At 40.5% G+C, this 144,179-nt stretch overlaps 3 protein-coding genes and 2 pseudogenes across 5 annotated transcripts; all 5 read right to left on the reverse strand.

Annotated features, from left to right (window-relative positions):
- Nucleotides 1-5,960: 5,960 nt before the first annotated feature.
- On the reverse strand, nt 5,961-22,746 carry LOC138093087 (tripartite motif-containing protein 5-like). The gene is made up of 7 exons (XM_068989182.1): nt 22,619-22,746; nt 14,166-14,648; nt 13,499-13,594; nt 12,314-12,544; nt 9,185-9,207; nt 7,763-7,863; nt 5,961-7,563 (listed from the first exon to the last, which is right to left on the reverse strand). Exons 2-7 carry the CDS (start codon nt 14,586-14,588, stop codon nt 7,397-7,399), a joined length of 1,041 nt encoding a protein of 346 aa, XP_068845283.1. The 5' UTR covers nt 14,589-14,648; nt 22,619-22,746; the 3' UTR covers nt 5,961-7,396.
- A 25,062-nt stretch (nt 22,747-47,808) lies between these two features.
- LOC138092970 (tripartite motif-containing protein 5-like) lies at nt 47,809-56,582 on the reverse strand. 3 transcript variants are annotated; one of them, XM_068989043.1, is made up of 7 exons: nt 56,139-56,582; nt 55,504-55,599; nt 54,322-54,552; nt 50,939-50,961; nt 49,632-49,732; nt 49,290-49,316; nt 47,809-49,076 (listed from the first exon to the last, which is right to left on the reverse strand). In XM_068989043.1, exons 1-7 carry the CDS (start codon nt 56,559-56,561, stop codon nt 48,487-48,489), a joined length of 1,491 nt encoding a protein of 496 aa, XP_068845144.1. In that variant the 5' UTR covers nt 56,562-56,582; the 3' UTR covers nt 47,809-48,486. The 3 variants fall into 3 exon arrangements, with proteins under 3 accessions (XP_068845144.1, XP_068845145.1, XP_068845146.1); XM_068989044.1 differs by lacking the exon at nt 49,290-49,316; XM_068989045.1 differs by lacking the exons at nt 47,809-49,076; nt 49,290-49,316; nt 49,632-49,732; nt 50,939-50,961 and adding an exon at nt 51,022-51,196.
- A 9,571-nt stretch (nt 56,583-66,153) lies between these two features.
- On the reverse strand, nt 66,154-73,440 carry LOC138092154 (tripartite motif-containing protein 5-like; annotated as a pseudogene).
- A 9,225-nt stretch (nt 73,441-82,665) lies between these two features.
- On the reverse strand, nt 82,666-117,176 carry LOC138092156 (E3 ubiquitin-protein ligase TRIM34-like; annotated as a pseudogene).
- Nucleotides 117,177-136,130: 18,954 nt separating this feature from the next.
- TRIM34 (tripartite motif containing 34) lies at nt 136,131-142,764 on the reverse strand. The gene is made up of 7 exons (XM_068989085.1): nt 142,345-142,764; nt 141,634-141,729; nt 140,530-140,760; nt 139,414-139,436; nt 137,856-137,956; nt 137,542-137,568; nt 136,131-137,276 (listed from the first exon to the last, which is right to left on the reverse strand). Exons 1-7 carry the CDS (start codon nt 142,762-142,764, stop codon nt 136,705-136,707), a joined length of 1,470 nt encoding a protein of 489 aa, XP_068845186.1. The 3' UTR covers nt 136,131-136,704.
- Between the last annotated feature and the right edge of the window lie 1,415 nt (nt 142,765-144,179).

Here is a 144,179-nt window from a genome sequence, read left to right on the forward strand (position 1 = left end):
ATGTAAAACAGCTTGCTAAAACTAGCAAGAGGGGCACTATTTCTTCCCCCTTCTGATGTCTATGTCCGAAGCTTTTTCTATCTCTTTTATACTTTAATAAAAATTTGTTAAACAAAAGCTCTAAGAGATCAAGCCTTGTACTAGCCCCAGATTGAATTCCCGTCCTCTGGAGGCCAAGAATCAGGGTGTCTTTCATGGCTCAGCAGCAACCTTTCACCTTAAGGCCACATTTTTGACAGTAAAACTAGTCTGGATGTATTAAGTGCCTTTTGGTAGGTGCACAAGATAACACGTTAATGAATATCAAGGTCAGGGGTAGACATTATATCATTTTATGGATAAAGCTTTGCTTAAAATATGGTGAGGGGCCTCCAATTATTTCTCATCCTATTCGAGATCCAGCTACTGCTGAGATGCATCAAGAGCCTATCAAGAAGGGAGGCTCAGAGCATGCATTCAGACATGAAATGGCAAAATGGATTTTCCTTGCAGTGCTCCAAGGACCTAATATCAAAGCAGCTAGATCCACAAGAGACATGAAGGAACTGGACCTCATACCTGAAGGATGACCCCCCACCACTCTCTAAGCAGTGATACAGGCTTCCCTTGGCAATAGGAGGATAGATGTGGGAACAGGAGTGGCATCTGCCTGATGACACTTCACGTCATTTGACTCCCATAATGGCAGAAGGTTGATCCTTACCTTTGATCTTTTGATTTGGAGCTCATGAAAATACAAACTGAAAACACGTCAGATATAACAGCCAAAGATAAGCATAAAGGACGTAAAAAGACAATATTTACACAAAAGGGAAAATAGTGAGATCATAGAGATGACTTTCTTCTTTTGTGACTGCGGTTTAACTGTTTCTCTAAACATAATATAGCCATCACAAGTTGTGAATGTTATATGAGAAAACTTCACTTTTCCCAAATAGAATTGGAATGTAAAGTTGGGCTTTGTAATATTTCCCAGGAAGTCATCTAATATTGTTTAGTATAAATACCTTACAATACCAGCAAAGTAAAACCTGAAAAACTAAAGTAACAATTCTAAAACAGTTCTAAGGCCTTGTAGCAATTGGCCTGACAGAGGTGAACTGTATGAGTTCAGAAGACAAGGGTCTAACACTGACTATGCCTGAGAGGGCGACAAGAATAGGTAGCAGAGGTGACTGTCTCCAAAGTCAGCCTTGACGAAATAAGCCTTGGTCAGAAGAAGGGAAGACGAGGCGAGGAAAAGGATTTGACTCGCGTCATCATGTGCCTGAGAAAGGTGGGTGCAGATGAAGCTTCTTTAGGAAGGAGGAGAGGGAGGAATGCAGAGACTCCTCTAAATTACTTTCCATGTGGGTCTCACAGTGTTGTTATGAAAATACTTCTCTGACATCCTTTGAATGAATGAATGAATGAATGAATGAATATCAATCAAGTAAGATTTTAAAAATAAAAGTTAGATATCACTGTTATTAGAAGTTAGATGCTTCCAGATGTCACTTCTAGAAATTCCTGCCATGTGCTCCCCTTGCCTATGATCTCTTAACTGAGCTGGCTCTAGGTGGCCGATCCGGCTCAAGGAGAAGGATGAACAGGTTAGGGATGTACGGAAGTGCAGCAGTTCCCTGTGTCTGGACAAGAGAATTCACGAGAGGCTGCAGAGCCTGCCAGATGCCATAGCATCCAGGCAAGCCTAGGGAATGAGAATTTACCTACACGGTCATGCAGATAAAGAACTGTCTTCAGCAAGGTGCAATTTACACTCACAGAACGGGAAGGAGATGTGGGTAGATTCAGCCTTGAGAAATAAACATCCCTTCCAGGGAAGAAACAATAAAGTCATTTGCTTTATTCCAACCCTGCTTCTTGTAATAATTCCCCTCCCCAGACATATCTTCAGTCAGCACTCTCAGCAGGAAGTCTGCAAGTTGGCTTTACCCTCCTTAGAACAGCATTCACACACCAAATAAAACTCACCCAAGAAGATTTAATTGTTTCTACTGTGTCTCTCAAACTCTGTCCTCTACAAGCCACACAGCTTTCCTCAGACACCAGTGGAGAAGTTGTGATTCCTTGGAGAAGAGTGAAGGCAGGACCTGGGCAGATGTTTTCAGGATTCAGTCACCGCATCAAAGGCCTGAGCACCCCTAAGAAGAGTCCTAGTATAAGGTGAGGGGAAATGAAAGTTAAATTCAAGGGTGTGGAGTAAGGGCAGGAGAGAACAAGATAAACTGCAGACCAATGGAAGCTCTCCGAATAGGCTCTATGGGGCAATGACGAGGCTTTTGTGCCTGAGCCTGGTGGGGCAGTGACAGGTTTTTCTATCTCAGCTCTCCTCCTGGAAACTCTTCTCCTGTCTCTTCTATCCTTTGGAAAACTACACTTACCGAGCAAGTTAATTTCATAGACACCCAATTTGTCTTGTTTCCTTACTAAGAAGCCGTCTGGAGGAGAGAGTAAAGTATGCCCCTTTACCCCAGTGAAGACCCACACTGAGGATTTCCCTGAGGCAGCAACACTGCTGTGCTCTCCCCCAGCCCGTGTCCGTAAGCTAAAGTAAGTGAATCTGGCCGGTCTATCCCATTAGGTCGTGTTAGAGGAACTGGCTCAACATATCTGAAATCATTCAGGTGGTCGGTCAGAGGGGGACCACAGAGCAGTTGTTCACTGATGCTGACTTTCAGGAGATGGATGTGATATGACCAGATTGACACTTTTCCTCAACAAGCTGAGAAAGATGAAACTGTAGGAGTGTCATCTAATATTATTTAACATATAATCCCTATGACCTTAACATAATAATGATAAAGTAGGAAAATTAGTGAGATGGTTAATTTTATGTGTCAACAAGGGGCTTCTCAGGTAGCTCAAAGGTAAAGAATCCGTCTGCCTATTCAGGAGACCCAGGAGACATAGGTTCAATCCCTGTATTGGGACGATCCTCTGGAGTAGGAAATGGCAACCCACTCCAGTATTCTTGCCTGGACAATTTCATGGACCAAGAAGCCTGGCAGGCTACCATCCAAGGGGTGGCAAAGAGTCAGACACAAGTGAGCACACACATCAGCAAGACTAGTCACTGGGTGCCCAGATTAGACATTCTTTCTGGGTGGGTCTGTGAGTGTGTTGTTTACAGACAAGATTAGAATTGCAGCTGAAGGCTCAGTAGTTTGCTTTCCCCATGTTGGTTGGACATCATCCAATTTGTTGAAGGAATGAGAGCTAAGATATGAGTATGTGCATACACATACAGACACAGAAATGGGAAAAAAATCCTCCTGAGAATCTCTTGTCAAATCAAAGGTTGTCCAAAGTTAAAGAAACTGGGACTTTTGGGGAACAAGTAGGGATGAGAGCAGATATCCCTGATCCACTTTATTTTTGACTTTGATTCTGTTGGAGTGTTTAAATATTAAGAAGAACCTCTGGATTGTTTCTATAGGGCCTACACCAATTATAAATTTCATCCATACTCTACCAGTGTTCCCTGTTTTCCCTTGCTCCTCACCAACATTTGGTATTTGTGCTATTTATTTTCTCTTTATATTTGTGGTGTTTTTGATGATAGTCATTTTGACAGATGTTAGGTGATATTTCTTTGTATGTTTGATTGTCATCAAACCTGACGATTAGCAATGTTAAGAATTTTTTCATGTGCCTGTTAGAAATCCATGTCTTCTTTAGAAGAATGTCTATTCCACGCTTCTATTGATTTGTTACTGGGGTCTTGGTGTTTTTTTCTATGAGCTATTCATAAATTTTGATATTAACCCCTAGTGGTCATATCATTTGCAAATATTTTCTCCCTTTCCATATGTTGTCCTTTCATTTGGCCAATTGTTTTGCTTGTTGTGCAGAAGCTTTTAATTAGGTCTCATTCTTTTTTTGTTTTTGATTTTGCCTCTATTTCTTTTGCCTTAGGAGACAGATTCAAAAACATATTGCAAGGACTTTTTATGAAAAACTGTCTTACCTACATTCTCTTTTAGGAGTTTTATGGTTTCAGGGCTTACATTTAGCGCTTTAATCCATTTTTAAATTACTTTTGTATGCGGTCTGAGGGAATGTTCAAATCTATTCTCTTACATATAGCTGTCCAGTTTCTCAGCATCCGTTATTGATGAAATTCCAGGACACTTTCTTTAGTCTTTTGCTGAGAAGAGAATGTGTAACTGGGAGAAACTGATAAGATTCCTATTCTTTTCAGCAGAAGGTGGCTTCATTTCTGGGGTCAGGAACCTCTGTGAGAAAGTGAGTGCCACACAGTGAACTGATTTTTTGTTTTGTATATAGACATTCAGATCTTCATTTTCTCGTAACTAGGTACTTGATCCTGAACTGGACAATGGGGCATTCCAGTAAAAGAAAAGGAATCAATGTCCCTGGACAGTCACTTGTCAATAATTCAAGAGTAGAGGTTTTTCCTAGTAAGTCAGAACTTTAGTTATAGTAGCAGTGGGCAGACAGGAAGGCAGAGGTCAAAGGGAAAATTTTAAAGCCCAAGTTTTTTCTGTTTTCAAGAATCAGTACTAAGATATTGATTTTGCATACAAACACACACACACACATGAACACACAGAGAAACACTGGAAAAGTCCTCCTTGATAGCCTTTCTCTCATCAAAGGTCTTCCTAAAATGAGAAAGTTGAGAATTCCTGAGAACAAACAGAAATAAAAGCAATGATAGCTTAAGCAAATAATCCATTTTATTTCTTTAGAAAGAAAAAAATGAACTATGATTTGGTTGGAGGAAGACTGGAGAAAAAATTCCAAAAGACATGGGGATTCCCTTAGTTCCTACAAGAAGATTCATTTCAGAAATAATTCTTTCTCTAATCTCACTAAAGGAAGATAGCAGACTTTTTTCTTCCTTCTTGTGAACTTTCACCTCAATGCAAAAGTCTGACCAGGGCTCAGAAAACATTTATCTACACCACTGTTAAGAGATCCCATGACTCCTTTTGAGTATTAATGTATCACTGTGAATCCCAGGGATGGGGGAGCCTGGTGGGCTGTGGTCTATGGGATCACTCAGAGTCAGACACGACTGAAGTGACTTAGCAGCAGCAGTGAATGTAATCACTGTGAATTTTTTTAAAGCTGGACAACCATACCATGGGTTTCCCTGGTGGCTCAGACAGAAAAGAATCAGCCTATAATGCAGAAGACCTGGGTTTGATCCCTGAATCAAGAAGATCCCCTGGAGAAAGGCATGGCTACCTACTCCAGTATTCTTGCCTGAAGTATTCCACGGTCAGAGGAGCCTGGCAGGCTATAGTCCATGGGGTTGCAAAGAGTTACACGTAACTGAGCAACTTGCACTTTCAAACAGACCACTTCAATGAAATAGAATTACTACCAAAAATATTTAACATGTTAGATAATGTGGCTATCCAAAAACATTTATTTAGCAATTAGGTAAGACTGAGAAAAAATTGCAATTTTTTCAATCTATTTATTCTGTTTCTTAAAACAAAGAAATAATGTGGAAAATAAAGTAACATGCATTCTGAAAATGATTTATTTCAATCACAGTGAGAAGTAAACAAAAAGGAATAAACATTTCTACTGGGCTTGAAATTACAGAAGTTATTGCAAATGTTGTAATGTTCAATTTTCACAATATTAATGAGGTGATGTTTTAAATGAGAAACTGAACTCGATAGAATTTAGTTTACTTGATAAGAGCTATTATGTAGAAACATAAGAATTATAACAAAATTCTGTGATCACACACACACACACACACACACACACACACAATTTTCTAAGGTAGGAAGAGCTAGAGTAGTCTTGATGGAGCAAAAAGGAATCTAGGATCTGAAAAATGAGACTTCAGTGAAAAGAACCATAGTATTCCTGAAGGAACAAATCTGTTTAATGAGACATTGGTGTAGGTTATATCGTTTAATAATTAATAGATAAAATATTTATTATTGAGACAGTTATATGCTTTACACTTAGTTGAATTTATTTTTTTACAAAGATCTTGTGTTTGGTACAATTTTATAAAAAGGTTATTTTAAGAAAATAAACATATCAGTTAAATATGCTATTTGAGTTTACACTTCTAAATGAAGAGACAGGGCTTGAACTTAGACACTCTGAACACAAAACTTTCATTCTTAGTACATATTATTTATGATACTTTTTCCTCAGTTTCTTAATGAATATGGGCATCATGGATAAACTGAGACACAGCTCAGCACTCACTCTTTCGTGAAGGACTCCTATACTAGGTTTAATATTCAAACATTGTTGAAAAGCTTTCTTTCATTTTCTCAGTCAGTGGCAGAGTAAATAAGATTGTAAAATTTGGCAAAGGTGTTACATCAATACTGCTCTTTCTTTATGGGGCATCCATCATTTTACCATGGAATATGGAAAATTAATTAAGATTTTCTAACACGTATGATATCTGGGAAAATATGACACAAGGGAAACTGTTCACCCTTCTAATGAATGAAGGATGTTCAAATGGAAAACAAAGAGGCAGCAAGGAAAACCGGTAGGAATGTTGCAGATAAGCACAGGTGTGTTAGATGCACCTATAGTAAGGGGCACTATAGAGGAGTGGGTGTGAGTGTAAGAAAACTCAACAGCTTGGTGAGCACACAGTCATGGGGCCACAGTGCATAGGATTGAAATATGGAACTATTTTCTGAGGAAAGGATCATGAAGAGAATTTATAAATGGGAAACCCATGGTTGGTGACATTGAGAAATAAGACAGTGCGAGCCTCGTAGTCTAGGAAAACCCCAACACAATGAGGAGAAACACTCAGGGAGAGGGTTAAAATCCCAGGAGTTGAGAAGGAGGACTCAAAGGCATTATATACAGAATCATGTTTTAACCCTATGACCCAATAGCCATTTTTAGGTTGATACCTTGAAGAAATCTTTTGCCAATTTCCACAATTTCCATTTTTAGGTTCATATCTTGATTAAACATTTTGAAAATTTCCATTCTCACAATTTCCAAGTTCTAATGGTAACTTCATGATATCTTCACATTTTTCACCACATATCTGCAGGATCCTGGAGAAGGCAATGGCAACCCACTCCAGTACCCTTGCCTGGAAAACCCCATGGACAGATGAGCCTGGAAAGCTGCAGTCCATGGGATCGCTGAGGGTGGGACACAACTGAACGACTTCACATTCACTTTTCACTTTCACACATTGGAGAAGGAAATGGCAACCCACTCCAGGCAGTGTTCTTGCCTGGAGAATCCCAGGGACAAGGGAGCCTGGTAGGCTGCCGTCTGTGGGGTCGCACAGAGTCAGACACGACTGAAATGACTTAGCAGCAGCAGCATCTGCATGATCCAGGCACTTTTCTGTGACACGTCTACCTCTTAGTAATGTCTCTCTGATGTGATAACTGGGGAGCCCAGGACATCAAAATCCTGAAAAGGATCCCCATGCACCAAAGCGTTGGAGACTGGATGCATCAGAGAGTTGGCGGCGGGATGCAACATAGGGTTGGCAACTGGATGCATATCTTACTTGTCTCTGATCCGGAGAAATGACATTTGCACTCTTGGGAGAATTCGGGGTCACCTGATCTGTTGAAAAATATAGGCTTGGGTTAGGGTAATGATGTAGTTTTCTTGCGACATTTTGAAAGGGATCTTTAGAATGACCTGACTGGAAAAGTAATATGTTTGCATGTGTTGGGAGGGAAAACATGGCTTAAAGTGCCTCCTACCCATTTTCCCTCCATCAGAGAAGCCCTCCTAGACCCATTTGGGTAGCATTCCTCACCATTAAACACACACAGTATCTCTCTCAGATCAGGAGCTCGAAACACTCTCCTCTGTTCCTTGCGGAAAGATTTTGGCTTCTTCAGAGCCACGGTTTCACTCCTAGGGAAGACAAATTTGATGCTCACAAATGTGATTTTTTCAGCCTCTAACCCACTGGCTTGCTATATGTTCACCCTGTTTATGGGCCTGAATTGTCTTTCCTGGAGACCTTGGGAAAGAAGAGAGTGGATGACTCATCTTGAAGCAAGAAAGAACGTGTTCATGGCTACCTTCCCAGCTACCCTCTGAGTGACCTGGATGGTCTTAAAATGTCAGAAGGGGAGTTTTCTTCCTTCTATAATGAAATCATTAACGCACCACACTCCACCTCCTAGGGATCATATGAAATTATATGAAGCATGGATTCAATAAAACAAAACTTTGGTATCTAAAAACAATAATTTGGTGGGATGGGGGTTCATGTTTGGGAACACATGTAAGAATTAAAGATTTTAAAATTTAAAAAAATAAAGAAAGAAAAAAAATAAAATGGGGAAAAAAATAAAAAATAAAAACAATAATTTGTGGAACATTCCCTGCACAGATATGTGTTTCTAGGAAGGAGTCAGAAAGTGAGGTTGCCGAATCTGGCTCCTGGGTATTTGAGACATACCAGGTATGAGAACAGTCTCTAGAGCCCCAAGATCTTCAAAGACTGCTGTCCAATAGAGAGGCTCTCAGAATACCCTGAGATTTCATAATCACTAGAAATAATTACAAACCCTTGGAGAAAAAGACGTTATGAATAATAAACAAAGTAGTCTGACTTTCATGTGTTTGCAAAGATCTTGATGCTGCCATGTAGGTGCAAATTCAGACACAATGATGTTACCTTCCTGTTCTGGATTCTAAAGTATGTGACCAAGATTGATCAATAGTTTGCTCCAGGGCCAAACTATCCCTTGAGATTCAAATTTGTTTTTGGAAACCTAAGCTGAAAAACATACAAGGACTTTGTCTCTTCTGGGAGCAGAAATTAAAATATGAAGGAGTTGTCTCCAATTCTAGGTGTTTGGTGGGAAAAGAAGACTCAACCTTCACATGACAAGTCAAGCACCTATTAAATATGGGAACCTGAGCTGCATATTGACACACAGTGTGAATTAAATTTATGAAGTCGTCGGAATCTGATACTGTAATGCCTTGTTCTTAATACTGGTACTGACCCAAACTCTGCAAATTCCCACAATCAGCATTCTTTAATATAGAATCCAGTCCATTATCAATGTTTATAAAACAATCTAGCTCTGATGTATGAACAGAAATTTAAAATAAGACTATCCTCCATTTTTCTGCCTTGAGCATTGTCTATCAGATAACTGTAAGGGATTTATTTTATTTTCACAGCATCAATGGACTATCTCTGGTTTCAAACACATACCTTTTCAGGATAACATTCACATCCTAGTGAGAAAAGAGAAAACATGAGTCAAAAAGTAATAAGTCTCCCCACTTCCCAAGCTTATTCACATCCCCATCAGCCATCGATCGTGGGAATAAAAATGGTCTCATGTGAGAGCCAAAAAGTAGAGACAAGAGTGAAGCCAGTCATTTCAGAAGACACATGCGATGTTGTCAGGTTTCCCAAAAGGTAAAAGGCTTTGACTCTTGTAGAAGCGTGAGGGAGACTTCCAGTATCTGGAGATGAGACATATTTATGGGAAAAACGAAAAGCTTGTAAGTTTGGTGACCCATGAGATGATTTGAATAATACAGAGTTCTTCCATTTATTCAACAAAAGTGCACAGTGATGTATCATTATTTGCCAAGCATTAAACCAGGCTTTGGAGAATCAAACATGAATTCATAATCCTAATATTCCTCAAGCTATGTATACTGCACTTGCTGAGAGTACAAGCAAACAAATGTATGATTGTAGGTGGTTTTTTCATCTCTCTCATCTCATTTGATACACTATAAGTGATCTACACTCTCTTAAATCCAGCATACACACAAGTACAGTTGATTTCTAATGCCTTAGTTTTACTCAGCTTTGTCTCTTAAATGCTTGTTAATATATTCGGTTAAACATAAGCCACAAGAATCAGTAACTTAGGATGTCTAATATGTAACTTACTATTCATCAACCAGATTGCCTCCTCTCTTGTACCCCATTTGTATAATGTTGCCAGTATGCATTCAGTCACCGTCCAAAAACTAGAGCCTTTGTCTGCACAGTAGTCTATACTGAATCTGTTTAGTCCATGGCTTAACAGCTTTTAGCCATGTAATCTTCTTAATCATCACATATATTATTAGTTTATTAGTTAGAATAGATATGCACCATTTTATCTGATCTCTTTTTCATGAAGCTTTATTTCCTTCATGTCAAGAGAACTTTCCCTTCCAGTGTAACCAAAAGTTCAGAAGCCTGCAGTGATTGGTTTACATAGAATCAGGTGTCCATAGTAAAATCGTCATTGTGATGTTGCTGGAAAGAAATGAAGGAATGTTACAGGAAGGTTCCGTATTTATTGAAAATAAGTTACTTTTAGTGTGAAGTAGATCATGGTAGGATAGGAAACACTGTAATCACTAGAGCAACCACAGGGGGGAAAATTTTTTTTCAAATACAGTTAGAAAATAGGAAAGCTTCAAATTTTATACCAGGAATATTTGTTTAACACAAAAGAAGCTAGTTAGGAAGAAAGAGAAGAATGGAAACTACAGTAGCCAAATAGAAAGCAAGTAGTGAAGTTTAAATACAGCTATATCAGTATCTGTATTAAAGCTATCATCTTAATACCCCAATTAAAAAGTTAGAGATTGTTGGATGGGATAAGAAGGAAGAATTAGTGATTGTCATTTATAAGACATGTATTAAAAAAAAAAAAAAGAGATGTATTTTAGATTTAAAGATACAAATAGGAAAAAGTAAAAAGAGAAAAACTATAGATCATGCAAGCTCTAATGATTTTAAGTTTTTATATTCTTATTAGAAAAAAATTGACTTTAAAACAATACAAATTATGAACGAATGAGAGGATAATTTTATAATGATAAGAGGTTTAGTACATCAAAAAGATAAACCAATTATATATGTGCATACACCTAACAATAGAGCTTTAAAACTCACCAAGCAAAATTAAAAGGAAAAATGCAGAATTTAACAATAGCAGTTGCAGATTTTAACTCACTCTCAATAATGAGAGAGCAGTTTACATGGAAACCACTCAATTATAGAAGACATGGAGAATACAATCTATCAACTTGACCTGACATCTATATACCATTTCACCGAATGAATGGAGAATATATAATCTTTTCATATGTACATTTTTCTCGACATACAATATCTGAGGCCATAAAGAATTATCAGTGAATTTAAAAGTTTAAAGGAATAAAATATATATTCTGATTACAATTGAATTAAATATGAAATCTACAGCAGAAGTAACATTCAAAAATCACCAAGTATTACTAATGAACAACACATCTTCATATATCTACGTTTTAACAAAAAGAAATTGCATAGGAAATAGGAAAATAAGTTTATCTGAATAAAAACAAACACTAAATCAAAATGAATGGAAAGAAACTAACACTCTTGCATATCTTATTAAAATGCTCTCAAATCAGCGATCTACTAGGAAAGAAACGTTATTAAAAAACAGTGCACACACACACGCACATATCACACATGCACACGCAAAAGTGTACAAACACATGAAGAAAACAAAGCTGAGAGCAGAAATAAATGCATAAGAAAATTTACAAAATACACAAAATCAATGAAACAATGGTTTTGAAAAAAATGAACATAATTGAAAAAAATAACTAAAAGGAGTGTGGAAAAAATGAAAGAGCAAATCTGGAATACAAAAAGGGATTTGCTCTGAGTATTATAGACATTAAAGGTACAATAAGCAATTGTTATAACTAACTTTATGTTTACAAACCAGACAACTTAGGATAGACAAGTTCCTACAAAAATATAGAATAAAGGACTAACAGGTTGCAAAAATCTATATAATCTTAATACAAGTAAAAAAGAAAGAAAAAAATATGTATATTTTAAACTTTTCCAATAAGAAAAACCCAGAGTGAAATGGCGATGCTGGTAAATTATATTGCGTATTTAAAGATAAATAACAGTTCTTCATAAACTGTCTTCAAAAACAGAAAAAAGGTAGAGAATCTCAGCACATTGAGGGAAAAAAAAAAACTTCTTGGAATGTGAAGTGAATTTGACTGTGATAATCTGAATCATGAAAAGGTACTTGATAAATATTTAGCACTGTATCACAGAAAACAAGGGCTTATGGAAAATCACTGAATACAATAAATCTTCTCTAGACAGTGAAGTGTTTGCAATGAGCTTGACGACAATAAAAATAGAGCTTTCCCTTGTTTTTCCTACATTGAATTATTCAGGTATCCTTACAACCTCTGAAATAGATGCAGAGAAGGTATATTGCAGAGTCAAAGCAGCCTCCACAAGGGCATCAGAAGTATCACAGGAACATATTTCTCTCCTGCCTCAGAGGCTGGGGTTCCTTTGCAGTCTTACCTGCAGCAGCTCCATTGTTGATCCCTGCAAACGGCGCTCCACATCTGAGATGTGACTGCTCACCAACAGCTTCTCTTGGACCAGATCATTCTCAGATTCTTCCAGCTCTTTGAGAATAACTCCCAACTCATCCTTCAGTTTTCTCAGTTCCTTCGCCTCCTCACTGTCCAGGATTTCTCTTAGTTTTGTAAACTCTCCCTGGACACTTGCTATCTCAGTTTCTATTTGAGACTTAGGGAATGAGAAAAAGACAGAGAGAGGTACTTGGACCAGTGGCCTGGGACTGGGAGCCAGAACAATAACTATTCTGTTTGGGAAGTTCCCACAAGGAGTGAAAGTCTCTCAGTCATGACTGACTCTTTGCAACCCCATGGACTGTATAGTCCGTGGAATTCTCTAGGCCAGAATACTGGAATTGATAGCCTTTCCCTTCTCCAGGGGATCTTCCCAACCTAGGGATTGAACCCAGGTCTCCCGCATTGCAGGTGGATTCTTTACCAGCTGAGCTATAAGGGAAACCCAGGAATACTGGAGTGGGTAGCCTGTCCCTTCTCCAGGGGACCTTCCCAACCTGGAATTGAAACGGGGTCTCCTGCATTGCAGGCAGATTCTCCACCAGTTGAACTATCAGGGAAGCCCGTGAGGAAGTAAAATAGAAAGAAGAAAGCAATACCTGGGGTAGCTGACTTTTTTAATATACTTTCCTCTACACCATATTTCAAAATAATGGTCCCAATTCTGCACTGTTGAGGACAACTCAGAGCCAAATGGGATCTCTGGGTGTGGGCAGCCTTCACACATCTGTCCAGGACGCTCATGCCTCCCTCCATTACTCCTGACCCCCTCCCACCGCCCTCTCCCCAAAAGTAGAACACTGAGGACAGAACCAGGAGCCATTGTCAGATATCTCCCTGAGGAGACTAATAAACATGCTAAGAATGGAATATAAACTTCCCTAGCCATCCTCATCAGAGAGACCCTCTCTATAGAAACTCCCCCTCCAGTATTTGTGTTTATTTGTGATATCGTCACTTTTTAATACCCCACCCATTACGGGAAGGCTGAAGAAAGGATGAGCCAAATGACTGAACTGTCATGGTACAAAGGAAAAGGCAGCTCCTTGTGACCAGCCCAAGGTCCTGCATGGATACCTGTCTAACTTCCTCACGAAGCATCTCCTCATACCTTCCAAGTAGACATCTCTTCTCTGACTTTAATTTCCAACTCCTCAGCTTCCTGTTTTTTCCCCTTCAGCCTCTGCAGACATGATTGGAGCATTTTCTGTGAGAAAAGAATCACACCATTGTCAAGATAGGGGCTTTCTCAGCATCACTATAGTGGAAAAATAAGGCTGATTTTCAAAGAGAATAGACTTTACAGAAAATGTGAAAGTGACTAGAATCTGTGACTTGGAAGAAGACCTTGATGTTGAATGTGTTCTTTGAGACTCAAGATATAGGAGTCACTGCCCCCTCACCAAGAGAAGACTGGATCTCTTTGTTATGGAAGATACTTGATTCTGTAAAGAAGAAAAACTTGCACCTCATTTCACCCAGCGTCCTAGTTACCGATCATGTTCAAAAGAGTAATGAGAGCTTCTCTCGGTCCCAGATGTCCATGCACTAGCACAAGGTCCATGAATGTCTACTTCTGCCTAAGAGTCCATTTGTTTGCTTATACTTGGGTGGAATGTACAGAAATTTTCCTCACATGTCAGAAGGTAGGCATACGAAGAAAAGAGATCACAGGCCTCAAGTCCCTGGTAGCCAGGTAATTAAAGCCCAATGCAAACTAGAGATTTCCCTCGAGTACCATTTCCTGCTCTGTTTTTTTCTGTATTCTGGTCTCTTACCTGGTACTGTGGTGCAATCTCCTCCATGAGGAAGGTGTTGTGACCTCGGTGCTCCTGAGATCGCTCGCAAAGCCAACAAATGATCTTCCCATCTTGCTCACAGAAGAGGTGGAGCTTCTCTCCATGGTGAGCACAGAGATTTCTCTCTTGCTCCACCTCTGGGCTCACCTTAACCTCTCGGAGCCTCTGCACTATATTGGCCACATGCCTGTTAGGCCGCAGGTTCCCAGGCTCAAAACTAACTCTGCAGACAGGGCAGCTTTTCTTCCCCTCTTGGCCAACTATGGATTCCTCGTTGTTTGCAGTGATACAGGCTTGACAGAAGGTGTGGCCACAGTCAAGGCTCAGGGGTTCCGTCAGAAGCTCCAGGCAAATGGGGCAGGTCACTTCCTCTTGTATGTTCATCAGGATTCCTGAAGCCATGGCAGTGGCTCACCTGCTCCTCACTGTCTAGATTTCTGACAGTTCTCTCGTTCACAGATCCTTGAATGATTGGAAAGGTGACAAGTGTAGAGTAAGACAAGTAGAAGCAAAATGACACTAGTTATCCAGAAATCAAGGGTGACCCAAGAACAAATATGGAAGGAGAAAAAATAAAATAAATGGATAAGAAATAAAAAAAAGGAGCTTCTTGACCTGGTAAAATGATTCTTTTTATAATAATTCTAAACATTTTGTTTCCAGCAAATGTCACATGACAAATTTCATCTCTCCTTATCTACGCATTGATATGTCTAGGAGTGGGATTATAGGATTATACAGTAACTCTATTTTATTTGTTTTATAAAACCTCCATAATTTTTTTCATAGTGGCTGCAAAAATTTACATTCCCACCAAGAGTCTAGAAGGATTCCTTTTCCTCTACACCCTCTCCAGCATTTACTATGGTAGCCTTTAAAATGATGGCCATTCTGACTGGAGTATGACTCTCTCATACTTCAGGTCACTCTCTCTTTACATGTTCTTTTATCACATAGACCCTTCTGATGACTGATTACACTGTAACTCTTATTACCATCTGTTGAATACTTACAATGATTTCCCTTATTATCATGCCATAATATATGACAATAGGCTTGTGTAGACAGTAAAAAAAATTCCTTTTCAGATGTGAAAATAAAGATAGTGACCTACAGAAATCATATATCATTAATACACAGAATGGGAATTCAGGGTCCTCCTTGAGAGTTCTCCTAACCCATTGAGTTAGTCAAAGACAAACAGGTGACTTCATGGACCCAATTAAACCAAGGCACTGAGGGTGTAGAAGTAAGGAGACCTAGACCAGCGAAGAGGTCTTGGGGAGTCTCAAGTGTGTAAATATTGATTTCATTTTGGTCCAGAAATGTGCCAACCAAGGACATTGATAGGAGATTAATAACATGAAAGTATGAGGATGGTGAGGAGTGAGATGGTGCAAATAGATTCATCGGATCACATGAGTCAGATACACAAAAAAATAGAAACACAGAAGAAATTAATGTTGCTTTGAGAAAAATATTCTCAAAATATTAGGCAAGATCATTCAACTAATTATCGTTGACAAAACATTGTGTATTGTCAACTGGACTAATGTCCATACATAGAAAATGGAAAAAGGATTTAATCTACAAGAATGGGCTTACTATTCACTTGGAAAGTGACAGCAGATTAATATTCAGTTATATATACATATCCCAGGCTTCCCTAGTGTCTCAGATAGTTAAGAATCTATGATCAATGTAGTAGACCCAGTTTCGATCCTTGGGTTGGGAAGATCCGCTGGAGAAGAGAATGGCAGCCCACTCCAGTATTCTTGCCTGAAGAATTCCATGGTCAGAGAAGCTAGGCAGGTTACAGTTCAGGGGATGCAAAGAGTCAGACACAACTGAGCAACTAACTCTTGTGTGTATATATATATTTATATAAAGAGATAGAGAAAATATTACTAGACAGACATATGTGTTGTTCAGAAATCAAAGACTGGGGGGAAACATGGAATTATCCAAAACTTCCAACTTAAAAACTTAGCGATTGAACTGAAAACTGAAGAAGATGAAGGAGACATTAAAAGAGAAAGAGAAAAAGTGTGTATTAGGTGAAGGAAATGATCTGTTTCTGCAAGATATATCCTCTTGTATGAGTTCTATGGGAAAGACTAGTGATCTCTTCAAGAAAATTAGAGATACCAAGGGAACATTACATGCAAAGACGAGCTCGATAAAGAACAGAAATGGTATGGACCTAACAGAAGCAGAAGATATTAAGAAGAGATGGCAAGAATACACAGAAGAAGTGTACAAAAAGGATCTTCACGACCCAGATAATCACGATGGTGTGATTACTCATCTAGAGCCAGACATCCTGGAATGTGAAGTCAGTGGGCCTTAGAAAGCATCACTATGAACAAAGCTAGAAGACATGATGGAATTCCAGTAGAGCTATTTGAAATCCTGAAAGATGATGCTGTGAAAATGCTGCACTCAATATGCCAGCAAGTTTGGAAAACTCAGCAGTGGCCACAGGACTGGAAAAGGTCAGTTTTCTTTCCAATCCCAAAGAAAGGCAATGCCAAAGAATGCTCAAACTACTGCACAATTGTACTCATCTCGCATGCTAGCAAAGTAATGCTCAAAATTCTCCAAGCCAGGCTTCAGCAATACATGAACAGTGAACTTCCTGATCTTTAAGCTGGTTTTAGAAAAGGCAGAGGTACCAGAGATCAAAATGTCAACATCCGCTGGATCATGGAAAAAGTGAGAGACTTCCAGAAAAACATCTATTTCTGCTTTATTGACTATGCCACAGCTTTTGAGTGCATGGATCACAATAAACTGTGGAAAATTCTGAAAGAGATGGGAACACCAGACCACCTGACCTGCCTCTTGAGAAACCTGTACTCAGGCCAGGAAGCAACAGTTAGAACTGGACATGGAACAACAGACTGGTTCCAAATAGGAAAAGGAGTACGTCAAGGCTGTATATTGTCAGCATGCTTATTTAACTTATATGCAGAGTACATCATGAGAAACTCTGGACTGGAAGAAACACAAGCTGGAATCAAGATTGCTGGGAGAAATATCAATGACCTCAGATCTGCAGATGACACCACTCTTATGGCAGAAAGTAAGGAGGAACTAAAGAGCCCCTTGATGAAAGTAAAAGGGAAGAGTGAAAAAGTTGGCTTAAAGCTCAACATTCAGAGAACGAAGATCACTGCATCCAGTCCCATCACTTCATGGGAATAGATGAGAAACAGTGGAAACAGTGTCAGAATTTATTCTTTTGGGCTCCAAAATCACTGCAGATGGTGACTGCAGCCATGAAATTAAAAGACGCTTAGTCCTTGGAAGAAAAGTTATGACCAATCTAGATAGCATATTCAAAAGCAGAGACGTTACTTTGCCGACTAAGGTACAACTAGTCAAGGCTATGGTTTTTCCAGTAATCATGTATGGATGTGAGAGTTGGACTGTGAAGAAGGCTGAGCGCCGAAGAACTGATGCTTTTGAACTGTGGTGTTGGAGAAGACTCTTGAGAGTCCCTTGGACTGCAAGGAGATCCAACCAGTCCATTCTGAAGGAGATCAAACCTGGGATTTCTTTGGAAGGAATGATGCTAATGCTGAAACTCCAGTACTTTGGCCATCTCATGTGAAGAATTTCTCATTGGAAAAGACTCTGATGCTGGGAGGGATTGGGGGCAGAAGGAGAATGGGGCGACCGAGGATGAGATGGCTGGATGGCATCACTGACCAGGTGGACGTGAGTCCGAGTGAACTCCGGGAGATGGTGATGGACAGGGAGGCGTGGCGTGCTGAGATTCATGGGATCGCAGAGTCGGACACGACTGAGCGACTGAACTGAACTGAATTGAACGTGGCTGTATACAGAGACTGCTACTCTTGTATTACAAGAAGCTGCAGTGACATTAAATATCACACTTCCCAAATTATGTAACATTTGGGGACCCATTTCTGAGAGTCAGGAGAAGCTATCAATGATTTCCCATCAGAGAAGAGCAAGGGCATGACAAGCTGTGCCTTGGGGTGTGAGATGTTGAATGGACCCAGTGTGGAATTGGGAAGATCAGGTCAGATGCAGGCACAGCTGCTCAGGGGAGAGATGGTGATAGCTTGAGGGACAAGATGATGAAGGAAATTCTGGGCAGCAAGTGAGAGTGAGAGATGAGAGGAAGTAAAAGGACAGAACTGGGAGTTGAATTAGATATGTGGGAAAAAGCATTAATATCAGTCCTGGATATTTTCCTCCTGTAAAGATCATATTGCCCTTTTTTTTCTAAGGTTTTTTTTTGTTGTTATTGTTGCTGTTTTTGTTGCATGTGCTTTGTGTTTCTGGCAAACCTATTAGATTAGAACAGTGGAAAGTCAGCAGCCTTTCATGACCACATTGTTGACAGCAAGACTAGCCTAATGTATGAAATGCATTTGGGCTAGAAAGACTTTGCATGGAATTTAAATGATGATTGGTGAAGATACATCTCATTTTTCACAAGGGAATTGTGAGTCTTCTGTCAAATATGTCTGTTCTAGGTCCCTAGAAGTTGTGCTCATGGTCATTTACAAAGAGTTCCGATCTTTACAGAACTAAACTTATCTCACCTGTGGTTGGTTCACATACATTCATCTAGTATGGTTCCTTACAAAGCTGAGATGACAGGGATAATGTCCCTCCTGTAAGGAACATCTCTAAGAGCTCAACGAAAGCAGCTATGCCCAAAGCTATGTCTCCTGTAACTCCCAGCTAAGCTTAGCCCACCTGGCAGTTTATATCTCATGAGGTTGTATGGGTAGGATTGGTGATTGAGATTAGAAACCACTGCTTGTGGTCAGTTGGTGGGGGTGTCGCAGAGTGGTAACCCAGTGATGCTCATTCCTCAGCCTGACTCACTATGGCCCTGTGGACATAGTCTAAACTCAGAGGGTCTATCAGAGGTTCCAGGCACAGGGGACTATGAAGCAACAAACAAGAAAGGGAAGCTCTCAAATGATATTCCTGTCTAAATGGTTGCTAAAGTTTGATGACAAAGGAAAGATCTCCAGTGTGAGACAGCTAATGAGTGTCTGGTCACTCTGAACAAGGGGATGAAAGCTATACAGCCAGCACAGAGTTAAGTTGAGAGTTACTGAAACTCTCCAGCTGTGCCATGTTCATCCTACATGACAGATCCTGATAAAGATGAGGCTGAATCAAAAAGTCTACAAACTATAAATGCTGGAGAGGGTGTGGAGAAAAGGGAACCCTCTTACATGGTTGGTGGCAATGCAAACTTGTATAACCACTATGGATAACAGTGTGGAGATTCCTTAAAAAACTGGAAATAGAACTGCCATACGACCCAGCAATCCCACTGCTGGGCATACACATCAGAGAAACCAGAATTGAAAGAAACAAATGTAGCCCAGATTTCATTGCAGCACTGTTTACTATAGCTAGGACATGGAAGCAACCTAGAAGTCCATTGGCAGATGAATGGAAAAGGAAGTTGTGATACAATTACAAAATGGAATATTACTCAGGTATAAAAAACAATGCATTTCAGTCGGTTCTAATGAGGTGGAGGAAACTGGAGCCTAATCTACAGAGTAAAGTAAGTCTGAAAGAGAAACACCGATACAGTATATTAAGACATGTATATAGAATTTAGAAAGACAGTAACGACTCTATACATAAGACAGACATCCCTCTGGATGGGGTGGGGAGGCTGGTGGGAGTGGGGTTCGAAAGGGGGGAACACATGTGCATCCGTGGCTGATTTATATTGATGTATGGCAAAATACACCAAAAAATTGTAAAATAATCAGCCTCCACTGATTTTATATATATATATATATTATATATATATATATATATAGATATATATATATAAAGATGAGGCTGAAAGTGAACCAGAAATATAATCCAGCTAATGTTACAGATACTGAAAATATGCACTTTGCCCCTGGCTGCAAAGATCAAGTACCCCAGATCACTCTCTGATGAATAAAATCAGAGGTCAACATGATTCAAATCTATGACTAAAACTATTATTCAAATCTGGTGAGGGGCCTCCAGTTATATCTCAGTGCATTCAAGATCCAACCAATGCTTAGCTGCATCAGAAACCTATCGAGAAGGGAGGATCAGAACATGCATTCAGACATGGGGAGGCAGATTTACTTTCTCTGCAGAGATAAGAGCTAACGTCAAAGCAGTGATCACCACAGACACAGAAGAAACTAGTGCTCACATATGAAGTATGATACCCCACCACTACCTAAACAGAGACCCAATGTCTCCCCGATAAGCAGGAAGACAGATGTGGGAACATGAGTCACCTCTGCCTGATAAAAACTTCAGGTGATTGCACCTTGCAGGTTGGTCATCTGACATTTGGGCTCAGGAGAATACAAACTCACAGTATCTCAGAGGTACCAACTACAGATCAACAAAAAAGGACATAAAACTACAATAATTATGTAAAAGTCCAAACAGAAAATTTATAAGCAGAACTTTCTTCTGTGACTGCAGCAAAGCTGTTTCTCTTAATGGGAGAGAGCCACAAGTTCCTGATGTTGCATGAGAAACCATCATTTTTGAGAATCAAATTGGAAAGTGAAATTGTGCTTTGTTTTATGTGCCAGGCAGTTTTCTACTATTATATAGTGTAAACTACTGACAACACTTGCAAAATAAAACCTGAAGCAGTAAAGTAACAAATCTATTTGAAAATCAGGTAGTAATTACCATGACAGGTTCACTGCGAATTCAGAAGCTGTTTCTACCATCTTCTGTGGCTGAGAGGGTGACAAGGAATGTGTAGGAGGAGTGATAACGTCCAAAGAAGATTTGGTCAACAGAGAAGAGGTCATGGTGAGAAAAAAGATTTGACTTCTGTTTCTGTGCCTCGAGTAGAGTGGGTACAGCTGTACCCTTATAAGAAAGAGGAAGGTAGATAAACACGTGGTTCCTCTAACTTAACTTCCCTCATAAGTCTCATGACGTGGTATAAGAATACTTCTCTAACATCTTTTGCTATCCTTAGTAACAATCAAGTAACAAGTCTTTAAAACTTAAAGTTAGATGACCCAGAGAGATGGTATGGGGAGGGAGGTGGGAGGGGTGTTCAGGGCTGGGAACACGTGTACACTGGAGGCGGATTCATGTTGATGTATGGCAAAACCAATACAGTATTGTAAAGTAAAATAAAGTTTAAAAAAAAATGTTAGATGTCACTGTTACTAGAAATTGATGTTTCCAGGTGGCACTTCTGGAAGTTTTTCCCAAGTGCTCTCCTTGCCCCAATCTCTCAGCTGAGCGGCTTCTGGGTGGCACATCCCACTGAAGGAGAGTCATGAACGGTTAGGGAATGTAAAGAAGCGCAGCATTTCCCCTTGTCTGGACCAGAGAATTAATGAGAGGCTGCAGAACCCGCCAGATGTCACAGCATCTGATTTCTGAGCACAGGAAACCTAGGGAATGAGAAATGATCTATATGGCCATGCAGAAATACTGCATTTCTACACTGATAGAAATGAAAATATCAGGACTGGAAGATCCTTCAGCCTTTGACCTGTTATTGAGGAAGGGGACTTTTTAACTCAAGACCAAAGATTCTGGCTGTTCTCAGTATGTTCGATTCGTTCTGTCACACGAGTGTATGCTCCTCGGTTCTTTGTCTCATCACAACAGAGATTTGGAGTGACGGACATTGAAGCCCCCCCCCGCTTGTCACAGGTCTCAGGTCTTGGATAGACCATGTTATAGCTCTCAGGTCTCGAATGGACCATGTTATAGGTGTTAGACAAATCAGTGTTACAGCTCTATTTTATTTAGAAGACAGCAGGAAAATCCATCTTCGAGGCCTGACGCCACGTGGATCCAAAGACAGGAGGAGAAGACCACCCCATCGCACGGGAGAGAGAGAGAGAGCTAGCAGGCTTTGGCTACTCGATTTACATGTTTCTCTCTCCCTGGGCCTGTTCTCTGTAAATTGGACCAGCCAGGAGTGTTGTTTGTTTCACCTGAGTTCCTCACTCCGGTCCTTGGACCTTCTTTTGTTCTGTATTCGCGGGCTTTTCCCTTCCTTGTCTTTTAGCCAGCGCCATTTTGGACTCCTTTTCCCTATTCTACCTACCTGACAGTACTTAACACTACTTCTTGCCTGGAGAATCCCATGGACAGAAGAGCCTGGAAGGCTACAGTCCATGGGGTCACAGAGAGTCGGACACGACTGACTGACTAACACACAACACACAACAGTACTTACAGAGTTCAAAATGTCTGTGGGTAGATTCAGCCTACAGAAATAAACAGTCCCTCCAAGGAACAAAGCCTTTCTTTTCTTCAAGCCACCCTTCTCTTAACACTTCCTCTCCCCAAGACTGATCTTCTGTCAGCAGTCTAATCAGGAAGCCTGCAAGCTGCACCTTTCCTCCATTTAGAACAGCTTGCAAACAACAAATAAAACTCACCTAAGCAGATTCCGTTTTTCTCTTGTGTATCTTTCAAATTCTGCCCTCCACAAACCACTCAGTTATCCTCAGATATGAATGGAGAAATTGTCGTTCCTTGGAGAAGAGTAAACACATCTCTTTGGACAGGATTCACTCCCCTCACCAGGGGCTTGAAGGAAACTGAAAGTTAAATTCTAGTGGGTGGAGTCTGGCCACGAAAGGACGAGAGAAACTATAAGGCCAGAAAGAGGCAGCCAGATAGGGCCTCTGGAAATTAAGGAGGCTTTTGTGCCTGTGCTTGGTGAGTCAGTGAGTGCTTTTTATTCCTATTGAGAGGGTAACAGGCAAGAAGGCCAGGGGTCTCCAAAGGGAGGAAATACCCTGCAACTGTCAGACATTTTTATCTCTCTTAAGCGGCTGGAGGAAACAAACTAGGGATATTTTTTCCTTATCTATACAAATTTAAAAGAAAATTTCTCTTAAAATTCTGTGTTGCCATAGTGACACCTGGTTTCACCGGAAGTTAACCAATGCCTTTTTCTTATGGAAATGTTTATCTTAAGCTATGCTAATGTCCTATGCATTTACCCCAAACTCTGTCTTCAACTCGGTTCCACCTTTTGGCTCAGAACCTTCTTGCTAAACCAGTACGTTATACTCAGATATTGTTCCTCTGACCTATGTAAATGAAAGTATTTGTATGGTGATCTGCCCTTCTTCAACATTCAAGTTAATCATTTTATGGCCCAAGGTGAATCATTTGGTGCCAAGATTATTCCAAAATGCATCTTATGGGTGAGGGGCCTGGTGCCATTCTGAGTTTGAAGACATTCCTTTCTTTCATTAACAGACTGCTGGTGACTGTATAACATCCAGCTGAAGACTAGCAGCGGGGTACTCTTTCTGCCCCCTTCTGATACCTATGTCAGAAGCTTTCTCTATCTCCTTTATACTTTAATAAAACTTTATTACACAAAAGCTCTGAGGGATCAAGCCTCGTCTCTGGCCCTGCATTGAAATCTTCTCCGGGGGCCAAGAATCCCGGTGTCGTGATTCAACAGCAGCCTTTCATCTTGGGGGCTTGTCCGGGATTCTTCAGGACAAGGTAAGGATGCTTGGAGCTCTAGCTCTTTGTTCTCTTAGCGAACACGTTTTCTGCTGTGCTTTACTAACTCTACGGTGTGCTTGTGTGAATGAATGTCATGCGCTGCGTGAAGCAAGTAAGGAGCCTTGCTCTGCGGTTTCACGGTGATCTCATATGACTTATGGCAGAAACCTGTCGGGGGTTTCTACCGACCTGCCAATGCAAAGAGGCACCCAGTGAATCCTTTGGGAACCGACTAGAAATGGGCAAAGCGTGTGGACCGAACTCTCCTTTCTCAGTCAAACTTTTTGGTCTCTTTGACCATTTCATAGCTCCTTGGGAATTAGAAGTACTAACCTAATCTATCGGATCATAGACTTTCAAGGGAGTTGTGATCTATACTGTTACTGTGTACTGTGGCTTAGGTCCCAAACTTGGATTGGTAGTCAGAAAGTGCCTGGCCTTGCTAGGAATTGTAAGTTTAGAATCTAGAGGGAGCTCTAGCCCCAAGAACATCTCTGAGGTTAAAGGTTACTCAGTTTGGGACTGCAATGGTTTTTTTTTTCCTTTGGTAACGCTGACTCTTAGTGGACGAGAAGAGGCTCTCATACTGGTGTGGTGGTGCTTGAAAAGAACACCTCAGCTTTATGTTCATATTGGTCTTCATTGTCGTCAGGAATATACGCAGGGTCGTGCACATGCGCTCAGGTGACAAATGTTTCCTCCAGCGGTCTTAGCTTGGGAGGCATTCCGGAAGGTTACACTGATTGCAGCCCGGGTTGCATCAGAGGCAAGCAAGGTTAAAGGTGAAGAGCTGGACATCAGGTAGAGATGCTATCAGGTCTACCCCTGGAACATCCCCACCCCATCTCGGTGGTAGAACTGTGAGGGTCGAGACGGCGCCTGCGTCGGTAAAGGACAGACTAAGTCCGACCAGGAAGGAAAAGCTTTTGGTGTAAAGTCTGTCTACACCCCCGTCTAGAGCAGGGAGGGACGCCTCCGGTAGAAAAATGGCACTGGTCGCTTTTTTTCTCTCTTACAGATGATGGGTGCTAACAATTCCAACCTCACTCCTTTGAACTGTATCCTGAAAAACTGGGATAGATTTGATCCCCAGGGCTTAAAGAAGACACACCTGGTCTTCCTATGCGATACCACATGGCCACGATATCCATTAGAGGACGGGGAACGGTGGCCGGTTGGAGGGTCTTTTAAGTATAATACTGTTTTACAATTAGACCGGTTCTGTAAGGTAGAAGGGAAAAGGGATCTTAGAAGATAGATTTATCACTCAGTCGGCTCCAGATATCCGCCGTAAGCTACAAAAACGGGTGTATGGACCAAATCAGTCTTTAGATACTCTGTTACAACTGGCTCAGACAGTCTATTATGGTAGGGAATATGAGGAAAAGAAAGAAAGGCAAAGAAAGACAAAGGAAAAGGCGGAAGTCTTCGCAATGGCTATGAAAAACACTCTTAAACAGCCCGAGAAAAATGCCCAGAGGGACCCACATGAAAAGGGATGGGGTGCTATTACTGTGGAAAAGAGGGGCACCTCAAGGGGGATTACCCTCAGGCATCTAAGCCGCCCCTGGATCCATGTCCGGTCTGCAAAGGACCACACTGGAAGAGAGACTGCCCTCAGGCTGAGGTCTCCGGGGTCGGACTCTCAAGACAATCAGGACTGAAGGTGCACAGGGGTCCCCACACAAGCTCCCGTCCTAGTTACACCTGAGGAACCCTGGGTATTAATAATTGTGGGGGGCCAATCCGTCGATTTCCTTTTAGATACTGGGACAACTTACTCTGTGCTTACTGAAGCCCCTGGCCCACTTTCTTCCCGATCCACTTCCTTAATGGGACTATCTGGATAAGCCAAAAGACATTATTTCAGTTATTCTTTATCTTGCAACTGGGAATCTGTGCTATTTTCACACGAGTTTCTGATTGTGCCAGAATCTCCCTCACCCCTTTTGGGGAGGGATATACTTAGCAAGGTCCATGCCTCTGTTTTTATGAATATGGAGCCCTCCCTTTCTCTCCCTTTAGTTGAACAAAGTTTAATCCTAGAGCATGAGCTGATGGAAAATCTGTGGGTCGACAACAAAATGCTATTCCTGTAGTTGTCAAGCTCAAAGACCCGCACTTATTTCCACATAAGGAGCAGTATCCACTGAAACCTGAGATTAAGGAAGGGTTAAAACCCATCATTGAAAATTTAAAGGAACAGGGACTGTTAATTCCCTGTAACCGTCCTTGCAACACTCCTATTTTGGGTATATAAAATCAAATGGTATATGGAGACTAGTTCCAGATTTACATGCAATCAATGAGGCTGTAGTTCCTTTACACCCGGTGGTGCCTAATCCTTATACTCTATTGTCTGAAATTCCTGACCGAGCCAAATATTTCTCAGTACTTGATTTAAAAGATGCCTTCTATTCAGTGCCTTTGGCGGAGGAAAGTCAATTTCTATTTGCCTTTGAAGACCCTATGCAGCCAGCTTCTCAGATATCCTGGACAGTTTTGCCCCAGGGATTTCATGATAGTGGTCTCTTATTTGGACCAAGTTTGTCACGGGATCTACAAAACTGTAATAGCTCTGAAGCAGTGGTGTTACAATATGCAGATGATATTTTGCTCTGTGCGGAGACCCAGGAAGCTTGTTCGCGAGCCTCAGAAGATTTCTTATACTTTATGGCAGGCTGCGGTTACAAGGCATCAAGAGAAAGGCTAAGCTTTGTCAACAATCAGTTAGATATCTGGGCCTAATTATATCAGAAGGGACTAGGGCCATAGGCCCTGAGAGAATTAAACCTATACTAACTCATCCCTTACCTATGACTTTAAGACAATTGAGAGGATTTTTGGGACTCACAGGTTCCTGTCACATTTGGATTCCGGGTTATGGGGAACTTGCCCGGCCTTCATATAAACTCACAGCTGAAACTCAGGAGGCCCAAACTGACAAACTGGTTTGGTCTCCAGAAACTCAAAAGGCTTTGAAGGTTCTTCAGACTGCTCTCCTGCAAGCTCCAGCTCTGAACTTGCCCACAGGGTCAGAATTTAAATTGTTTGTCACTGAAAGGAAAGGTCTGGCCTTGGGAGTTTTGACACAATACCGAGGGCCTCACCAGCAACCTATTGCTTATCTAAGCAGAGAATTAGATGTATCTCACGTGGGTGGCCCCACTGCCTAAGAGTAATTGGGGCAGCAGCTTTATTAGCACCTGAAGCTTTAAAAATAATTAATGGCCAAAACCTTGCTGTACTGACTTCTTATGATGTGAGTGGAATCTTAAATTCTAAGGTTAATATTTGGATGAAAGACAGTATGCTTCTTAAAAATCAGTCAGTTCAGTTCATTTCAGTCCCTCAGTCGTGTCCGACTCTTTGGCACCCCATGAATCGCAGCACGCCAGACCTCCCCGTACATCACCGTCTCCTGGAGTTCACTCAGACTCATGTCCATCGAGTCCGTGATACCATCCAGCCATCTCATCCTCGGTCGTCCCCTTCTCCTACTGCCCACAATCCCTCCCAGCATCAGGGTCTTTTCTAATGAGTCAACTCTTCGCATGAGGTGGCCAAAGTACTGGAGTTTCACCTTCAGCATCATTCGCTCCAAAGAAATCCCAGGGTTGATCTCCTTCAGAATGGACTGGTTGAATCTCCTTGCAGTCCAACGGACTCTCAAGAGTCTTCTCCAACACCACAGTTCAAACGCATCAATTCTTCGGTGCTCAGCCTTCTTCACAGTCCAACTCTCACATCCATATATGACGACAGGAAAAACCATAGCCTTGACTAGACGGACCTTAGTTGGCAAAGTAATGTCCCTGGTTTTGAATATGCTATCTAGGTTGGTCATAACTTTTCTTCCAAGGAGTAAGCGTCTTCTAATTTCATTGCTGCAGTCACCATCTGCAGTGATTTTGGAGCCCAAAAGAATAAAGTCTGACACTGTTTCCACTGTTTCCCCATCTATTTCCCATGAAGTGATGGGACCGGATGCCATGATCTTCGTTTTCTGAATGTTGAGCTTTAAGCCAACGTTTTCACTCTCCTCTTTCACTTTCATCAAGAGGCTTTTTACCTCCTCTTCACTTTCTGCGATAAGGGTGGGGTTATCTGCATATCTGAGGTTATTGATATTTCTCCCGGCAAACTTGATTCCAGCTTGTGTTTCTTCTAGTCCGGCGTTTCTCATTATGTACTCTGCATATGAGTTAAATAAGAAGGGTGACAATATACAGCCTTGACGTGCTCCTTTTCCTATTTGAAACCAGTCTGTTGTTCCATGTCCAGTTCTAACTGTTTCTTCCTGACCTGCATACAGATTTCTAAAGAGGCAGGTCAGGTGGTCTGGTATTCCCATCTCTTTCAGAATTTTCCACAGTTTATTGTGATCCACACACTCAAAAGCTTTGGCATAGTCAATAAAGCAGAAATAGATGTTTTTCTGGAACTCTCTTGCTTTTTCCATGATCCAGTGGATGTTGGCAATTTGATCTCTGGTTCCTCTGCCTTTTCTAAAACCAGCTTGATCATCAGGAAGTTCACGGTTCACATATTGCTGAAGCCTGGCTTGGAGAATTTTGAGCATTACTTTAGTAGCATGTGAGATGAGTGCCATTGTGTGGTAGTTTGAGCATTCTTTTACATTGCCTTTCTTTGGGATTGGAATAAAAACTGACCTTTTCCAGTCCTGTGGCCACTGCTGAGTTTTCCAAATTTGTTGGCATATTGAGTGCAGCACTTTCATAGCATCAACTTTCAGGATTTGAAATATCAGTCCTTGTTGTTAGAAGGACCAGTAACTAAGCTTCAAGTTTGTGGAAATTTAAACCCTGCCACTTTGCTTCCTGAGAAGGAAAATGAAACACCTGATCACGATTGTTCTCAATTCCTAACTTTAAACTAGGCAGCTCGGGAAGATCTAATGGATACCCCATTAGACAATCCTGACATGGAAATATTTACAGATAGCAGTTCTTTTCTTCGGGATGGAAAGCATAAAGCAGGTTATGCCCTGGTGATTGCTGAACAGGTTTTGGAAGCAAAATCTCTCCCCCAGGGAATCAGTGCCCAGTTAGTGGAGCTTGTGGCTCTGACCCAAGTTCTAGAGTTAAGCAAAGGGCAGCGGGTAAATATCTACACAGATTCTAAGTATGCTTATTTGACTTTACATGCTCATGCTGCAGTATGGAAAGAAAGATGGTTTAAAATGGCAACAGGAGAACCTATTAAGCATTTCAGAGAGAGAGAGACTTTTAACTGCTATATATTGTCCTAAAGAAGTAGTTGTTAAGCATTGCAAAGGGCACAGCAGAGAGGGGAGTAAAGTAGCTGAAGGTAATCAGCTGGCTGACTGTCAGGCCAGAAAAGCGACTCTTTAGGAAACCCCTTCACTGCAGATGCCTTTGATCTGGACAGGTCCTGTGGAACAGGAAGAACCAGAATATACTGAGGAAGAATTAGAAAGATATGAAAAAAGAGGAGCAAAGATTACTGATAAAGGATGGTTACATGATAAAGGATGGTTACAGTCTGAGGATGGATGATTAATAATTCCTGAAAATGCTCTGCGGGGGACGGCCCGTGAAGGGTTAAGTCCTGGGAGCTGCTCCGCAGGTATGCAGAGCCTTAGGCGTCGTCCTAAGCTCCCTGTCCCGCCACCCTCAAGAATTCTTGTAGCCCTTAAGGCTCCAGGTCGTCTTGCTCCAGGATGTCTTGTTCCTGCAACATGTCCTAAAAGATACATTATCTTATTGAATTCTGTACACAATGGTAGGGGTCTGGTGATTGTATTTTGAGATTAAAGAATAACCTTGTACATGTCTTAAGTCACGTACTTTACCCTATAAATACCGTGGCCTAATAAAGGAAGGCATCAGACATAGTGGGTCTGATCCTCTCAACCCCATCTTTTGTCTCTCTTATTTTTCCACGCGGGGACGCTCCGTTCTCTCCCTTTGCAGGTGCGACTCTTGCTTGTGCTGGCCGTGGCAGGTGGCGCCCAATGTGGGGCTCGAGATCGACAGCTTCTCCTCGCCACTGCTCATATTAAGTCGAAAAGAGTGAGTATATAAGTATACTAGCGACTATCAAGGAAGGAGCAGTAAGGTATATCGTTGAGAGTATAAATATGGGACAGACGCATAGTCGTCAACTCTTTGTACATATGCTATCTGTAATGTTAAAACACCGGGGAATTACTATTTCTAAACCTAAATTAATCAATTTTCTTTCATTTATTGAAGAAGTTTGTCCTTGGTTCCCCAGAGAAGGCACGGTAAGCTTAGAGACGTGGAAAAAGGTAGGGGAACAAATTCGGACTCATTATACTTTACATGGCCCTGAAAAGGTTCCTGTAGAAACTTTATCCTTTTGGACACTAATTCGTGATTGCTTGGACTTTGATAATGATGAATTAAAGCGTTTAGGAAACTTGTTAAAACAGGAAGAAAATCCTCTTCATGTTCCCAAGGGAAGTGAAGGTGACCCTCTGTTTTGTAACCTATCGTGTCTTTCGGATAGTGATGACTCACTTTCCTCCACAGATGAGGCGGAGTTAGATGAAGAGGCTGCTAAATACCATCAAGAAGATTGGGGTTTTTTGGCACAAGAAAAGGGGGCGTCAACATCTAAAGATGATTTGGTTGAATGTTTAAAAAATCTCACTGTTGCTTTGCAGAACTCAGGAATTAAGTTTCCTAGTAACAGTTTAAAATCCCCTTCTGCTCCACCTCTCCCTCCTGCCTATGCTCCTTCCGTTGTTGCTGGTCTCGATCCCCCTCCGGGGCCTCCTCCTCCTCCATCTGAGATGGTGTCTCCGCTACAAAAGGCATTGAGACAAGCACAACGACTTGGTGAGGTTGTCTCCGATTTTTCCCTTGCTTTTCCTGTCTTTGAAAATAATAACCAGCGTTTCTATGAAGCACTGCCTTTCAAGCAATTGAAAGAGTTAAAGGTCTCTTGTTCACAATACGGTCCTACCGCTCCATTCACTATTGCTATGATAGAAAATCTGGGCGCTCAGAATCTACCCCCCAAATGATTGGAAACAAATAGCTAGAGCTTGTCTTTCGGGGGGAGATTATTTATTATGGAAATCTGAATATTTTGAACAGTGTGCCCACATAGCCGATGTTAATCGGCAGCAAGGTATACAAACCTCCTATGAAATGTTAATTGGTGAAGGCGCTTTCCAGGCTACTAATACTCAACTTAATTTTTTGCCTGGTGCATATCCACAAATATCAAACGCAGCCAGACAGGCATGGAAAAAACTTCCTAGCTCCAGTACTAAGACAGAAGATCTTTCAAAAGTCCGACAGGGACCTGATGAGCCTTATCAGGACTTTGTGGCACGACTCTTAGATACTATAGGTAAGATAATGTCGGATGAAAAAGCTGGGATGGTATTAGCAAAACAATTGGCTTTTGAAAATGCTAACTCTGCCTGTCAAGCTGCTTTACGACCTTATAGAAAGAAAGGAGATCTGTCTGATTTTATTCGCATTTGTGCTGACATTGGACCCTCCTACATGCAAGGCATTGCCATGGCAGCGGCTTTACAAGGAAAAGGCATTAAAGAGGTACTTTTTCAGCAACAAGCCAAGAACAAGAAAGGATATCAAAAGTCAGGTAATTCAGGTTGTTTTGTTTGTGGTCAACCTGGTCATCGGGCTGTAATGTGCCCCCCAAAACAACAGCAACAAATTCCTGCTAATCCTCCTACTCCATGCCCACGATGTAAAAAAGGAAAGCATTGGGCCCGAGATTGTCGTTCTAAGACGGATGTTCAAGGTAATCCTTTACCTCCGCTTTCGGGAAACTGGGTGAGGGGCCAGCCCCTGGCCCCGAAACAATGTTATGGGGCAACACTGCAGGTTCCCAAAGAACCATTGCAGACCTCTATCGAGCCACAAGAGGCAGCGCGGGATTGGACCTCTGTGCCACCTCCTACACAGTATTAACTCCGGAGATGGGGGTTCAAACCCTTGCTACAGGGGTGTTTGGGCCTTTACCTCCAGGAACTGCTGGACTGCTTTTGGGGCGTAGCAGTGCGTCTTTAAAAGGAATACTTATTCATCCTGGTGTAATTGACTCTGATTATACCGGAGAGATAAAAATATTAGCCTCCGCTCCTCATAAAATTATTGTAATTAATGCAGGACAACGTATAGCTCAACTCCTTTTAGTTCCATTAGTTATACAAGGAAGAACAATTAACCGAGATCGTCAGGACAAAGGTTTCGGGTCCTCTGACGCCTATTGGGTGCAAAATGTTACCGAGGCACGACCAGAATTTGAACTGCACATCAATGGTAAGCTTTTCCGCGGAGTGCTTGATACAGGGGCTGATATTAGTGTTATTTCTGATAAACACTGGCCCACTACATGGCCTAAACAAATAGCCATTTCTACTCTTCAAGGTATTGGTCAAACTACTAATCCAGAACAAAGTTCGTCCCTTCTTACTTGGAAGGATAAAGACGGCCATTCAGGCCAATTTAAACCCTATATTCTGCCCCATCTTCCAGTTAATCTGTGGGGGCGTGATATATTAAGTAAAATGGGTGTATATTTATATAGTCCTTCACCCACCATAACAGATTTAATGTTAGATCAGGGTTTACTCCCTAACCAAGGTTTAGGCAAACAACATCAAGGCATCATTTTACCCCTTGATTTAAAATCTAATCAAAGTCGAAAGGGCTTGGGGTGTTTTCCCTAGGGACCTCTGATTCTCCTGTGACACATGCCGATCCTATTGATTGGAAATCTGAGGAACCGGTATGGGTCGATCAGTGGCCCCTAACACAAGAAAAACTTTCCGCCGCACAACAGCTGGTGCAGGAACAGCTGAGACTTGGGCATATTGAACCTTCTACCTCTGCATGGAATTCCCCAATTTTTGTTATTAAAAAGAAATCAGGAAAATGGAGATTACTACAAGACCTTCATAAGGTAAATGAAACAATGATGCATATGGGAGCCCTACAACCTGGGCTACCCACTCCTTCCGCTATACCTGACAAATTCTTTATCATTATTATAGATTTAAAAGATTGTTTTTATACTATTCCTCTTGCACCCCAAGATTGTAAAAGATTTGTTTTTAGTTTGCCCTCTGTTAATTTTAGAGAGCCTATGCAACGCTATCAATGGAGAGTCCTTCCACAAGGAATGGCTAATAGCCCTACATTGTGTCAAAAGTTTGTTGCCGCAGCGTTAGCTCCTGTTCGTCAGCGTTTTCCTCAGTTATATTTAGTTCATTATATGGATGATATATTATTAGCTCATGCTGACGAACATCTATTGTATCAAGCTTTTTTTATTCTAAAACAACACTTGAGTCTTAATGGTCTTGTCATAGCTGATGAAAAAATTCAAACTCACTTTCCCTATAATTATTTGGGCTTCTCCCTATATCCTCGGGCTTATAGTACTCAATTAGTCAAGTTACAGACTGATCATTTAAAAACCCTAAACGATTTTCAAAAGCTCCTGGGAGATATTAATTGGATACGCCCTTATTTAAAATTACCCACTTACACCTTGCAACCATTATTTGACATCCTTAAAGGTGACTCTGACCCTGCATCACCCCGAACACTTTCTTTAGAAGCACGATCGGCCTTACAATCAATAGAAGAAGCTATTAGACAACAACAGATTACTTATCTTGATTACCAACGATCATGGGGTCTGTATATACTTTCCACCCCACGAGCACCTACAGGGGTTCTTTATCAAGATAAGCCTTTGCGATGGATATATCTATCGGCTACTCCAACTAAACATTTGCTTCCTTATTATGAGCTTGTTGCAAATGTTGTAGCAAAAGGACGTCATGAAGCCATCCAATATTTTGGTATGGAACCCCCTTTCGTTTGTATTCCTTATGCTTTGGAACAACAAGATTGGCTTTTTCAATTTTCAGATAATTGGCCTATAGCTTTCGCAAATTACCCGGGACAGATTACTCATCATTATCCTTCTGATAAATTGCTACAATTTGCTAGCCTTCATGCCTTTATTTTTCCAAAAATAGTTCGCCGACAACCCATTCCTGAAGCAACACTTATATTTACAGATGGATCTTCTAATGGTACTGCAGCTTTAATTATTAACCATCAAACCTATTATATGCATACCAGTTTCTCTTCTGCCCAGGTTGTAGAATTATTTGCAGTCCATCAAGCATTACTCACTGTACCCACTTCTTTCAATTTATTTACAGACAGTTCCTATGTGGTCGGTGCTTTACAGATGATTGAAACTGTTCCAATTATTGGCACAACCTCTCCTGACGTTCTTAACTTATTTACATTAATTCAACAGGCCCTTCACCGTCGTCAATACCCGTGTTTTTTTGGACATATTCGTGCACATTCCACCCTTCCTGGTGCCCTGGTACAAGGCAATCACATTGCGGACGTTCTTACTAAACAGGTGTTTTTTCAATCAGCTATCGATGCGGCTCAAAAATCTCATAACTTGCATCACCAAAATAGTCATTCTTTACGGTTGCAATTTAAGATTTCCCGTGAAGCTGCACGACAAATCGTAAAATCTTGCTCTACCTGTCCTCAATTCTTTGTTCTCCCTCAATATGGAATTAACCCTCGAGGTTTACGCCCTAATCACCTTTGGCAAACAGATGTCACTCACATTCCTCAATTTGGGCGTCTCAAAAATGTTCATGTCTCTATCGACACTTTTTCCCATTTTCTTATGGCCTCCCTTCATACTGGAGAATCAACTCGTCATTGTATTCAACATTTGCTTTTTTGCTTTTCTATTTCAGGAACCCCACACACCCTTAAAACTGATAATGGACCCGGTTATACTAGCCGTTCTTTCCAACGTTTTTGTCTTTCTTTTCAAATTCATCATAAGACAGGAATTCCATATAATCCACAGGGACAAGGTATTGTGGAACGAGCCCATCAATGCCTTAAACATCAATTATTAAAACAAAAAAAGGGGAATGAACTGTATAGCCCCTCACCGCATAACGCCTTAAATCATGCTCTTTTTGTTCTAAACTTTTTAACTTTAGACGCAGAAGGCAATTCAGCAGCCCAACGTTTTTGGGGAGAACGGCCCTCCTGCAAAAAACCACTTGTACGATGGAAGGATCCACTTACCAATCTGTGGTATGGGCCAGACCCTGTATTAATATGGGGACGGGGACATGTTTGTGTTTTTCCACAGAATGCTGAAGCGCCGCGCTGGATACCGGAGAGGCTGGTGCGTGCGACGGAGGAACTCCCTGATACATCAAATACGCCGCATGACATTGAGCGAGCCCACGAGTGAGCTGCCTACCCAAAGGCAGATTGAAGCGTTAATGCGACATGCTTGGAATGAGGCTCATGCACAACCTCCAGCGACACCTACCAATATATTGATCATGTTATTATTGTTGTTACAGCGGATACAAAACGGAGAGGCTACGGCTTTTTGGGCATACATTCCTGATCCGCCTATGATTCAATCAGTGGGATGGGATAAAGAAATAGTGCCTGTCTATGTCAACGACACAAGTCTTTTAGGAGGAAAATCCGATACTCATATTTCCCCTCAGCAAGCTAATATTTCCTTTTATGGTCTTACTATGCAATATCCTATGTGCTTTTCTTATCAATTGCAACATCCTCACTGTATACAGGTGTCAGCTGATATATCATATCCTCGAGTGACTATTTCTGGCATCGATGAAAAAACCGGAAAAAGATCGCACCGTGACGGGGCGGGACCTCTCGACATTCCGTTTTGTGACAAACATCTAAGCATCCGCATAGGAATAGACACTCCTTGGACTTTATGTCGAGCCCGGGTTGCGTCGGTGTACAACATCAACAATGCCAATACCACTTTTTTATGGGATTGGGCACCTGGGGGAAAGCCTGATTTTCCTGAATATCGAGGACAGCATCCACCCATTCTCTCTGTAAACACTGCTCAGATATTTCAAACAGAACTGTGGAAACTTTTTGCTGCTTTTGGTCATGGTAATAGTCTATATTTACAACCCAATATCAGTGGGAGTAAATATGGTAATGTAGGAGTTACGGGGTTTTTATATCCCCGAGCTTGTGTCCCTTACCCATTCATGTTGATACAAGGCCATATGGAAATAACATTGTCATCGAATATTTATCATTTAAATTGTTCTAATTGCATACTTACCAATTGCATAAGAGGTGTTGCAAAAGGAGAACAAGTTTTAATAGTAAAACAACCTGCTTTTGTGATGTTACCTGTTAAAATAACTGAAGCTTGGTATGACGAGACTGCTTTAGAATTGCTACAACGCATTAACACGACTCTTAGCCGCACTGAAAGAAGTGTGAGCCTGATTATTCTGGGTATAGTATCCTTAATCACCCTTATAGCAACTGCTGTTACTGCTTCTGTATCTTTAGCACAATCCATTCAAGCTGCTCATACTGTAGATTCCTTGTCATATAATGTTACTAAAGTAATGGGAACACAAGAAGATATAGATAGAAAAATAGAAGATAGATTATCAGCTTTATATGATGCGGTTAGAGTTCTAGGAGAACAAGTTCAGAGCATTAGCTTTCGCATGAAAATTCAATGTCATGCTAATTATAAATGGATCTGTGTTACTAAAAAGGCTTATAATGCATCTGACTTTCCTTGGGATAAGGTGAAAAAACATCTACAAGGAATTTGGTTTAATACTAATGTCTCTCTAGATCTATTGCAATTACATAAGGAAATTCTTGATATTGAAAATTCTCCTAAAGCTACTTTAAATATTGCTGATGCTGTTAACAATTTTGTGCAAAATTTATTTTCTAACTTCCCTAGCCTGCAATCACTATGGCGAAGCATAATTACTATGGGCACTGTTTTGATTGTTGTGCTTATCGTGATTTGTCTGGCTCCTTGTCTTATTCGTAGTATTGTTAAAGAAGTTTTACATGTAAAAATTCTGATACATAAAAACATGTTGCAACACCGACATCTTATGGAGCTTTTAAAAAATAAAGAGAGGGGAGCTGCGGGGGACGGCCCGTGAAGGGTTAAGTCCTGGGAGCTGCTCCGCAGGTATGCAGAGCCTTAGGCGTTGTCCTAAGCTCCCTGTCCCGCCACCCTCAAGAATTCTTGTAGCCCTTAAGGCTCCAGGTCGTCTTGCTCCAGGATGTCTTGTTCCTGCAACATGTCCTAAAAGATACATTATCTTATTGAATTCTGTACACAATGGTAGGGGTCTGGTGATTGTATTTTGAGATTAAAGAATAACCTTGTACATGTCTTAAGTCACGTACTTTACCCTATAAATACCGTGGCCTAATAAAGGAAGGCATCAGACATAGTGGGTCTGATCCTCTCAACCCCATCTTTTGTCTCTCTTATTTTTCCACGCGGGGACGCTCCGTTCTCTCCCTTTGCAGGTGCGACTCTTGCTTGTGCTGGCCGCGGCAATGCTCAATGGAAAATTCTTAAGAGTAAATATCACAGTTTTCATTTGGGTGCAGAGAGTACTTACCAAATGGCTTCTCGTTTGTTTGAAGGTAAAAATGTAATGAAAACTTTAAAAAATATTATCAAAGGTGTGAGGTTTGTCAGAAAAATACCACAAAGACTGAAAAGCTAACAAAATCTGGATTACAACGAAGTGGAAAGAATCCTGGAGAAGACTGGGAAATTGATTTTACTCATATGCCAAAAGCTAATGGATATTCTTGCTTACGAGTTTGGGTACATACTTTTGCTGGATGGATTGAGGCTTTTCCCTGTCGTAGTAAACAGGCTAAGGAGGTTATAAAGATTTTAATCCATGAAATTATCCCCAGGTTTGGGCTGCCACGAAGCCTTCTGAGTGACAATGGCTCCGCCTTTAAAGCTGCTGTCACTCAGGGGGTATCTAAAGCTCTAGGAATAGAGTATCACTTACACTGTTCCTGGAGACCCCAATCCTCAGGAAAGGTTGAAAAAGCTAATGACATTATCAAAAGACATCTGCACAAATTAACTCAAGAGACGCAGGACAATTGAATTAAAGTCCTACCCATAGCCTTAATGAGGGCTCGAACTGCCCCAAAAAGGAGGGACTATCCCCCTTAGAATGTATTTATGGAAGGCCTTTCTTATGCACAGACATTGTTATAGACCCTGAAGCCTTGGAATTAATTAGTTATGTAACTCAGCTCTCAGCTGTTCAACAGACATTAACAAAACTCCTGGAGAGGACTCCTGACCGTGCCTCTGAGTCAAGCAAGCCTCCATTTGAGCCAGGAACTGAGATCCTCATAAAAACTTGGGGATCTGGGGGCCCATCCCTCGAGCCCCTCTTGGAAGGCCCTTACCAGGTTATTTTTTCTTCTCCCACAACTGTCAAAGTGCCAGGAATTGATTCGCAGGTACATCACAGTGGAGGTAAGAGGTGGCACCCTGACCAAAACTAAGTGACATCTTTTTATGTCTTTACTTTCTATGCTCTGACTTCGTACTTTTCAGACGGGCCTGATAACCTATGTGAGCTTACTTCTGCTGACTCCAGACATCCTGAGTCTGCCGTTTGATCCTCAAGACAATGCCTTCCTGTTCCGGGCTCACTCCTACGCTGCATTCCACAATCGGTCTAACTGCTGGGTCTGTGGAGCACTCCCCTCTTCATCAGTGGAAGGCTTCCCGTGGTGGACTTTTCCACTTCAAGAAAAAGATGTTCTCCAAGTCTGTGAACACCTTCGACAGCAATCACATGCGATGCCTCTTATTTGTCTGATGACATCTATCAACCCTAAAATGGACTGGTACCACACGTTGCACATAAACTATGGACATAATGTGAGTTTTAATTTTGATTTTCACTTGTTTTAATGACTATGTTGCCTTGCATCTGTAACTGTATAACTGGATTTGTTTCTAGCCGCATGAAAGCTTTTAAGTTACAAATGGTTGTTCAAACTCCTGCTACTGCTGGAACTTCCTCCAGCTACTATTTGGGGCCTCTGGATCAGATATCCTCAATATGAGGGTTAAGAGAATATGTTGCCTCGCCAATTTAGGGACAACGCCCCTTCTCAGCTCCGGAACACTTATGGAATATAAACAATGCCTCTTTTCCCTAGACAACGTAATTCTCCTAAAAGAAAAGCTGGGAATGAGAGGGTAACAGGCAGGAAGGCCAGGGGTCTCCAACGGAGGAAATAGCCTGCAAGTGTCAGACATTTTAATCTCACTTAAGCGGCAGGAGGAAACAAACTAGGGATATTTTTTCCGTATCTATACAAATTTAAAAGAAAGTTTCTCTTAAAATTCTGTGTTGCCATAGTGACACCTGGTTTCACCTGAAGTTAACCAATGCCTTTTTCTTATGGAAATGTTTATCTTAAGCTATGCTAATGTCCTATGCATTTACCCCAAACTCTGTCTTCAACTCGGTTCCACCTTTTGGCTCAGAACCTTCTTGCTAAACCAGTACGTTATACTCAGATATTGTTCCTCTGACCTATGTAAATGAAAGTATTTGTATGGTGATCTGCCCTTCTTCAACATTCAAGTTAATCATTTTATGGCCCAAGGTGAATCATTTGGTGCCAAGATTATCCCAAAATGCATCTTATGGGTGAGGGGCCTGGTGCCATTCTGAGTTTGAAGACATTCCTTTCTTTCATTAACAGACTGCTGGTGACTGTATAACATCCAGCTGAAGACTAGCAGCGGGGTACTCTTTCTGCCCCCTTTTGATGCCAATGTCAAAAGCTTTCTCTATCTCCTTTATACTTTAATAAAACTTTATTACACAAAAGCTCTGAGGGATCAAGCCTCGTCTCTGTCCCCGGATTGAATTCTTCTCCTCCAGGGGCCAAGAATCCCGGCGTCGTGATTCAACATCACCCTTTCACTATCTCAGCTCTTCTCTGAGAAGCTATTCTCAAGTCTCTTCAAAATAATCAGACCTTTGGAAAACTTAGGCTTCCTAAGCAATGCAGTTTCACACACCCAACTTGTCTTGTTTCCTTACTAAAGAGCTATCAGATACAGGAGTAAAGTACCCCCTTTACCCCAGTGAAGACCCACACTGAGGACTCCCTTGAGGCAGCAGCACTGGCTTGCTCTTTACTGGCCTGTGTCCACCAGCTGAAGTGGTGAATCTGGCCAGTCTGTCCTATTAGGTCATGTTAGAGGAAATGGCTCAACAAATCTGAAATCACTCAGGTGGTCAGTTAGAGAGGTGATCACAGAGTGGTCGTTCACTGATGCTGACATTCAGAAGCTGGATGCTATGTTGCAAAATGACACTTTTACTAAATAGTTTGAGGAAGAGTAAACTGTAGGAGGGTTATTTATTGAGCAATGACATCTAATACTATGTAACATATAATCCTTAGGATCTTATATAATGAAGCTGTAAAATCAGTTTTGTGTGTTAACACCAACCGGTCTTTTGTGTCAGACTGTTTCTAGATGTGTCTGTGTGGGTGTCGTTTCCAGATGAGATTAGAATTAGATCGTCTAAGTTTTGTTATTGTTGTTGTGGTTGGTTTTGTGTTGTGTGTTTATGTGTGTGTAATTTGTTTTCTGGGAAGCCTACTGGGTTACAATAAAGTGAAAAGTCAGCAGACTTTTGAGAGGGTAACAGGCAGGAAGGCCAGGGATCTCGAAACGGAGGAAATAGGCTGCAAGTGTCAGACATTGTTTACGTCTCCCTTAAGAGGCAGGAGGAAACACACTACACGTGTCAGAATGTTTTCCTTCTCTATACAAAGTTAAAAGAAGGTTTCTCTTAAAAATCTGTTTTGCCATGTTGACACCTTTTTCCACCTGAACTTAACTTTTCTCAAACGTTGCATTTTTCTTATGAAAATGTTTTTCATAAACTATGTTAATGAAACTATGTATTTGCTTTGGAATTTGCCTTTCTTCAGACTTCCCTGGTAAAAGCATCTGCCTACAATGTGGGAGGCCAGGGTTCGATCCCTGGGTCAGGAAGATCCCCTGGAGAAGGAAATGGCACCCCACTGCAGTACTCTTGCCTGGAAAATCCCATGGACGGAGAAGCCCTGGTAGGCTGCAGTCCGTGGACTCCCAACGAGTCGGACACGACTGAACGACTTGAATTTCACTTTTCACTTTCACGCATCTGAGAAGGAAATGACAACCCACTCCAGTGTTCTTGCCTGGAGAATCCCAGGGACAGGGGAGCCTGGTGGGCTGCCGTCTAGACACAACTGAAGCGACTTAGCAGCAGCAGCAGCAGGGCTGTGCTAGATGTTCATCGCCTCATGGGCTTTCTCTGTTTGCAACAAGCGGGGTCTGCTCTAGTTGCGATATGCGAGCTTCTCACTGCAGTGGCCTCTCCTTGCAGAGCACTCGCTGTAAGGTTAGTTGCTTCACGGCATGTGGGATCTTCTTGAATCAGGGACGGAACTCATGTCTCCTGTATTCGCTGGGGGATTCTTTACCACTGAGCTATCAGAGAAGTGTTCCTCATTTTTTAGTATCATATTTCTGTTTCTTCTTCTACTTGTATCATTCTTAGATTTCTTTCTGTGAGTTTACAAATTCTCTCTTTCTATGGTTTGCTCTATTTTCAATGTTTCCTAGTGAATTCTTTACCCCGTTGAGTGTGTGTGTGTGGCGTGTGTGTGTTCTTCAGCTCCGGAATTTGTTTGGCTTTTCCTTAGGTTCAGCCTTTTTGGTAAAGCATTCCTCTGTTCTGTAATTTTATTTCCGAGCTCATTCAACTGCTTTTCTTAGGTTTCTTATCTCTTCGAGTTTCTTCAAGATCTATTCTGAATTCTCTATCAGTTAGATCAACACATTCTGTTACTTTAAGTTTGGTCTCTGAAGAATTGTCATTTTCTCTCTGTTGAATAGTTTACTGTCCTGCTTCACACTGAAGAATTGTTCTCTGTGCCTGTGAAATTAAATGACAGATTTTGAGACAGCCTTTTCCTTTGTTTTCCAGTAGGTGGCGACAAGATTTTGAGCTCTCTTATCTGCTTTGCCTCTGGTTGTATTTGAGAAGTGGCAATTTCCAGCCTCCACCATCTCTGTAGGGCTTCCCAGGTGGCGCTAGTGGTAAAGAACCCGTCTGCCAGTCCAGTAGAGAGGTAAGAGATGCAGGTTCGATCCCTGGGTTGGTAAGATCCTCTGGAAGAGGGCATGGCAATCCACTCCAGGGTTCCTCCCTGGATAATCTCATGGACAGAGGAGCCTGGCATGGGGTTGCAAAGAGTTAGACATGACCGAGGGATATTCACTTTCTTATGCCACCAAGGTCATTGTTGCCTTGTTTCTGCTAGATTTGCTGTTATCACCAAGATGATGAACTCTTTCATTGAATCCAGGATCCCTTGAGACATAGGCTCTGCTATTGGTGGGGGGTGGGGGTGGGGGCAAGTGGATCAAGCAGATCTTCTCAGTATTTAAATTCCAAATATTCAATTTTTTAAATATGAAACTGAAAGTCGCTCAGTTGTGTCCAACTCTTTGTGACCCCATGGACTGTAGCCTGCCAGGCTCCTCTGTCCATGGGACTCTCCAGGCAAGAATACCGGAGTGGATTGCCATGCCCTCCTCCAGAGGATCTTCCCCACCCAGAGTTCAAGCCTGCATCTATTACATCTCTCGTGGATTGGCAGGAGGGTTCTTTACCACTAGCACCACCTGGGAAGCCCTATGTTTTTATATATAGTAGTCCATTTAAAGTTATTACAAACAACAAGTAGATTTGCCCATGGTATACAATATATTTTTGTACCTTATTTATTTTATACATAGTAGTTTGTATCTCTTAATCCTATATAAATACCTCATTCCTCGCTGCTTCCCAGTCACCAGTTGTAACCACCGGATTGGTCTCTATATCTGTGATTTCTGTCTCTTTTTTATATAACTTTGTTTTATTTTTTAGATTCCACATATAAGTGATAACAAATTTGTCTTTCATTATCTGACTTATTTCAATAAGCATGGGAAATAGATGGGGAAACAGTGTCAGACTTTATTGTTTTGGGTTCCAAAATCACTAGAGATGGTGACTGCAGCCATGAAATTAAAAGACGCTTACTCCTTGGAAGAAAAGTTATGACCAACCTAGATAGCATGTTGAAAAGCAGAGACATTATTTTGCCGACTAAGGTCCGTCTAGTCAAGGCTATGGTTTTTCCAGTGGTCATGTATGGATGTGAGAGTTGGACTGTGAAGAAGGCTGAGCAACAAAGTATTGATACTTTTGAACTGTGGTGTTGGAGAAGACTCTTGAGAGTCCCTTGGACTGCAAGGGGATCCAACCCAGTCCATTCTAAAGATCAGCCCTGGGATTTCTTTGGAAGGAATGATGCTAAAGCTGAAACTCCAGTTCTTTGGCCACCTCATGTGAAGAGTTGACTCATTGGGAAAGTTTTTGATGCTAGGTGGGATTGGGCGCAGGAGGAGAAGGGGAGGACAGAGGATCAGATGGCTGGATGGTATCACTGACTCGATGGACGTGAATCTGAGTGAACTCCGGGAGTTGGTGATGGGCAGGGAGGCCTGGCGTGCTGCGATCCATGGGGTCGCAGAGAGTCAGACACGACGGAGCAACTGAATTGAACTGAACTGAATGCACTTTAGGTCCAGGTATGTTGTAAATGGCAGAATTTCACTTTATTTTATAGGTAAGTAATATTCCATTGTGTATGAAAAGTGAAAGTGAAAGTCGCTCAGTCCTTTCCCACTGTTTGAGACCCCATGGACTATCCAGTGCATGGAATTCTCCAGGTCAGAATACTGGAGTGGGTAGCCTCTCCCTTCTCCAGGGAATCTTCCCAACCCAGGGAGCAAACCCAGGTCTCTCACATTTCAGGCAGATTGTTTACCAGAGGAGCCAAGGGAAGCCCAAGCATACAGGGGGTGGTAGCCTATTCCTTCTCCAGCAGATCTTCCCGACCTAGGAATCAAATGGGGGGCCCTGCACTGCAGGCAGATTCTTTACCAGCTAAGCTGCCAGGGAAGCCCCAAAATGATGATGCGCACTACGAGCCAGCCAGGAGTCGAACCTGGACTCTTCTGATCCATAGTCAGACTTGTATTGTGTATATACACCACAACTTCATTCATCTGTTTGGACACTTAGGCTGCTTCCCTATCTTGTTCATAATAAATAATACCGCTGTGAACTTTGGGGTGCATATATCTTTTTGAATTAATATTTTCATTTTCTTCAGACACATACCCAGGAGTGGAATTGCTGAATCATATGGTATTTTTACTCTTAGCTTTTTGAAGAGCCTCTGTACTGTTCCTATAGGGCCTCCACCAATTAAAAATTTCATCAATACTGTACCAGTGTTCCCTGTTTTTCCTTCCTCCTCACCAACATTTGGTATTTGTGCTATTAATTTTCTCTTTGTCTTTGTGGTGTTTTTGACAATAGTCATTTTGACAGATGTTAGGTGATATTTCTTTGTAGGTTTGATTTTCATCAAACCTGATGATTAGCAATGTTAAGAAAATTTTCATGTGCCTCTTAGAAATCTATGTCTTCTTTAGAAGAATGTCTGTTTTTAAGAATCAGTACTAAGATATTGATTGTGCCTACAAACACACACACACACACACACTCACAGAAACACTGGCAAAGTCCTCCTTGATTACCCTTCTCTCATCAAGTTCTTCCCAAAATGAGAAAGTTGAGAATTCCTGAGAACAAACAAGAATAAAAGCAATGATAGCTTAAACAATCCATTTTATTTCTTTAGAAAGAAAAAATGAACTATGATTTGGTTGGAGGAAGACTGGGGAAAAAATTCCAAAAGACATGGGGATTCGCTCAGTCCCTGCAAGAAGATTCATTTCAGAAATAATTCTTTCTCTAATCTCACTAAAGGAAGATAGCAGACTTTTCTCTTCCTTCTTGTGAACTTTCACCTCAATGCAAAAGTCTGACCAGGGCTCAGAAACATTTATCTACACCACTGTTAAGAGATCCCAGGACTACAGTTTTGAGTATTAATGTATCACTGTGAATGTAATCACTGTGAATTTTTTAAAACTGGACAAACAGACCACAGGTTTCCCTGTTGGCTCAGACAGAGAAGAATCGGCCTACAATGCAGAAGACCTGGGTTCGATCCCTGAGTCAAGAAGATCCCCTGGAGAAGCGCATGGCTACCCACTCCAGTGTTCTTGCCTGAAGTATTCCATGGTCAGAGGAGCCTGGCAGGCTATAGTCCATGGGGTCGCAAAGAGTTACACATAACTGAGGGATTTGCACTTTCAAACAGACCACAAAGTGAAATTCAACTTAAGTGAAATAGAATTACTATAGAAAATGTTTAAAATGTGAGATAATGTGGCTATCCAAAAACATTTATTTAGCAGTTAGGTAAGATTGAGAACTTTCCACAGTTTATTCTGATCCACACAGTCAAAGGCTTTGGCATAGTCAATACAGCAGATGTTTTTCTGGAACTCTCTTTTTCCATGATCCAGAGGATATTGGCAATTTGATCTCTGGTGCCTCTGCCTTTTCTAAGTCCGACTTAAACATCTGAGAGTTCACAGTTCACGTATTGCTGAAGCCTGGTTTGGAGAATTTTGAGCATTACTTTACTAGCGTGTGAGATGAGTGCAATTGTGAGGTAGATGGAGCATTCTTTGGCATTGCCTTTCTTTGGGATTGGAATGAAAACTGACCTTTTCTGTCCTATGGCCACTGCTGAGTTTTCCAAATGTGTTGGCATATTGAGTGCCACACTTTCACAGCATCATCTTTCAGGATTTGAAACAGCTCAACTGGAATTCCATCACCTCCACTAGCTTTGTTTGTAGTGATGCTTTCTAAGGCCCACTTGACTTCACATTCCTGGATGTCTGGCTGTAGGTGAGTGATCACACCATCGTGATTATCTGGGTCGTGAAGATCTTTTTTGTAGAGATCTGCTGTGTATTCTTGCCACCTCTTCTTAATATTTCTGTCCTTTATCGAGCTCATCTTTGCATGAAATGTTCTCTTGCTGCTGCTGCTAAGTTGCTTCAGTCGTGTCTGACTCTGCGACCCCATAGACGGCAGCCCACCATGCTCCGCCATCCCTGGGATTCTGCAGGCAAGAACACTCGAGTGGGTTGCCATTTCCTTCTCCAATGCATGAAAGTGAAAACTGAAAGTGAAGTCACTGAGTCGTGTCCAACTCTCAGCGACCCCATGGACTGCAGCACACTAGGCTCCTCCGTACGTGGGATTTTCCAGGCAAGAGTACTGGAGTGGGGTGTCATTGCCTTCTCTGAAATGTTCTCTTGGTATCTCTAATTTTCTTGAAGAGATCTCTCGTCTTTCCCATTCTGTTCTTTTCCTCTATCTCTTTTCATTGATCGCTGAGGAAGGCTTTCTTATTTCTCCTTGCTATTCTTTGGACTCTACATTCAGATGCTTATATCTTTCCTTTTCTCCTTTGCTTTTCACTTCTCTTCTTTTCACAGCTATTTGTAAGGCCTCCCCAGACAGCCATTTCCCTTTTTTTCATTTCTTTTCCATGGGGATGATCTTGATCCCTGTCTCCTGTACAATGTCACGAACCTCGTTCCATAGTTCATCATGAACTCTATCTATCAGATCTAGTCCCTTAAATCTATTTCTCACTCCCACTGTAACATCATAAGGGATTTGATTTAGGCCATAACTGAATGGTCTAGTGGTTTTCCCTACTTTCTTCAATTTAAGTCCGAATTTGGCTTTAAGGAGTTTATGATCTGAGCTGTATATTGTCGCCGTGCTTATTTAAATTCTATGCAGAGTACATCATGAGAAACGCTGGGCTGGAAGAAGCACAAGCTGGAATCAAGATTGCCGGGAGAAATATCAAGAACCTCAGATATGCAGATGACCCGAACCTTATGGCAGAAAGTGAAGAGGAACTCAAAAGCCTCTTGATGAAAGTGAAAGTGGAGAGTCAAAAAGTTGGCTTAAAGCTCAACATTCAGAAAATGAAGATCATGGCATCTGGTCCCATCATTTCATGGGAAATAGATGGGGAAACAGTGGAAACAGTGTCAGACTTTATTTTTTGGGGTTCCAAAATCACTGTAGATGGTGACTTCAGCCATGAAATCAAAAGACGCTTACTCCTTGAAAGAAAAGTTATGACCAACCTAGATAGCATATTCATAAGCAGAGACATTACTTTGCCAACAAAAGTCCATCTTGTCAAGGCTATGGTTTTTCCAGTGGTCATGTATAGATGTGAGAGTTGGACTGTGAAGAAATCTGAGTGCCAGAGAATTGATGTTTTTGAACTATGGTGTTGGAGAAGACTTTTGAGAGTCCCTTGGACTGCAAGGAGATCCAACCACATTCTAAAGGAGATCAGTCCTGGGTGTTCTTTGAAAGGACTGATGCTAAAGCTGAAACTCCAGTACTTTGGCCACCTCATGCGAAGAGTTGACTCATTGGAAAAGGCTTTGAAGCTGGGAGGGATTGGGAGCAGGAGGAGAAGGGGACGACAGAGGATGAGATGGCTGGATGGCCTCAGCGACTCGATGGAGGTGAGTTTGAGTGAACTCCGGGGGTTGGTGATGGACAGGGAGGCCTCAATTGCAATTCATGGGGTCGCAATTAGTTGGACACAACTGAGCAACTGAACTGAACTGAACTGAAGATTGAGAAAAAAATTGCAATTCTTCAATCAATTTATTTAGTTTCTTAAAACAAAGAAATACTGTGGAAAATAAAGTAACATGTATTTTGAAATAATTTATTTCAATCAAAGTGAGAAGGAAACAAAAAGGAATCGACATTTATACTGGGCTACCCCTATGGGCTAGAAATTATAGAAGTTATTGCAAATGTTGTATTGTTTAATTGTCACAATATTAATCAGGTGATTTTTCAAATCAGATACTGAACTCCATAGAATTTCATTTACTTGATAAGAGCTATTATGTAGAACATAAGAATTATAATAAAATTCTCTGATCACACAAACATACACTCACACACTTCTCTATGGCAGGAAGAGCTAGAGTAGTCTTGACAGCAGCACAAAGGAATCTAGGATCTGAAAAATGAGCCTTCAGTGAAGAGAACCATAGTATTCCTGAAGGAACAAATCTGTTTAATGAGACACTGGTATAGGTTATATTGTTTAGTAATTAATAGATAAAATATTTATTATTGAGACAGTTATATGCTTTACACTTAGTTGCATTTATTTTTTCACAATGATCTTGTGTATGGTACAATTTAATAACAAGATTATTTTAAGAAAATAAACATCACTTAAATATGCTATTCAAGTTTACACTTCTAATATGTAGAGACAGGGCTTGAACTTAGACCCCCTGAACACAAAACTATCATTCTTAGTACATATCGTTTATGATATTTTTTCCTCAACTTCTTAATGAATATGGGCATCATGGATAAACTGAGACACAGCTCAGCATTCACTCTTTAGTGAAGGACTCCTATACTAAGTCTAATATACATTATTGAAAAGCTTTCTTTCATTTTCTCAGTCAGTGGCAGAGTAAATGAGATTGTAAAGTTTGGCAAAGGTGTTACATCAATACTGCTCTTTATGGGGCATCCATCATTTTACCATGGAGTACGGAAAATTAATTAAGATTTTCTAACACATACATGATATTGGGGAAAATATGACACAAGGGAAATTGTTCACCCTCCTAATGAATGAAGGATATTCAAATGGAAAAAAAAGAGAGGCAGCAAGGAAAACGGGTAAGAATGTTGCAGATAAGCACAGGTGTGTTAGATGCACCTACAGTAAGAGACACTATAGACTGAGTGTGAATGTAAGAAGACTCAACAGCTTGGTGAGCACACAGTCATGGGGGCATCACAGTTCATAGGATTGAAATATGGAACTATTTTCTGAGGAAAGGAACATGAAGAGAATTTATAAATGGGAAACCCATGGTTGGTGACATTGAGAAATAAGACAGTGCGAGCCTCATAGTCTAGGAAAACCCCAACACGATGGGGAGAAACACCCAGGGAGAGGGTTAAAATCCCAGGACCTAAGAAGGAAGACTCAAAGGCATTATATACAGAATCCTGTTTTAACCCTATGACCCAAAAGCCATTTTCAGGTTGATATCTTGAATAAACTTTTCGACAATTTCTATTTCCATAATTTTCACAGTCATATAGGAACTTCAAGATACCTTTACATTGTTCACCACATATCCCCAAGATCCAGGCACGTTTCTTTGATACATTTACCTCCCAGTAATGTCTTCCTGATGTGATAACTGGGGAGCCCAGGACACCAAAATCTTCATAATTATCATTTGAATATGCATTACAGTGTTGTAAACTGGATGCATATCTTACTTGTCTTTGATCCGGAGAAATGACATTGGCACTCTTGGGAGAATTCAGGGTCACCTGAACTGTTGAAAAATATAGGGTTGGGTTAGGGTAATGATGTAGTTTTCTTGTGATATTTTGAAAGGGATCTTTATAAAGACTTGACTGGAAAAGTAATATGTTTGCATGTGTTGGGAGGGAAAACATGGCTTAAAACATGAGACCTACTAGAAAATGAAAAATTATAAAAGATGATGAGAACAGGGTATCTTGATTATACAGTGATGTCTCCTTACCCCAGTAGCGTTGCATATCTGTCAGCTCTGAAATGATAAAAAAAAAATCCACAATATTAAATATAAGCAATAAAAAAATTAAAAAAAATAATAAATATAAGCAATAGAATCAGCCCTGAAATCTATTTTCTTCCAGATGAGGGGAATGGCTATGATGACGTAGTGAACTGGCGAAAGACAGGATGAACCAAGCCCTCAGTCACCACCCATAAATATGACCACATCATTAGCACAGAGTGTCTGGCTTTGCTGTCTCCATCCACACATAGAAACTGGAGCCTCCTACCCATTTTCCCTCCATCAAAGAAGCCCTCCTACACCCACTTGGGTAGCATTCCTCACCATTAAACACACGCAGTATCTCTCTCAGATCAGGAGCTCGAAACACTCTCCTCTGTTCCTTGGGGAAAGTTTTTGGCTCTTTCAGAGCCACGGTTTCACTCCTAGGGAAGACAAAGTTGGTGCTCACAAATGTGATTTTTTTTCCCTCTAAACCACTGGCTTGCTATATGTTCACCCTGTTGATGGGCTTGAATTGTCTTTCCTGGATGCCTTGGGAAAGAAGAGAGTGGATGCCTGATCTTGGAGCAAGAAAGAACGTGTTCATGTCTACCTTCCCAGCTACCCTCTGTGTGACTTGAATCGTCTTAAAATGTCAGAAGGGGAGTTTCTTCCTTCTATAATGAAATCATTAACCCACGACACTCTACCTCCTAGGGATCATATGAAATTATTTGAAACAATGGATTTAATAAAGCAAAACATTGGTATCTAAAAAAAGTAATTTGTGGAACATTCCCTGCACAGATATGTGTTTCCAGGAAGGAGTCAGAAAGTGAGGTTGCCGAATCTGGCTCCTGGGTATTTGAGACATACCAGGTAGGAGAACAGTCTCTAGAGCCCCAAGATCTTCAAAGACTGCTGTCCAATAGAGAGGCTCTCAGAATACCCTGAGATTTCATAATCACTAGGAATAATTACAAACTCTTGGAGAAAAAGACATGAATAATAAACAAAGTAGTCTGACTTTCATGTGTTTGCAAAGATCTTGATGCTGCCATGTAGCATCAGACACAATGATGTTACCTTCCTGTTCTGGATTCTAAAGTATGTGACCAAGATTGATCAATAGTTTGCTCCAGGGCCAAAATATTCCTTGAGATTCAAATCTGTTTTTGGAAACCTAAGCCGAAAAACATACAAGGACTTTGTCTCTTCTGGGAGCAGAAATTAAAATATAAAGGAGTTGTCTCAAATTCTAGTGGTTTGGCGGGAAAAGAAGACTCAACCTTCACATGACAAGTCAAGCATCTATTAAATATGGGAACCTGAGTTGCATATTGACACACAGTGTGAATTAAATTTATGAAGTCATGTGGAGCTGATACTGTAATGCCTTGTTCTTAATACTGGTACTGACCCAAACTCTGCAACTTCCCACAATCAATATTCTCTAATATAGAATCCAGTCCATTATCAATGTTTATAAAACAATCTTGCTCTGATGTATGAATAGAAATTTAAAATAAGACTGTCCTCCATTTATGTACCTTGAGCATTGTTTTATCCTAATTGGCTATCAGATAACTGTAAGGGATTTATTTTATTTTCACAGCATCAATGGACTATCTCTGGTTTCAAACACATACCTTTTCAGGATAACATTCACATCCTAGTGAGAAAAGAGAAAACATGAGTCAAAAAGTAATAAGTCTCCCCACTTCCCAAGCTTATTCACATCCCCATCAGCCATCGATTGTGGGAATAAAAATGGTCTCAATGTGAGAGCCAAAAAGTAGAGACAAGAGTGAAGCCAGTCATTCCAGAAGACACATGCGATGTTGTCAGATTTCCCAAAAGGTAAAAGGCTTTGACCCTTGTAGAAGCATGAAGGAGACTTCCAGTATCTGGAGATGAGACATATTTATGGGAAAAACAAAAAGCTTGTAAGTTTGGTGACCCATGAGATGATCTGAATAATTCATAGTTCTTCCATTTATTCAACAAAAGTGCACAGTGACGTATCATTAGTTGCCAAGCATTAAACCAGGCTTTGGAGAATCAAAGATGAATTCATAATCCTAATATTCCTCAAGCTATTCATACTGCACTTGCTGAGAGTAGAAGCAAACAAATGTATGATTGTAGGTGGTTTTTTCATCTCTCTCATCTCATTTGATACACTATAAGTGATCTCACACTCTCTTAAATCCAGCATACACACAAGTACAGTTGATTTCTAATGCCTTAGTTTTACTCAGCTTTGTCTCTTAAATGCTTGTTAATATATTTGGTTAAACATAAGCCACAGGAATCAGTAACTTAGGATATCTAATATGTAACTTACTATTCATCAACCAGATTGTCTCCTCTCTTGTACTCCATTTATATAATGTTGCCAATATGCATTCAGTCACCGTCCAAAAACTAGAGCATTTATCTGTACTGTAGTATATTCTGAGTCTTCTTAGTCCATGAGTTAACAGTTTTTAGCCATGTAATCTTCTTAATCATCACATATATTATTAGTTTATTAGTTAGAATAGATATGCACCATTTTATCTGATCTCTTTTTCATGAAGCTTTATTTCCATCATGTCAACAAAAACAAGAGCAACCAGTGGTTTTTGATAAAAATTCTCTGTGTTAAAGCTCTTGTGTGTGTATCACAAATATCAAGTAAAATTAGAATAAGTAGAGAGAAAATAAATGATGGTGGGGACGGGGGCCAATTGCAAATTTATTCAAAGTCTTTCTTAAGCTCAAACCTCCTTCAGAAGCTGGCTTGTGTCTTTCACCAATTCTATTCATTCCACCTCTACTGACTTTACTCTCAGTTTAAAGAGAAGATGAATCTCCTGATATAAACTCCAGAAGAGAACTTTCCCTTCCAGTGTAACCAAAAGTTCAGAAGCCTGCAGTGATTAGTTTACATAGAATCAGGTGTCCATAGTAAAATCATCATTGTGTTGTTGCTGGAAAGAAGTGAAGCAATGTTACAGGAAGGTTCTGTATTTACTGAAAATAAGTTAGTTTTAGTGTGAAGTAGATCATGGTAGGATAGGAAACACTGTAATCACTAGAGCAACCACAGGGTGGAATTTTTTTTTTTAAATACAGTTAGAAAATAGGAAAGCTTCAAATTTTATACCAGGAATATTTGTTTAACACAAAAGAAGCTAGTTAGGAAGAAAGAGAAGAATGAAAACTACAGCAGCCAAATAGAAAGCAAGTAGTGAAGTTTAAATACAGCTATATCAGTATCTGTATAAAGCTATCATCTTAATATCCCAATTAAAAAGTTAGAGATTGTTGGATGGGATAACAAGGAATAATTAGTGATTGTCACTTGTAAGGGATGTATTTTAGATGTAAAGATACAAATAGGCAAAAGTAAAAAGAGAAAAACTATGGGTCATGCAAGCCCTAATGATTTCAAGTTTTTATATTATTATTAGAAAAAAATTGACTTTAAAACAATAAAAATTATGAACGAATGAGAGGATAAGTTTATAATGATAAGAGGTTTAGTACCTCAAAAAGATAAACTAACTATACATGTGCATACACCTAACAATAGAGCTTTAAAACTCACCAAGCAAAATTAAAAGGAAAAATGCAGAATTGAACAATAGCTGTTGCAGATTTCAACTCACTCTCAATAAGAAGAGAACAGTTTATATGGAAGCCCCCCAGTTTTAGAAGACATGGACAATACAATCTACCAACTTGACCTGATATCTATGGACCATTTCACCCAATGAATGGAGAATATACAATGTTTTCATATGTACATTTTTCCTGACATACGATATCTGAGGCCATGAAGAATTATCAGTGAATTGAAAAGTTTAAAGGAATAAAATATATATTCTCTGATTACAATTGAATTAAATATGAAATCTACAGAAGTAAAATTCAAAACTCACCAAGTATTACTAATTAACAACACACCTTCAAATATCTACGTTTTAACAAAAAGAAATTGCATAGGAAATAGGAAAATAAGTTTATGTGAATAAAAACAAACACTAAATCAAAATGAATGGAAAAAAACTAACACTGCTGCTTATCTCATTAAGATGTTCTCAAATCAGTGATCTACTAGGAGAGAAAAGTTGTTAAAAAACAGTGCACACATGCACACATTATACATGCACACATGCACACGCAAAAGTGTACAAAGACACAAAGAAAACAATAAAGATGAGAGCAGAAATAAATGTGTAAGAAACTTTACAAAATACACAAAATCAATGAATCAATGGTTTTGAAAAAAAATAATATAATTAACAAAAATAACTAAAAGGAGTAAGGAAAAAAATGAAAGAGCAAAATCTGGAATACAAAAAGCGACTTTGCTCTGAGTACTATAGACATTTAAGGTACAATAAGCAATTGTTATAACTAACTTTATGTTTACACACCAGGCAACTTAGGATAGACAACTTCCTACAAAAATATACAATAAAGGACTAACATGTTGCAAAAATCTAAATAATCTTCATACGAGCAAAAAAGAAAGAAAAAATATGTATATTTTAAACTTTTCCAATAAGAAAAACCCAGAGTGAAATGGCGATGCTGGTAAATTATATTGAGTATTTAAAGATAAATAACAGTTCTTCATAAACTGTCTTAAAAAACAGAAAAAAGGTAGAGAATCTCAGCACACTGAGGAAAAAAAGCTTCTTGGAAGCTGAAGTGACTTTGTCTGTGATAATCTGAATCATGAAAAGGTTCTTGATAAATGTTCAGCACTGGGCTACAGAAAACAAGGCCTTACGGAAAATCACTGAACACAATAATCTTCTCTAGACAAAGAAGTGTTTGCAATGAGCTTGATGACAATAAAAATAGAGCTTCCCTTGTTATTCCTACATTGAATAATTCAGGTATTCTTACAACCTCTGAAATAGATGCAGAGAAGGTATATTGCAGAGTCGAAGCAGCCTCTGCGAGGGCATCAGAAGGATCACAGGAACATATTTCTCTCCTGCCTCAGATGCTGGAGTTCCTTTCCGAGTCTTACCTGCAGCAGCTCCATTGTTGATCCCTGCAAACGGCGCTCCACATCTGAGATGTGACTGCTCACCAACAGCTTCTCTTGGACCAGATCATTCTCAGATTCTGCCAGCTCTTTGAGAATAACTCCCAACTCATCCTTCAGTTTTCTCAGTTCCTTCGCCTCCTCACTGTCCAGGATTTGTCTTAGTTGTGTAAACTCTCCCTGGACACTTGCTATCTCAGTTTGTATTTGAGTCTTAGGGAATGAGAAAAAGACAGAGAGAGGTACTTGGACCATTGGCCTGGGACTGGGAGCCAGAAAAATAACTATTCTGCTTGGGAAGTTCCCACAAGGAGTGAACGTCTCTCAGTCATGTCTGACTCTTTGCAACCCCATGGACTGTATAGTCCATGGAATTCTCTAGGCCAGAATATTGGACTAGATAGCTTTTCCCTTCTCCAGGGGATCTTCCCAACCTAGGGATTGAACCCAGGTCTCCCGCATTGCAGGTGGATTCTTTACCAGCTGAGCTATAAGGGAAACCCAGGAATACTGGAGTGGGTAGCCTGTCCCTTCTCCAGGGGACCTTCCCAACCCAGGAACTGAACTGGGGTCTCTTGCATTGCAGGCGGTTTCTTCACCAATTGAACTATCAGGGAAGCCCACAAGGAAGTGAAATAGAAAGAGGAAAGCAATACTTGGGGTAGCTGACTTTGTTTATATTTTTTTCCTCTACACCATATTTCAAAATAATGGTCCCAAGTCTGCACTGTTGAGGACACCTCAGAGCCAAATGGGATCTCTGGGTGTGGGCAGCTTTCACACATCTGTCCAGGATGCTCATGCCTCCCTCCATTACTCCTGACCCTCTCCCACCACCCTCTCCCCAAAAGTAGAACACTGAGGACAGAACCAGGAGCCATTGTCAGATATCTCCCTGAGAAGATAAGGGATAAGAATGGAATATAAACTTCCCTAGCCATCCTCATCAGAGAGACCCTCTCTATAGATACTCCCCCTCCAGTATTTGTGTTTATTTGTGATATGGTCACTTTTTAATACCACACTCATTATGGGAAGGCTGAAGAAAAGGATGAGCTGAATGACTGAACTGTCATGGTACAAAGAAAAAGGCAGCTCCTTGTGACCAGCCCAAGGTCCTGCATAGATACCTGTCTAACTTCCTCACGAAGCATCTCCTCATACCTTCCAAGTAGACATCTCTTCTCTGACTTTAATTTCCAACTCCTCAGCTTCCTGTTTTTTCCCCTTCAGCCTCTGCAGACATGATTGGAGCATTTTCTGTGAGAAAAGAATCACACCATTGTCAAGATAGGGGCTTTCTCAGCATCACTATAGTGGAAAAATAAGGCTGATTTTCAAAGAGAATAGACTTTACAGAAAATGTGAAAGTGACTAGAATCTGTGACTTGGAAGAAGACCTTGATGTTGAATGTGTTCTTTGAGACTCAGAAGACTGGTTCTCTTTGTTTTGAAAGAAGCTAGATTCTGTAAGAAAGAAAAATTACACCTCAACCCACCCAATGTCCTAGTTACCTATCATATTTAAAAGGGTAATGAGACCTTCTCTTGGCCCCAGATGTCCACACACTAGCACAAGGCACATGAATATCTACTTCTGCCTTAAAGTCCATTTGTTTGCTTATACTTGGGTGGAATGCACAGAAATTTTCTTCACATGTCAGAAGGTAGGCATGGAAAGAAAAGAAATCACAGGCCTCAAGTTCCTGGTAGCCAGGTAATTAAAGTCCAATGCAAACTAGAGATTTCCTTCAAGTACCATCTCCTGCTCTGTTTTTTTCTCCATTCTGGTCTCTTACCTGGTACTGTGGTGCAATCTCCTCCATGAGGAAGGTGTTGTGACCTCGGTGCTCCTGAGATCGCTCGCAAAGCCAACAAATGACCTTCCCATCCTGCTCACAGAAGAGCTGGAGTTTCTCTCCATGGTGAGCACAGAGATTTCTCTCTTGTTCCACCTCTGGGCTCACCTTAACCTCTCGGAGCCTCTGCACTATATTGGCCACATGCCTGTTAGGCCGCAGGTCCCCAGGCTCAAAACTAACTCTGCATACAGGGCAGCTTTTGTGCCCCTCTTGGCCAACTATGGATTCCTCGTTGTTTGCAGTGATACAGGCTTGACAGAAGGTGTGGCCACAGTCAAGGCTCAGGGGTTCTGTCAGAAGCTCCAGACAAATGGGGCAGGTCACTTCCTCTTGTATGTTCATCAGGATTCCTGAAGCCATGGCAGTGGCTCACCTGCTCCTCACTGTCTAGATTTCTGACAGTTCTCTCGTTCACAGATCCTTGAATGATTGGAAAGGTGACAAGTGTAGAGTAAGACAAGTAGAAGCAAAATGACACTAGTTATCCAGAAATCAAGGGTAACCCAAGAACAAATATGGAAGGAGAAAAAATAAAAAAATAAAAGATTAAAAAGTAAAAAAGGAGCTTCTTGACCTGGTAAAATGATTCTTTTTATAATAATTCTAAACATTTTATTTCCAGTTCATGTCACATGACAAATTTCATCTATCCTCATCTATGCGTTGATTGTTATTTTTCTTTACCAAAACACAAACTAGTGAGCTTTTCTTACTGAGATCTGTGAGTGACCCACCATCTATCCTGCTTTTTCTCCTCCATGCTAAAAGCACATCCTCAATGTAAAAAGCCCTAAACCAGGTAAGTATTTGGGCTTTTATACCTGCTCTTGTCTCGTCATGGTGTATCAGTATTACTCACTCTTTTTTTTTTTTTATTGAGGTGTGGTTGATTCAGAGTGTTGTGTTAGTATTAAGGGTACAGCAAAGTGATTTTATTTATATGTATAGATATATATATATGCTCAGTTACTTTAGTTGTGTCCAACTCTGTGTGACCCCATAGACAGCAGCCCACCAGGCTCCTCCGTCCCTGGGATATACCAGGCAAGAACACTGGAGTGGGTTGCCATTTCTTTCTCCAATGCATGAAAGTGAAAAGTGAAAATGAAGTCACTCAGTCGTGTCCGACTCTTAGCGACCCCATGGACTGCAGCCCACCAGGCTCCTCCGTCCATGGGATTTGCCAGGCAAGAGTACTGGAGTGGGGTGCCATCACATTCTCTGATATATATATATTCTGTGCTGTGCTTGCTTAGTTGCTCAGTTGTGTCGAAGTCTGCGACCACATGTGACTGTAGCCTGCTAGGCTCCTTTGTCCATGGGGATTCTCCAAGCAAGCATACTGGAGTGGGTTGCCATGACCTTCTCCAGAGAATCTTCCCAACCCAGGAATTGAACCTGGGTCTCCTGCATTGCAGGTGGATTCTTTACCACCTGAACTACCAGGGAAGCCTATATAAATATAGGCTTCTGGGTTCAGTCCCTGGGTTGGGAAGATCCTCTGGAGTAGGACATGGCAACCCATGCCATTATTCTTGTCTGGAGAATCCCATAGACAGAGAAAGTTGGAGGGCTATAGTCCAAAGGTTCTCAAAGAGTCAGACACAACTCAGATGACTAAGGGTGCACACACATACACGTGCATGTCTCTGTGTGTGTGTGTGTGTGTGTGTGTGTGTGTGTGTGTGTATGTGTGTGTGTAGGGCTTTCCAGGTGGCACAGTGGTAAAGAACCTGCCTGCCAGTGCAGGAGATATGGGTTTGATCTCTGGGTCAGGAACATTTCTGGGGTAGGAAATGGCAGCCCACTCCAGCATTCTTGCCTAGAAAATCCCATGGTCAGAAGATCCTGACAGGATAGTCCATGGAGTCTGAAAGAGTCGGACACAATTGAGAGGCTGGGCGTGCATGATATGTATATGTGTATATATATATATATATACACACACACAGATATATATATACAGATATATGTGTATATATTCTTTCTCATATTCTTTTCCCATTAAAATTTATTATAAGACATTGAGTATACTTACCTGTGCTATATAGAGAACCCTTGTTTACCCATTTTAAGTGTAGTAGATTGTATATGTTAATACCAAACTCCTAATTTGTTTCCGTTACCCATTCACTTTGGTAACCATAAGCTTGTTTACGATGTCTATGAGTCTATTTCTGTTTTGTAAATCAATTTATTTGTATCTTTTTTTTTAAGATTCCAAATATAGGTGATATCACAATATTTCTCTTTCTCTTTCTGTCTTACTTCACTGGATATAATAATCTCTAGGTCCATCCATGTTGCTGCAAATGACAGTATTTCATCCTTTTTATGACTAGTATTCCATTGTATGTATTCTTTATTTATCTGTTGATGGACATGTAGGTTGCTTCCATGGCTTGGCTATTGTAAATAGTGCTACAATGAGTACCGGGGTGGTGCATGCATCTTTCTGAATTAGAATTTAATGTGGATATATGTCTAGGAGTGGGATTATAGGATAATACAGTAACGCTATTTTATTTGTTTTAAAATCCTCCCTAATTTTTCCCATAGTGGCTGCAAAACTTTACCCTCCCACCAAGAGTCTAGAAGGATTCCTTTTCCTCTACACCCTCCCCAGCATTTACTATGGTAGCCTTTTAAATGATGGCCATTCTGACTGGAGTATGACTCTCTCATGCTTCAGGTCACTCTCTCTTTACATGTTCTTTTATCACATAGACCCTTCTGATGACTTATTCTACGGTAACTCTTACCACCATGTGTTGAATATTTACAATGATTTCCCTTATTATTGTGCCATAATATATGACAATAGTTTTGTGTAGATAGTAAAAAAAATTCCTTTATCAGATGTGAAAATAAAGATAGTGACCTACAGAAATCATATATCATCAATACACAGAATGGGAATTCAGGGTCCTCCTTGACAGGTCTCTCAACCCAGTGAGTTAGTCAAAGACAAACAGAGGTGACTTCATGGACCCAATTAAACCAAGGCACTGAGGCTGTAGAAGTAAGGAGACCTAGACCAGCTAAGAGGTCTTGGGTAGTCTCAAGTGTGTAAATATTGATTTCATTTTGGTCCAGAAATGTACCAACCAAGGACATTGATAGGAGATTAATAACATGAAAGTATGAGGATGGTGAGGTGTGAGATGGTGCAAATAGATTCATCGGATCACATGAGTCAGATACATAAAAAAATAGAAACACAGATGAAATTAACGTTGCTTTTGAGAAAAAAATTCTCAAAATATTAGGCAAGATCATTCAACTAATTATTATTGCCAAAAAAATTGTGTATTGTCAATTGGACTAGTATCCATACATAGAAAGTGGAAATAGAGTGTTTAAACTAAAATGAATGGGCTTGCTAGTCACTTGGAAAGTAAGAGCAAATTAAAATTCAGTTATATATATACACACACACACACACACACACACACACACACACACACACACACATATATATATATATATATGCATACATACATATCCCAGGCTTCCCTAGTGTCTCAGATGGTTAAGAGTCTATGATCAATGCAGGAGACCCAGTTTCAATCCCTGGGCCAGGAAGATCCCCTGGAGAAGAGAATGGCAGCCCACTCCAGTATTCTTGCCTGAAAAATTCCATGGTCAGAGAAGCTAGGCAGGTTACAGTCCATGGGGATGCAAAGAGTCAGACACAAGTGAGCAACTAACACTTGCATATATATATATATATAAAGAGATAGAGAAAACACTACTAGAGAGACATATGTGTTGTTCAGAAATCAAAGACTGGGGGGAAAGATGGAATTATCCAAAACTTCCAACTTAAAACACAAGGATTGAACTGAAAACTGAAGAAGATGAAGGAGACATTAAAAGAGAAAGAGAAAAAGTGTGTATTAGGTGAAGGAAATGATCTGTTTCTGGAAGACATATCATCTTGTATGAGTTTTAACAGGCCAATGTGGCTGTACACAGAAGACTGCTAGTCTTGTATTATAAGAGGCTACAGTGACATTAAATATGACACTTCCCAAATTATGTAACATTTGGGGACCCATTTCTGAGAGTCAGGAGAAGTTATCAATGATTTCCCATCAGAGAAGAGTAAGGGCATGAGCAGCTGTGCCTTGGGGTGTGAGATGTTGGATGGACCCAGTGTGGAATTGGGAAGATCAGGTAGGATGCAGGCTCAGCTGCTCAGGGGAGAGATGGTGATAGCTTGAGGGACAAGATGATGAAGGAAATTCTGAGCAGCAGGTGAGAGTGAGAGATGAGAGGAGGTCAAAGGACAGAACTGGGAGCTGAATGAGATATGTGGGAAAAAGCATTAATATCAGTCCTGGACATTTTCCTCCTGTAAAGATCATATTGCCCTTTTTTATTCCTAAGGTTTTTTTTTTGTTGTTGTTGTTGTTGCTGCTGTTTTTGTTGCATGTGCTTTGTGTTTCTGGGAAACCTATTGGATTACAACAAAGTGGAAAGTCAGCAGCCTTTCATGACCACATTGTTGACAGCAAGACTAGCCTGATGTATGAAATGCATTTGGGCTAGAAAGACTTTGCATGGAATTTAAATGATGATTGGTGAAGATACACAAGGGAATTGTGAGTCTTCTGTCAAATATGTCTGTTTTAGGTCCCTAGAAGTTGTGCTCATGGTCATTTACAATGGGTTCAGATCTTTACAGAACTAAAGTTATCTCACCTGTGGTGGGTTCACATCCATCCATCTAGTATGGTTCCTTACAAAGCTGAGATGACAGGGATAATGTCCCTCCTGTACGGAACATCTCTGAGAGCTCAACTAAAGCAGCTGTGCCCAAAGCTATGTCTCCTGTCCTGTAACTCGCAGCTAAGCTTAGCCCACCTGGCAGTTTATATCCTGTGAGGTTGTATGGGTAGGATTGGTGATTCAGATTAGAAACCACTGCTTGCGGTCAGTCGGTGGGGGTGTCGCAGAGTGGCAGCCCAGTGATGCTCATTCCTCAGCCTGGACTCACTGTGGCCAAAGTCTAAACTCAGAGGGTCTATCAGAGGTTCCAGGCACAGGGGACTATGAAGCAACAAACAAGAAAGGGAAGTTCTCAAATGATAATCCTGTCTTAATGGTTGCCAAAGTTTGATGACAAAAGAAAGATCTCCAGTGTGAGATAGCTAATGAGTCTCTGTTCACCCGGAACAAGGCGATGAAAGCTATACAGCCTGCACAGAGTTAAATTGAGAGTTACTGAAACTCTCCAGCTGTGCCATGTTCATCCTACATGAAGGATCCTGATAAAGATGAGGCTGAATCAAAAAGTCTACGAACCATAAATGCTGGAGAGGGTGTAAAAGGGAACCCTCTTACATGGTTGGTGGCAATGCAAACTAGTATAACCACTATGGAGAACAGTGTGGAGATTCCTTAAAAAACTGGAAATAGAACTGCCATACGAACCAGCAATCCCACTGCTGGGCATACACACCACGGAAACCAGAATTGAAAGAAACACATGTACCCCAGTGTTCACTGCAGCACTGTTTACAATAGCTAGGACATGGAAGCAACCTAGAAGTCCATTGGCAGACAAATGGATAAGGAAGTTGTGATACAATTACATAATGGAATATTACTCAGGTATAAAAAAGAATGCATTTCAGTTGGTTCTAATGAGGTGGCGGAAACTGGAGCCTAGTATACAGAATGAAGTAAGTCAGAATGAGAAACACCAAGATAGTATATTAACACATGTATATGGAATTTAGAAAGACAGTAACGACTGTATATATAAGACAGACATCCCTCTGGGGTAGGGAGGCAGGTGTTAGGGGGGTTCAAATGCGGGGTGGACACATGCATCCGTGGCTGATTTATATTGATGTATGGCAAAATCCATCACAAAAGTGTAAAGTAATTAGCCTCCAATGATTATATATAAAAAAGATGAGGTTGAAAGTGAACCAGAAATATAATCCAGCTAATGTTACAGATACTGAAAATATGTACTTTGCCCCTGGCTGCAAAGATCAAGTACCCCAGATCACTCTCTGATGAATAAAATCAGAGGTCAACATGATTCAAATCTATGACTAAAACTATTATTCAAGTCTGGTGAGGGGCCTCCAGTTATATCTCAGTGCATTCAAGATCCAACCAATGCTCAGCTGCATCAGAAACCCATCGAGAAGGGAGGATCAGAAGATGCATTCAGACATGGGCAGGCAGATTTACTTTCTCTGCAGAGATAAGAGGTAACGTCAAAGCAGTGATCACCACAGACACAGAAGAAACTAGTGCTCACATATGACGTATGATACCCCACCACTACCTAAACAGAGACCCAACGTCTCCCCGACAAGCAGGAAGACAGATGTGGGAACATGAGTCACCTCTGCCTGATAACACCTTCAGGTGATTGCACCTTGCAGGTTGGTCATCTGACATTTGAGCTCACGAGAATATAAACTCACAGTCTCAGAGGTACCAACTACAGGTCAACAAAAAAGGACATAAAACTACAATAATTATGTAAAAATCCAAACAGGAAATGTACAAGCAGAACTTTCTTCTGTGACTGCAGCAAAGCTGTTTCTCTTAATGTGAGAGAGCCACAAATTCCTGATGTCGCATGGGAAACCATCATTTTTGAGAATCAAATTGGAAAGTGAAATTGTGCTTTGTTTTATGTGCCAGGCAGTTTTCTACTATTATATAGTGTAAACTACTGACAACACTTGCAAAATAAAACCTGAAGCAGTAAAGTAACAAATCTATTTGAAAATCGTGTAGTAATGACCGTGACAGGTTCACTGCGAATTCAGAAGCTGTTTCTAACATCTTCTGTGGCTGAGAGGGTGACAAGGAATGTGTAGCAGGAGTGATAATGTCCACAGAAGATTTGGTCAACAGAGAAGAGGTCATGGTGAGAAGAAAGATTTGACTTCTGTTTCTGTGCCTTGAGCACAGTGGGTACAGCTGTACCCTTATAAGAAAGAGGAAGGTAGATAAACAGGTGGTTCCTCTAACTTAACTTCCCTCATAAGTCTCATGACGTGGTATAAGAATACTTCTCTAACATCTTTTGCTATCCTTAGTAACAATCAAGTAACAAGTCTTTAAAACTTAAAGTTAGATGTCACTGTTACTAGACATTAGATGCTTCCAGATGGCACTTCTGGAAGTTTTTCCCACGTGTTCTCCTTGCCCCAATCTCTCAGCTGAGCTGCTTCTGGGTGGCACATCCCACTGAAGGAGAAGCATGAACAGGTTAGGGAATGTAAGGAAGTGCAGCATTTCCCTCTGTCTGGACAAGAGAATTCATGAGAGGCTGCAGAGCCTGCCAGATGTCACAGCATCTGATTCCTGAGCACAGGAAAACCTGGGGAATGAGAAATGATCTATACAGCCATGCAGAAATACTGTATTTCTACACTGATAGAAATGAAAATATCAGGACTGGAAGACCCTTCAGCCTTTGACCTGTTATTGAGGAAAGGGACGGTCTAACTCTGAAAGACCAAAGATTCTGGCTGTTCTCAGTATGTTTGATTCGTACTTACAGAGTTCAAAGTCTCTGTGGGTAGATTCAGCCTATAGAAATACAGTCCCTCCAAGGAACAAACAAAGCCTTTCTTTTCTTCCAACCACCTTTCTCTTAAGACTTTCTCTCTACCAGACTGATCTTCAGCCAGCAGTCTAACCAGGAAGCCTGCAAGCTGAACCTTTCCCCCATTTAGAACAGCTTAAGTTCAGTTCAGATCAGTCGCTCAGTCATGTCTGACTCTTTGCAACCCCGTGAATCGCAGCACGCCAGGCCTCCCTGTCCATCACCAACTCCCGGAGTTCACTCAGATTCACATCCATCGAGTCAGTGATGCCATCCAGCCATCTCATTCTCTGTCGTCCCCCTCTCCTCCTGCCCCCAATCCCTCCCAGCATCAAAGTCTTTTCAATGAGTCAACTCTTCGCATAAGGTGGCCAAAGTACTGGAGTTTCAGCTTTAGCATCATTTCTGCCAAAGAAATCCCAGGGCTACAGCTTACAGACAACACATAAAACTCACCTAAGCAGATTCAGTTTTTTTCTTGTGTATCTTTCAAATTCTGCCCTCCACAAACCACTTAGTTATTCTCAGATATGAATGGAGACGTTGTCATTCCTTGGAGAAGAGTAAACACATTTCTTGAACATATGTGCTCAGGATTCAGTCGCCTCACCAAGAGCCTGAAGGAAACTGAAAGTTAAATTCTAGTGGGTGGAGTTTGGCTAGGAAAGGAGGAGAGAAACTATAAGGCCAGTAAGAGGCATCCACATAGGGCCTCCGGAAACTAACGAGGCTTTTGTGCCTGTGCTTGGTGAGTCAGTGAGTGCTTTTTATTCTTAGCTCTTCTCCGAGAAGCTATTCTCAAGTCTCTTCAAAATAATCAGACCTTTGGAAAACTTAGGCTTCCTAAGCAATGCAATTTCACACACCCACCTTGTCTTGTTTCCTTACTAAAGAGCTGTCAGATGCAGGAGTAAAGTACCCTCTTTATCCCAGTGAAGACCCATACTGAGAACTCCCTTGAGGAAGCAGCATTGGCTTGCTCTTTACTGGCCTGTTCACCATCTGAAGTAGTGAATCTGACCAGTCTGTCCTATTAGGTCATGTTAGAGGAAATGGCTCAACAAATCTGAAATCACTCAGGTGGTCAGTTAGAGAGGTGATCACAGAGTGGTCGTTCACTGATGCTGACATTCAGAAGCTGGATGCTATGTTGCAAAATGACACTTTTACTAAATAGGTTGAGGAAGAGTAAACTGTAGCAGGGTTACTTGTTGAGCAATGACATCTGCTGCTAAGTCACTTCAGTCATGTCAGACTCTGTGCGACCCCATGGACGGCAGCCTACCAGGCTGCCCTGTCCCTGGGACTCTCCACGCAAGAACACTGGAGTGGGTTGCCATTTCCTTCTCCAATGCAGGAAAGTGAAAAGTGAAAGTGAAGTTTCTCAGTCATGTCCAACTCTTCCCGACCCCATGGACTGCAGCCCACCAGGCTCCTCCGTCCATGGGATTTTCCAGACAAGAGTACTACTGTTTAACATATAATCCTTAGGATCTTATATAATGAAGCTGTAAAATTTATTTTGTGTGTTAACACCAACTGGTCATTTGTGTGTTCTAGATGTGTCTGTGTGGGTGTCGTTTCCAGGTGAGATTAGAATTAGATCTGTGGACTCAGTAAAGTAGTTTGCTTTTTCCAGGGTGGGTGAGCATCATCATTCAATTTGTTGTGGGATCTGGAAAGAACAAACTTGTGGAAGAAGGAAGAATTTGTTCTTCCTGCTCCTGTCTGGCTACTTGAGCTGAGATGTACTCTTCTACCGCGTTTAGACTAGACTGTACTGTGGCCCCAAGCTTCGGACTTGGACTGAGTTACATAGATTTCTAGGTTGCAGACCCGGAATTTCTCAGGGTCTGTAATTATGTGAGCCAATACCTTACATTAAAGAATCTTCAAATAAATATTCACAATGAAAATAGATATATAAACAGATATTCTGTTTCTCTGAAGTACCTTGAATAATACACTAAGGAAGGAATTCTGTGTTTTTTCTTGGCAGAGGTGAACTATAATAAAGATAATGACACCGATAAGCAGCAATTTCCAGACATGAGCCAAACAGTGATATTTTGTGTTTGTTTGTTTGTTTTTGATATTGAGTTGTATGAACTGTTTAAAACTTAGGGTATTAACCCAGTATTATTCATCTCAGTTGCAAATTTTCTCCCATTCAGTATATCTTATTTTGTCAAATGTTCCTTTCATTGTGTGAATGCTTTTAATTCAGTCATTTGTTTACTTCTGCTTTTATTCCTTTGCCTTTGGATATAAATTCAAAAATATATTGCCGTGATTTATGTGAAACAGTGTCTAATTATGTTCTCGTCTATGAGCTTTGTGGTTTCAGGACTTACATTTAGGCCTTTAATCTATCTTGAGTTTGCCTTTGTATATGGTGGGAGGAAATGTACGGTTCTCGTTCTCATGTGTGCAGTTACACAGTTTTCCCATCACCAGTGACTGAGGAGCTTCCAGGACACCTTCTTCAGTCTTTAACCAAGAAAAGAACATGTGACTGGGAAAGACTTATAAGTGTCATATTCTTTTTGGGAAAGGGCTTCACTTCTCATGCCAGTGAAAGTCACTTATTCATGGCTGACTCTTTGCAACCCCATGGACTGTAGCCTGCCAGGCTTCTCTGTCCATGGAATTCTCCAGGCCAGAATACTGGAGTGGGTAGCCATTCCATTCTCTGGGGGATCTTCCCAATTGAACCAAGGTCTCCTGCATTGCAGGTAGATTCTTTACCAGCCATGCTACCGGCGAAACCCAGGAGTCCTGGTTAAAAGGGAATGCCCCTATGTGTGCAGATCTTTTCTGTTGTATACAAAAATCCAGCTCCTCAGTTTCTCATAACTAGGTATTTCCTCTTGAACTGGAGAACTGAGCATTCCAGTAAATGAAACAGCATCAGTGGCCCTGGAGAGTCATTTGTCAATAATTAAAGAGTACAGAATTTTCCTAGTGAGTCAGAATGCCAGTCATTGTAGCATTGGGAAGATAGGAAGGCAGAGATCAATGGAAGTATTTAAAACACCAATATTCCCTTGTTTCCAAGGGTGAGTGCTAAGACAAAGATGTGTGCATATACACACAGACACAAAAACTGGAAAAATTCCTCTTTGGAAAACCTTGTCAAGTCAAAGTTCATCCAAAGGTAGAAAGTTGAGAATTCTTAGGGACGAGTATGGATAAGAAAAAATAAACTTGATCCACTTTAAAAAAAAATAATAATTTTGACTCCATAGGGATTAACAATTCCAAAAGACATGAGGATCCCACCAAGCCCTGAATGAACATCCAGTGCAGAAGTGATTCCCCTCTTATCTCACTGAAGAAAGATATCATACTTTTTCCTTCATTCCTGAGAACTTTTAACTCATTAAAAAAGTAAGGCTGACCAGGACACACAAATACCTACCTAAATCAGTGTTAAGAAATCTCACAATTATACTTCTGAGTCTTAATGTATCACTGTGAATGGTAACTTTGGGGCAAACAGAGCCTAACTTGAAATTTGAATTCAAAGAAATAGCATTATTGTACAATATTTTGAAAAAATAAAATAAGGCACTATCCAGAAACATTTATTTTACAATTAGGTAAGATTTAAATAAAATTGCAATTCTTTCATCAATGTATGCTGTTTCTAAAACATAGAGAGGGTTATCATGTTGAATATAATCTGATATTTATTCTGAAAATGACTTATTTTAGTCACAGTGAGAGGGAAGCAGAAAATGAATACACATTATATAGAGTACCACTTTTGAGCTAGAAGTTACAGAAGTTATCACAAATGTTGTATTGTTTAATACACATAATGATAACTAGGTAAATTCTGTATATATATATTTTAGAAATAAGATCCTGGATCTCACAGAATCTAGTTTACTTGGTAGGACTTCTCTAGTGGCTCAGTTGGTAAAGAATCTGTTTATTTAATAAGAGCAGTTCAGTTCAGTTCAGTTCAGTTGCTCAGTTGTGTCCGACTCTCTGCAACCCCATGAATTGTAGCACGCTAGGCCTCCCTGTCCATCACCAACTGCTGGAGTTCACTCAGACTCACGCCCATCAAGACAGTGATGCCATCCAGCCATCTCATCCTTGGTCATCCCCTTCTCCTGCCCCCAATCCCTCCCAGCATCAGAGTCTTTTCCAGTGAGTCAACTCTTCGCATGAGGTGGCCAAAGTACTGGAGCTTCAGCTTTAGCATCATTCCTTACAAAGAAAACCCAGGGCTGATCTCCTTCAGAATGGACTGATTCGATCTCCTTGCAGTCCAAGGGACTCTCAAGAGTCTTCTCCAACACAGTTCAAAAGCATCAATTCTTCGGCACTCAGCTTTGTTCACAGTCCAACTTTCACATCCATATCTGACCACTGGGGAAACCATAGCCTTGACTAGATAGACCCTTGTTGGCAAAGTAATGTCTCTGCCTTTCAATATGCTATCTAAGTTGGTCATAGCTTTCCTTCCAAGGAGTAAGCATCTTTTAATTTCATGGCTGCAATCACCATCTGCAGTGATTTTGTAGCCCAAAAAATAAATTCTGACACTGTTTCCACTGTTTCCCCATCTATTTCCCATGAAGTGATGAGACCAGATGCCATGATCTTCATTTTCTGAATGCTGAGCTTTAAGCCAACATTTTCACTCTCCTCTTTCACTTTCATCAAGAGGCTTTTCAGTTTCTCTTAATTTTCTGCCATAAGGGTGGTGTCATCTGCATATCTGAGATTATTGATATTTCTCCCGGCAATCTTGATTCCAGCTTGTGCTTCTTCCAGTCCAATGTTTCTCATGATGTACTCTGCATAGAAGCTAAATAAGCAGGATGACAATATACAGCCTTGACGTACTCCTTTTCCTACTTGGAACCAGTCTGTTGTTCTATATCAAGTTCTAACTGCTGTTTCTTGACCTGCATATAGCTTTTTCAAGAGGCAGGTCAGGTGGTCTGCAGAGTTCCAAAGAATAGCAAGAAGAGATAAGAAAGCCTTCCTCATCAATCAATGGAAAGAAATAGAGGAAAACAACAGAATGGGAAAGACTAGAGATCTCTTCAAGAAAATTAGAGATACCAAGGGAATATTTCATGCAAAGATGGGTATAATAAAGGACAGAAATGATATGGACCTAACAGAAGCAGAAGATATTAAGAAGAGGTAGCAAGAATACACAGAAGAACTGTACAAAAAAGAGCTTCATGACCAAGATAATCACGATGGTATGATCACTCACCTAGAGCCAGACATCCTGGAATGTGAAGTCAAGTGGGTCTTAGAAAGCATCACTATGAACAAAGCTAGTGGAGGTGATGGAATTCCAGTTGTGCTATTTCAAATCCTGAAAGATGATGCTGTGAAAGTGCGGCACTCAATATGCCAGCAAATTTGGAAAACTCAGCAGTGGTCATAGGACTGGAAAAGGTCAGTTTTCATTCCAATCCCACAGAAAGGCAGTGCCAAAGAATGCTCAAACTACCTCACAATTGCACTCATCTCACATGCTAGTAAAGTAATGCTCAAAATTCTCCAAGCCAGGCTTCAGCAGTACGTGAACTCTGAACTTTCAGATGTTCAAGCTGGTTTTAGAATAGGCAGAGGAACCAGAGATCAAATTGCCAACATCTGTTAGATCATGGATAAAGCAAGAGAGTTCCAGAAGAACATCTATTTCTGCTTTATTGACTATGCCAAAGCCTTTGACTGTGTGGATCACAATAATAAGATCAAGTATGTAGCAATTTTGAAATTATATTAAAACTGTAATCCCACAACCACAGAGACATACACGCCTAGGCACATATGCTTTTCCATGACAGGCAGAGCTGGAATAGTCTTGACAGTAGCACAAAGGTGATCTAGGATCTGGAAAATGATGCATCAGTAAAAAGAATCCTTGTGTCCCTGAAAGCAGAAACCTGTTTAATGAGACACTGACAGGTTGTATTTTTTGGTATTCAATAGGTCAAATACTTGTTATTGAGACACTTAGATGCTTCTCACTTAGTATCATTTTGTTGTTGTTCAGTCGCTCAATCATGTCTGACTCTACGATTCTATGGACTGCAGCATACCAGGCTTCCTTGACCTTCAGCATCTCCCGGAGTTTGCTCAAACTCATGTCCATTGAGTCAGTGATGACATCCAGCCATCTCAACCTCTGTCGTCCCCTTCTCTTCCCACCCTCAATCTTTCCCAGCATCAGGGTCTTTCCAAGGAGAAAATATCATGTATAATCTGATGATAATATTATGTATGGCATAGTTTTTGTATCATGATTACATTAATAAAATAAACACAGCAGTTAAGGATGTTATTCTAGGTCACACTGCTAATATGTGAAGACACTTCTTGAAATAAGATACTCCAGGCATAAAACTCCACTCAGGTTTGCAGAACCTGGGTGTTTGAGACATATTAGTGTTTGTCAAGAGTCCCCATGCTTTCAAAGGCTACTCCCCAAAATGGTGAGTGTCAAAATACCCTGAGATTTTATGATACCTGGGAATAATTACAAAACCCAGGAAAAGATGACATCATGAATACTAAATGAAGAGTGGTCTGAATTTCATGTGCTTGTAAAGATCTTAAAGCTGACATGTAGGTGTGCAAATACAAATACAAAGATGCTGTCTTTCCATTCTGACTTCTTCTTGCGTATGTGACCAACTGGATCAGTGATTTGCAGCAAGGTAAAAATATTCCTTAAAATAAAGTCTGTTTCTGGAAATCTATACAAAAAGATACAGGCTCTCTTCTATAATCAGGGGAAAATTAAAATGTAAGGGAATTGTCTCCAATTCTATGTCTCTGGCAGGTAAAGAAGATTCCACTTTCCCATAAGTCAAGCATCTATGAAATATGGGAACCTGAGCTGCGTGAGAGTAAGAGTGAAAGTCACTCAGTCGTGTCTGACTCTTTGCAAAGCCATGGGCTACACACATAGTTCATGGAATTCTCCAGGCCGGAATGCTGGAGTGGGTAGCCTTTTCCTTCTCCAGGGGATCTTCCCGACCCAGGGATTGAACCCCGGATTCTCGCATTGCAGACAGATTTTTTACCAGCTGAGCCACAAGGGAAGCCCAAAAATACTGGAGTGGGTACCCTATCCCTTCTGCAGCAGATCTTCCCGACCCAGAAAGTGAACCGGGTTCTTGTGCACTGCAGGAGGATCCTTTATCAATGGAGCTATGAGGGAAGGGGGCTGCAGGGCACAAAGCAACCTTAGTGACAACACCAGAAAGAGCACAGCCACACAGAAGAGATGAAAGTTTGTCTTCATTTCTCTTAGGTCTCAAATGCAGGGCCTTCTTCCTCAGTTTTACCTGCAGCATCTCGTTTTTTGGTTCCTGAAAATGATGCTCCACATCTGAGATGAGATCTCTCACCAACTGGCTCTGCTGGACCAGCTCGTTCTCAGGTTACATAGACCAACCTCTTCCTCAGGCTTTAGATTTTGTCGTTCCTTCAACTCCTCACTGTTCAGGATCTCTCTCAGGTTTAAAAAATCTGCCTGGATATTTTCTCTCTCATGTTGTATTTCATTCTTCAGGAATGAGAGAAAGAGGAGGAGGAAAGCAATGCTTAAGGAAACTGACTTTTCCTGTTTTTTTTTTTTTCTCTCCGTCACTTTTCAAAGGTTTCCCTAGCAACTCAGTTGGTAAAGAATCAGCCTGCAATGCAGGAGACCCGGATACGATTCCTGGGTCAGGAAGATCCCCTGGAGAAGGAAATGCCACCCCACTCCAGTATTCTTGCCTGGAGAATCCCATGGACAGATGAGCCTGGCAGGCTACACAGTCCATAGGGTCTCAAGAGTCAGACACGACTTAGCGACTAAACCGCTACCACCAGCACATTTCACATTAATGGCCTCAAGTCTGCATTACCGAGGCTAACCCTCAGCTAAAAGGAGATCCTCATGCGTATAGCTCGGCCATCACACATCTGTCCAGGATAGTCATGCCTCCCTGCATTACTCCTGACCCCCTCCCTCCTTCCTCTGCCAAAAAGTTGAGCACTGAGGACAGAACCATGGGACATTGCCAAATGGATTCCAAGAAGAGTTAAAGGCTAATAAACATGGCAGGAATGGAATGTGAAATTCACCAGTTATCCTCACCAGAAAGTCCCTCTCTATGAACACCTCCCTCCCAATATCTGTATTCTTTTGTGATATATTCCCTATTCAGCACCCACTCCTATCACGGAAATGGTGAAGAAGAGGACTAGCCAAGTGACTAATTGTCAGGGAACAAAGAAGGCAGCTCCTTGTGATCAACCCAAGGTCCTGCTCAGATATCTAACTCCTTCAGGAAGTGCCTCCTCCTACCTTCCAAGTATTCATCTCTCCTCTGACTTGAGCCTTCAGCTTCTGAGCTTCCTGCTGCTCCCTCCTCAGCCTCTTCAAAAATTCCTGGAGTTTCCACTGTGAATAAAGAATCCCATCAGAGTCAAGCTACGGTTTTCTCAACATCAATGTAGAAAATAAATGGTAGACAAATGAAGATGTTTTCCAAAGTGAATAGACTTTACAGAACTGAGAACAGCAATTAGAATCCATGACTTTGGGGGAAAAAAATCAGATAGGTTATGTGTTCTTTACAACTCAAGCAATAGAAGTCACCATACACTTGCCAAGAGAAGACTGGTTCTCTTTGTTCTCGGAGAAACCTGATCCTATAGCAAGGAAACAGTTTCTATCTCTTCCACCTAGTGTCCTAGTTACCCTCCTGTTCAAAGGGGTAACGTTCTCTTGAACATCAGATCTCCACCTATTAGCGCAAGGTACATGAATGTCTACTTCTGGCTAAGTGTCTGTGTGTAGGGTCGAAGTGTCCAAGTGTTGGTCACTCTCTGACATGTCGGACTCTTTGCAACCCCATGGACTATAGCCTGCCAGGCTTCTCTGTCCATGGAATTCTCCAGGCAAGAATACTGAAGAGGGTAGCCAATCCCTTCTCCAGAGGATCTTCCCAACACAGAGAGGGAATCCAGTTTCCTGCATCGCAGGCAGATTCTTTACTGTCTGAGCTGTGTGTAGGGTTATTACTTTATGATTGGAGGAATACACTGAAATGTCCCTCAGGCATCAGAAACTGAGCATATGAAGAAGAGAGATCACAAGCCCCAGGTTCATGGTGAAAAGTTATCAAAGTCCAGTGCAAAGTAGACATTTCCCCTCAAGTACCATTTCTGCCTAGTGTTTCCTCCATTCTGGTCTCTTACCTGGCACTTCTGGGCAACCTCCTCCATGAGGAATGTGTGGTGACCATGGTGTTCCTGAGACCACTTGCAAAGCCAGCAAATGACCTTGTCATCCTCCTCACAGAAGAGCAGGACTTTCTCTCCATGGCACAGATAGATTTCTCTCTTGCTCCTCCAGGTTCACCTTGACCTCCCTGAGTCACTCCACTATGCTGGCTAGGTGCCAATGAGGCTGCAGGTTCCCAGGTTCATACTTGATTCTGAATACAGGGCACCTGCTCTCCCCATCTAGGCCAATCACGGACTCGTTGTTTGCAGTGTTGCAGGCTTGACAGAAGCTGTGGCCACAGTCATGGCTCAGGGTTCTGTCAGAAGCTCCAGGAAAATGGGGCAGGTCAACTTCTCCTGTAGGTTCACTGATTTTCCTGAAGCCATGGCAACTTGTTCCCTCCTCCTACCTGTCCTGAATTCTGAGCATTCTCTTGTTCACAGATATTTGCATTACTGAGAAAGATAAAAGGGGCAGATTAAGAAAGGTAGAAGTACATGATCATAATTGCTTATAAAGGTTATACAGGCCAAGAAATATGGAGAACCTAAAAGAAACTATAGAGAAAACAGGAAAGGGAAAACGAGGGAAACAAGGGACCTGATCAAAATGACATTTCATCATAATTTTTTAAGCACTTTACTATCAGTTCTTGATTCATATCATATCAAATTCCATCCTTATCTGTGCAGTGATTCTTGCTATTTAAATTTTACCAAAGAAAAGTTGCCTTGATACTTTTTCTACTAAGATACTTATATGATGCACCATCCATCCTGCTTTTTCTTTCCAGTGCCCAGGAAGCAGTCTCAGTATCAAAAGACTGAAACCACTTAAAGCCATGGGGCTTTTATATCCACTCTTCTCTCAGCACCGGATGCTGCCACTGACATCCATATGACTCTCTCTTATAGTTCAGTAAACTGTCTTCTGACATAGTCTCTCATCATAAAGACCTGCTCTATCTAAAGTATTTACAGTGTAACCATGCCATCATTTGCTATGCACTGACAATGATTTCCCATATCATCATGACCTCGTATATGACAATGTGTTTGTATGTATAAGAGGAAACCCTTCATCTAATGTATAAATGGAGACAATGACTTACAAAGATCATGTGTATTCAGTTTACAGAATGAGGCTGAACTTAATATGTTAGGGGTCCTCCTTCAGAGACGTGTCTCCTATCCCACTGAGTGAAGGAAATAAACTTCATGGACCCGATTAACACTCAGAGCAATGAGTGAACTCTGCTAGGTTCTGTCTATATAAATAGTGATTTCACCTTGGCCTAAAAAGATTCATTGAATTATAGAAGTCTGATATCTAAAAGCATATAAACATAGATAAAATGAATGTCAGTCTTGAGAAAAAACATCTCAAAATATTAGTCCAGGTCATTAAACTAATTATCATTGATGAACTGTGTGCTGGTAGTAGGGCTAATATCTATATGAAGTAAGATGAATGTAAAAAGAGGACTTAGATCCAGACACAGAAGATCTTGCAGAACACCAGCTAAGAATGGACAGGAATACCGGACCAGCAGAAAAGAATATATAAAACCATGCAAAACTCAAGAGGACAAAGGAAGAAGGGTGAAAAAGAGGAGAGTAGGACTGGATTTACCCCTGGAGGGTGGAGGAACTGAAGCAGGGGTCAGATCCACACATTGGGACAACTGTTTCGGGTAGAGGTGAAGCATTTGAGGCTGTTGAGAGTGAAGCAGCTGGTCTGTCGCAGTCTGAATAGAATGATAATCACACAGACAACCCTTGCTGCAGCCATATATACTCCGGACAGGGACAGAAGTCCCCTAGAAAGTGCAGCAACTGGGAGCTGGAGCACAGAGCTTGGAGAGCAATCCCAGGGCAAGCCTTGCTGTTGACTGCAGGGAGACAGCCCAAGGGGATTGTGGGAGGAGATGCAGTGGGAAATGTTTGTGAAGGAAAGCCAGGCAAACATGGAGTCAGGGTGATACTGCTGAGTCACACACAGGAGACAGAGCCATCTCCATAGCCTCTCTCTCCCCGCACATCACCACTGGACAGCGGGGACCCTGTCTAGAGACAGAGACAAAGAAAGACCCCAGAGAGATTGGCCCTGTAAGTGCCTGATCCACCAAGCAGCAGAGAAGGACCCCAGTCAGGGTGGCCCTTTAAGTGCTTGATGTGCTGAGAAACAGGAGGCCTCCAGAGTGGGGGAGGGTCCTGTAAGTCCCGGAGGTCCCAAGAAACAGGGAAGGACCCCAACTGGAGCAGGGGGGAGTCCTGTAAATGCCTGAATGGGTCAGGCAACAGAGAAGGCCTAGTCAAAGAGGCCCTCTAATTGCCAGCTGCCAGAGGCTTCCCTGGTGGCTCAGACGGTAAAGGGTCTGCCTGCAATGTGGGAGATATGGGTTCAATCCCTGGGTCAGGAAGATACTCTGGAGAAGGGAAAGCCAACCCACTCCAGTACTCTTGCCTGGAAAATTCCATGGATGGAGGAACCTGATAGGCTACAGTCCATGGGATCGCAAAGAGCAAGACAAGACTGAGTGACTCCTCTTAGAGGCTAGGAGAAGACTCTTAATAGGACTGTAGCTCTTGCGGCTGAGGCAGTTGATGACCCTGAGCACTTGACACCACCAGAGTTCCCACGAGCCAAGCAGCTGTGTCATCTCCATGCTCAATCCTTACTGGGACAGAGCTGCCAGAAGCAAGTTGTGGGCCTCCCTGGTGGCTCAGACAGTAAAGAATCTGCCTGTATTGCAGGAGACCTGGGTTTGATCCCTGGTTCAGGAAGATACCCTGGAGAAGGGAATGGCAGCTCACTCCAGTGTTCTTGCCTGGAGAACTCCGTGGAAAGAGGAACCCGGCAAAACCCTAATACCACCATATCTTCTGTGACAGTTGCCACTGGCACCTCTATGTATCCAGCATCGCCATGGGTCCAAGCTCCTGTGCCACCCCCTCAAATGAGCCCCACTTGGACAGAGCAGCTAGAGGCTAGGAAAAACCCTAAGGGCCCCTTATTTCCTGTTGTCCTAGCCACTGGTTCCTCTTAGTACCCAGTACTGCCAGGGCCCCTGTGATCCAAGCAGCTGCACTGCCCCCATACCAGGTCCTCCCTGGGGCAAACCCAAGTCCTCCAGAGCAGCCTCAGGAGCAAAGCCCTAAAGACCACTCACAGGCAGAGGTGCAGATAAAACCACCGTTGAAATCCAGGGGTAGTGTGGCTAAGGAAGAGAACCCAGAACCTTCCCACAAGTGGTAAAAGCTGCAGATTAAATTCACGTGATCAACTAGTCAGACTTTGTGTCTACGGAATATATATAAGGACAACGAGAGGTCCTGCAAAAGAAAACACGCTAGCACAGGCCGATGCAGACATTAGAGACAAGAAAATGCAGGAGTAGGGCCAGATTAGAATCAGGTCTAGAGACTAGCCCAATATTGGAAGGCATTCTAGGGAGCTGAGGTGGACTATGACAGTGAGGGAAAAGACACTAACAGATAATATCCAAGAAAAACATTTATTATTCTTATATTTTAACATGTTCTGTCATTGTTTCTGGATTTTTTTTTTCTCTTTTCCTTATTTTCCCTCTGTTGCTGTAGTTATTGATTTTATCAATGCTATTAAATCTATTTACACTTTGGAGAATATTTGTTGTTGTTGTTAATCAGGCTTCTCATTTCCTTTATTTTGTCTGCCTCTACATTGGCCTTTCGCAGTTGTGAAGGTTTTTTACCCCCATTTTTTTAAATTAAAAACATTTATTATTATTATTTTTCTACATATATATTTTGCTTGCTTTTCTTATTCTTTTCCTGTTGTAGTTATTCTTTAGTATATATAAATCTTCTTTACCTATTTCTATTTAACTTTTCTTTTCATTTCTTTCTTTCTTTTCTTCCTTTTCTCTCTTTTTCTCACCATGTTTATTAGTCTGTTTCATTTTCTTTGCTTTATTCCCCAGCTGTCATATTGCTTTAGTTTTGTTTTCCAGCTTGGGTTTTAGTTTTGTTTTTAACTGGTTGATATCATTTTTGCTTTCCTTTGCTCACCAGATCAATCTCTTCTACTTTCTTAATTTCTTTTTCGACTGTTTTGGTTTTGGTTATGTGTGTATACAAGTGTACACATATAAAGTTCAAATAGGAAATTTATAGACAGAATTTTCTTCTTTTGTGATTGCAGTAAAACTGTTTCTACTAAGTACGATAAAACCACAAATTATGGATATCGTATGGAAAGAGTCTTTCTTCTTAAATAGAACTGTAAAGTGAAATTGTGCTTTGTTTATTTCCAAGGTAGTCATCTACTATTATTTAATATAAATTCCTTGCAATGCTGGTAAAATAAAACCCAAAACAGTAAACTAACAACTCAGTTCTAAGACCCTATAGTAACTGGCCTGACAGAGGTAAACTGTATGAGCTCAGAAGACAAAGTCTAAAACCAACTATGGTTGAGAAGGAATGAGGAATATGTAGCAGAGATGATAATCTCCAAAGTCAGCACTGATGAAGAAAGATTTGATCAGAAAGGGGGAACTCCTGGTGAGGAAAGAGATTTGACTTGTGTCTGTACTTGAGTCACTGGCTCGGGAAGATCCCTTGAAAAGGGAATGGCAACACACTTTAGTATTCTTGCCTGAAGAATTCCATGGACAGAGGAGCCTGGTGGGCTACAGTCCATAGAATCGCAAAGAACTGGACTTGACTGAGTGACTGGCACTTTCCAATTTCACATTCTGTGCCTGAGTACAGTGGGTACAGCTGGACATTCTATAAGGAGGAAGGGAAATAAATGCGGAGGCTGCACTAACTTATTTCCCTTTCGGGTCTAGTGATGTGGATATAATAATGCTTCTCTGACATCTTTTTATATCCTGAACACCAATCAAGTAAGTAGATTTTAAAAGGGAAAGTTAGATGTCCCTGTTACTAGAAGTTAGATGCTTCCAGACATCGCTTTTAGACATTTTTCCCGGGTGCTCATCTTGCTCCTGATCTCTCAGCTGAGCTGCTTCTGAGTGGCAAATCCAGCTCATAGAGAAGCTTGAGCAGGATAGGGATGTAAGGAAGTGCAGTAGTTCCATGTCTGGCCCAGTGAATACCACAGAGGAGAGCCTGCCAGCTGTCACATCATCAAGCTCCTGAGCATAGACAGGCCTAAGGAATGAGAATTTATTGATACGATCATGCAGAAATACTACAGTAATACCCTGAATGAAATGAAAACAATAGGACTCAAGACCCCTTGGCCTTTGTTCTTGTTGATAGAAGGGATTTTCTACCTCTTGAAAAATGAGGGATCCTGACTGACCTCAGCAGGTTGCAATTGAAACTTAACAGAATGGGAAGGAGTTGCAGGTAGATTTTAGTCTTGAGAAACAAATAGTCCCTCCAAGGAACAAACCAAGCCTTTCTCTTCTTTCAACCCCCCTTCTCCTAAGACTTCCCCTCCCTGAGACTGCTCTTCAGTCAGCACTCTCAGCAGGAAGCCTGCAGGCTAGGCCATTTCCCCCTTTAAACAGCTTCCAGACATCTAATTAAACTCACTCAAGCAGATTTCATTTTTTTCTTCTGTGTCTCTCAGACTCTGCCCTCTAGAAACCAGCCGGCTAGCCTCACACTCTAAAGGAGAAGTTGTGATTCCTTGGAGAAGGGTGAAGACAGGCCCTGGGCAGGAGTGTTCAGGATTCACTCACTTCACCAGGGGCCTGACCTCCACTATGATGATCCGAAGTAGAAGATGAGGGGAAATGAAAGTTAAATTCCAGGGGGTGGAGTTTGGACAGGAAAGGAGAAGAGAAATTATAGACCAATAAGAGGTATCCACATAGAGCTTTTGGGAAGTGACAAGGCTTTTGTGCCTGAATTTGCTGAGTCAGTGAGGCTGAGCACTGAAGAATTGACGCTTTTGAACTGTGGTGTTGGGGAAGACTCTTGAGAGTCCCTTGGACTGCAAGGAGATCCAACCAGTCCATTCTGAAGGAGATCAACCCTGGGATTTCTTTGGAAGGAATGATGCTAAAGCTGAAACTCCAGTACTTTGGCCACCTCATGTGAAGAGTTGACTCATTGGAAAAGACTCTGATGCTGGGAGGGATTGGGGGCAGGAGAAAAGGGGACGACAGAGGATGAGATGGCTGGATGGCATCACTGACTTGATGGATGCGAGCCTGAGTGAACTCCGGGAGCTGGTGACGGGCAGGGAGGCCTGGCGTGCTGCGATTCACGGGGTCGCAGAGAGTCAGACACGACTGAGCGACTGAACTGAACTGGACTCAGCTCTTCTCCTGGAAACTGTTGTCATGTTTCTTCAAACTAACTCATCCTTTGGAAAACTAGGCTTCCTGAGCAATGTAATTTCACAGACCCACCTTGCCTCATTTCCTTACAAATGTGCTATCAAGAGGAGGGAGTAAAGTATCCTCTTTTCCCAGTGAGGACCCACACTGAGGGCTCCCTTGAGGCAGCAACACTGGCATGCTCTCCCCTGGCCTGTGTCCACCAGCTGAAGTAAGTGAATGTGGACAGTCTGTCCTATTAGGTCATGTTAGAGGAAACGGCCCAACAAATCTGAAATCACGGAGGTGGTCAGTCAGAGGGGTGATCGCAGAGTGGGAGTTCACTGATGCTGACTTTCAGAAGTTGGGGGCAATATAGCCAAAATGACACTTTTCATATAGACTAAGAAGATGAAAGTGTATGAAGTATCATTTGTTGCACAATGTCATCTAATACTATGTAACATAGAATTCCTATAATTTTAACATGATAAAAATGAATTAAAAAAATTAGTGAGATGGTTAATTTTATGTGTTAACTTGACTGGTCACTGGGTGACCAGATTAAGCATTCTTTCTGGGTGTGTCTGTGTGGGTGTTGTCTCCAGATGACATTAGAATTGGATGTGTTCTTGGTAAAGTAGTTTGCTTTTCCCAGTGTGGGTGGACATCATCCAATCTGTTGAGGGCCTGCAAAGAACAAAGATCTTCCCTGTAGCTCAGATGGTAAAGAATCTGCCTACAAAGCAGGACACCTGGGTTCGATCCCTGGGTCAGGAAGATCCTCTGGAGAAGGGAATGGCAATCCACTCCAGTATTCTTGCCTGGAGAATCCCATGGACAGAGGAGCCTGGCGGGCTATAGTTCGTGAGGTCGCAAAGAGGTGGACACGACTGAGTGACTAACACTGCTACTGCAAAGAACAAAAATTTTGTGTGAGATAATGTTTAATTCTCATTTTCTCACATGTAACTGTCCTGTTTTCTGAGCACCAATTACTGAAGAGGTTCCAGGACACCTACTTTGTCCTTTCTCTGAGAAGAGAATATCTGACTGGAAGCTACTTATCAATGTTATATACCTTCAGCAGAGGGCTTTATTTCTGGGGCCAGGAGCCACTACTAGAAAGTGAATGCCCCTCAGGGTGCAGATCTTTTCTTTTCAAATACAAAAATTCAGGTCTTCATTCTCTTTTAACTAGATGCTTCATCCTGAACTGGAAGATTGGGCTTCCAGTAAGTGAAAAGTTATCAATGACCCTGGAGAGTCATTTGTCAATAATTCAAGAGTATAGATTTTTCCTAGTGTATCAGAGCATCAGTCATTGTAGCAATGGGATGAAAGGAAGGCAAAGGATAAATTTAAAAGACCAGTTTCCCCCTTTTTCCAAAGATGAGTTTTAAGATGTGGATGTGTGCATACACACCAGAGAGGCAGAAACTGAAAAAAAATAATTCTCATTAGAATCCCTTGTGAATTCAAAGACTGTCCAAAGTTAAAGAAGCTGGGAATTTGGGGGAACTAGCAGAAATGAGAGCAGATACACTTGATCCACTTTCGCATTTGTTTTTAAACTTTAACTCCATTGGAGGCTGAATTGGGATTAAAAATTCTAAAAGACTTGGAGATCCAACCAAACCCTGAATGAACATCCCCTGCAGAAATAATTCCCCTCTTATCTCACTAAAGGAAGATAACACTTTTTTCTTCATTCCTGACAACTTATGTCTCACTGTAAAACTAAAGTTGACCAGGGCACACAAAACACCTACCTATGCCATTGTTAAGAAATTCTACAATTATACTTCTGAGTCCTAATGTATCACGATAAATGATAGCTTTGTAAAGCTGGGGAAAGGGAAAGTGAAAGTTGCTCACTTGTGTCCAACTCTGTGACCCCATGGACTATATAGTCCATGGAATTCTCTAGGCCAGAATACTGGAGTGGGTAGCCTTTCCCTTCTTCAGGGGATCTTCCCAACCCAGGGATCAAATCCAGGTCTCCCACATTGCAGGCGGATTTTTTATCAGCTGAACCACCAGGGAAGCAAAGCTGGGGAAACAGAGCCCAAATTAAAATCCAATTTCAAGGAAAAAGGATTAGTGCAGAACTTTAAAAAATAATAAAATAAAGCAGCTACACAGAAACATTTTACAATTAGGCAAAATTTAAAGAAAATGTCATTCTTTAATTAATTTATTGTATTTCTTTAAATTGGAAGGATAATAATGTTGAAAATAAAGCAGCATGTATCCTGAAAATGATTTATTCTAGTTATAGTGAGAGAGAATCAGAAAAAAATACATGACACATTTTACTGCCACTTTTGTCCTAGGAGTTACAGAACTTGTTACAAAGATTTTATGATTTCATGTTCACAATAGTAATTACATAAATTCTGTATAATCTTTTGTAAGTGAGGAACTGGATTCCATATAATTAATTTGCTTTATAAAAGCCTGAATGTAGCAACACCAAAATCATAATAAAATTTTAACTGTGATCACACACACATATGTACGTGCTTTTCTATGACAGAAAAGCTAGAGTAGTCTTAACAGCAACAAAGAGGTACCTAGGATATGAAAATTTAGATATTAGTAGAAAGAACCCTTGTGTCCCTGAAGATACAAATCTGTTGAATGAGACACTGAAATAAAAGTTATATTTTTCATTAATTAATAAAGTATTTATTATTAAGTTGAGACACTTAGATGTTCTTTATGTGATAGCATTTATCTTCTGACAATGATCTTATGTATGGTGCAGCTTTTTAAATCAAGATTACTTTAAGAAAATAAAGACAGCTTTTAGGGATGTTATTCTAGGTTATGCTGCTAATAATATAAAGAGAAAGGAGTTGAACTCAGACACTCTGGACACAAAACTTACACTCTTAGTACATGTGAGCTATGATATTGTCTAGTCAATTTCTTGATGATAAGAAACATAGTTAAACAGTGACACTGCTTAAGATGCATCTGTTTATGAATGACTCCTACAATAGGTCCTCAATAATATGCAACAGATATTGAGAAGCTTTTCTTCATCATCTCAATCAGTGGCAGAGGAAATGAGACTGTGAAAATTTGTCAGAAGTGGTGCCTTGATACTACTCTTTCTTTATGGGGCATCAGTCATTTTCCCTTGGTGGAGGAAAAATGGTAAATTCAGATTTTCTTCTAATGCAAATATGAAATTGTGGAAAATATGACACAATGCAAACTGTAAACCCTGTTGATGAACGAAAGACATTTGAATGGAAGAAAGGGCAGGAAGTAAGGAAAAACGGTAAGAATGGTGCAGATAAGCTCAGATGTGTTAGACTCACACATAGTAAGGGTCACTACAGAGAGGTGGATGTGAGAAGGTTTGAGTGCTTGGTGAGCACAGATTCATGGGGACTTTACAGGTCATAGGATTGAAATACGGAAATGTTTTTTGAGAAAAGGAACATGAAGAGAATTTATAGATGAGAAACCCATGGTTTGTGATATTGAGAAATAAGAGAATGCCAGCAATATAGTCTAGGAAAATTCCAATACGACGAGGATGAACACTCAGGGAGAGAGTTAAGATCATGGGATCTGAGGAGGAAGACTCATCAAAAGCATTATATACAGAATCATAATTTAAACCTATGACCCAGTAGCCATTTTTAGGTTGGTATCTCGAGCAAACATTTTGATGATTTCCATCAGCTGTAAGTGGTAACTTTGTATTATATTCAGCTTGTTTTTCACCATATACCCCCAGGATCCAGGCACGTTTTTCTGACACGTCTACCTCCCAGTAATGTCTCCCTGATGTGATAAATGGGGATCCCAGGACACCATAATCATCATAAACTTCTTTCCAACATCGATTATTTCTTTGCTCTTTGTGCACATATGTCACTTGTCTTCGATCAGCAGAAATGGCAATGTTTCGATTACCTGTTGTATGACTCAGGGTCACATCAACTGTTGAAAAATGAGAGGGTTATGTTAGGGCCATGATGTAGTTTTATTTCAGACATTTTGGAAACTATATTGAGAATAACTTTAGTGGGAAGACAATACATTTGTATATATTGAGAGGGAAAACGGATCTTAAAACATGAGGTCTACTAGACAATGAAAATTTCGAAAAGATAATGAGAAAGGGTGGTTTGATGAAAATGTCCTTACCCCAATAGCGTTGCATATATCTCAGCCCTGAAATGTTAAAAATCCACAATATTAAATATAAGCAAAAGATTCAGTCCTGTAATCTATTTTCTTTCAAATTAGGGGAAGGGCTCTGGTGAGGTAGCGAACTGGTGAAAGATAGGATAAAACCACATCTCTTGTCACTCACCATAAAATGACCACATCATAAGCACATAGTATCTGGGTTTTGTTGTCTCTATCCACACCGAGAAACTGGAGCCTCCTCTCCATTTTCCCTCCATCACAAGAAACCCAAAGACACCCACTTGGGTCGCACTCCTCACCACTAAATACTCGCAGTATGTCTAACAGATCAGGAGCTCGAAACACACTTCTCTGTTCCTTGGGAACCGGTTTTGGCTTCTTCAGAGTCAAAGTGTTACTCCTAGGGGTGACAAAAATTGATGTCCACATCTCTCACTATCTATCCCTCTAAAACCACAGACTCAAAATTTTCACCCCATTGATGCACTTGAACAGTCTTCCCTGCAGACCTTGGGGAGGTAGAGAATGGATGCATGAACTTGGAGACAGAAGAAATGCTGCTCATGTTCATCTTTTCAGTTACCTTCTGTGTGACTTGGGATGGTCTTGACCTCTCAGAAAGACAGTCTCTTTCTTCTATAATGAAGTCATTGACCTCTCCCTCTCTATTTCCTAGAAATCATGTGAAATTATGGGATACCCAGGTGGGAACAGTGGTAAAGAACCCTCCTGCCAATGCAGGAGACATAAGAGACCTGAGTTTGATCTCTGGGTCAGGAAGATCCCCTGGAGAAGGGCATGGCAACCCACTCCAGTATTCTTGCCTGGAGAATCCCATGGACAGAGGAGTCTAGTGGGCTACAGCCCATGGGGTTTCAAAGATTTGGACACGACTGAAGTGGCTTAGCATGCACACACATAGGAAATTATATGAAATAATGAATTTAACAAGATAAATATTTGGTATCTCAAAAAAATCAGTTTGTGGAAAAGTCACTACGTAGATATGTATTTCCAAGAAAATGTCAGAAAGTTGAGGTAACAGGATCTGGCTCCTGGGTGTTCTAGACAAATCAAGAATGAGAATACTGTCTAGAATCCCCAAATCTTCAAAGGCTGTTTCTTGATAAGGAGAATATGCTGAGATTTCAGGTTCTCCAGAGACAAATAACCTTGAAGAAAAAGCCTTTATGAATACTAAACTAATAGTGACCTGATTTTCACGTGTTTGTAAACAGCTTGAGGCTATCATGTAGGAGTGGAAATTCAGACACAAAGATGCTGACTTTCAATTCTAGCTTAAGGCCCACATGTGCTTTTGGAAATCTAAACAGAAAGATATACAAGGACCTGTTCTAACATACCCAGGGAAGAAATTCAAATATAAAGAAATTGTTTCCAGTTCTGGGTACTTGGCAGATAAAGAAGACTCAAACCTCCCCTGAGAAGCATAACTAAATATGGGAACCTGAGTTGCATAGTGACATAGTGTGAATGAAATATTTGTGGAGTCTGACAGTGCAATTCCTTAACCTAATATTACTATTCATCCTAACTCTGCAACTTTCCACAAGCAAAATTCCCTACTGTAGAATCTTTTTCATTCTCAGTATTTATAGAACAATCTAGCCATGATTTGTGAATAAAAATTTAAGGTAAATCTATACCCCATTTTTTCAGCCCTGAACATTGTTTTATTCTAACTGGTCACCAGCTATGTCTAAGGTTTTTATTTCATTTTCACAGCATGAATGGATCATCTCTGGTCTGTCACACATACCTTTTCAAGATGTCATTTACATCCTAGTGAGAAAAGAGAAAACATGAGTCAAGAAGTAATAGGTTCCCCCACATACAAAGCTTATTCACATCCCCATCAACCCCTGGTTTTGGGAATAGAGATGATCTCAATATAAGAGCCAAAAAATAAAGACAAAAGTGAGGCCCCCATAATTCCAGGAGATTCATGTGATGTTGTCAGGTTTCAAAAAATGTAAAAAAGCTTCAACCTTTGTGGAAGTATGAGGCTTCTAGCATCTGGAGATGAGACATATTTATGGCAAAAACAAGAGATCTGTAATTCTGGTTCCCCATGAGGTGATCTGAATAATTCATTGTTCTTTCATTTATTCAACTGGACTGTGAAGTGACACTATTGTACACCAAGCATTAAACCAAGCTTTGGAGAATCAGAAATGAAATCATAACCTTAATATTCCAAGCTACGTAGATGGCTTTTGTTGAGAGTACAAGCAAACATATATATCAATATAAGCTTTTCAGGAAAAACCTGAAAAACTTTACTCTTTTCTCATTTTATAATCTGTCTTTTAGTGGTCTCTTCTATTCCCTAAAGTCAGCATCTGTATATGTGCAGTTGATTTCCAACTCTTTCTTTTTCACTCAATTTTGTCTGTTATATTAATTTATTCAGTAGTAAATAAGCTAAAGAAATCAATAATATAGGATGTCTAATATGTAACTTATTATTCACCAACCAAATTGTCTTCTCTCTTGTACCCCATTTTCATAATGCTACCCATATACACTTACTGTTCAAGTACTCGTGCATTTATCTGCAATTTAGTCTCTGCTGAGTCTGTTCAGTCCAGGTCCTTAACAGTTTTTAGCCATCTAATTGTCTTAATCATCACTTTTACTGTTTTATTTGTTTGAACAGGAATCTGCCACTTTATCTGATCTCTTTTACTAAAGATTTATTTCCATGTCACCAAAAACTAGAATAGCTGAGTTTCCAAAAAAAAAAAAAAAAAAAAACCTTTGTATTAGTGCTCTTTTGTGTATATGACAAAGAAATCAAATAAAACTACAATAAGTAGAGAAAGAATAAGGAATTAGGGTGGCAGTTGCAACTTTAATCATAGTTTAATTCTGAAGCTCAAACATTATTCTCAGAATCTGGTCTGTGTCTTTCTTTAATTCTATTTATTCAACCCCTAAAGACTTCTTTTCCCGGTTTATGAAGGAAACACAAACCTCCTGATATAAACTCTAGAAGAAAAGAGAGTTTTTTCTCCCAGTTATAACAATGCTTGAATGCAGTTACCCACATTAAAGAGAAAATATTTTTGTGTTGTTGCTAGAAGGTAATGAAACAGTTTAGGTTAGTATCAGTCTGAAGTAGATCATATCAGGCAGGAAACATATTGTGTATATTATAACAACCATTAGGAAAAAAACTAAAAAAATACAGTCAGACCTAAAATTTTATACTAGAAATATATGTTTAAGACAAAACAAACTAGCTAAAGAGAATGAAAAGAATGAAACTTACAATATCCATATAGTAATAGAAACCAAATGGCAAAAGAGCAAATTTAAATATAAGCATATCAGTAATTGCTTTAAATTTCATGTATTAATGTAGCAATTGAAATCAGAGATTGTCAACCTGTATAAAAAGCAAAATTCACCTATTGCTATTGGCATGAGACACAGTCAAGGCACAAAAAGAGCAAATGCAAAAAGATAGAAAAATATATACCATGCAAGCAGTAGTAAAAAAAAAGGTCAAATATTTATGCTAATATTATACAAAATATACTTTAAGATATATTATGAAAAGACATGAGGGTGATTTTATAATTATAAAAGATTCAGTTTATCAAAAAAATACAACAGTTATAAATGTGTATGTGCCTAACAGCAGAGCTTCAAAATACTCAAAGAAAAACCAAAAGGAAAAACACACAATTCAATAATAACAGTTGCAGATGTTAATAACTCACTCTCATTAATGAAAGAACAGCTTATATGGAAACATTCAAATTTACAGAAGACATGAACAATGCTACCAACCAACTAGACCTAACTGATGTCTGCAGCCCATTTTACCCTATAAATGAGAAACACATAATCTTTTAAAATTCATAGGAAAAATTTTTCTAGATATACAATTTTTAGGCCATAAAAAGTAACAATAAACATGAAAGTTTAAAATACTAAAGATGTGTGTTCTTTGATTTTGACAAGATTAAATTTGAAATCCTCAGAGAAGTGAAACTCAGAAATCACCAAGCATTTTCTCATTTACAACACACTTTAAAATACCCTAGGTTTAACACAGAATCAAAATTTTAACAAGAAAATTAAAAAAAAAAAAAACTGAAAAGGAAATTTGAGAATAAGTCAAACTGAAAGAAAACAAACATTAAATAATCAAAATGTATGAAATACAATTAATTAATTAAATGCAGTTTGCCATTAAACACTATATCAAAAGAGCTTGTCTCAAATCAGTGGTCTAAATTTTCACTTCAAGAAAGGAATAGTAAATTGAATCAGCAGCTCCCCCTGCACACATGTGCACAAATATATACACACATACAAATAAAAAAAAACAATATATGGGCCCAAGAAACTATTTCTAGGAGATTGGTCTCAAGATGGTGGAGTAGAAGGATGTATACTCACCCCATTCTTGAGAGACCATCCAAATCACAACTACTGAACAGCCATTGATTAAAAAAATGCTGGGACCTACCAGAAAAGATACTCTACATTCAAAGACAAAAGAGAAAACAGTGAGATGGGAGGAGGGGTGCTATTGCAACAAAATCAAATCTGATACACAACAGGTGAGCAAACTACAAACTGGGGGAAAAAAAAAAAAAAAAAAACTACAGAAGTTAGCCTACAGGAGAGAAAATTCTGAGCCCAAGTCAGGCTTCCCAGCCTTGGGGTCCAGCAATGGAGGAGTCATCAGAGAATCTGACTTTGAAAGCCAAAGGAGTCTCATCACAGAAATTCCACAGGACTGAGGGAAACAGAAATTACACTCTTGGAGTGTACACACAAGGTCTTGTATGCACCAGGACTAAAGGGAGAAAAGCAGTGACCCCATAAGAGATTGGGTGAGGTCTACTTGCTAGGCCTCCTGCAGAAGCACGGGATGGCTTTTCATTGTGGCAAAGACACCGGCACTCATTGGAGTGAGCTCTCCTGGGGGCCACCATTATCCCTAGCCCTGATCACAAGAGGGATGAGACTCAGTTCCACACACCACCAGTCTCTCCCATAAGAAAGCTTGCACAAAGCACTTAGATAACTTCATCCACCAGAAGACAGACAGCAAAAGCAAGACTACAATCCATCAGCCTATAGAATGGAAACAACAATCAGAGGTAGTTAGAAAAACAAAAAGTAAAACAACAGAAGAATATGTCCCAGATGAAGGAACAAGAGAAAACCGAAGAGAAAGAGCTACGTGACATGGAGATAGGCAACCTCTAGAAAAAGAATTTGGAATAATGATAGCAAAGATGATCCAGGATCTTGGAAAAGGAATGGAGGCAAGGATGAAGGTGCAAGAAATGTTCAACAAAGACCTAGAAGAACTAAAAAACAAACAAGGGTGAATAATACAGTATCTGAAATGACAGCTATACTAAAAGGAATCAATAGCAGAATAACTGAGGCAGAAGATTGAATAAGCAACCTGGAAGACAGGGTGGTGGAAATCACTGCTGCAGAACAGAATAAAGAAAAACAGCAACAACAAAAAATGACTATTGGGGCAACATTAAATGCACAGATGACTTTTGGGGCAACATTAAATGCACAAATGTTCGCATTTTAAGGGTCCCAGATAGAGAAGAGAAAAATAAAGGATTTGAGAAAATATTTGAAGAGATAATTGCTGAAAAGTTCCCTAACATGGGAAAGGAAACTGCCACCCAAGTCCAGGAAGCAGAGAGTCCCAGGCAGGATAAACACAAAGAGGAGCATGCCAAGGCACATAATAATCAAAGTGACAAAAATTAAAAGCAAGAAAAAATATTAAAAGCAACAATAGAAAAATGACAAATAGCATATGAGGCGATTCCCATAATGTTATCAACTGAGTTTTCAACAGAAACTCTGCAGGCTAGTAGGAAGTAGCATAATATATTTACAACCAAAAACACTCTACCCAGCAAGGATCTCATTCAGATTTGCCAGAGATATAAACAGCTCCACAGAAAAGCAGAAGCTAAGGGAATTTAGCATCACCAGACCAGCTTTGCAACAAATGCTAAAGGAACTTGTCTAGCCAGGAAAGAGACCAGCAATCTGAAAAGTCTTGTAAGTATATATACTGCTGTATGAAAATGTCTCTAGAACAGCAAATGCCAAAACTATAATAGATGTGTACACAAAAAAGAAAAAGCAAGCCAAACACACTAAAGTGTTCATCAAGCCACAGAAGAAGAGAATAAGAGAGAAAGGGAAGAAAAAAGACCTACAAAAACAAAACCAATTAAGAAAATGGCCATGGGAACTTGCATATCAATAATTACCTTAAATGTAAATGGATTAAACTCTCCAAACAAAAGGAATAACCTGGCTGAATGGATACAAAAAAAGACCCATATGTATGCTGTCTACAAGAAACTCACTTTAAATCTAGGGACACATACAGATTGAAAGTGAGGGGATGGAAAAAGATTGTTGTTGATATTCAGTTGTTAAATGATGTCTGACTCTTTGGGACCCCATGGACTACAGCACACCAAGCTCCTTTGTCCTCCACAATTTCCCAGAGTTTGCTCAAATTCATGTCCACCAAGTCAATGATGTTACCTAACTCTCTCATCTTCTGCCACTCCCCTTCTCACTTTGCCTTCAATCTTTCCCAGCATCGGGGTCTTTCACAATGAGTTGGCTCTTTGTATCAGGTGGCCAAAATATTGGAGCTTCAGCATCAGTCTTTCCAATGAATATTCAGGGTTGATTTCCTATATGACTGACTGGTTTGATCTCCTTACAGTCCGAGGGACTCTCAAGAGTCTTCTCCAACACCACAATTCAAAAGCATCAATTCCTCAGCACTCAGTCTTCTTTATGGTCCAACTCTCGCATTTGTACATGACTACTGCAAGGAAATCCAACCAGTCCATTCTAAAGGAGATCAGCCCTGGGATTTCTTTGGAAGGAATGATGCTAAAGCTGAAACTCCAGTACTTTGGACACCTCATGAGAAAAGTTGACTCATTAGAAAAAACTCTGATGCTGGGAGGGACTGGGGGCAGGAGGAGAAGGAGAAGACCAAGGATGAGATGGCTGGATGACATCACGGACTTGATGGACGTGAGTCTGAGTGAACTCCGGGAGTTGGTGATGAACAGGGAGGTCTGGCGTGCAGCGATTCATGGGGTCGCAAAGAGTCGGACACGACTGAGCGACTGAAATTAACTGAACTGAACTGGAAAAAACGTAGCTTTGACCTTGTGGACCTTTGTTGGCAAAGTGATATCTCTGTTTTTTAATACACTGCCTGAGTTTGTCATAGCTTTCTTTCCAAGGAATAAGTATCTTTCAATTTCATGACTGCAGTCACTGTCCACAATGATTTTGCAGCCCATGAAAATGCAATGTTATTGCTTCCATTTTTTCTGCTTTTATTTGCCATGAAGTGATGATGAGGTGGCTGTGATGATCTTAGTTTTTGAATGTTGAGTTTCAAGCCAACTTTTTCACTCTCCTCTTTCACCTTCATCAAGAGGATCTTTAGTTCCCCTTCACTTTCTGCTTTAGAGTGGTATCATCTGCAAATCTGAGATTGTTGATATTTCTCTCTGCAATCTTGATTTTAGCTTGTGAGTGATACAGACCAGCATTTTGCATGATGTACTCTGCGTGTAAGTTGAATAAGCAGAGTGATAATATACAGCCTTGATGTACTCCGTTCCCATTTTTGAACCAGTCTGTTTTTCCATGCCTGGTCCTAACTATTGCTTCTTGACTTGCATACAGGTTTCTCAGGAGGTAGGTAAGGTGGTCTGATATTCCATATAATTAAAGATTTTTTCAAAGTTTGTTGTGATTCACAGAGCCAAAGGCTTTAGCACAGTCAATGAAGCAGAAGTAAATGTTTTTCTGGAATTCCATCATTTTCTCTATAATCCAATGAATGTTGGAAATTTGATTTCTGGTTCCTCTGCCTTTTCTAAACCCAGCTACTATATCTGGAACCTCTCAGTTTGTGGAAAAAGGTATTCCATGGAAGTGGAAATTAAAAAAAAAAAAAAAAAGGCTGTAGTAGTAATACTCATGTTAGACAAAATAGAAGTTAAAATAAATATTGTTATAAGAGATGTATGAAGACACTACATAATGATCAAGGGATCAATCCAAGAAGTTGATATTACAATTTTTAAAATATATTGACCCAACATAGGAACACCTCAATATATAAGGCAAATACTAATAGCCAAAAAGGGAGAAACTGACAATTAACACAATAACATCAGGGGACTTTAACACCCCTCTTTCATCAATGGACAGATCATTCAGGCAGAAAATCAACAAGGAAACACAGGTTTTAAATCACACATTAGGCCAGGTGGACTTAATTGATATTTATAGAGCATTCCATCCAAAACAGCAAAATACACCTTCTTCTCAAGTGCACATGAAACATTCTTCAGGATTGATCACATACTGTGCCACAAAGTGAGGCTCAGTAAATTCAAGAAAATTGAAATCATATCAAGCATCTTTTCCAACCACAATGCTATGAGATTAGAAATAAACTATAAGGAGGCAAAAAAATACAACATTGTAAAGTAATTAGCTTCCAACTAAAATAAATAAATTTATATTAAAAAAAATAAACTATAAGGAAAAAAATGCAAAAAAAAAATGTCTGTGGAGGTTAAGCAATATGCTACTAAACAACCAATGGGACCACTGAAGAAATCAAAGAGGAAATAAAAAAGTATCCAGAGACTAATGAAAATAAAAGCACAATAATGATCCAAAACCTACAGGATTCAGCAAAAGAAGTTCTAAGAAAGAAGTTTATAGCAATTCAATCATACATCAAGAAACAAGAAAATTCTCAAATGTACAACATAACCTGATACTTAAAGGAACTAGAGAAAGAAGAACAAACAAAACCTCAAGCTAGTAAAAGGAAAGAAATCGTAAAGGTCAGAGCAGAAATAAATGAAGTAGAGGCAAAGAAAACAATAACAAAGATCAATAAAACTAAAAGCTGGTTCTTTGAAAAGATAAACAAAATTGATAAACCTTTAGCCAGACACATCAAGAAAGAAAGGGAAAGGATTCAAATAAATAAAATTAGAAATAAAAAAAGGAGAAGTTACAACTGAAAGTGAAAGTGAAGTCACTCAGTCGTGTCCGACTCTTTGGGACCCCACGGAGTGTAGCCTACCACGCTCCTCCGTCCATGGGATTTTCCAGGCAAGAGTACTGAAGTGAGATGTCATTTCCTTCTCCAGAGGATCTTCCCAATCCAGGGATTGAACCTGGGTCTCCCACATTGTAGGCAGACGCTTTACCATCTGAGCCACCAAGGAAGTTACAACTGATACCATAGAAATACAAAGAATCATAAGAGATTACTACAGGAACTGCATGCCAACAGAATGGACCACCTCAAAGAAGTGGATCAATTCTTAGAAAGATATCTCCCAAGGCTTAACCAGAAAGAAATAGAAAAGATGAGCAGACCAGTCACAAGTATTGAAATTGAAGCTGTGACTGAAAAAATCCAATGCATAGAAGTCCAGGACCGGATGTGCTCACATCTGAATTCTATCATGGGGAAAAGTTATCAACAATTCTTCTGAAGCTGTTCCAAAAAATTGCAGAGGAAGGGAAACCACCAAACTGGGAAAACTGGACAACTACATGTAAAAATGAAATTAAAACACTTCTTAACACCACACACACAAAAAAAACTCAAAATGTACTAAGGATGTACATATGAGATGAAACACTATAAAACACTTAGAGGAAAATGTCGGCAGAACACTCTCTGGCAAAAATCACAGCAATATGTTTTTTGGATCTATCTCCCAGAGTACTGGAAATAAAAACAAAAATAAACAAATGGGACCTAATCAAATTCAATAGTTTTAAATAAAATGAAAAGACAAGCTACAGATTGGAAGAAAATATTTGCAAATGATGTGAATTATATGGGATTTGTCTCCATGTGGCTTAATATCATCAAGACAAATAACCAAACCAAAAGACAGGCAGAAGACCTAAATAGACATTTCTCCAAAGAAGACATACAGATAGCCAAGAGGTATTTGAAAAGATGTTCAACATCACTAATTATTAGAGAAATGCAAATCAAAATTATTAGAGAAATGCAAATCACCTCACACCAGTTAGAATGGCCAGTATCTAAAAACCCACAAACAATAAATGTTGGAGACTGAGTGGAGAGAAGGGAACCCTTCTGCACAGTTGATGGGAATGTAAATAGGTGAAGCCAATAAAGGTTCCTTAAGAAACTGAAAATAGAGCTACCATATGATCCAAGGCAACCCACTCCAGTACTCTTGCCTGGAAAATCCCATAGATGGAGGAGCCTGGTAGGCTGCAGTCCATGGGGTCGCTACGAGTCGGACATAACTGAATGACTTCACTTTCATTATTCACTTTCATGCATTGGAGAAGAAAATGGCAACCCACTCCAGTATTCTTGCCTGGAGAATCCCAGGGACAGGGGAGCCTCGTGGGATGCGGTCTCTGGAGTCACACAGCAGCATTATCCTGCAAGGCCACTCCTAGGGATATGCCTGGAGAAAAACATTATCTGGAAGGATACATACCCCAACATTCACTGCAGTGCTATTTACAATAGTCAAGACATGGAAACAACTTAGATGTCCATTAACCAAGGAATGAATAAAGATGTGATACATATGTGCAATGCAATGTTAGCCATTAAAAAGAATGAAACAAGGCTATTTGCAGCAACATGGATGGAAGTAGAGATGGTCATACTGAGTGAAGTCAGACATATAATATAGTGTATATTATAGGTATCATTTACATGCAGAATCTTTTCAAAAAGATACAAACGAACTTATTTACACAACAGAAGCAGACTCACAGACTTAGAGAACAAACTTATAGTTTCAAGGAGTGAAGGACGCGGGGGGAGTGACAGCACCAGAAGGAGCACCGCAACTTGAAAGCAATGGACACTTTGCTTCATTTCTCTTGTGTCTCAGATGCTCGGGCTTCTTCCCAACTCTTACCTGCAGCATCTGCATTGTTGACCCCCGCAGACGATGCTCTATTTCTGAGATGAGATTTCTCACCAACTGGCTCTGCTGGGCCAGCTCATTCTCAGAGTTTGCCATGGTACACAGAGTGGCTGTCTCCTCAACCTTCAGCTTTTGTAGTTCCTTCGTCTCCTCACTGTCCAGGATTGCTCTCAGTTTTTCAAACTCTGCCTGGACATTTTGTATCTCATATTGTGTTTGACTCTTCAGTAATGAGAGGGAGAGAGAGAGAGGAAGAAAACAATTTTTGGAGAAGCTGACTTTGCTTTTTTCTTTTCTCTCAAATTTCAAAATAATGCCTCCAAGTCTGCATTGTTAAGGACAATCAAGAGCCAAAAGGATTCCAGCCTTCACACATCTATTTAGAATTCTCATGCTTCCCTGCATTGCTTCTGACCCCCACCAACCAATCTTTGCCAAAAAGGTGAACACTGAGGACAGAACCATGAGCCATTGTCAGAGGTCTTTTTCAGAAGAGTCAAAGGCTAATGAATATGTCAAGAATGGAACATGAAATTCCCTAGTCATCCCCACCAGAGAGTCCCTCTAAAAGAATACCTCCCTTCCAGTATCTGTGTCCATTTGCTTTATGTTCACTTTTCAGCACCCACTCTTATCAGGGAAACAGTGAAGAAAAGGATTAGTCAAATGGCTTAACTGTCTGGGAACAAATAGGAAGGGAGCTCCTTGTGATCAACCTAAGGTCCTGCCCAGATATCTGTCTAATTCCTTCAGGAAGTGTCTCCTACCTTCCAGGCAGCAATCTCTTCTCTGAAGTCAGACTCCAACTCCTCAGCTTCCTGCTGCTCCTGCTTCAGCCTCTCCAGAGCTGTCTGGAGTTTCTTCTGTTGAGAAAAGAATCAGATCACAGTCAAGCTATAGATTTTCCTAACATCACTGAAGAGGATAAATGGAGGAGAAATGAGCCTGATTTCCAAAGAGAATATGCTTTACAGAAACTGAGAACAGCAATTAGACTCTATTACTTGGAAGAAGACCTGAGGTGGGGAAGGTGTTCTATAAGGCTGAAGAGATTAAAGTCATCATCCTCTCACCTAGAGAAGACTGGTTGTTTAAGAAGAAACCTGATCCTGCAACAAGGAAATAGCTTACATTTCAATCCACCCGGTGTCCTAGTTACCTCTCCTGTTCAAAGAGTTAAGGAAGCTTCTCTTGGGCACCAATCTCTACGTATTGGCACAAGGTACATGGATGTATACTTCTAGGCTAAGGGTCTGTGTATAGGGTTATTACTTTGTAATTATAAATATGCACATTTATGTCCTTCAGACATCAGAAGGTGAGTATAGGAAGAAAAAAAATCACAGGCCCCAGGTTCATGGTGATTAGGTAATTAAAGTCCAATGTAAAGTAGACAGTTCTCATCAACTACAATTTTCTGCCCTGTTTTCTCTCCACTGTGGTCTCTTACCTGGTATTCCTGGGCGACCTCCTCCATGAGAACTGTAGGGTGACCACGGTGCTCCTGGGACCGCTCACAAAGCCAGCAAATGACCTTCCCATCCTCTTCACAGAAGAGCACGAGTTTTTCTCCATGGTGAGCACAGAGATGTTTCTCTTGCTCTTTCAGGCTTAGTTTGACCTCCCTGACCCTCTGCACTATGTTGGCCAGGTGCCAGTTAGGCCTCAGTTTCCCAGATTCATAATTGATTCTGCACACAGGGCACTTTCTCTCCTCCTCTTGGCCAGTCACGGACTCTTTGCTGTTTGCAGTGATGCAGATTTGGCAGAAACTGTGGCCACAGTCAAGGCTCAGGGGCTCTGTTAGAAGCTCCAGGCAAATGGGGCAGGTCACCTCCTCCTGTAGGTTCACCAATTTTTCTGAAGCCATAGCACCTGCTCACTTTCTCCTACCTGTCCTGACTTCTGTGGTTTCTCTTGCTCACAGATTGCTACAGAATTGGGAAGGATAAAGAGGAGCAGAGTAAGAAAGGTAGAAAAACATGGTACTAATTGCTTATAAATCAAGTACAGGCCAAGGTCAAATTATTGAAGGACAGAAAGGAAAACATGGAGAAACAAGGAAAGGATCTTGGTTGCCAAGTCAAAAGGACATTTCATAATTTAATGCTTTACTATCAGCTCAGTAAATTTTATGATTCTTATTATTTAATGTTACTTAACAAAATACAGGAGAAGGCAATGGCACTCCACTCCAGTACTCTTGCCTGGAAAATCCCACGGACAGAGGAGCCTGGTAGGCTGCAGTCCATGGGGTTGCTAAGAGTTGGACATGGCTGAGAGACTTCACTTTCACTTTTTACTTTTATGCATTGGAGAAGGAAATGGCAACCCACTCCAGTGTTATTACTTGGAGAATCCCAGGGATGGGGGAGCCTGGTGGGCTGCCATCTATGGGGTCGCACAGAGCCAGACACGACTGAAGTGACTTAGCAGCAGCAGCAGCAACAAAAGTATGACCTGAAGCCTTTTTTACTAAGATACTTGTATGACACACCATTTAACCTGATTTTTCTTTCCTATGCCCAAGAAGTATCTTCAGTATCAAAAGGCTGAAATCACTTAATGTCTTTGGGATTTTATATCTACTCTTCTCTCAATATGATATGCTTCCCCTAATATCAGTATGACTCTCTCTTATGCTTTGGTAAACTCTTTCCTGATGCTTTTTCATCACAAAGAACTGCTCTAACGAAAGTATTTATGTGTAACCACTGCCATTAATTGCTGACATTTGCAGTGATTTCCCGTATTATTGTGACATAGTGTACTACAATGTGTTTATACATATGATTAGAGCAAATCCTTCATCAGATGAGTAAATAGAGCCAGTGACTTACAAAGATCATGCATCTTTAATACACTGAATGGGTTGACCCTAATATATTGATGGCACTCCTTCAGAGGCCTGTCTTCTATCCCACTGAGTTAATCTGAGACTAACAGAAGTTACTACATGGACCCAATTATTCAGAGCAATGTGAAGGGTTGTGTGGAAATGAAGAAATCCAAACCAGCTGGATAGTTCTACAAAGTTTTGAGTGTGTACATATTGATTTCCCTTTGGCCCAGAAATATTCCTAGGAGCATTGACAGGAGTCTAAAAGAAGTATGCGTATGATGGTGAGGAGGGAGTTAGTATAAACAGACTCATAGAATAACAGAAGTCAGATATATAAAAACATATAAACATAGATGAAATGAATATCAGTCTTGAGAAGAAAAATCTCAAAATATTAGGTCATATTATTCAACTAATTATTGTTGATGAAGAATTATGTGCTGGCAACGGGATTAATATCCATATACAGTAAGATGAGTTCAAAAAGATGATTTAGACCACTGTTAACTTGATATTCACCTGGAAAGTAGTAGTAAATAAAAATTCAGTCTTATATATACAAAAGATCATATATAAAGGTACCACTATAGAGACATATATGTTTATCAGAGATCAAATAATAGGGGTAAAAAAAAGGGGGGTTATCCAAGAATTCCAATTTGAAAACATAAGGGCTGAACTCAAGGAAGATGAAGGAAACATGGAAGGAAAGGGAGTATAAATATTTTAGGTGTAGGAAATGAAGACACAACCTCGTATATAGGTTTCAAAAGGCCAGTGTGACAGGAGCACAGAAAAGTGCCAGGCCCTTGATATCACAAGAGGCTGCAGTGACATTAATTATGATACTTCCTAGCATTCATAACCTTTGCAGACCCACCTCCAAGAGTCAGGAGAAGTTATCAGTGTTTTCCCATCAGAGAAGAGTAGGGGCATGACCAGGTGGGACTTTGGGCTGTGAAGTGCTGGATGGACCCAGTGTGGAACTGGGAAGATCAGGCAGGATGCAGCTGCTCAGGAGAGAGATGATGATAGTTTGAGAGCAGGGTGATGAGGGGAATGTAGGGCAGCATATGACAGTGAGAGATAAAAAGGCAGGATTCTGTTTTAGATTAGATATGTAGTAACAACGGTTAACATCAGGTCTGGGCTCTTTCTTCCTGTAATATGATACTGGCTACAATTCTCCTAAGTCTGTGTGAGTGTGTGTGTGTGTTGTTTTCTGGGAAACCTATTGGATTACAGCTGAGTAGAAGTTCTGCAGCCTTTCAAGAAAGGATTAGGGATAACACAATTAGTCTGATATAAACTGCATTTGGAACTAGGAAGGCATTATATAGTTCTTAAATAAACACAGTTGGTTAGAATATATCTCATTTTTCATAAGGAGATTGTGACTATCATCATCAAATATTATCTCTTTTAGGTACCTGAAAACTGGTGCTCCTGGTCTTTTTACAAGGTAATCAGCTCACTAGGCTTATCTCACCTGTGGTGGGTTCACACACATCCATCTAGTGCGGTTCCTTACAAAGCTGAGATGATGGGTATAATGCACCTCCTGTAAGGATCATCTCTGAGAGCTCACCTGAGGCACTTATGCCCAGTGTTGTGTCTCCTGTCCTGATACCTCCAGCTAAGCTTAGTAAACTCGCTGGTGAGAGAATCAATAGCCTTGATAGGGAGGCCAAAGGGCCTCAAGTGGCAGGAGGAAATAAAACTTCAATGGCAGGCTTTTTTTTTTTTTTTTTTTCTTTTCTCTTCTAATCCTGTGCGGTCATGGTGATACCTAGCTCCCTCTGAACTTGACCTTATCTCAAACCTTGAGCTAACCAATGCATTTTTCTCATGTAAATGTCTTTCTTAAGCTATGTTAATGATCTGTGTTCATTGGAAAAGACCCTGATGCTGGGAAAGATTGAAGGCAGGAGAAGGGGACGACAGAGGATGAGATGGTTGGATGGCATCACCGACTCAATAGACATGAGTTTGAGCAAGCTCTGGGAGTTGGTGGTGGACAGGGAACCCTGGTGTGCTGCAGTCTGTGGGGTTGCAAAGAGTCAGACATGACAGAGCAACTGAACTGAACTGACTGAATGAACTATGCATTTGTTGGAAATCTGCCTTTCTTCAAGATTCATGTCATTTGCTTTATGGCCAAGGATGACTCACTTTGTGCCAATGCTATCTCACAATGCATGCTGTGGGTGAGAGGTCTGGTGAAACTCTCTCAGTTTTGAGGCATTTCCTTTCTCTAATTAGCAGCTTGCTAATCGGTATATAACTCCTTCTAAGACTATCAAGGGGGCACTCTTTCTGTCCCCTTCTGATGTCTATGTCAGGAACTTTCCCTCTTTCATACTTTAATAAAACTTTTTTATACAAAAATCTCTGAGTGATCAAGCCACATCACTGGCCCCAGATTGAATTCCTCTCCTCCAGAGGCCAAGAATCCTGCATCATTCTCAGCTCATAGCAGCAACCTTTCAGTAGCTTATGTGCTATGAGATTGTGTAAGTGGGATTTGTGATCCAGATTTGAAACCACTGCTAGTGGGCAGTCAGAGGGGGCAGCACAAAGTGACAGCACAGAGAGGCTCGCTCTTCAACCTGGAATCACTGTGGCTCTCTGGCCATGGTCTAGTTTCAGATGTTCTGTGGGGGCTTCAAGCAGATGGGGCTATGAAACAACAGATGAGGAAAGGGAACATCTCAGATGATAGTCCATATCTCGATGGTTGCCAAAGTTTGCTGGTGAAAGAAAGATCTCCAGTATGAAACAGCTAATAAATTTCCCTTTGCTCTGCCCAAGGGATGTGGAACTCATAAAAGCTGAATAGAGATAAATTGAGACCTATTGTAATTCCATCTGTGCCATGTTCATCCTACATGAAGGAAACCTAATAAAGAATGAGGCTGAAAGTGAAGCAGAAATGCTATCCAGTTAAAGGTACAGATACCCAAATAGTTCAGAAGCCATATGCAGTTTGCCCATGGCTGCAAAGATTATGACCCAACCAGACTCTGATGAAGAACAAGATCAGAGGTGGACATTATATCAATTCAAGTTCATTTTATCAACTCAAGCTGAGTTCCAAATGGTAACGGAGGATCCAGCTATTTCTCTTCAATCCAACCAATTTTGAGATGCACCGAAAGCGTATAGAGACAGGAGATACAGAGCAAGCATTCAGCCATGAGGCTGCAGAATTTATATTCCCTTCAGGGCTCCAAAGAGCTAATACATCAAAGTTGATGTGGCACAACTGACATGGAAGGAACTAGTCTCTGCACGAAGGCTGAACCCACCCCTCGACTTCTCCCTAAGCAGTGGCCCAAGGGCTCCAATGCAATGAGAGAGATAGATGTGGGAACATGATGGCATTTGCCTGATAAAACTGTAGGCCACTTGGCTGCCATGGTGTCAGGTGATTGAATCTTACATGTTGTTTTTCTCACATCTGAGCACAGAGTTAAAATACCTCAGAGAAAACAGCTAGAGATAAGTAAAAAGGACATAAAAAGAAAATAATTATGCAAAATTCCTCGAAGTAAGTTTATATATAGAACTTCCTTCTTTTGTGATTCCAGTAAAACTGTTTCTCTAAGTAGGGTAAAGCCACAGATTATGGATGTTATATGTTACTTAGAAAATGAAATTTTGCTTTGTTTTATTTCCCAGGCAGTCATCTATTATTATACACCATAAACTCCTTGTGATACTAGCAAATTAAAACCTGAAACAGTAAACTAACAAATCAATTCTAAAATTCTGTAGTTTTTGGCCTGACAGAGGTGAACTGTGTGAGCTCAGAAGACAAGATTCTAACACTGACTATAGCTGAGAGAGGGACAAGTAACATGTAGTAGAGATGATAATTTCCAAAGTCAACGTTGAAGAAATAAGATTGGTCAAAAGCTTCCAACATCCGTTATTGTAAAACTACCTCCCACAGACTGATCTTTAGTCAGCACTCTAACCAGGAAGCCTGCAGGCTGGGCCATTTCCTCTTTTAGAACAGACAACAAATGAAACTTACCCAAGCAGATTTTGTTTTTTCTTCTGTGTGTCTTTCAAACTCTTCCCTCCACAAACCACTCAGCAACCCTCACATCCTAATGCAAAAGTTGTGAAGACAGGCAATGGGCAGATGTGTTCCGGATTCACTCATCACACCAGCACCTGACCTCCACTTAGATCTCTAATGGATGACAAGTGAAAATGAAAGCTAAATTCTAGAGGGTGGAGTATGGGCGAGAAAGGAGGAGAGAAACTATAGACCAGTAAGAGGTGTCTACCTAGGACACTGTGAGGAAACAAGGCTTTTATTCCTGAGCCTGGTGGGTCAGTGAGTATATTTTATTCTTTTCTCAGCTTTTCTCCTAGAAGCTGTTCTCAAGTCTCTTCAAAATAATACATCGTTTGGAAAATCAGGCTTCATAAGCAATGCAATTTCAGCCACTCACCGTGTATTGTTCCATATTAAGGAGCTGTCAGGAGGAAGGAGTAAAGTACCCTCTTTTCCCCAGTGAGGACCCACACTGAGGGCTCCCCTGAGGGAGTAACACTGGCATGCTCTCCTCTGGCCTGTGTCCACCAGCTGAAGTAAGTGAATGTGGACAGTCTGTCTTATTAGGTCATGTTGGAGGAAATGGCTCAACAAATCTGAAATCACTCAGGTGGTCAGTCAGAGGGGTGATCACAGAGTGGGTAGTTCATTGACAGAGACATTCAGAAGCTGGCTGCCATATGGCTAAAATGAGACTTTTCCTAAATAGGTGGAAAAAGAGAAAACTGTAGGAGGGTTATTTGTTGGACAACGGCATCTAATGCTGTTTATCATATAATCCTTAGAGTCTTATAAAATGAAGCAGGGAAATTAGTTTGATGGCTAATTTTGTGTGTTAACACTGACTGGTCATTTGTGTCAGACATTGTTTCTGGGTGTGTCTGTGTGGGTGTCATTTCCAGATGAGAACAGAATTAGATCTGTGGACTCAGTAGGCTACCTTCCCCAGGGTGGGTGAATATTATCATTCAATTTGTTGAGGGACCTGAAAAGAACAAACATGTGAAAGAAGGAAGAATTTGCTCTTCCTGTTCCTGCCTGCATGCTTGAGCTGAGATGCAGCTTTTCCATGGTCTTCAGACTAGACTGTACTGTGGCCCCAAGCTTCAGTCTTGGACTGAGTTACATAGATTTCCAGTCTGCAGGGGATTTCTCAAAGTCTATGATCATGTGAGCCAATTCCTTATAATTAAGCACTTTCAAATAAATATTTATGATGAAAATAGATAGATATATAGATACATATTCTACTTCTCTGAAGTACCCTGACTAATACAGTGAAGAAAAAATTCTGTGTTTTTTCTTCGGAGAGACAAACTGTAATAATGATAATGATACAGATCAACAGCAATTTCAAAACACATGAGCCAAAGAGTGTTATTTTTCGGGTTTGTGTGTGTGTGTGTGTGTGTATGATATGGAGTTGTATGAACTGTTTAAAAATTTTGAACACTCAGTTCAGTTCAGTCAGTTGCTCAGTTGTGTCCAACTCTTTGAGACCCCATGGACTGCAGCACGCCAGTTCAAGGTCCATCAAAATTCCAAAAACTTACTCAAACTCATGTCCATCGAGTCAGTGATGCCATCCAACCATCTCATCCTCTGTTGCCCCCTTCTCCTCTTTCCTTCATCTTTGCCAGCATTAGGGTCTTTTCAAATGAGTCAGCTCTTCACATTAGGTGGCCAAAATATTGGAGTTTCAGCTTCAACATCGGTCCTTCCAATGAATATTCAAGACTGATTGCCATTAGGATTGACTGGGTTGATCTCTTTGCAGTCCAGGGGACTGTCAAGAGTTTTCTCCAACACCACAGTTCAAAAGCATCAATTCTTCTGTGCTCAGCTTTTTTTATAGTCCAACTCTCACATGCATACATGACTACTGGAAAAACCATAGCCTTGACTAGACAGAGCTTTGTTGACAAAGTAATGTCTCTGCTTTTTAATATGCTGTCTAGATTGGTCATAACTTTCCTTCCAAAGAGTAAGCGTCTTTTACTTTCATGGCTGCAATAACCATCTGCAGTGATTTTGGAGCCCAAAAAAATAAAGTCAGCTACTGTTTCCACTGTTTCCCCATCTATCTGCCATGAGGTGATGGGACCAGATGCCATGATTTTAATTTTCTGAATGTTGAGCTTTAAGCCAGCTTTTTCACTCTCCTGTTTCACTTTCATCAAGAGGCTTTTCAGTTCTTCTTCACTTTCTGCCATAAGGGTGGTGTCATCTGCATATCTGAGATTATTGATATTTTTCCCGGCAATCTTGATTCCAGCTTGTGCTTCATCCAGCCTGGCATTTCGCATGATGTACTCTGAATATAAGTTAAATAAACAGGGTGACAATATACAGCCTTGATATACTCATTTCCCAATTTGGAACCAGTCTATTGTTCCATGTCCAGTTCTAACTATTGATTTTTGACCTACATATACATTTCTCAGTAGGCAGGTCCAGCAGTCTGGTATGCCCATCTCTTTAAGAATTTTCCACACTTTGTGATGATCCACACAGTCAAAGGCTTTGGCATAGTCAATAAAGCAGAAATAGGTGTTTTTCTGGAACTCTCTTGCTTTTTCAATGATCCAATGGATGTTGGCAATTTGATCGCTGGTTCCTCTGCCTGTTTTAAATCCAACTTGAACACCTGGAAATTCATGATTCACATACTGCTGAAGCCTGACTTGGAGAATTTTGAGCATTACTTTACTAGTGTGTGAGATGAGTGCAATTGTGTGGTAGTTTGAACATTCTTTGGCATTGTCTTTCTTTGGGATTGGAATGAAAACGGATCTTTTCCAATTCTGTGGCCACTGCTGAGTTTTCCAAATTTGTTGGCTTTTTGAGTGCAGCACTTTAACAGCATCATCTTTTAGGATTTGAAATAGCTCAACTGGAATTCTATCACCTTCACTAGCTTTGTTCACAGTGATACTTCCTAATGCCCACTTGACTTTGCATTCCAGGGTTTGGCTTTAGGTGAACAATCACACCACCATGTTTAGCTGGGTCATGAAGATCTTTTCTGTATAGTTCTTCTGTGTATTCTTGCCGCTTCTTCTTAATATCTTCTGCTTCTGTTAGGTCCATACCATTTCTGTCCTTTATTTGCATGTGTCCATATTTGCATGAAGTGTTCCCTTGGTATCTCTAATTTTCTTGAAGAGATCTCTCGTCTTTCCCATTCTATTGTTTTCCTCTATTTCTTTGCATTGATCACTGAGGAAGGCTTTCTTATCCCTCCTTGCTATTCTTTGGAACTCTGCATTCAAATGGATGTATCTTTCCTTTTCTCCTTTGCCTTTTGCTTCTCTTCTTTTCTCAGCTATTTGTAAGGCCCCCTCAGACAATCATTTTGCCTTTTTGCATTTCTTTCTCTTGGGGATGGTCTTGATCACTGCCTCCTGTACAATGTCATGAACCTCCATCCATAGTTCTGTTTTATCAATGCATTCTGTTTCTAAAGCAGAGAAAGGATCATAATGTTAAAAATAAGCTAATATATATTCTGAAAATAACTTATTTCAGTTACAATGAGAAGGAAAAATAAAATGAGTAAACATTATATTAGATTACCTTTTGTGCTAAAAGTTACAGAAACAAACATTGTATTGTTTAATATGCAATACTAATTAGGTAAATTCCATATAACTTTTTTTTTTTGGTAGAAATAATATCCTAGATCTCATAGAATCTAGTTTACTTAATAAGAGCAAGTATGCAGCAATACTGAAATTATAATAAAACTATAACTATAATCCCACAAACACAGACAGACACGCACATAGGCCCGCATGCTTTTCTATGACACGCAGAGTTGAAATAGTCTTGACAGCATCACAATGGTGATCTAGGCTCTCAAAAATGTGGTGTCAGTAAAAATAATCTTTGTGTCCCTGAAAGCAGAGACCTGTTTAATGAGACACTGACACAGGTTATATTTTTTAGCATTTAATAGATCAAATATTTATTATTAAGTTGAGACACTTAAGATTCTTTATACTTAATATAATTTATCTTTTGATAATTTATGTATTGTACAGTTTTTATATCTATCAAGATTACATTCAGAAAATAAGCACAGCAATTAGTGATGTATTCTAGGTCACACTGCCAATATGTGAAGCGACAGGACTTGAAATAAGATACTCTGGGCATAAAACTTCCACTCTTAGTACGTATCATTTATGATGTTTTCTTGCAGGGAGCCAGCGTGAGGAACTCCGCCCATGGCAAAGGTCATGAGGAAGGAGGCTTCGGCATATGCAAAGGCAGGATCGAGCCTCAGGAAACCCCCTGTTTCCGAGCATCTACTCCCCAAACCAGAGTCTACCTATTTTACTGTTTCATGCTTTCACCTACACCTCTGACTTTATGGGGGGCTGTTCCCCACCGGTTCTCTCGGAGAAGGAGTAAACTTGCAGCTCCAGTCAATAAAAATTCCTGGGCGTGACAAGAGTGTCTCAGGTCAAACCTCTCTGCTGGCAGACTAGCTTGTGTGACAGGATTATCCATACTCCTGCCACTATGCACATGATTGTTTACTACCTGTCAACCATAAACAGCACAGAGAGTTTGGAGTATTTTGAAAATCTTAATTAGCATAGGGCTTTTCTCATTGTTGAGTCAATGATTGCTGCCAGGCCTCCATATCCTTAGGCACCTGGGAATATACTAATGTATTTGGAATATAGAAAAGGAAATATAGTAGTTTTTGATGTTAGCAATACTAGACTTTTGAATATTCTCTTTTGTTATAGATCACTGTACTTTGTTATAAATCACTGTGTCCTTGCTATGTAAAATTGCAACTTTATCACTATCTTAAGACTAAATAGATCTTAAGGGGAACATTGGTGAAGGATTTTCATTTGTTGGGCTGATGTTTGCTGGTAAATCTCCATATTCCCTGCCCTTATAATGGATATAACTAGCATATAGGAGAAATAAGTATTAACCTTTAAGATTAATCATGTTAACCTTAGGTTAAATAAATTCCTTTCTTAGTTGTAACCCACTACACCCTCACCCTATAGGAATGCAACTTTATCTGCTACCTTCAGAGGGTGGCACCTGGTTTAAGAAAAAACACCCTTGGAAAAAATTAGTTTTTTGGTTATCAGAAAGAAAGGATTATAAAATGTCAGCAGGCCTCATGGCCAGATGATATAAAACCCCTAAGACCTTTTTTATACATTTATATGAAGCACCTGATTTTGATAAAGATCAGGGCTGCTGGCCCCCACGTGACTTAAAAATTTCCATTTGTCTCTATGTGTAAAAAAAGGTATATAAGCAAACCTGAAAATAAAGAAAATGGATCAGTTTCTGGAAAGACTGATTCCCCTGTGTCATTTCTTTCTTGCTCCCCATTTGTCTGGCTGAATTCCCATCCGGAGCGTGAGTGCTCGCCACGTCTACTTACTTGCCCCGGCTTTTAAGTTCCAGGAGAGAAGGAGCCCAGGAAGGGGCACCTTCTGATATTCAAGTGGCACTGGTGGCCCAACGTAGATGGTGCAAATTCCTTGTCTTGGAATTTTATTGGTATCCCACATAAACCAAGTTATTCAGCCTCTTTTTCTCCATTAATATTTCCTACTACGCTATCCGTTTCTGATCTCTCTATATATCTGTAATTAAATAAGTTTTTTCCTAGGACGCCAACTCCATCCCCCCTTTGATTTACCCTGGATCCACCGGGGCTGGACGAATAAGGGGCATAATGAGAAAAGTGAGATACTGCTCAGTACTCATGCTTTAGTGAATGACTCCTATACTAGGTATGTCTTTGATAATATACCAAAAATTGTTGAAAAGCTTTCCTTTCTCTTTTTAGCCACTTATTAAGAAATGATTGTAAAAATTTGGCAGAGGTGGTCCCTTGATAAAATCGTACTTTATGGGGGCACCTATCATTTCTCTTGGGGTTGAAAATGGTGAATTAAGATGTTCCCTCCATGCAAACATAATATCAAGATAAACATGATAAAAGGCAAATCATAAACCCTGTTGATGAATCATGAACAATCACACAGGAAAGACAAGAGGGTGCATGGAAAAAGGTAAGAATGGTGCAGATAAGCTCCAATGTATTAGATGTACCCATAGTATGAGACACTACAGAGAAGTGAGTGTAAGAAGGTTCAAGAGTTTGGTGAGCACAGAGTCATGGGGGCATCACATTTCAAAGGACTGAAATATGGGTAATTCCAATAAGGGACAGATGAAGAGAATTTATAGATGAGAAGCCATGGTCTGTGATGTTTAGAAATAAAAGAGTTCCAGCATTATAGACTAGGAAAACTACAATACGACAGGCAGATACACTCAGGAAGAGGGTTAAAATCAAGGGATCTGAGGAGAAAGACTCATCAAAAGCGTTACATATAGAATCATGAATTAACCCATTTTTAGTAGTCATTTTTAGGCTGGTATCTCGAGTAAACATTTTGACAATGTTCACTGATTCTAGGTGGACATGTTATGTTATTGATAGTTTTATGGAAGTTTTTACCATATGCCTCTATGTCCCATGTAAAATATGTTGAACCTGGAGTAAATATAGACTAACTTTGGCTACCATAGGCCCTCAGGACCAGGTATGTTTCTCTGATACATTTACCTCCCAGTAACATCTCCCTGATGTGATAATTGGGGATCTTGCTGCTGCTGCTGCTGCTGCTGCTAAGTCACTTCAGTTGTGTCCAACTCTGTGCCACCCCACAGACAGCAGCCCATCAGGCTCCTTCATCCCTGGGATTCTCCAGGCAAGAACACTGGAGTGGGTTACCATTTCCTTCTCCAATTCATGAAAGTGAAAAGTGAAAGTGAAGTCGCTCTGTCATGTCTGACTCTTAGAGACCCCATGGACTGCAGCCTATCAGGCTCCTCCATCCATGGGATTTTCCAGGCAAGAGTACCAGAGTGGGGTGCCATTGCCTTCTCCGCTGGGGATCCTAGGGCACCATAATCTTCAAAGTCAACATTCTTAGATGTATTACTTGGTTCCAAATTGCAGACACATCTCACTTGCATCCGATCCTCAGAAATGGCAACATTTGGATTACTTGTGAAAGAATTCAAGGTCACCTGAACTGTAGAAAAATTACAGGATAAGGTGAGGGCTATGATATCATTTGATTTGTGACATTGTAAAAGGGATCTATAGAATAACTTGAGTGAAAAAACATGTTTGTGTGTGTTGGGAGTAAAAACATGAGGCTTAAACTGAGATCTACAAGAAAATAAAAAATTCTAAAAGATGATGAAAATAGGTGGCTTGATGACACTGTAATGTCTCCTTACCCCAGCAGTGTTGCATATCTTTCACCTCTGAAATGATAACAATGCATAATATTAAATATAAGCAAAGGGGTCAGCAGTGAAATGTACTTTCTTTCAGATTATGGTAAGGATTACGCTTAGATAGTAAACCAGTGAAAGAGAGGATGAACCAAGTCTCTGCTCACTCCCCATAAATTTGACCACATCAGCAGCACAAAGTATTTGGACTTCACTGACTCTACCCACACCTAGAAACTGGAGCCTTCTCGCCATTTTCCCTCCATCACAAGAATACCGCATACATTCACTTGGGTAGCACTCCTTACTATTAAACGCTCGCAGTATCTCTCTCAGATCAGGAGCTTGAAACTCTCTTTTGTTCCTTGGAAAAAGTTTTTGGCTTCATCGCAATGAAGGTCTTAATCCTGGAGAAAATAAAAATTGACCCACACACGTCTACTTATCCCTCTAAAACCACTGACTTGCAAGGTTTTCACCTCTTTGATGCACTAGAATGGTCATCCCTGGAGACCCTGGGAGAGGATAGAGTGGATGACTGAAACCTTGGAGACAGGAGAAATGTGCTCATGGCCACCTTCTTAGTTACACTGTCTTCCATGGGAAGGTCTTGTGATTCTGACTTGTCTTTTCCTCTCCGCAGCTGAGTTGACTGAAAAGGAATATTAAGGTGCTTATTGTTCTTGAGAGGAGCATGAGAAGGCACAAAGCCTTCTGCAGCATTGCTCTGAAAATAATTTATAAAGTTAATCATCGACATTTGTTCAAGGACTTTTACAAAAAAGTGTTCCAGGATGAGCACATAGGCCACAGCTTGAAGCCTATTTGCAAGGAGAATGTTTATGGCAAAGGAGTTTACTGAATTTAGGGCTTAGAAATAATTAAAACAGTTAGAAGTTAAAGATATAAGGAATGCTGTAAAGTTAGCATATTTTACTATAGCTTATAGAAGTTAGGAATTTTTTAGAGACACTATAGCTAGAAGCCTTTTTAAGAGATAGTGAGCTCAGGATGTTAGGGGCAAACAGGACTTAGGAAGATAAGTAGTAAACTGAGGAATGTAGCATGAGTTACAGTGTAATCACAAGTTAACTATAGGACACGTTCAGTTCAGTTCAGTTCAGTCGCTCAGTCGTGTCCAACTCCTTGCGATCCCATGAATCGCAGCACACCAGGCCTCCCTGTCCATCACCATCTCCCGGAGTTCACTCAGACTCATGCCCATGGAGTCAGTGATGCCATCCAGCCATCTCATCCTCTGTCATCCCCTTCTCCTCCTGTCCCCAATCCCTCCTAGCATCAGAGTCTTTTCCAATGAGTCAACTCCTCGCATGAGGGGGCCAAAGTACTGGAGTTTCAGCTTTAGCATCAGTCCTTCCAAAGAAATCCCAGGGTTGATCTCCTTCAGAATGGACTGGTTGGATCTCCTTGCAGTCCAAGGGACTCTCAAGAGTCTTCTCCAACACCACAGTTCAAAAGCATCAATTCTTCAGCGCTCAGCCTTCTTCACAGTCCAACTCTCACGTTAGAGGAGGTAGATAATAGATGATAAAGTTGATTCCGAGAGAATCACTGAAGCAGGAACTCTGAGGAGCAACAGTGATTTATGGAGATAATAAATCTGGGAGAGAGGGAACTGAAAATGTCAAACCTCTGGCCTAATGTTTTTGTCAATGTATAAAAGAGAATCTTAAACTTGGAATAAACAGGCAGTCCATAGAAAAATGAGAGGCTGTCTCATTCACCGACACCATTCATCTCTTCAGGTTGAATCCCTGGCTGCTGGAGTTGGACTCTGGCAGTCTTGACTGTCAGAAGGAAAAGTTTTTCCTTCCAAAATGAAATCATTAACTAGTCCCTATCACTATTAGATTATATGAAATTACATGAAATAATACATTTATCAAAATAAATCATCCATACCTAAAAATTTTAACTTGTGGAAAAGTAACTGCATAAATATGTGTTCTGAGGGAGATTTCAGAAAGTGAGTTTGCAGAAGCTGGCTCCTGGGTGTTTGAGATATATTAGGTATGAGAACACACTGTCTAAAGAGTCCTCATGTCTTCAAAGGAGACTCCCTAATACGAAGGCCCTCAGAATGCCCTAAGATTTCACGATCGCTGGAAATAATTACAAACCCTGGGGAAAGAAAACAGTATGAATACTAAATGAAGAGTGGTCAGAATTTTATGTGTTTGTAAAGATCTTGATGCTGCCATGTAGGTGTGCAAATTCAAAGACAAGGATACTGTCTTTCTATTCTGGCTTCTAGAGTATGTGACCAAGATGGATCAATGATTTGTAGCAAGGCAAAATATTCCTTAAGATTCATGTTTGTTTATGGAAATCCATATAGAAAGTTATAGAGGGATCTGATCTCTTCCATACCCAGGGGAAAATTTACGTATAAAGAAACTGTCTCCAATTCTAGGTGTTTGGCAGATAAAAGAGATTCGACCTTTCCATCATAAGTCAAGCACATACTAAATATGGGGACCTGAGTTGCACAGTGACACAGAGTGTGAATGAAATTTATGAAGTAATGGGGACTTGACACTCCAATGCTTTATTCCTAACAGTGACACTGACCTGAAACTTCTTACAACCAAATTTCTCTACTATAGTTTCTGATCCATTCTCAGTGTTTATAGCACAATCTAGCCATGATTTCTGAACAGAAGCTTAAAATAAATCTATGCTCCGTTTTTGTGTCCTGAGCATGGTTTTATCTTAATTAACCATTAGATAACTCTAGTAGCTTTACTTAATGTTCTCAGTACAAAATGATCATCTCTGGTTTCCCATACTTATCTTTTCATGATGGCATTCACATCCTAGTGAGAAAAGAGAAAACATGAGTCAAGAAGTAATAGGTTCCCCACTTACAAAGCTTATTCTCATTCCCATCAGTCCTGATTGTGGGAATAGAGATGGTCTCTATGTAACAGCCGAAAAGTAAAAACAAGAGTGAAGCCAGTCGTTCCAGAAGACTCATGTGATATTGTCAAGTTTCCAAAAAAGATAAAAAACCCCCAACACTGATGGAAGCAACAGGCTTCTAGTTATCTGGAAATTAGACATATTTATGGGAAAAACAAGAGACCTGGGATTCTGGTGACCCATGAGATGATTTGAAGAAATCGTGGTTCTTTCATTTATTCAACAAAACTGAAGTGATATACTATTGTAGGCCAAGCATTAAACTAGGTTTTGGAGAATCAAACATGAAAATATAATCCAAATATTCCTCAAGTCATTTATATGGCTTTTGTTCAGGGTACAAGCAAACAAATGTATTAATGTAGGTGTTTTTAGGTCTCTCTCTTCTTATTTTACACATCACCTATTAGTGATGTCTTCCACTCCCTTAAATTCAGCATACACACATGAGCAGTTGGTTTTCAATTCTTTATTGTTACTCAACTTTGTCTTTTAAATGCATATTAATATATTCATTAGTAAATGAGCCACAGGAATCAGTAATTTTGAATGTCTAATATGTAACATTATTCATCACCCAAGTTGTCTCCTTTTTTACTCCTTGTTCATAATGTTACCAGTATGCACTCACTTCCCCAAAACTAGAGCATTTACCTGCACTTTAGCCTCTACTGAGTCTGTATAATCAGGTCCTTAATATTTTTTAGCCATCTAACCTTCTTATCACATTTAATGTTTTATTTCTTTGAACTGGTATGTACCACTGTATTTAATCTCTTTTGCTTCAGATTTATTTCCTCTATGTCACCAAAAACTAGGACAACATCTCAGTCTCAAAGAAAAAAAAAAATTCCCTCCTCATTATGGCTATTTTGTGTATGTGACAAAAATTAAATTAAACTAGAATAGAGAAAGAATCCCAGGTGTTATTAGTGGTAAGAATCTGCCTGCAATGTAGGAGACACAGAAGGCTAGGGTTCAATCCCTGGGTCAAAGATCCCCTGGAGAAGAATTGGCAACCCACTCCAGTATTCCTCCCTGGAGAATTTCATGGACAGAGGAGTCTGGCGAGCTACAGTCCATGGGGTCCCAAAGAACCAGCATAACTTAGCACACACACAGCACAGACAAAGGATAAAGGGTGGGGTGGGAGTGATTACAATTTTAATTCTAGTTTAATTTGAAACTCAAGTATTGTCCTCAGAATCTGATTTGTGTCTTTCTCCAATTCTACTTATTCAATCTATATTGACTTTTCCCCTCAGTTTCTGAAAGAAACATAAACCACTTGATTAAACTCTTGAAGTTCTCATCCAGTTATAGCAAAATATTTGAATGCCTTCAGCCCTTAGCCTACAGGATCAGATGCCAAAATTAAAAGCACCACTGTGTAGTTGCTGGAAGGAAATGAAGCCATGCTGCAGGAGTTTCTATTTTTACTGAAACTAAGTTGAAATTATTCTGAAGTAGAAGAGGATAGGACAGAAAATATATTGAAAGTACTGGAGCAACCACCAAGTAAAAGCTAAAGAAATACAATGAGAAAATAGAAAAACAAAATTTTATACAAGAAATATCTGTTTAACACAAAAGAAGGTAATTAAGGAGAAAAAGGAAAATGAAAACTACAGTAGCCCAATAGAAGGCAAACAGCAAAATACTAAATTTAAATATAAACATATCAATAATTGCATTAAATGTCATGTATTAATGCCTCGATTGAAATTAGAAATTGTTGACCTGGATAACAAGCAAAATTTAAATACTGCTACTTATAAGAGACATAATCAAAGCACAAAAGGGCAAAGGTAAAAGAGATTACATGCAAGCAGTAATAAAAAACAGGTCAAACATTTATATTATTAGACAAGATAGACTTTAAGATAAATCTTATGAGAGAATGAGAGGGAAGTGTTATGATAAAAAGTTCAGTACATTAAACAAATATACCAGTTATAAATGTAAATGCACCTACCAGCAGAGCTTCAAAGTATTCAAAGCAAAAATAAAACGAGAAGTACATGATTCCATAGTAACAGTTTCAGATTTCAGTAGCTCAATCTCAATAATGAGAGGACAGCCTGTATGGAAAACCATCAAGACATGCACCATATTATCAACCAAACTGACCTAAGTAACAACTACAACCATATTACCCAATGAATGAGGAACACATCATGTTTTCAAATTCATAACAAAAATTTTTCTGAACATCCAGTATCTTAGGTCATAAACAAATGTCAATAAACTTAAAAGTTTGAACTAATGAAAAGCATATTTCTCTGATTACCGCAGACTTACAGCTGAAATCCAGAACAGAAGTGAAACTCATGACCAAGTATTTTGTCATTAACAACACACTTTAAAATATCCAAGGTTTAACAAACAAGCCAAAAAAGAAAACTGCAAAGAAAATTTGTGAATAACTTGAATTGAGTAATGATTAAAGCTAAACAATCAAAATGTATAAAATATAATTACTTAAATGCACTTATATCATTAAACACTATATCAGAAGAAATGGTCTCAAATCAGTGATCTAAGTTTCCAATTCAAGAAACTAAGAAAGCAGAGTAAATTAAACTAGCGCTCACACACACACATGAACAAATATATCTACACACACAGAGAGAAAACAGTAAATGTAAGAGTAGAAATAAATAAATAATAAAAGCTTTAAAATAGACAAAATAGCAAAAGAGTTATGTTTTTTAAATCAATAAATTAACAAAGCATAACTAAACTGATCAAGAAAAAAGTGAAAAAGCAAATAACCAAAGTCAGGCATAAAAGAGGAGACATTACTGTGAATATTATAGAAGTTAAGGGGATAATAAAGAATTACTGTAACTAATTTTATGCCTACAAACCATACAACTTAGAATAGACAAATCCCCACAAAGAGATGCAAAAACTGACTCCAGGATTGTAAAAGATCTAAATAATTGTAAAACAAGTAAAATATTTTAAACACTTTAAATAAGAAATAAACAGAGTAAGATAGTTTCTCTAGTGAATTCCATTGAATACTTAAAGAATAAATAAGAATCTTTCAAAAATTTTCTTCAGAAACAGAGAAAGTGGGAAAAAAATCTCAAGAGGTTGAGGAGAAAAAAAAAGCCTCTTGTTATCTGAAATGAATTTGTCTGTGGCAAAGCTGGAACATATAGAGGGATCTGATAAATGCTTAATACTAGCTCACAGATAACAGGAGCCTTTAGCAAACCATCAAACACAATGAATCTTCTCTCCACAAAGTTCTGCACTGAATATTTTATTCTTAAAAAAAATAAAAATTTCCCTTGTTATTCCTGCATTCGATTCCTGCATTGACTTATTCTTACAGCCTCTGAAATAGATGCAGAGAAGGGGGATTGTAGGTTCCAAAGCAACCTTAGTGAGAACAGCAGAAAGACACAGCAACACAGAAGAGAAGGACATTTTCTCTTCATTTTCCTCATGTCTCAGATGCTGAGGCTTCTTCCCCAGTCTTACCTGCATCATCTCAGTGGTTGACCTCTGCAACTGATGCTCCACATGTGAGATGAGATTGCTCACCAACTGGTTCTGCTGGACTAGCTTATCCTCAGAGTCGGCCAGGTTACGCAGACCAGCTTCCTCCTCAGTCTTCAGATTTTGCAGTTACTTCAGCTCCTCACTGTCCAGGATCTCTCTCAGATTTTAAACTCTGTCTAAATATTTTCTCTTTCATGCTGTATTTGATTCTACAGGAATGAGAAAGAGAGAGAGAGAGGAGGAGGAGCATTTCTTGGGGAACATGACTTTTCCTGTGTTTTTTTTTTTTTTTCCTTCTCTCCATCACATTGCAAAATAATGGCCTCAAGTCTGCATTAGTGAGGTAAACTTTGAGTCCAAATGAAATTCTTGGGGGTATGACTCGGACATTACACAGCTGTCCAGGACACTTGTGCCTCCTTGGATTACTCCTGACCCCTTCCCTCCACCCTCTGCCAAACAGTTGACACTGAGGACGAACCAAGAGCCATTGCCAGGTGTCTCCCCAAGACTAATAGACAGGACAGGAATGGATATGAAATTCCCTAATCATCCTCGCAAGAGAGTCCCTCTGTGTGAATACCTCCCTTCCACTATCTGTGTTCATTTGTGATATATTCACTTTTCAGCACTCATTCCTATCAGGGAAAGGACAAAGAAAAATACAAGTCAAATGACACAGCTATCAGGGAACAAAGAGAAAGGCAGTTCCTTGTGACCAATCCAAAGTCTTGCCCAGATGTCTAACTCCTTCAAGAAGTATCTCCTCACACCTTCCAGGTAGAAATCTCTTCTTGAATTTCATCTTCCAGCATCTCAACTTTCTGCTGTTCCCTCTTTAGTCTCTCCAAAGATTCCTGGAGTTTCCCCTGTGAGAAAAGAATCACACTAGAGTCAATCTATGGGCTTTCTCACATCACTGTAGAGCATAAATGAGGAAAAATGAATCTGATTTCCAAGGAGAATAGACTTTACAGAAACTGAGAGCAGCATTTAGAATCTGTGATTTGGAAAGAAAAAATTGAGGTAGGATATGTGTTCTTTATGACTCAAACAGTAAAAGTCACTATATACTTGCCAAGAGAAGATTGATTCCTTTTATTCTAGAAGAAATCTGATCCTGCAGCAGGGAAACATCTTACACATTAATCCAGCAAGAGTCTTAGTTATTCCTCCTGTTCAAAGGGGTAATGAGAGCTTCTCCTAGGTACCAGATCTCCATGTATTAACACAAGGAACATGAATATCTACTTCTGGCTAAGAGTCTGCACATAGAGTTATAACATTATAATTGGAGAAATGCACAGAAATGTTTCTCAGACATCAGAAGGTGGGCAAAGGAAGAGAAGAGGTCATAGGCCTCAGGTTCTTGGTGGCCAGGTAATTAAACTCCAATGCAAAATAGACATTTCCCCTTAATTACCAGTTTCTTACCAGTCTTCCCTCTGTTTTGGTCTCTTACCTGGTACTTCTGGACAACCTCCTCCATGAGGAATATGTGGTGACTTGAGATGGCTCCGAAAGCCAGCAAATGACCTCCCCATCTTTCTCACAGAAGAGCAGGAGTTTCTCTTTTGCTACCCCAGGCTCACCTTGAAATCTCTGAACCTCTCTACTTATGTTAGCCAGGTGCCAATTAGGCCTCAGGTTCCCAAGCTTATGACAGGTTCTACACACAGGGCAGCTACACTCTCTCTTTTGTCTGATCATGGACCCCTTGTTATTTACAGTGATGCAAGCTTGGCACAAAGTGTGACCACAGTTAAGGCTCAGGGGTTCTGTCAGAAGCTTCAGGCAAATGGGCAAGTCATTTCCTCCTGTAGATTCACCAGTTTTCCTGAAGCTATGGTAACTTTTCCCCTGCTCCTACCTATCCTGACTTCTGAGGGCTTTCTTATACAGATCCTTGCATGATTGGGAAAGATAACTGGAGTAGAGTGAGAAAAGTAGAAATACATGATACTTTGTTCAGTTCAGTTCAGTCGCTCAGTCATGTCCGACTCTTTGCGACCCCATGAATTGCAGCATGCCAGGCCTCCCTGTCCATCATCATCTCCCAGAGTTCACTCAAACTCATGTCCATCGAGTCGGTGATGCCATCCAGCCATCTCATCCTCTGTCATCCCCTTTTCCTCCTGTCCCCAGTCCCTCCCAGCATCAGAGTCTTTTCCAATGAGTCAAGTCTTCTCATGAGGTGGCCCAAGTACTGGAGTTTCAGCTTTAGCATCATTCCTTCAAAAGAACACCCAGGGCTGATCTCCCTTTGAATGGACTGGTTGGATCCCCTTGCAGTCCAAGGGACTCTCAAGAGTCTTCTCCAACACCACAGTTCAAAAGCATCAATTCTTCTGTGCTCAGCTTTCTTCACAGTCCAACTCTCGCATCCATATATGACTGCTGGAAAAACCATAGCCTTGACTAAACGGACATTTGTTGGCAAAGCAATGTCTCTGCTTTTCAATATGCTATCTAAGTTGGCCATAACTTTCCTTCCAAGGAGTAAGTGTCTTTTAATTTCATGGCTGCAGTCACCATCTGCTGTTATTTTGGAGCCCCAAAAAATAAAGTCTGACACGGTTTCCAATGTTTCCCCATCTATTTCCCATGAAGTGATGGAACCAGATGCCATGATCTTCATTTTCTGAATGTTGAGCTTTAGGCCAACTTTTTCACTCTCCTCTTTCACTTTCATCAAGAGGCTTTTTAGTTCCTCTTCACTTTCTGCCATAAGGGTGGCGTCATCTGCATATCTGAGGTTCTTGATATTTCTCCCGGCAATCTTGATTCCAGCTTGTGCTTCTTCCAGCCCAGCGTTTCTCATGATGTACTCTGCATATAAGTTCATTAAGCAGGGTGACAATATACAGCCTTGACATACTCTTTTTCCTATTTGGAACCAGTCTGTTCTTCCATGTCGAGTTTGAACTGTTGCTTTCTGACCTGCATACAGGTTTCTCAAGAGGCAGGTCAGGTGGTCTGGTATTCCCATCTCTAGTTGCTGCTTGTAAATCAAATACAGGCCAAGGTCAGGTTATTGAAGGATATAAAAAGAAACATTCAGAAACAAGGATCCCAGTGACAGGGCCAAAAAAACATTGTATAATAATGTTAAACACTTTACTATCAGTTCATGGTTCATATTATGTGACAAATTCCATGTATATCTGGTGCAGTGATTCTTGCTATTTAATTTTACTAAACAAAAGTTGTCCTAATACCTTTTCTACTAAGATACTTTATGACCCACCATCTTTTTCTTTCCCATGCCCAAGAAGCATCCTCAATATCAAAAAGCGGAAAATACTTAAAGCCTTTGGGCTTTTATATCCACTCTTCTCTCAGCATTGGATGCTGCCATTGATATTAGTATGACTCTGATATTTCAGTAAACTCTCTCCTCACCAGTCAATCCTAAAGGAAATCAGTCCTAAATATTCACTGGAAAGACTGATGCTGAAGCTGAAGCTCCAATACTTTGGCCACCTGACACGAAGAACTGACTCATTGGAAAAGACTCTGATGCTGGGAAAGATTGAAGGCAGGAGGAGAAGGGGATGACAGAGGATGAGATGGCTGGATGGCATCACTGACTCCATGGGCATGAGTTTGAGCAAGCTCCAGGAGTTGGTGATGGACAGGGAAGCCTGGACTGCTGCAGTCCATGGGGTCACAAAGTCAGACACAACCGCGGGACTGACCTGACCTGAACTGAACTGAACTGAACTGAAACTCTCTCCTCACATATTCTCTCATCACAAAGACCTGCTCTAACTAAATTACTTACATTGTAACCATTGCCATCATTTGCTGTACATTTACAATGATTTCAGGGCTTCCCTGGCAGCTCAGCTGGTAAAGAATTCACCTGCAGTGCAAGAGACCCTATTCAATTCCTAGGTAGGGAAGATCCCCTGGAGAAGGGATAGGCTACCCACTCCAGTATTCTTGGGCTTCCCTAGTGGCTCAGCTGGTAAAGAATCCACCTGCAACATGGGACACCTGGGTTCGATCCCTGGGTTGGGAAACTCCCTTGGAGAAGGGAATGGCTACCCACTCCAATATTCTGACCAGAACATGACTGAGCAACTTTCACACACAATGATTCCCCACTGCACCATGACATAATATATGACAATGTGTTTGTATACATAAGAGAAAATTCTTTATCTGATGTATAAATGGAGATGATGACTTACAATGATCATGTATCTTCAATACACAAAATGAAGTTGAACCTACAGAGAACTTTCTCTTATCCCACTGAGTTAAAGAAAAGAAAAGAGATTTCATGAACCTAGTTAATACTTAAGAGCAATGGGTAGTATGGAAATGAAGATATGGAAACCAACTGGGAACTTCTGCAAAGTCTTGACTATGTAAACAGTGATTTCACCTTGACCTGAAAATATGTCAAAGATATTTATAGAAATCTAACTATGTATTGTATGAGGATGGTGGAGAAGGAGTTAGTATAAATAGATCCAGAGGATCACAGAAGTCAGATATTTAAAAGCATATAAACACTGATGGAATGAATATCAGTCCTGAGGAAAACACCCTCAAAATATTAGGCCAGATCATTCAACTAATTATTGCTGATGAAGAATTATGTGCTGGTAACAAGACTAATATCTATACAAAGTAAGATGAATCTAAAAAGAGGGCTTAAATCACTGCACACTTGACATTCACCTGGAAAGTAACAATAAATCAAACTTTAGTCATATGTTTATATATATATTTCATATGTATCTATATATTTATGAAAGAGCAGGTATAAAAAATACTAGTAGATTTTAAATAATGGGGTAAATAGTGATTATCCAAATATTTCCACCAGGAAACATAAGGGTTGAACTTAAAGTTGAGGAAGAAGAAAGAAATATGCAGTGAGAAAGTGGAAAAATGTTTAGATGGAGGAAACAATTCTGTTCCTAGAAGACATAACATCTTACATAGGTTACTAAATGCCTGTGTGATTGGTGGGCAGAAAAGTGCTAGGATCTTGGTGTTGGCTCAGTTGGTAAAGAATCAGCTGCAATGCAAGAGACCCAAGTTCGATCATGGGCCAGGAAGATCCCTTAACCCACTCCAGTATTCTTACGTGGGGAATTCCATGGACAGAGGAGCCTAGTGGGCTACAGTCCACGGGGATGCAAAGAGTTTGAAATGACTTAGCGATTAACAATTTCACTTGGTATCACAAGAGGCTGAAGTGCCATTAAATATGATACTTCCTAAAATATGTAACATTTAAGGGCCCATCTTCATGAGTCAGGAGAAGTTATTAATGTTTGGCCATCAGAGAAGAGTAGGGGCATGACCAGCTATGCCCTTGGGCTGTGAGATGTTGGATAGACACAGTGTGAAATTGGGAAGATCAGGTAGGATGCAGGCACGACTCCTCAGGAGAGAGATGATGATAGCTGGAGGGACAGGGTGATGAAGGAAAGGCAGGGCAGCAGATAGAAGTGAGAGAGAAGAGCAGGTAAGAGGGCAAGATTGGGAGTTGAATGAGATATGTGGGAACAGGGTCAACATCAGTCTTGGACTCCATCCTGCAAAGATAATATTGAATTACTACTCTCTGAAGTGTGTGTGCTCGTGTCTTTTATTTTCTGGGAAGCCTACAACAAAGTGGAAGGTCAGCAGTCAAGGCCACATTATTGAGAGCAAAATTAGCCTGAGATAAAGTGCATTTCCTAGAGGAGGGCGCAGCAACCTACTCCAGTATTCTTGCCTGGAGAATCCCATGGACAGAGGAGCCTGGTGGGCTACAGTCCATAGGGTCACATAGAGTCAGACATGACTGAAGCAACTTTGCATGTAAAGTGCATTTGGGGCTAGGAAGACTTTATATAGACCTTGAATGCCAGTTGGTAAGCACACACTTTATTTTTCACAAGAGGATTGTGACTCTTATCAACAAATATGTCTCTTTTGTGTCCCTGGAAGCTGGTGTTCAGTCTTTTGCAAGGTAATCAGTCCTTTGTAGCACTAAGTTTATCCCACCTATGGGAATGTCACATATATCCAATCTAGTTTGGTTCCTTACAAAGCTGAGATGATGGGGATGTCATACCTCCCATAAGGACCATTTCTGAGAGCTTACCTGAAACACTCATGCTCAGTGATGTATTTTTTAATACCTTCAGCTAAGCTTAGTAAACCTGATATTTTATGCCTTATGAGGTTAAGTGGGTGGAATTTGTGATCCCAGTTGGAAACCACTGATTGTGGTCAGTCAGATGGAGTATCACAGGGTGGTAGCGCAATCAATCTCATTCCTCAACCTGGATTCACTATGGCCGGTAATTATAGTCTAGACTCAAAAGTTCTGTCAGGGACTTGAGGAAAATGGGGCTGTGAAGCAATAAAGGAAAATAAAGACAGTCTCAAAAGATCGTCCACGCCTTGATGGTTGCCAAAGTTTGACGGCAAAAGTAAGCTCTCCAATATAAGACAAACAGTAAGTGGCTCTATAGAACCAACTGCTCAAAGTGGAGAGTTCTGACAAAATGTGGTCCACTGGAGGAAGGAATGGCAAACGATTGCAGTATTCTTGCCACAAGAACTCCATGGCCATAAACAGGATGAAAAAACAAAAAAATATTACACTGGAAGATGAGCCCCCCAGGTCAGAAGGTGTCCAATATGCTACTGGGGAAGACTGGAGGGCAATTACTAATAGCTCTAGAAAGAATGAAGTGGCTGGGCCAAAGAAGAAACAACGCTTAGCTGTGGATGGGTCTAGTGGTGAAAGTGAAGTCTGATGCTATAAAGAACAATATGGCATAGCCACCAGGAATGTTAGGTCTATGAATCAAGGGAACCGGGACATGGTCAAGCAGGAGAAGGCAAGAGTGAATATCGCCATCTTAGGAATCAGTGAACTGAAATGAAAGGGCACGGGAAAATTTAATTCAGATGACCATTATGCCTACTACTGTGGGCAAGAATCACTTAGAAGAAATGTAGTATCCCTCATAGTCCACAAAAGAGTCTAAAATGCAGTACTTGGGTGCAATCTCAAAAATGGCAGAAAAATCTCAGTTCATTTCCAAGGCAAACTATTCAACATCACAGTAATCCAAGTCTATGCTCCCCACCACAGATGCAGAAGAAACTGAAGTTTTACCAGTTCTAGGAAGACTTCCAAGACCTTCTAGAAGTAACAGGAAAAAGATGTCCCATTCATCATAGAGGACTGGAATTCAACAGTAGGAACTCAAGAGATACCTGGAATAACAAGCAAGTTTGACTTTGGAGTACAAAATGAAACAGGACAATGACTAAGATTTGTCAACAGAATGCACTGGTCATAGCACATATCCTTTTCCAGCAACACAAAAGACAGTCTACAAATTCACATCACCAAATCGTCAATGCAAAAATCAAATTGATTATATTCAATGGACATGAATTTGAGTAAGCTCCAGGAGTTGGTGATGGACAGGAAAGCCTGGCATGCTGCAGTCTATGGAGCCACAAAAAGCCAGACATAACTGAGCAACTGAACTGAACTGAATTTTCTTGCAGCTGAAGATGGAGAAGCTCTATACAGTCAGCCAAATCAAGACATGGAGCTGATTGTGGCTCAGATCAACATCTTTTTATTGTGAAATTCAGACTTAAATTGGAGAAAGTAGGGAAAATCACTAGGCCATTTGGGTATGACTTAAATAAAATCTCTTATGATTTTACAATGGAAGTGACAAATAGATTCAAGGAATTACATGTGGTAGACAGAGTGCCTGAAGAACTACGGACAGAAGTTCACAACATTGTAGAGGAGGCAGTGGCCAAAACCACCCCCAAAAAAAGAAATGCAAGAAGGCAAAGAAGTTGTCTGAGGAGGCTTTACAAATAGCTGAGGAAAGAAGAGAAGTGAAAAGCAAGGAGGAAAGGAAAAGATATACCCAACTGAATGCAGAGTTCCAGAGAATAACATGGAGAGATAAGAAGGCCTTCCTTAATAAACAAGGCAAAAAAGTAGAGGAAAACAATAGAATGGGAACGATGAGAGATCTCTTCAAGAAAATTGGAGATATCAACGGAAATTTTCATGCAAAGATGGGCATGATAAAGGACAGAAATGGTAAGGACCTAACAGAGGCAAAAGAGATTAAGTGGTGGCAAAAATACACAGAACTGTACAAAAAGGGTCAGGACAACCTTGATGGTGTGGTCACTCACCTAGAGCCAGAAATCCTAGAATGTGAAGTTAAGTGGGCCTTAGGTAGCATTACCACAAACAAAGCTAGTGGAGGTAATGGAATTCCAGCTGAGCTATTTAAAATCCTAAAAGATGATGCTGTTGAAGTCTATAGTAGTATGTCAACAAATTTGGAAAATACAACACTGGCCACAAGACTGGAAAGCTCAGTTTTCCTTCTAATCTCAAAGAAGGACAATGCCAAAGAATGTTCAAACTATCTTACAATTGCATTCATTTCACATGCTAGCAAGGTTATGCTCAAAATCCTTCAAGCTAGGCTTCAGCAGTACATCATCTGAGAACTTCCAGATGTACTTCCAGATGTACAAGTTTAGAAAAGGCAGAGGAACCAAAGATCAAATTGCCAATATTTATGGATCATAGAAAAAGCAAGAGAATTCCAGAAAAATATCTACTACTGCTTCACTGACTACACTAAAGCCATTGACTGTGTGGATCACAACAAGCTGTGGAAAATTCTTAAAGAGATGGGAATACCAGACCACCTTACCTGCCTCCTAAGAAACCTGTTGTGGGTCAAGAAGCAACAGTTAGAACCTTACATGGAAAAATGGACTGGTTCAAAATTGGGAAAGGAGTATGTCAAGGCTGTATATTGTCACTCTGCTTATTTGACTTACATGCAGAGTAAATCATGTGAAATGCCAAGCTGGATGAATCACAAACTGAAATCAAGATTTCTAGGAGAGATAGTAATAATCTCAGATATGCAGATGATACCACTCTAATGGAAGAAAATGAAGAGGAACTAAAGAGCCTTTTGCTGAGGATTAAAAAGGAGAGTGGAAGAAGTGGCTTAAAATTCAGCATTGAATAAACTAAGATCATGGCATCTTGTCCAATCAGTTCATGGCAAATAGATAGGGGAAAAATGGAAACAGTGACAGATTTCATTTTCTTGGGCTCCAAAATCACTGCAGATGGTAACTGCAGCCACAAAATTAAAAGACGCTTGCTCCTTGGAAGATGAACTATGACGAACCTAGACAGTGTATTAAAAAGCAGATACATCACTTTGCTGAGAAAGGTCTGCTGACAAAGGTATAGTCAAAGCTATGGTTTTACCAGTAGTCATGTATGGATGTGAGAGATGGATCATAAAGAAGGCTGAGCACTGAAGAACTTATGCTTTTGAACTGTGGGGCTGGAGAAGACTCTTGAGAGTCTCTTGGACTGCGAGTCTCTTGGACCTTCCTTGGACAGCAAGGAAATCAAACCAGTCAATACTAAAGGAAATCAACCCTGAATATTCACTGGAAGGGCTGATGATGAAGCTGAAGCTGAAGCTCCAATACTTTGGCCACCTGATATGAAGAGCCAACTCACTGGAAAAGACCCGGATGCTGGGAAAGATTGAAGACCAAAGGAGTAGAGGGCAGCAGAGGATGAGATGGCTAGATAGCATCACTGACTCAATGGACATGAATTTGAACAAACTCTGGAAGTTAGTAAAGAACTGATGAGCTTGGAGTGCTGCAGTCCATTAGGTCACAAAGAGTCAGACACAACTCAGTGACTAAACAACAACAACAAAGGTAGAGATACAAAAAACAGCCTAGAAGTCGTGTGCAGCTTACCTCTGGCTGAAAACTCTATGGCCCAGATGGGGCTCTGAGGAATGACAAATTCAGAGGTAATCATTATATCACTTTATTACTGAAGCTGTGGTCCAAACATGGTTGTGGGACCTCCAAATATTTCTCATCCCATTCAAGATCCAACCAATTTTGAGATGAATGTACCAAGAACTGATAGAGAAGGGTGGATCAGAGCATGCATTCTTCCACATAGTCACAGCATTTATTTTACCTGCAGCACTCTAAGGCCCTAATGTCAAAATGTCAAATGTCTGACAGAATGTGGTCCACTGGAGAAGGGAATGGCAAACCACTTCAGTATTCGTGCCTTGAGAACCCCATGAATAGTATGAAAAGGCAAAATAATAGGATACTGAACAAGCAACTCCCCGGGTCAATAGGTGCTGGAGATCAGTGGAGAAATAACTCCAGAAAGAATGAAGGGATGGAACCAAAGCAAAAACAATACCCAGCTGTGGATGTGACTGGTGATAGAAAAAAGGTCTGATGCTGTAAAGAGCAATATTGCATAGGAACCTGGAATGTTAGGTCCATGAATCAAGGCAAATTGGAAGTGGTCAAACAAGAGATGGCAAGAGTGAATGTCAACATTCTAGGAATCAGCGAACTCAAATGGACTGGAATGGGTGAATTTAACTCAGATGACCATTATATCTACTACTGCAGGCAGGAATCCCTCAGAAGAAATGGAGTCGCCATCATGGTCAACAAAAGAGTCCGAAATGCAGTACTTGGATACAATCTCAAAAAGACAGAATGATCTCTGTTCATTTCCAAGGCAAACCATTCAATATCACCGTAATCCAAGTCTATGCCCCAAGCAGTAATACTGAAGAAGCTGAAGTTGAAAGGTTCTATGGACCGACAAGACCTTGTAGAACTAACACCCAAAAAAGATGTCCTCCTCATTATAGGGGACTGGAATGCAAAAGTAGGAAGTCAAGAAACACCTGGAGTAACAGGCAAATTTGGCCTTGGAATGCAGAATGAAGCAGGGCAAAAACTAATAGAGTTTTGCCAAGAAACTGGTCATAGCAAACACCCTCTTCCAACAACACAAGAGAAGGCTCTACACATGGACTTCACCAGATGGTCAACACCAAAATCAGATTGATTATATTCTTTGCAGCCAAAGATGGAGAAGCTCTATACAGTCAACAAAAACAAGACCAGGAGCTGACTGTGGCTCAGATCATGAACTCCTTATTGCCAAATTCAGACTTAAATTGAAGAAAGTAGGGAAAACCGCTAGACCATTCAGGTATGATCTAAATCAAATCCCTTATGATTATACAGTGGAAGTGAGAAATAGAATTAAGGGCCTAGATCTGATAGATAGAGTGCCTGAAGAACTATGGAATGAGGTTCGTGACATTGTACAGGAGACAGGGATCAAGACCATCCCCATGGAAAAGAAATGAAAAAAAAAAAAGATGGCTGTTTGGGGAGGCCTTACAAATAGCTGTGAAAAGAAGAGAAGCAAAAAGCAAAGGAGAAAAGGAAAGATATGAGCATCTGAATGCAGAGTTCCAAAGAATAGCAAGAAGAGATAAGAAAGCCTTCTTCAACAACCAATGCAAAGAAATAGAGGAAAAGAACAGAATGGGAAAGACTAGAGATCTCTTCAAGAAAATTAGAGATACCAAGGGAACATTTCATGCAAAGATGGGCTCGATAAAGGACAGAAACAGTCTGGACCTAACAGAAGCAGAAGATATTAAGAAGAGGTTGAAAGAATACACAAAAGAACTGCACAAAAAGGGTCTTCATGACCTGGATAATCACGATGGTGTGATCACTCGTCTAGAGCCAGACATCCTGGAATGTGAAGTCAAGTGGGCCTTAGAAAGCATCACTACGAACAAAGCTAGTGGAGGTGATGGAATTCCAGTGGAGCTATTTCAAATCCTGAAAGATGGTGCAGTGAAAGTGCTGCACTCAATATGCCAGCAAATTTGGAAAACTCAGCAGTGGCCACAGGACTGGAAAAGGTCAGTTTTCATTCCAATCCCAAAGAAAGGCAATGCCAAAGAATGCTCAAACTACCAAACAATTGCACTCATCTCACATGCTACTAAAGTAATGCTCAAAATGTTCCAAGCCAGGCTTCAACAATACGTGAACTATGAACTTCCTGATGTTCAAGCTGGTTTTAGAAAAGGCAGAGGAACCAGAGATCAAATTGCCAACATCTGCTGGATCATGGAAAAAGCAAGAGAGTTCCAGAAAAACATCTATTTTTGCTTTATTGACTATGCCAAAGCCTTTGACTGTGTGGATCATAATAAACTGTGGAAAATTCTGAGAGAGATGGGAATACCAGACCATCTGACCTGCCTCTTGAGAAATCTGTATGCAGGTCAGGAAGCAACAGTTAGAAGTGGACATGGAACAACAGACTGGTTCCAAATAGGAAAAGGAGTACGTCAAGGCTGTATATTGTCACCCTGCTTATTTAACTTATATGCAGAGTACATCATGAGAAATGCTGGACTGGAAGAAACACAAGCTGGAATCAAGATCACCAGGAGAAATATCAATAACCTCAGATATGCAGATGACACCACCCTTATGGCAGAAAGTGAAGAGGAGTTAAAAAGCCTCTTGATGAATGTGAAAGAGGAGAGTGAAAAAGTTGGCTTAAAGCTCAACATTCAGAAAACGAAGATCATGGCATCTGGTCCCATCACTTCATGGGAAATAGATGGGGAAACAGTGGAAACAGTGTCAGATTTTATTTTGGGGGGCTCCAAAATCACTGCAGATGGTGACTGCAGCCATAAAATTAAAAGACGCTTACTCCTTGGAAGGAAAGTTATGACCAACCTAGATAGCATATTCAAAAGCCGAGACATTACTTTGCCAACTAAGGTCCATCTAGTCAAGGTTATGGGTTTTTCCAGTGGTCACGTATGGATGTGAGAGTTGGACTGTGAAGAAGGCTGAGGGCCGAAGAATTGATGCTTTTGAACTGTGGTGTTGGAGAAGACTCTTGAGAGTCCCCTGGACTGCAAGGAGATCCAACCAGTCCATTCCGAAGGAGATCAACCCTGGGATTTCTTTGGAAGAAATAATGCTAAAGCCAAAAATCCAGTACTTTGGCCACCTCATGTGAAGAGTTGACTCATTGGAAAAGACTCTGATGCTGGGAGGGATTGGGGACAGGAGGAGAAGGGGACAACAGAGGATGAGATGGCTGGATGGCATCACTGACTCAATGGACGTGAGTCTGAGTGAACCCGGGAGATGGTGATGGACAGGGAGGCCTGGCATGCTGCAATTTATGGGGTCGCAAAGAGTCGGACACGACTGAGCGACTGAACTGAACCAACTGAATGTCAAAGCTGCTGAAGCATGACAGACATGGAAGGAACTAGTCTTTACATGTGAAGAATGACCCCACTACTCACTAAGCAGTGACCCAAGGACACACCAACGATCAGAGAGACAGATGTGGGAACATGAGTGGCATCTGCGTATTTCAGATAATATTTCAGATGTTTGCACCTTACAAGTTGGTCATTTGACATCTGAGCTCATGAGAATACAAAGTCACAATATCTTAGGGGTTACAATCTATATTCGTTAACTCTAACAATAATTATGTAAAAGTTCAAACGGAATTTATAGACAGAACTTTCTTTTTCTGTAATTGCAGTGAAACTGTTTCTCTTAAGTACAATAAAACCACAAATTATGGATATTGTATGAAAAGAATCATTTTTTCCTAAATAGTATTGAAAAGTGAAATTGTACTTCGTTTTATTTCCCAGGCATTCATCTGCTATTATTTAATATAAACTCCTTCCAATACTAGTAAAATAAAACCTGAAGCAGTAAATTAACAAATCACTTCTGACACCTTGTAGTAACTGGTCTCACAGAGGTGAGATGTATGAGCTCAGAAAACAAGGGTCTAACACTGACTAAGGCTGAGAGGGAATAAGAAATATGTAGCAGAGATGATAATCTCTAAAGTCAACCTTGATGAAGTAAGATTTGGTCAGAAAAGGGAAAGTCCTGTTGAGGAAAGAGATTTGACTTGTGTCTCTGTCCCTGAGTACAGTGGGTATAGCTGGACTTTCTATAAGGAAGAAGGGGAATAAACACAGAGGCTCCTCTAACTTACTTCCATTTGGGGTCTCATGAGGTGGTTATAATCATGTTTCTCAAACCACCACAATATTGTAAAGTAATTAGCCTCCAAATAAAATTTAAAAAAAATCATGCTTCTCTGACATCTTTTAATATCATGAATACCAATCAAGTAAGAAAAATTTAAAAGTTAAATTTAGATGTCACTGTTGTTAATGTTAGATGCTTCCACATGTCACTTCTAGAAATTCTTCTCAGGTGTCCCTCTTGCCCTGATCTCTCAACTGAGCTGGTTCTGGGTGGCAGAGCCTGCTCAAAGAGAAGCATGAGCAGGTTAGGGATGTAAGTGCAGCAGTCCCGTGTCTGGACCGTTGAATACCACAGAGGAGAGTCTGCCAGCTGTCACATCATCAGGCCTCTGAGCACAGACAGGGAGAGGCTGTGAGAATTTGTTGATACAGTCATGCAGAAATACTACTAAGTGATACACTGATAAAAATTAAGATAGCAGGACTCAAAGACCCCTTGGCCTTTGTTCCTACTGGTGTTAGAAGGGATTTTCTACCTCTTGAAAAATCAGGGATCCTGACTGTCTCAGCAAGGCGCAATTGAAACTTACAGAATGGGAAGGCGTTGTGGGTAGATTCAGCCTTGAGAAATAAACAGTCCCTCCAAGGAACAAACCAAGCCTTTCTCTTCTTTCAACCCCCCTTCTCCTAAGACTTCCCCTCCCCAAGACTGATCTTCAGTCAGCACTCTCAGCAGGAAGCCTGCAGGCTGGCCCATTTCTGCCTTTAGAACAGCTTCTAGACATCTAATTAAACTCACCCAAGCAGATTCCATTATTCTTTTTGTCTGTCTCAAACTCTGCTCTCCACAAACCCCTGAGCTATCCTCAGATAAGAATGGAGAAGTTGTGATTCCCTGGAGAAGGGTGAAGACAGGCCCTGGCCAGATGTGTTCACGATTCACTCACCATACCAGGGGCCTGACCTCCACTATGATGATCCGAAGTAGAAGATGAGGGGAAATGAAAGTTAAATTCTAGGGGGTGGAGTTTGGACAGGAAAGGAGGAGAGAAACTATAGACCACATAGGGCCCCTCGGAAAAGACAAGGCTTTTATGCCTCAGCCTCCTTGGGTCAGTGAGTGTATTTAATTCCTCTCAGCTCTTCTCTTAGAAGCTGTTCTCAAATAGCTTCAGATGAAGCTGCTTCAAAATGAAGCAGGAAAATTAGTTGATGGTGAATTTTGTGTGTCATATTGACTGGTCGCTGGTTGCCTAGATTAGACATTCTTTCTGGGTATGTCTGTGTGGGTGCTGTTTCTAGATAAGATTAGAATTTGATGTATGGACTCAGAAGTTAACTTTCCCTAAATTGAGTAGGCATCAAAAAATTTGTTGAGGGCCTATAAAGAAGAAAAATATGGAAGAAGGAAGAATTCACTGTTTTTGCATCTTCCTGTCTACTTTGAACTAAGAGATAGATAGATTTTCTTCTCTCTCTGGAAGAGGACTTACACCAGTGGCTACCCTGGTCTCAAGCCCTTTAGACTTGAACCAAATTGCACCAGCCACCAACTTTCCTGTGTCTCCAGTTTGCCTTTGGCAGATAACGGAACATCTAAGTCTCCTTGATTAAGTGAGTTAATTCATCTTGATAAATATTATACATACACATATATACATGCATTTATATATATATATGTATACATAATTATGAAGAATCCCATGGACAGAGGAGACTGGTGACAGTCCACAGAGTTGCAAAATCAGACACAACTGAAGCAACATAGCATGCATGTATGCACATTAACTAATATACATATCATATTAATTCTACTACTCTGTTCTTTGGAGAACACTAATACAGTACTGAAAAGTGAAAGTCATTCAGTCATATCCAATTCTTTACGACCCCATGGACTTAGTCCATGGAATTCTCCAGGCCAGAATAGTGAAGTGGGTAGCCTTTCCCTTCTCCAGGGGATCTTCCCAACCTAGGGATTGAACCCAGGTCTCCCACATTGCAGGCAGATTCTTTACCAGCTGAGTCACAAGGGAAGCCCATGAAACAATTCTCCAATTCTGCATTAGGTGGCACAGGAACTCTGTTAAGAATAATGACATGACTGAATTGTTCAAAAATGTGTGCCAAACAGTCAATTGGTACAGTTAAAGGTACAAGGAAGATGTTGCAGGGATAATAATGTTCAATGTATCAATCTTAATCTAGTAAGATCTGTTCAGATATGAGGAAGTCAGAGTAAACTAAGAAAATGAAATGAAGAAAAAGAGCTTTGATTGGATTTACCATTGAGGGAGTCAGTCTGGGTTGCATCAAAGCCTCCCAAAAAGAGAGGTGATAAGATAGTCACTTCTATTTTAACCTCGTTTTCTCATAGGTCTCAGGATCTTGTTATCATGCTACTTCTGATATTTTTTTCACATGATTAAAGCCAATCAAGCATCTCTTTGTTTTATTAAAAGTGTAAAGATGTCCCTGATGGAAATTCTTCCTACATGTTCTTCTTGCTTCTGATCTCTCAGCTGAGCTCTGTTTCTGGGTTGCAGATGGGGCTCAAGAAGGATGAGCAGGGCTAGTGATTTGGGGGGAACTGTAGTAGATCCCTGATTTTAAACTTGGATATCTTGCAGGACTTGTGAACACAGAAGAAACTGCAGAGCAGGGCACCTGTCACACCTTTAGGGCTTCCAAACCAAGAAGCAACTGGGCACCGGAAATTTATGTGGAGAGTCATGCAGAAATATCAAGCTGGCCAAAAAGTTCATTGGGGTGTTTCCATAAGATAGTACAGACAATCCAAATGAACTTTTGGGCCAACTTAATATTACATTATTACACTAACAGGTGTTAAATTATTAAGCTCTGACTTTCCCCTATTTTCCCATCAAAGCACTTCTTTTATCCCTGAAAATAAGGCTCAGAACAGATACTGTTTGGACAAGTAGTCCTTTTTTTTTTTCCTCTCAGCTCTCAAGTAGGTTGGGAAAGAACTGGAAATGAAAAAGCCAAAAGACGCATGGCTGCCACCATGTGCTGTGCGTGTGCTCACTGTAGCAACATTTGTCCCTCTATCTCACTGGAGGATGAGACCAGGCTTGACTTCATTCTGAGGATGACTGCAGCTTTCCATCTCACTAGAAAGAGTGAGGCTGGCCAAGAGCAGGAAACACTGACCTATACCTTGGCTGAGGGAGCCCAGAACAGAACTCCTGACCCTTCTTCTTTCATGGTAGATCATAGTATGAACCAGGACCATGAAAAATGGAGATGTATCTGGGCAAACAGAAAAACAGTTTTTCAATGAAAGAGAACTACTGCAAAAATAGAAAAAAAATGTTAAATCAACTTTTAGCTAGTATATTCTTACATTAAAGAAGCAGTTCTCATAATTAAAATAAAAGCTTGGGTAGTTATGAAGAGATAAAACTTCCTTTTACAATGAAGATATTTTTATTACATGCACAATATAGTATTGTTACCTACAGGCAGAATGCTGTACAGTAGAACCTAGAACTTATCCATCTTGTGTAACTGACACTTTACATTAATTGATCAGCAACTCCTTAACAATTTTCTAAGAGGTTAGATCTCATGTTAAATATTCTTACCACCATAAAAGAGCCCATGTGATTGATAGCAGAGGATTAAATAGTAGAATCAAATAGAATGTTTAGAGAAAATAAATTCAGAAAACTATCTGTAAAGTAAAAGTATTTAAAGATTTAAGAAAAAATTATACAAAATGATTTGCAATTCCTTAACTGGGTTATTCTTTTTAATATGAATTTATTTATCTGACTGCATAAGGTCTTAGCTGTGGCATGTGGGATCTTCCCCGAGGCCTGGGGGCTCTTTTGTTGCAGCACATGGCTTCTCTCTAGTGTGGTGCATGGGCTCCAGAGCACACAGGCTCAGTAGTTGTTGTGCTGGGCTTAGTTGCCTCATGGCACATGGGAACTTCGTTCCCTGACCAGGCATTGAACCTTTGTACCCTGCATTGGAAGGTGGATTCTTAACCACTGGACTACCAGGAAAGTCCCTAATCAAGTTTTTCCTTATCAAAGCAAAGCAAAGTTACTAATGTTTAAAGTAGATTACCCTTTCTTCTTCCACTTTTGGTGCTGCTTGTGTGCTCATTGGGTCCTCTTTTGTTAAGCAGAAGCTGAGGAGACTCCAGTCCTCAACATGGTGGACAAAAAGCCCAAGGAACATGTCAAGACTGAGAACAGCAATCAAATTAATTTGAAGGTGGTGGAGCAGGATGGTTCTGTAGTGTAGTTTAAGATTAAGAGGCATACACCATGTAGGAAGCTAATAAATGCCTATTGTGAATGACAAGATTTATTAAGGGGGCAGATCAGATTCCAATTTGATGGGCAGCCAATCAATGAAACAGACACACCTGCACAGTCAAAGATGGAAGATAGAGATACAGTGACATATTCCAGCAGCAGGAAGTTGGAGAAGGAAATGGCGACCCACTCCAGTGTTTTTGCCCAGAGAATCCCAGGGACAGAGGAGCCTGGTGGGCTGCTGTCTATGGGGTCGCACAGAGTCAGACACGACTGAAGCGACTTAGCATGCATGCATGCATTGGAGAAGGAAATGGCGACCCACTCCAGTATTCTTGCCCAGAGAATCCCAGGGACAGAGGAGCCTGGTGGGCTGCCGTCTATGGGGTCACACAGAGTCGACACGACTGAAGTGACATAGTAGAAGCGGCAGCAGGAAGGAAGTGTCTACTGAAAGCAGAACCTGCTACTTTACACCAGAATTCTATTCCTCCAGACCAAGAAGACATTCTGTTAGAAAACCACAATTTTGTTCCACCACATCCTGACTACCACAGTCTAGATTCTCTATTCTTTCATTTCCCCTGTACCCATTCCTTCATTGTACTTGAAGTAACTGATGGATGTGCACAAGCATGTTGCATTTTTTTTTAACTAAATGGCCAGTGGTATGTTTTGCTCAACATCAAACGGAGATGGCTTGGGGAAAAAATACTGATTCTGTGAAAATACCCACTTTTCTCCATTAGCGGCCTGCTCATCAGCTCTGATCTTTATACTCCAGTAAGTTGTTTTGCTCTCACTGTTTAACAAACAAACAAACAAAAAGAACAACATAAAAATTTGTGTATACCTTGTTTGATTGGAGAATTTTAATGTTGTTCATTTACCACTGTAAAACCAAGGACAATTTTATAATTTTTTGTACATAGGTGTTACATGTAGAGCAATCTGTTGTTAAGTAGGGATAAATTACTCTAAAAGAAATGAATCCTAGACAGTTTTCCCTTCAAGTCAAGCATCTTGTTGTTTAAATAAACTTGTTTAAAATGAAAAAAAAAAAAAAGTAGATTGCTATTCATTCTTAGCATGCATTTCTAGTCGAAAAGAAAATTAACTGATAAAAATCTGGATCAGTGCTTACTTGCTAGGAGATAAAGTTATTACAAATATTCTATTATTTAATTCCCACAATAGGCCTATAAGGTAAGTCTTAGTACTTTTATTTCTTCTGAAAAACTGAATCAAGTTAATTTTAATAAGGACTAATAAGTATGATAATAAAATTCTATGTTATTTCGAAGCCCAAGCTTTTAACTGTCCACAGTTTTCCCCCACTATAACACGTGACCTGTAGAAGCACCCTGCTATGAAATAGCTCAACTTAATTTTAGCCATTACTGTGACCTGCTCTTGGTTCATTAATGGCTCTCCCTTCTACGCCACATCCTAGGGAATCTGGCTCCTACCTTTCCTTGGGGAGTATTCTATTGATAGAGCACTTGTGCTGGAGAAACACAGTCCTAGGCCTAATCATCCTATCTTCTGCACTGTCAGCCATGAAATGTTGGGTGTATCTCATAAGGTTATGTAGTCCTTTAATGACCTGATAAGAATTTGTTCTTTATGTGGTATTTTTGAAGATTTACTGGTATAAAGATGCTCTATGTACATATGTATATTTATACATGTAATTATATGTATGTGTACATGTGTGCATGTGTGTATGAGTGTGTATATATAGACCATTTCCAGATTACATGCTGTATCATTCCACTGGGACAAGTTACTACTTTTCTATAATTTGGGGTAGACTCTGTGTAGTAGTCTACTCTAACTTTTAACGTATACTTCTCAAAGAAAAGCTTGCTTCTTTGCTATCTTAGGTCAATTTCTCATCATAAATTTGAAACTAGTTACAAAGGAAAAGAACAGAACAGAAAAGTGCATGGTATGGCATATACTGGAGAATGTGTGGGTGTGTGTGTTCAGTCTTGTCAAACTCTTTTTGACCCCATGGACTGTAGCCCACCAGGCTCCTCTGTTCATGTAAATTTTCAAGCAAGAATACAGGGTTGAATTGCCATTTCCTCCTCCAGGGAATCTTCCCCACCCAGGAACTGAACCGGCGTTCTATTTTAGGTGGATCAAAAAAGTGGATTTTTTATCACTGTGACCATTAAGAAGCCCTATTCTGTGATATACTCAAGTGTTTTACCATAAGCGAAAGGCCTGAAAACCAAAAGGCTATCCTTAATAAGAACAGCTGTCCCTAGACATGGCTTCCTCTGCTAGACAGATTTCAGAAACTCATACTTTTATACCTTTTCTGACCCATTTCCAGGAAAGCACCTTAAAAATGGTCCCAAATAGAACAGGCTCAGTATAAAAAAGTTCTGTAAACCAAGATAGGAACTGGAGTGGTCTTGCCAGCCAAGTCTGGCAACTTGAAAAATGATCCTGGATAAGTCCATTATTGTTCATCTGAAGGGCACAAATATGTACACAGGACATTGACACAGCTTATATTTTTCAGTAATCATAGAGCAAATCTTTATTAAATTGTGCAGGACACTTAAATAGTTGTTTTACACTGACATTTAGTTTTACACAATGATCTTAAGAGTTAGGCACAGCTTTAAACCCTAGTTTGTATTTAAGAAAAAAGAAGGTCAGAATTTTTTCATCATTACACACTTTGTAAAAGTCAAGACAGGATTAGAACTCCAACACTCTGAACATAAAATTGTTATTCTGTGTACAGATATTGCTTGTGTTTTCCTTTCCATGACCCTTTGATAAACTGAGTGTGTCCTGGGCAACAGACATTTGCTCAAATACTTAGTTGATGGTACTAGGTGGGGAGTGATTGTAGATTGTCCTGGATATCATAGATGGTGGCAGACAGGCTTTGCCATGTTTCTTTAGGTTGGTGATCAAAAAAGAAATATATGGAGGATTATGAGGGCAAAGACGTTATACCATTACTGTGTTGTCTTCAGAAGGGATTAGAGGTCTCTCTTTGAGAATACAAAAGAGAGTCAACAGGTGAATTAGCATGTCTGCTAACTCAAAGCAGATGCACTCTGCATCCCAAAGATGAGCACGAGTTCTCAAGTAGAGATGGGAGACCGGAAGGAAGAGATGGTGTGAATGGCACAGATGGGCTCAGGTATAGAAGGTGAAATCCATGGCAAGGGTCACTACAAGAAGTGGAAGAGGGAACGGAAGTTTCAGGAACTTGGAGGGCACAGTGTCATGGGAGCTGGACAGTCCCAAGGATTGAAATATGGATAGGCATTCCGAGAAAAGTTGCACTTAGAGAACCTATAGAGGAGTGACCCATGGTTTGTAACATTGAAAAATGAGACAGTGCCTGCTTCATAGTCTAGAAAAACACCAACATGACGGGGAGGAACAGTCATGGAAAGAGTCAAGACTCTTGAGTCAGGATGAGTGGTGGAAGAGTCCTCAAAGGCTTCATACCTAAATTTATCCTTTAACCCTATAACCCAGTAGCCAAATTGAGGTCTGTATATGGAGTAAGCATTTTCATAACTCGTGCTTCGTTGAACAGCAAACTTTATATTACAGGAACGTATTCTACAGTATACCCCTAGGATCCAGGCAGTCTTCTTGGATACGTCTATTTCCCAGTAGTGTTTCCCTGAGGAGAAATATTGGGAGCCCAAGATACCATAATTATAATACTTAACAGGCCATATTGGCACAGATAGCACTTGTCTCTGATCTTCTGAAAGGACAAGATTCAAATTTAGGTTGAATGGATTCAATGTGATGTCCACTGCAGAGGAAAAAAATAAAAATAAAAACATATAACAAATACAGGGTAAGCTTATCCAGTGACATTGTGAAGAGGGAACTTGGGATTTGACTGTGAAGAACTTGTGCTGATGGACTGGGGAAAAGGATTCAAACATTAGAGTGACATATTATATGTATGTATCAGGAGGTGAACACGTGGGGCTATGATCAAATCTAATTAAAACTGCAGACTTCTGAAATGGGGTCAGAACATAGTAATTTGAAGACCCAATAAATCTTCTTACCCCAGTGGCACTGGACGCGTGTTAGCTCTGAAATGATAAAAGATTCAGTGATGTTGATTGATGCAAGTGACTAAGCACTGATACCTACTTCTTTTCTAGGGTGGGGGTAGGGGGTAGGACCACTGTGAAGCTATGAAGTGGCGAATGAGAGGATGAACCAGAAACCTAGCCATTCTCCCTTTTATATAACCACATCCTCTTCAGCAATACCCCTCCTCTGAATACCCTCCTTCTTTCTACCCCAACTTGTGCCCAAATTTAGTCCCTGGCACCACAAGAATCCCATATCCACACTCCTGCCCTGGCTTCCACACCTTTAAACATATGCAGCATTCCACGCAGATCTGGAACACGGAATACATTCTTCAGTTTCTTGGAAATCGTTTTTGGCTTCTTCAGTGTCCAGATCTCACTCCTAGAGATGATAAAAATGTTGACCCTACATCTCGTACACTCCATCCTTTTAATACCACTGCCTTCCTCTCCTTCCATGCACTGACGCACTTAAACCTTCTTCCCTGAGAAACCCGAGGAGGGGAGAAGCGATGGCTCTGACACCGCAGACAAAAGAAATGTGCTCGTGTCTACCTGCCCACTTAGGAAGAAGACCTTCACTTAAAAAAATTAAACAAAAAGCTGTCTCCTCTAGAAATGGAATATATTAACCCTTCTTTCGATACTTCATGGAATAAATAAGAAACTAGGTGAAATACTGTATAGGACAGGCTTTTGCTACCTCTGTGTTCTGCTGTGCTGTGCTGTGCTTAGCTGCTCAGTCATGTCCGAATCTTTGTGACCCCATGGACTGTAGCCCATCAGGCTCTTCTGTCCATGGGGATTCTCTAAGCAAGAATACTGGAGTGAATATGCCTCCATGCTTTCCTCCAGAGTCTTCCCAACCCAGGTCTCCTGCATTGCAGATGGATTATTTTACTGTTTGAATCACCAGGGAAACCCTTTGCTACCTCTAAAATGGTACTAATATGGAAAAGTCATCACACACAATGGGTCTCCCAGATGGACGTTCCCAGGCAGATCAATAGGGAGGCTACAGATTCTGACTGTGGTATGGGTCTATTTTTGGAGAGCCAATAAGCCTGTGCCCTGGTTCAAAGCTTTACTTCCGGGGGTGTGGCCCACAAACAATATTGGAGATTTTTAGGAGTTCTGGGAAAAAGTTAAAAACTTCTGGCAAAGGAGAACTTATGACTACTGAACTGAAAATGGTTAGAACTTTATGTGTTTGTAAAGAATTTGGTGCTGCTAGATGGATCAGTAAACTTTAGACACAAAGACTACACTTTCCCATATAAGTTTCTAAAATGTGTGACTTGGAAAAGATTAATTATTGCCACCAGAGTCAAAATCAATAACCTCAAGGCTCAGGTCTGCTTTTAGAAATCTAAAGAGAACCTTGTGGAATGGCGTAGTCCCACTCTACTTCTAGGTAGGCAAAATTTAAAACAGAACAAAGCTTTAATTTTTTTTTCCTCTTTAAAGCTGACCCGCATAACTATTTTAGGGCTTGACAAGGCCCATGTGCTAACACAAGCACCAGTGAAATAAAGAAACCAAAGAAGGACGGAGGGTGAATTAAATGAGTGAAGTCATAAACAGTAAAATCCTTTATCCTCTTTACCCTTATAGACCCTAACTGTGAATTCCAACTACTGAATTCATTAACATAGAAACCGGCTCATTCTCAATAGATATAGAACACTAAAATCCTCATCTGTGACCACAATTTAAAATAATACTACATCAAAATTTCATTGTTGGGGAGATTTTTCTTCTGATTGACCAGATAAACTCTCATGGCTACAAACCTTTCTTCATACCACATGACCATGACTCCTGCTCACCCATACGCACCATTTCATGATTCCACTCATGTCCTAGGAGGAAGAGAGAAAACACAAGTCAAGGAAAATAAATAAAATAGCAGGGTTAAGGAAACAAAGAATAGGAAAACTATAGAGAAAAACAGAGCAGTCAAAGTTATTTGAAATTATTTGAAAAAAATCAATAAAATAGAAACCCTTTAGCTAAATATCTCAAGAAAAAAATACATAGGAGGCAAGTTACTAAAATAAGTATTAAAGAAGAGACGGTACTACTGAATTAACAGAAATTAAAAGAATATAAAGGCTATGAAAAATTGTATACCAACAAACTAGATAATGTAAATTAAATGGACAAATTCCTTCAAACACAGAAACTGTCCACACTGATTCACAGAGAAATAGAAAAACTGAATAGACCTAAAACATGTAGAGATTGGACTGAAAAGCAAAAACCTCCTGCAAAGGAAAGTCCAGTTCTAGAAGGCTTCACTGGTGAATTCTGATAGTTTTAAAGACAAAATAATACAAATATTTCACAAATTCTTCCAAAAAACAGAAGAGGAGGAAACACTTCCCAACTCATTCCATGAGGCCAATACTATTCTGATACTAAAATGAGACAAAGACATTACAAGAAAAGTAAACTACAGGCTAATACCCCTTATGAATATAGACATGAAACTTTCTCAGTGAAACACTAGAAAATTTAATCCAGCAAAATATAAAAGATTATACATCATGCGTCCATGCATGGTGAGTCGATTCAGTCATGTCTGACTCTTTCTGACTATGTGGGCTGTAGCCTCCCAGGCTCCTCTGTCCATGGGATTCTCCAGGCAAGAATATTGGAGTAGGTTGCCATTCCCGAGATCAAATCCAGACCTATTATGTCTCCTGCATTGGCAGGCAGGTTCTTTACCACTAATGCCACCTGGGAAGCCCCATTGTACATCACAGTCCACTTGAATTTATCCCAGAAATGCCAGGTTTCTTCAACATTAGGAAAGCCATCAGCATGAGTGAAAATAAGCTTGATAAATATTTCAAAGGAGCCTCTTAGTGACAACAACAGGATTAGAACCCCAGGACACAGATGAGAAGGTAACTGACACGGGTTCAGAACCGCAGGTGGGATGGCCCTCACCTGCAGCAGCTCCACAGGTGGCCATGCACTGCGGCGCTCCAGGTCTGAGATGAGCTCCTTCAGCAGCTCGCCCTGCTGCACCAGCTCAGCCTCCGCCACAGCCAAGCTATCCAGGCTCTTCTTCTCCTCTTCCTCCAATCTCTGCAGTTCTCTTCGCTCCTCACTGTCTAGGATGCTTCTAAGCTGATTAAACTCTGTTTGTATCCTTTGCCTCTCAGTCTGAATCTGATACTGTAAGGTTAGACAAGGGGGAGAGGGAATGAATCTGTCAGCTGGGGAGCCCACTTGTGTAAGGGATTAAGAGCCAGGAAAATATTTTTCAGGGGCTTCTTACCAGGAAGGGAGTTAAAGTAGGCAAAAAATTTTGGGGAAAGCTCAGATTTTTTTTTTTTTCCTATTATTTTCCCTCAGTACAAATCAAAAAGGTCTCAGACAATCTTATCTGCCAACCCTGGGCCAAAATGTAAAATCTGAGTGAGGTCTGAGTTCTGGACAGCTGTCCTAGACACTCATGCCTCCCTGCATTACTACAGTCCCTAAGTTTGAACCTTGATAAAAAGCTCAGTCTTTTGCCATTGTCTTCCACTGAAGGTGTCGGAGACTTGCAGAAGGAGTGGAAGACAGAATTCTCCAGCCTTCTTCACCATAGAAGGCTTCCCTGGTGGCTCAAGAACATGTGTGCAATGCAGGAGACTCAGGAGACTTGGGTTCAGTCCCTGAGATAGGAAAATCCCCTGTGAAGGGAGTGGCAACCCATTCCAGTATTCTTGCCTGGAGAATCTTATGGACAGAGGAGCCTGGCAGGCCACAGTCCATAGAGTCACAAAGAGTCAGACACGACTGAGGCAACTGAGCACAACACAGACTCACCGTAAAGTCAGTCTTCATGCTGAATTCCAAAACTCTGTGTATGTTTGAAACATATCCACTCTCTAGCCCCTACTTCTCACAGGGAAAGGACCAGGAGAGAACAAATAAAACGGCACCTGGACTCATTTAATGCCAGGCGACAAGAGGAAGGGGCTTCCTCATGATTAGGACAGAAGGACAGACGGTTGTGCCGACTTCTAACTCAGAAATCCATTAGGAAGAGTCTCCGCCCACCTTCCAGGAAGTTCTCTCTTCTCTGATGTCAGCTTCCAACTTCTCAGCCTTCTGCTGCTCCTTCCTCAGCCTCATCAGAGCTGCCTGGAGCATCTCCTATAAGGGAGGAACCACACCAGCATCAAACTTTGGGCTTTTTCAGCACCTGGACCGAGAATAAACAGGGAAAAAATCATGCTGATCTCAGAAGAGACCAGTTTATGGAAATCAGTTTGAAACTGATCATTAAAATTGATGACACAGGATAGAAAAAAATCTGAGAAGGTAAATGCATTGTTTATTCCTAAGCGGTGAAAGTCACTATCCTTGCCAATTCTTTTTTTTAGAGTAATTATTGATTCTGCTTTGGCAAGGGATGTCCTTTTTTCGTATTGACATTTTTTCTATGTCCAATCCACAGTCTTCAACAGCACCCATTCTGCTGAGAGCTAATCTCAGCAACTAGAGCTAATCTGGTGAAGGAATTGCCAATCAACACAACAAAAGAGACAAAAGAAGAAAACCTCTCACTTTCAGCCAAGAGTCTATACTTTTGGCTCCTCCTTTATGTAACTAAAGAAAAACACAGAAATGTCCTTCAGACATTGGAAGTTGAGCATACCATTAAGGGACATACATCGGAGATTACAGAGCTCACTACTACGGTGCCAAATAGAGCAAATGAGAAGGTGAGAGTTTCCACCAAGTACTAATTTCCGTCCTGGGCCCTACCTGACTTTCCTGGACAGCCTCTTCCACGAGGAGTGTGTGGTGGCCATGGTGCTCCTGAGATCGTTCACAAAGACGACAAATGACTTTTCTGTCTTCCTTACAGAAGAGCAGAAGTTTCTCTTCATGGTGCACACAGAGACCTGTCTTCTGCCCCTCCTCTGGGCTCAGCTTGACCGTTCTGAGTCTCTCCACTATGTTGGCCAGATGCAGATTAGGCCACAGGTTTCCAAGTGAGTACCGCGCACCACACACAGGACAGCTGCTGTCTCCTCCTAGGCTGATATCTGTCTCCTTGCTGTCAGTGATGCAAGTCTGGCAGAAGCTGTGACCACAGCCTAGACTTAGGGGTTCTGTTAAAAGCTCCCGGCAGATGGGACAGGACACCTCTTTCTGTAGGTTCACCGCAGTATTTAAAGCCATAGCAGCTGCTCCCTGGCTTCCTCCTGTCTGGAGCTCTTCTTGCCTAAGGATTCTGGGATGGATGGGCAGATTGAAAAGAGATATGTAAGACTGGCATAGATAAAAAAGATTTCAATCATGCAGACATTAAAGACTGATTAAGTCTGAAATACTGAAGAATAAGAAAGAACAAATGGAATTTAATGGCCTGGGAAAGCCACTAATGCCTCAGGGCTTTTGCAGTTTGCTTTTCTTTCACCCTACAATGATCTTTCCCTTGATATTTGCATGACTTTCTGTTATGCTTCATATGACTCCCTCCTTACATGGCCTCTCCTTTGAAGGGCCTTATGTGATTAACTCATCTACAGCACAAGCATCAATACATCACTTTGTGTGCACTTACCATCTTTTCCTTATTATCACTGTATAATATACTGATACCTTTCTTGAAGTATCCTACTCCGAAAATGCAATCTGTGTAGATTGCTGCTAAGTCGCTTCAGTTGTTTCCGACTCTGTGTGACCTCATAGACGGCAGCCCACCAGGCTCCCCCGTCCCTGGGATTCTCCAGACAAGAATACTGGAGTGAGTTGCCATTGCCTTCTCCAATGCATGAAAGTGAAAACTGAAAGTGAAGTCGCTCAGTTGCGTCTCACTCTTTATGAGCCCACGAATTGCAGCCCACCAGGCTCCTGTGTAGATTAGGCACTTGTTTTTATTCACTGCTGTATCCCTAATGCCTAGAACAGGGAGCATAATGTTTGATGAACACATAAAGGATCTTCTTAGTTCCCCAGAGGAAATTAGACCTTTAAAAAAAAAAAAATCAGCATTTCCTCTTTTGTTTCCGTTAATTAGCTGTTCTCCTATAGGTGAGCTTTAGGAGCACAGATGGGTTTCCAGTGAATATTTATCTATGGGTCAATCAATCAATTTTTCCATCTGTCTCTCCCAATATACCTTTCCATAAGGAGTTCTTCTACGTACTTATACTCACTTGCCAGAGACACCCACAGACAGAGTAAACATTATAAGAGGAAAGTAATTTTATGACTAACAATTATCTCAGTTCAGTTCAGTTGCTCAGTTGGATCTGACTGTTTGTGACTCCAGGGACTGCAGTAAACCAGGCCTCCCTGTCCATCACCAACCGCAGGAGTCTACTCAAACTCATGCCCATTGAGTTGGTGATGCCATCCAACCATCTCATCCTCTGTTGTCCCCTTCTCCTTCCACCTTCAATCTTTCCCAGCATCAGAGTCTTTTCCAAGGAGTGAGTTCTTTGCATCAGGTGGCCAAAGTATTGGAGTTTCAGCCTTCAGCATCAGTCCTTCCAGTGAATTTTCAGGACTGATTTCCTTTAGGATGGACAAGTAAGATCTCTTTGCAGTCCAAAGGATTCTGAAGAATCTTCTCCAACACTACAGTTCAA

Source organism: Capricornis sumatraensis, chromosome 16, assembly GCF_032405125.1.
Source record: "Capricornis sumatraensis isolate serow.1 chromosome 16, serow.2, whole genome shotgun sequence".
NCBI lineage: Eukaryota > Metazoa > Chordata > Mammalia > Artiodactyla > Bovidae > Capricornis > Capricornis sumatraensis.

What these genes read in the sequence shown, in the direction of transcription:
- TRIM34 (XM_068989085.1), bottom strand. Translation starts at nt 142,764, where the DNA reads ATGGCTTTAAATACTGCGGTGAACCTACAGAAAGAGGTGTCCTGTCCC. An exon ending in ATGAGTGGAATCATGAAATG is followed by an intron (nt 137,957 to 139,413) that starts GTGCGTATGGGT and finishes TATCATCTCTAG; the next exon opens with GAGTGAGATCTGGACACTGA. An exon ending in ACGCGTCCAGTGCCACTGGG is followed by an intron (nt 137,277 to 137,541) that starts GTAAGAAGATTT and finishes TTTCCTCTGCAG; the next exon opens with TGGACATCACATTGAATCCA.
- LOC138092970 (XM_068989043.1), bottom strand. Translation starts at nt 56,561, where the DNA reads ATGGCTTCAGGAATCCTGATGAACATACAAGAGGAAGTGACCTGCCCC. An exon ending in AAGAGATGTCTACTTGGAAG is followed by an intron (nt 54,553 to 55,503) that starts GTATGAGGAGAT and finishes TCATTCCCTAAG; the next exon opens with ACTCAAATACAAACTGAGAT. An exon ending in CAACAATGGAGCTGCTGCAG is followed by an intron (nt 50,962 to 54,321) that starts GTAAGACTCGGA and finishes TTTTCTCACTAG; the next exon opens with GATGTGAATGTTATCCTGAA.
- LOC138093087 (XM_068989182.1), bottom strand. Translation starts at nt 14,588, where the DNA reads ATGGCTTCAGGAATCCTGATGAACATACAAGAGGAAGTGACCTGCCCC. An exon ending in AAGAGATGTCTACTTGGAAG is followed by an intron (nt 12,545 to 13,498) that starts GTATGAGGAGAT and finishes TCATTCCCTAAG; the next exon opens with TCTCAAATAGAAACTGAGAT. An exon ending in GATACTGTGTGTGTTTAATG is followed by an intron (nt 7,564 to 7,762) that starts GTGAGGAATGCT and finishes ATTTTTCAACAG; the next exon opens with ATCAGGTGACCCCGAATTCT.